This window comes from Rattus norvegicus, chromosome 11 (genome assembly GCF_021556685.1).
Source record: "Rattus norvegicus strain SHRSP/BbbUtx chromosome 11, alternate assembly SHRSP_T2T, whole genome shotgun sequence".
NCBI classification, from domain to species: domain Eukaryota; kingdom Metazoa; phylum Chordata; class Mammalia; order Rodentia; family Muridae; genus Rattus; species Rattus norvegicus.
In genome coordinates this window covers 28,512,707-28,656,885 of record NC_141544.1, presented here as the reverse complement: position 1 = coordinate 28,656,885, position 144,179 = coordinate 28,512,707, and the positions used below count along the sequence as shown (strand labels likewise).

The following is a 144,179-nucleotide window of genomic DNA, read 5'->3' as shown; positions in this document are numbered from 1 at the left end:
ACCATGGGATGATATGTTGGATATCTTTAATTTGAGTGACTGTATATTAGCATTGTTTCGATGTTGGGTATGGTTCATATTTGATTGTCATATAGAGGGTGCATCTATGAAGGGGACTGTGGCATTTAAAAGAATCAATAAAGACTAATGAACTCCTTGCTTCTAAAGAGTAATTATAAAATAAATAGGCATTTAAAATCAAATTGGAAATGCTTGCGTCACTAAAAGGTTATTTTGGAAAGAGTTTTACCTCAAATAAAGATATCAGGCCTTTAAATAGGTGTAAGTACTAGATGTTATGACAAGGCACTGAGGTTTTATTGCTGCCCTGTGGATAGCACTACCAATCTGTTAGCCTGGACTTTGACCCGGGACCCTAGAGACTCATATTGTAAATGTCAGAGTCTTAGAGTGAAGTTGAGATTAGAAGCAAACACTGTACACGAAGTCACAAACTATGAGTGTTAAAGACAAGAGATGCCTTTTCCAAGGCAAGGACTTTTTAAAGTTGGCTTTTTCTCCTTGCTGTCTCATGCTCTAAAAGTGAGAACAAGGACTGTTTTTTCTCAAGACAATGAACAATTTAGCCTCTTGCTTTGAAAGTTCTGACACTAATATGCTGCATTAAAACAAATGTTCAGTGCTCAAATGGGCGCTAAGTGAAACATAAATGGTTTATAGGAATTCATAAATTCCACATTAAATGTTACAAATCAGCCAACTTTTGGATGGCGGCATTTATAATGGTTAACTGGTACACACAGTGAATTGTTATTCTTCTTTTAGGTTTTGGCTCTTAGACCTGGCCATAAAATGTAAACAGGCTAATTTAGAAATGACCAAAAGATGATTGTTCTGACTCTATCCCTGACATATCTGTGTTTCTATACTTAAAACATAAGATAGAAAAAATTAATGTGTAGCCCAATCAAAGATGTCCTACAGCCAAGTCCCTAAATTGGTAACTACTAGACTAATTAGCAACAGTGTATTTCTCAAATTTTTTGGTTGGAGTCTTAGACCAGTCCCCTCATTATTTGATCTAATGGAGGTGATTTGGAAGATATTTGTTCCTACAAAATCCAGCTATTTCAGTCCAAAGCAAAAGATCAAATCATGTATGAAAGTTTTGAAAATGAGTGTTGCTTGCAAGGTGGGGCTGGGAGAATGTTCAGAGCTCAAATGGGCCCCAGCCTCTGGCCGACAAGTTGGCCCATGCACGGGGCAGCCTGCCAAGGGTGTGAGACGCAGTGTAAAGATGGCCACATTCTGCTACTGAAGCTTCAAAAGGCAAGAAGGCTTCTTGCTAATTCATCCATTCAAAGCTCTGAGCACTCTTCCATTAGAGGCTCTGCTCCAAGGTCAAACAGGAGACCTTTAATAAGGCACACACACAAATAGCCTATAGACATTCGTGGCTCGGGTGGGGCACTAGAAGCATGGTTTAAAAATCTACCTCATGAACATGACAACAGCTGCTCCTTTGCATTTAAAATGGGGCAGGTTTCACTTATTCTTGAAAAATCACAGTATCTTTAAAACCTCCAGGAAACACAGAAAGCCTATTTTATTTGTCCATATGAAATATTACTAAAGCTAATGACATACAAAAGTTAAGGAATAAAAATTTTCTGTAGATTTGATTTTAGTTTAGTCTGAGATTGTGGAAGCTTACTTCCAATGGGCCAGGGGATTGATGAAAAACTAGGGAGGATTCAAGAATGAAGCTTGCCTCCTGACATCACTGCTTCCACCCATGTCACCTTTAACAGGAAGTTAATGGCTATAAACCTGCTTCCCTTTCCAAAAGTGACAATAGTACCCACCTCGAAGAGATTCTGCCAATGCTAAATAAATAATCCATATAAGACATGTAGCACAGCACCTGGAAGGCACTCACAGCCCTAAATAAATGTTGGCTAGTGGGAACCGAAGTAAGCAGGTGGTAGGCAGAATTTCTAAAATAATCCCCCACATTTCCAAAATAGTCTCCAAAGATGTTCTGCCTTTAGAAAATAACTATAGATTATTTTACTGATATTTACCTAAGATGAAATATCAACTAAAATCACTTGGAGTGTCCTGCCTTGATCTCTGAAAACTACGAGTTGATAAAACAGCTCTACCAAGACGATGCCACGGTCACATGGTAGAGCTGACCTTCGGCAGAGTAAGTTAATCTTGGTAATCCTCATGCAATTATGGCAGCATTTTCTGCCAGTCCTGGCATAAAAGTGGGTCAGAGAGATCTGTAACATTGAAAGGGATTCATTGACCTATGGCTGGCTCTGTGATAGAGAGAACCACATATAATAAAAGAGTGTGGCACTGTCTCAGGACCCAGAGCTGCTCCTTGCTGAAGTCAGCAAGAAATGGAGACTCAGTCCTGTAACCACAAGGACTGAGTTTATCCAACTGTCTGCATGAGGTTGGCAGTGAATTCTTGCCCAGAAGCTCCACATGACAGACATGTCAACTGACACCTTGGTTTCTGCCTTAGAGATTCAGGTCAGAGAACTTCAACCCTAGTCTACCTGCTTGGTTGGTTGAGCTTCACAACCATGAGGCAAACATATGTTGTCTTAAATTCTTAAATGTGTGGTGATTTACTAGAAAGGGATAGACAACTCATACAATCTGAACGGTGACTTGAGATCCAAAATGGATACCTATTCCAATTGTTAGGGTAAATTCATTAAAAGAAAGTCAACATTTGCACAGAGATAAATCTCTTAGAAGAATACTAACCAATAACTGTGAATGTTGAAAGGTAATGTTCTCTTTGTTCTCTGTAACATAAAACATAAGTGGTGGCTGTCGGAATTAGTTGTCAACTCTTCTGAAAGAGTTGGCTATCCATGGCCAACAACAACAACAAAACCCAAATAACAGCTGGCCCTTGTGGTGGATTGAGTGAAACTGACCCTCAGGCACTGGTATGTTTCAATACTTGGTCCCCTGTTGGTAGAACTACTTGGGAAAGATTAGGCGGTGTGGCCTTGTAGGAGCAAGTGTGGGACTCTGGGTGAGCTTCGAGGTTTCCAAAAGCCCATGGCATCCCTAGGTAGCTTTTTCTTCCCCTGTTTGTGGATTAAGATGGACGCTTTCTTGTCCTGTTCAAGAACCATGCCTGCATGCCTATGCCAATCTCCTCAACATGACCGCCGTAGACTCTAACCCTCTGCAGTGTCAAATCAAATGCTATATCTTTTTAAATTATGTATCCTTATTTTTATGTACATGGGTGTTTTGGCTACATATTTCTCTATGAGGGTTTTAGATCACCTGGAACAGGAGTTACAAACAACTGTAAGCTGCCATATGTGTGCTGGGAATTGAACCTGGGTCCTCTGGAAGAGCAACCACTGCTCTTAACTACTGAGCCATCTTCCCAGCCCAAATACTGTATTTTATAAGTTGCCCTGGTCATGTTGTTTTGTCACAGCAGTAGAAAAGTAACTATGACACCCATGGAAATTATTTTCAAACAAGTATATGAAGCAAAATTTTTTAGGTTCTCATAGTGGGAGAAATCAATTCTTTTTATTTGTGTTACTTATATTACTCATGTTTAACAAGGTAGCTTAAAATTATTAGGTTAGTATCTAAAGCAACCTTGAAGCTTGCACAGAGCAACCCATATATTCTGTTTTCTTTGCACTGCTCTCTTTCAGTCATCTGTCTATCTTTCTGGTAGCTTAGTGGATTAGTTACTGTTTGATAAACCACAATAACCAGGAGCTGCATATGGAAGAAGAAGTTTATTTGGCTTATGATTATGGAGGGAGAATCCATAATAACAGGCATGACCTGAGCTGGAGCAGGAAGCTGAGACATGACATCTTCACATGCATGCAGAAAGTAGAGATAGTAAACTGAAAGTGGACCAGGCTCCTGGCTCTCAGGGCCCTCTTCCAGAGCCATGCTTTCTCCGGTAAGGCTGTACATCTCAAAAGTCCTATAACCTCTCAAAACTGTGCCATAACTGGCAACCAGGTATTTAAAAACCTGTCTAGGAGGGACGCTCACTCAAGCCACCATATTAGTTAATATGGCTCTGCCTCTTCCTCCAAAGAGTTCAGTTCAAACTTGCTTTGTGCTAGCCCATCAAAGAACCACAGGTTCCTGTCTGTGGTGCTGCGTCTATGCCCAGTGATTAGTTTAGAGCTGTTTGCACCGTTAACCTCCCTGAGTTAGAGAAACACATAACCCAAGAGAGTGCTCTCGGTTCCTGTGAGTAAAGATCAATTGAGTATATCACCCACCAAGTTGTATTATGTATGTGTTTGTGTGTTTTTAATTTCTATAATCAGTATTATATTTCTTCCCTTGAGGTTGGAAGAAATGAAATCTCAAAATGTTTCTTTTTGCACTGACATTTTAAAGATGGTGGTGCCCCATTGAGTGATAACTTGGAAATTATCTACGAATATCAAACACAAACATTATTCTAATTGTACTGCCAGCAAACTGGAAACACCGGGCTACCCTTTTCCTTGTTTACAGAAAAGCCCCTTCAGTGGACATATATCCCAAAAAGCAAACGCTTGGAGTTCTGTGTTTCTCTGTAGGGTGTGATTTGGTCACAAGTGAGGTGACGAGCTAATTTGGCGAATTGCTGTTTGAGCTTATTTTCAGTTGAACTTCTGCTGAGAGAAGAAAGAAGAAGCAGGCGAGCGGAGAGCACTCTCCATGCATCAAGGAAACTTATTGCTTATCTTTATTGCATTTGAGTAAATGCTCTCTTTCTGCTGTTGCCAAGTAAGTCATCATATTTTAGTTCTGCACTGAATCCCTCGGTAGGAGACGAGGTTTGAATAGATCCAAAGTGCAGGAAATAAAAAGAATGCCCACCATGGACTAAAATGCTATGAGACCCAGACTCTCTCCTCCCTCCTCCTCTGGAAATTTGTAGTCTGTGCTATTATGTACGAATTGTTTTCTAGAAAGAGCAACAGGCTTTTGTAATAAGGTTTTCAACTACTCGGACGCATCTTCTGTTGCTCTTCTGATAAAAATAATGCGTGTTCACTATGCAACAAATGTATGTAAAGGAAAGAAGACTATTTAGCTGAAGTCCCATCTCTCAGAAACCGACTAAAATTACAGTGGTCAACTTTCACATCTCTTTGCAGAAACCTATTGGAATATCACTACAGTAACATTATTTTCATTTGAGAAACTACTTTTTTTTTAAATATATTAACATCCCTTTCACCCTTTCTCTGACTTCATCCATTGACGTGTTCTCTTAATCAAGCACAGGCCTTACATATCCTCATTTAAATAGTTTGTCATCCAAATGGACTTATTTTTCTAATACTCTATGATGCTGTCTTCCCAATTTTAAAGTAATCCAAGGGACAAATTTAACTCATTGTTTTGGGTGATTAAATAACAGATCTGAATTTGACTATTAATAGTTATTTAATAATTCCTCGTGTTTACAATCAGATTGTTTCCAGTTTCCTAATCATCGCAAAACAATGAAGTAGACACTTGTGTGTTTTACTTTTAAATAAATAAGTCTATGGTGGTTTGAATGATAAACACCCTCCATTGGCTCAGATATTTGAATAATTAGCCCAGATAGAGGCTTACAAGGCATGGCTTTGCCGAAGGAAATGTCAGTCCGAGCTGGTTTCAGGAGTTCCTGGCTTCATCTTACTTCCAGTGTGCTCTCTATGGTTTACACTTGTGATAAAGGATGGGAATCTCTCAGCTTTCTGATCCTGCCTTCATGTCTAACACTTGAGTCATCCTCTCCACTAGACCTGATTCATCTCTTTGGATCTGTAAGTTTAAATAAATGCCTTATTCCATAAGTTTCTTCTGCTTTGGTTCATAGGGTTGTTTTGTTTTGTTTTGTTTTGTTTTGTTTTTTTAACCACAGCAACTAAAAAGTAACTAAAACAAAGTGTCTCCAAGTAGTACCGTAGAGTCAGAAATGCAGGAGATGTGTGTGTGTGTGTGTGTGTGTGTGTGTGTGTGTGTGTGAATAGGACCGTTGAGTCAGAAGCATGTGTGTGTGTGTGTGTGTGTGTGTGTGTGTGTGTGTGTGTGTGTGTGTGTGAATACTCAAGGTAGCAGACATTGCTAAGTTTTTCGAAGCACAGCTTCAAGACCGCCATGTCTACAGCAATGTCTACAGGCATCCCTGTCCACAACCCAGACCAGCAAATCAAAACAAAATGCTTGCTTATAAAATTTGATAACTGGGGAAATTTTATCTTTATTGTGGCTTTCATTCTCTTTAGCCCTAATTCAGGTGTTACTGAGCATCCATGTGATGTGTAAATGGACCATTCCCTTCTCTTGCCTGCCTTTCTGTGGTGTGTGCTTATTTTATATTTCTACTAGAAAGCACTGTTGTAGATTATTTGGAGAGTCCATGTTTGTCTTTGTTGACAGTGCTTGGTGTGTTCCTCTCTCATTATGTGTGAAGTCACTGTACAGCTGCTGTCTCTTGTAGCCTGACTTCCAGTATTGGATGAGCACATTTAGTAAGTGTACAGTGGGTCAAAGTAAAAGAATAATTAACAAGAGTTAGATGGATAGCTAGACAGACTGACAGATAACAGAACATGATTGAACTGAGTACTCAAACATCAACTATGAAGCCCTCTTGGAGCAGTTGGCTAAGAGTCTCCAAGAGAGTTCTGGGTAGAACAAAGAATGTCCTCTCCAGTGAGGCTTCCAGTAAACAACAACAACACAACAACAGCACAACAATAACAACAACAACGACAACAACAACCACAAGCAGCCACACCATGTCCAGCAAAAACTGACTGGAGAAGTTGGGGCAGTACAGTGGGGATTCCAGCTGAGTTTTTTCTCGAAGAATGAGCATCCCATGGCTGAATTTCTGCCTTCTCCTTCCCACTACTGGCTGGTCCCATCGTGGGATGAACAGCAGTAATCTCTTTTGGAAATGGTTCATGATTTAGCTGCTCTCAAGGACACAGTGTTTTTCCCCCTTTGAACTGTTTTGTCATTCTCCTCCTTCCTTGTCACAGAGTCAGGCAAGGTAACCCATCCTCAGACAAGGCTGTGGAAGGACATTTGGCATACACAGGTCGGAGTCTGAAGTCAAGGGCCCAAGTTCACTTCCAGAACCAGCTTTGCAGTGAGTTCAAACAACCCATGGGCATGCCCAGGTAATGCCATTTTCAATGTGTTTATCATAGACGGCCCTCTCATTATTTGTATTGAAACAGCTTGTTTGGATGAAAACAGTTTATGTTCTCTATGACCTTGGCCAACACTGCTCTATGGCAATTATTCTGAATAAATTATAAGAGTTTGGGAAAAGAAAGAAACTATTTGATGTTTTTTAATATTTTATTACTTTCTTACTTGTATGTTGTGGTATAGAATTAAAAACAAAACAAAATAAAACAAAAAAAAGCCCCACAAAATTTTGTTCTTCCCCGAAAGTTCTAGACTTAGGTATGTATACCTGTTTCTATGGCTTGCTCCCAGCCTGAGGTGGTGATATTCAGAACTGTCACATGCAAGTCAGATGTGAAATATTCCCCAGCTCTCTTAGATTTCATTTATTCCAGGTCACAGCTAACCAGTCGCATCTGAGTTTGTATGTTTAGTTTTTATATGGACATAGGTCTGTCTCCTTGAGCAAAAGATAGCATTATATTTCTCAGCAGAGGAATTAAGATCCAAGGGCCTACGGGCGACAGAAATATGTGTATATTTAGTTCTGTTTGTTCTGGCAAACTTCTGAACACAGACCCAGAGCCCAGCAGTGTGTGTCTAGACTTGACCTATGCCTCTGATTAGAACTCGGTTTTTAGATGCCTGGATTTCAGCACGTTGGTTCAAGTGGAATCTTGTCTTGCCCTCTAGTTCCTGCCGGATGGGGCTCACAACATGGCTGATAAATCTTCAGTGTAAATGGCAGATTCCAAACAGTATAGCCAAAGCCAATACGTCAGAGAGAGAAACATAATCTGCCCTCCCGTTCTCAGTACATGCCTGGAAATGGTGGTACGCACATCCACTGACCGACTGGCAGCTGGTGAAACTTGGAGTCAGGCACCAGAGAGAAGAGAAAGCTCTGGGTTTTCTCCAGGCTCTCAGGTATGTACCCCCAGCTCCAAGCAGCATGCAGCGCTAGGCTGGAGTTAGGAAAATCTTCTGATTTACTCCTGGGTCTTTTCTTTTGTTTCCTCTCTCGTTTTCTTTTCTTCTCTTGAAGCAGTTCTTTCCCTTGAAGGGGTCCTTTAATTACCACACTCTGGACTAACCATCCAAGCTGCAAAACCCTTAAAGCAGCTCAAAGTGTCCTGCTTCCACGACTGCCCTGCAGCCTCAGCAGGTTTCCCTGCCGATGGAAGCAATTTCTCTCGGGCAGCCACTTCCTGCAAAGCAAGAACTGAGTGTGGTGTGTTGTTTAAGGGGCCTCTTTATCATCTAGAGGAACAGAGAGCTTGGAAAAGGAACAGCAACAGAAGAAGCTCCAAAGCGACAAGACTCTGAAGTGACAGAAAAGAACAGAGACCCCCTTTGATATAACTAATACTCTCTCTCTCTCTCTCTCTCTCTCTCTCTCTCTCTCTCTCTCTCTCTCTCTCAGGGCTTGTCTTCCTTTTATGGTGTCATGTGATACTGCATAGGAAAGAGGTAACAAGATTTGTTATGCAAAAGCTTTCCTGAATTTCTTCTGTAGCTCTCAGCTGTGTGTCCCTCCTCCATACAGGAGTCAGTCTTAAGTAGAGATGTAGTGAAGAAGTATGGTCTGTACTGCCTTTGATATCACACACTGTGCTAGTTAGCACCTAACTCTAGCCATCTGAACAACAATCATATTGCTACTGAAGAGCAATGACAAAAGGCACTGAAAGTGGACTGGGATCACGGCAGCAAACATTGTTAATACGAAACCATATTGGCTGTCAATGAGATACAGTCGCCTGGACCCAAAGCCTCACCTCCATTAATGGAGCTTTACCAGTCACTCGCAGGTCCATCTTGGTAAAAGGCCATGATTAGCACGCAGTAGGATGAGTCACCGTACCCAGCTTCGCAGTGAAACAGAGCTGGAAAAGTCCTGCACACAAGGTCCATCGCTCTCTGTGTCAGCATGTTAGATTGTAGGTTAATGAAGCCAACCAAGGTTTGTATTCATGAAACCCCGACAAGGGTTTCTTGTCTACGAGAAGAGGAAAGAGTGAGGAACATTCTAAGAACCATGGAGATCTGTACTGTAATATTAAAGTCTGCACTGTAACCTTCAGCATCAAATCCAGCTTAACTGGGTTTAAGCTAGAGTTTCTCAGAGAAATATGACCACAGAACCATTTTTGATTCGTGTGATATTCTGACAGCCAGTGGGGCCAGCTGTGCAGAAAGACACCAAGCTTTGTCGGTTCCATGACTTCAAGTCCTAGGTGATCTCCAAGGGAAAATTTAAACTGCCCTTCAGAGAGCTGTGTCATCTCTCCGAGTTGTTCTTTGTTTCAAGAGAAATCTTCCTTTTGGCAAACTAACTGGTTTACGTATTGAGAGAAAGGAGTCTCCTGGTGCCTGATGTTGAGTGGGGAGGGAAATGTTTGCTTGCTATTCAGCAACCTGTAATTTTTTCAGACAGTCAAGCTCTGGAGATGCCCTTTCTAGAAAATCTCTCTCTCTCTCTCTCTCTCTCTCTCTCTCTCTCTCTCTCTCTCTCTCTCTCTCCTCTCTCTCCTCTCTCACCTCATGCCTCTTCCCTCTTTACTTTCCCTTGAGTTCTTCCCCACCTCTACTCCCACTCCCACTCCTACCCCACCCCACGCCACCCCTCCCTACCCTGACCCCATTCCCAACCCACTCCAGGATGACATAGCAACAAGATCGGGTCTTGCCCCCACCTACTTGCTTGCTTTTCTATCCCTTGAATTGTACGTAGGTAAGGAGGACTGAAAATCTTCCCTGGGCCTGTGGCTGCCTCACCTACGGGCACTATGTTGAGTGAGATCCAAGGGTAATGTAATGGTGACCTTACTTTGTGCTCAGGGTCAGTTTACACCCTTTGATAAGAATAAAATAAAGTAAGAAAAGGAAAGAAACAAACAGAACAATGTTTTTAAAAGTCCTAAGGTTACTTCTATCCTTGATTGCTCCGATCCATTCTGTTCCGTTCTGGAATTTGGAAACCGGAAGTGGGGAAGAAAAGAATTAATTGTCATTCTCATTCCCCAGCACCTATTATCCTTAGGAGACCACTTCATCAGTCGGAAATGATTATGAGGTCACCCTGCAGGCAATTTCTTCTCCAGCTCAAGTAATTCCAAGTTCTTTTCACTTTTGTTCCCCACAGGTCCACTTGCCAACACTAATTATTTTTGTTGCTCTTCCCTGGTTCACTTCCAACTTTCCAAATCACTTAAAAAAATATAGGACTTCAAATGGGACAAAGCCTTCCATGGAGTTGGCTTGACTTGAACTTCTAGACGGTGTGCTGGCCACTGCAGCATTTTCTGCTTAGTGGAGATGTGAGAGCAACCCCATGTTATATGAGTTTTCATAACCAGAAACTGACACTGGTGACCCCACTCCAAAGCCGGCTGTAATTTGCGCCTCTGCTCCTAGAAGATACTTAACTATCTCGAGGTCGTAATGGTGGAACCAGCTAAGCATTTCTCAGTAAGCGCTGGTTGACATTGCTCTATTTCTTTTCTAAGTATTTCACATCGTAACTTACTTTGCTGAAGTCCAGGGAGTTTCTCTTTCAATGTTTTAAGTTTTCCTTGTGGTTTAGGCAAGAAATTTTGTTCGTTCTAAAACCTCCAGTTTATTTAGACAAATGTTCAGATTTACGGTGAGATGGTTCTGAAAGTAAGAGTTCTTGCAGTGCAAACTTGACAACCTTACGTCATCCCTAGTGTCCACGTTCAGGTGAGAGGAAAAAGAATCTACTTATAAAATTGTCCTCAACTATCATATGGGTTTAGGGCATCCATCTGCACGTACCTATACACATGATACCTACACAATAACAATAATTTAATAATAATAATCATAATAATAATAATAATATAAATGATATGTAAGTTGTCCATTGATCTTTTATTCAATTCCTATGTAACATTGATTTGCTAACACAAGATAATGATAAGAGCTTTGCATATATGAAGAGTTCCTAGTTAATAGTGCTTTCCTTTCATGGTAGACTCCAGCTATCCACTGAACAATGTTCATTGACAGTGTTTCAGATCGTGTGCTGGACATTAATAGGATAAAGTAAAACAACCCATAGATGGCCTTGAGAGGTACACAAATCATGGGGGTGGGGTCGAGGGCGGGCGCGGGCACTGGAGCAAAAGGTTGCTTTACCATGTGTTAAGTGCTGTAAAATGGTGAGCAATGTTTTTTTTTTTTTTACCAGAGTCAGGAGGAGGGTTTGCAGAAAGAGGAGCAGATGGATGGGATTCACACAAAAGACCCAGCTCAGTGGGTCGCCGTGCATGGAGTGGAAGCAGAAAATTCTTAAACCAAAAGGTGGGCAGACACAGAGTTTACAGACCATCACATGCTGAATATTAACCCAGTACACTCATTCGCCAGTTAGAGTGCTTGTCATCACACTCGTAGAAGGCAAATTTTGAATGGGAACAAACAAAAAGTCAAGTCTGAAGGAAGTCAGTTTCCAACCTTCACCTTCCTATGGAGTTCTCTGTCTACACCAAATGCCTGCTATAAAAGCGAATGGGCGCCTGTTCTCAATTTTAGCACCCAGTTTTTCCCTATATTTTATTTTTTATTATGGGAATTAAAACATGTTTATAGCAGGATATTTCCAAAATAGAACTGCGTGAAGAACAAATAAAATCAAAGGTAGTAACATTTAAAAAATATTTTCTCTGTCATTTGTATATATAAACTCACATGCATATTTCATAAATTCACAGTATTATGTTTCTATATAATATCCTGTTCTGTTCCTTGAACAAAATATATCGTGAATGTTTTCCTCATGCACACACATGTTTCAATAGCATAATGGTTAATGTCTGCAAAGTATTCTATTTTTAATGATTTTAGAATATTGCATCGTATGGATATAATGACAATAATTTGTCTACTTCACTATTGTAGAAATTTAATATCCTTCTAGTAAGTTCTTTGTATTACGGAGAACACTACTGTGTTTCAGTAGAGTTTTGGGGTCATGTTTCTTAGAAGTTACAGATTTAGGGATAGGTTTTGTAGGACCTCTTCAATCTCAGGAAAATCTCCCTTTCCTCTAGGGGAAATTTCCTATGGTCACTCAATGTGCTTCTCTATACCCTATCCCTAGCAACCAAGAAACCTCAGTTGCTCCACCTATAATCTAACCTATATGTGGGTTTATTCTACCTGACATTTGACAGGACGATTTATAAAAGAAGCCCATTTTAGATTTGTAAGGTGACTTTCACCATGTAGAACAACAGTGATCACCCTTGGTTGCTGGTAGACTATACGTGGCTGCGATCACTGTGCTTGGCGTACCCCTGTCGTTTGCTTTCAGCACTAAATGTGGTTTTTACGTCTGTCTGTACTGTCACGTGCCAATCTACTTCCTCTCACATGACTGTGTATGAAGCTCCGTAGTAGGAATCTTCTCAAAATCTGTTTCTTTTCTTATGCTGCACATTCATGTTTTCCAAATTCTCCTATTAAAAATCAATGCTGTGAGAAACATCATCGAAGGCAGGTTTTTTTTTTTTGTAAGAAACATACACTCTTAAATTGATAGACTTCATTCAATTAAACCCCAAAGCACAAATGTATGGCACCCCAATAATATCAGGAAAGTCCTTAACCGTTGATAGTATAGACTGATAGCCCATTCTACACCAAGGTCAGAAGACTTAGAAAAAAACTAATAAAATATTGTCAAAAGTATAAGAAAAAAATAATAAACTGCATATATAATATGATATATATGGATGTACATATGTATTGACATGCATACATAGTGATAAATAAGTTATGTAGACTGGAGCCATTTGTATGTATTTTGTGTGTATATATCTTATGTAAATGTTGAGATTAAAAATGAACTAAAATGTTAATAATTATTTGAACAACAGAGTTATAATTAAACTTTGTTTTCCCTTAATTCTACATTTTATGAGGTTGGATAGATTGCCTTAGCTTTAAGTGTGTGTGTGTGTGTGTGTGTGTGTGTGTAAAATAAATGAAGTCACAACTACATTGAATGTTGTAATTTGATTCAACTATAAAGACAATCTGACAGTCCTTTGGCAATTTGAAAAGAAACCATCTCACCAACCATAGTCATAAATGTCAGAAAATATTTGGTACATTTAAATGAGTGGCTGAAGAGTCAACCTTTGCCCTAAGTTGATAGGAGGAAGCTCCATGAATATGCAAAGTAGCTAATTTCAAAATTCCAGTGGTCTTTTCACTGAATCAAACGGAGTGTGTTCCCAGTGTGATTGACTGGAACCGGCTAAATGATTAAGATGGCAAGAATAGATTCTGTCAAAAGTCACTGATCCAGTGGCCATCTGTACACACACAGTCAATTTCAGGATGAAGATAATAAGAAAACAGAGATACATAGACACTAATAATACATTCAGAAATGCTTTTGACAAGTCCTGAGTTTTCAGCTTTGAAATTTCTCTAATTCTTTCCTGTTTATTTAGAAGGCTGCGGACAGATATCACATACTTAGAGTTCTCACTTGGAAAGACTTCATGGTTTGTGCTGCATTGCTTCAGTTCTGAGAAACTGTAGACTGCCTATCACCACTGAGTGTCTAGGGTCTCTCACTGTCAACCAGCAGGCTGAGTCAGGAACCCTCAGACCCTGAGAAAGTGCCCCGTAATTAGGGGAGAGTCCGTTGTTTTCCATTCTTATACTTTATTGCTGCCATAATAATTTGTTAACACATTTTTAGTTTGATGTGAAAGTGAATTAGCTACAGCTGAATGGAACATTATTTCTCAAATAAAATTCGGGCTCGAAAACATAGAAGTGATCTCCTGTCCAGTGGGAAGGAAAATTCCCTGCGAGATGATATGCAAACATGAGGTTATTGCTAGCATGGTCTCAGGCAGTGGAGTGCATTGATAAAATCATAGTGTCTTATGGGAAAGAAAGGGACTGCACATTGTGCAATTCCATCCCTCTTCCTGTAAATAAGGAAATGAAAGAGAAACAGTAGCCTGCTCACACTGTGACTGAAGAGCCCTAAATACCAATTACTTTTTCTTCCAACAAAAGATCAATCAATCAAATATACAAACAAAACAGAATTCTGTCAGGGAATTCTGTATGCTCATCCTGCCTTTCTCCTGACTTTGCATACTAAGTCCTGGGAATGCAATACCAAGCACATGTTGCAATATAGGAAGCCAACCTGGCCTAGGGGAGCAGATGCCTCTCTGAGAGCTTCCCTAACCTAAGGGCGGTCAAGCTATTCACTCAACACTACAACTGACCAAGACAATTTAATTTGGGCAGCAGGTGACCGTGATGATATATATATATATATATATATATATATATATATATACATATATATATATGTGTGTGTGTGTGTGTGTGTGTGTGTGTGTGTGTGTGTGTGTAAGAGGCCACTTACAATCCAATTCCTCTAGAAGGACTTTTTAATATTGGAGTCCACCATAAAATTGGTGATTATTGTATGTCATTATGGGAGGCCAAGTTTTATGTGAAGGATCTATTTTGTTGATTAAATGACATTTTTTTGCCATTGGGTCACACATAACATATGTCCAGTCAATTATTTTAGCAGTAGTTGAAGATTTCTTTTTTTCACAGTAATAGTTTTTTTGGCAATCAATAGCTTTGAAGTACCATTTTTCTTGATAACGACATGGATCTTTTCTATAGAAGTTCTTTCCCACACAGTGAATAAAGTTGGGTCATAGGGAAGGGTGATCCAAGCGTGCTTTATTGTACGTTTTCCAGAAAGATCAATGGCTTTGTGTTCTGAAATGATAGCAAAAAACAACAGATTTTAATAACTGGATGACTAAAAACAAATGGGGATTTGACTTGACATATGTCAAATTAAAAATATTGATAATAAAGAAATAGCCATCCTTTTCCAGGAAATTTCATCTCTTTTTATCTTAGGAGATCAATAAGATAAATTTAAGCTCTACCAGAGTCAATAATCTAGTCAGGTAAAAGATTCAGTATCAGGTATTTGAGGATTTAGCTTCAGGTCTAATTCTGATGCATGAACGTGTTTGCAGAATGATCTTTAACTTATCACGTCTCTATAAGTAAGGTAATTTTGTGCTTTCTGAAGAAAAATCACATGTTTACAAAAAGAAACACTTGTATTTATCAGTGTTTCTTTGCTTTTAGTTTGTGCCTAAATTAAAATAAATAATTCAAGAAGCCTGTTGACCTACCTAATCTTTAGTTCTTACACATGATTTACACAAATGGCCATGTTCCCATGAACTAATTTACCTAGCAGTGCCTGTTGACATAAACAATTCATACAATTTGGTTAAATACATCTGTCAATACTATTTGAGAGTCATTACCTATTATGCGTATGACCCAGTGAACTTTGGTGACCTGCCCTGACCTCTTTTTCCTATTGTCTTAGCAAAAAGTTTTAGCTTATCTTTGTGTCTTTTACCTTTGGGTTGTGGCACCAGAGGACACAATTTGAAAGTTGGTCACTGAAGTCCATGCCTAGAAGAGAATTGGTCAAACCAGGACACTCTGTCTACACATATGTAATCCAAGGGTTATCCAGCCTCAGAGAAAGGAAGAAGTCTGGCCCTGTTTAATGTTTCATCATGCAGAAAATACTCTGTACTGCGTAGAATTAAATGTAGAAGGAAGCCTCATCCAATTCTGAACCATAACAAATTGAGAATCATCAAAAGTTACTTTTGTTAAAGAGTGGTTTACTATAACAAGTGAGAAATCCCAACTTAATCCGTTATGAGGGTATCAGGCAATGATATAGGGTCTCTAGTTGGAAACTTGCCTAGTGATTCGCCTAGTGATTAAGCTGTGATTCGGGACCAGTGAGTAAAGGTGCATTTCCTACTGCACAAGTCTCTGCCTAGAAGGCACATGAACTATCCATGTATTCAAAGTCCCATAAAGGCAGGCATCTTTGAAAAATCATTAGGTCCCAAAGCATCCCTTTTGAAAAGTGCACAAATCTATTTCCCATGTTCCCCATGTCATGGATGAGATTCTGAATCAGGATCGTGTCTCAAGGATGGAAACCAGCTTCATGTGGTTTGGAGCCATTGCTCCATTGTAATCTTCAGTCTTTGGAAGTTGAACCTTGATCTGAGAAGACGCAAATGGATGGCTTTTTCCAACTTTATATGTGGGTGAATTACATTAACTGTCCAACAGCTGGTGCTAAGGTCTCTAGTCGAAACAGAAATATAAATGTGGATGTCTTCTTGATATATATAACTGAGCTCTTTCATAAGTTGTTTAGGACTGCTGTGAAGGTAATTTGCATACAGTGGGTCTGTTACCCAATAACACGTATGAACAAGTTTGGAGGTAAAGTCCTAGAATGACACAATATTTGTAACCACACGGGGCTTGGGGGTGGGTAATAGCTGAGAATGTTGTACAATTCAGTTGATTTTATAGAAAAAAAGAAGTCATGGTTTATGCCCCATTTTTACACTATGACCACACCAAATGGTTCTTAAGTCAGTAGTCCAGTCCATGGATGATCCATCAGTAATGTATTCATCAAAAACTCTGACAGATATACTGACACCACCTAGCTCCTTACCAACATTGAAAATGGTTTTATAAGAGCATCACTGTAAAGAAATCAACACTGCTTATGGCACAGGAATTTCTGACCCTTGATGCCAATTTTCAGTCAAGTCTCCAGACAAGTGAAGACAAGACACCCAAACATTGTTGCTAAGGACAGATGGTGGAACCAGACCACTGTAGGTAGATGATACGATCTGTGTTCTCTTAACGGTGTCTACTCACCTAGGGCCTCATTCCTGCATAGTCATCACAAAGCAGACAACCAGTTCATAAGATCATATAATACCCACGTCTCAGGAAAACAGATATGTGTATTAGCACTCCTCAGACCTGGGAACCTTCTGGCACGGCAGACTACATTGCAGCTGTTGGAGGTAATTCATTTTGGACAGCGTATAAATGCCTGAATCAGTGCCTCCCCAAGCTACAGCCTGAGTCTTTGCCATCCTTTACAGGGTCCCTATTATCTTAGGAAAGTGGCAGAATATCCCAGCAGAACCGTGAACAATAGCTCCTTATTGTAGGCATGGCCTGGATTGCTGCCCAATCCCTGATCTATTACCCTGCTCTTTGTCTCTCTGGTTCCATTTTCTCGCTTTGGTATCTGTAACCCTTATCATTTGGCAGCTTTCCCTTTGACATTTCAAGCCTTAGGTTCATTCTCATTGTAGAAAAATGAGGGAAAGAAACCAAAAGCAAAAAACCCCACTTTTTCTCTAATAGATGGTCGCTGTAAGAATTTAAGTGACATATCCTTTTAGACTTACTCTAGGTTTATTGATACACATATTGCATATAACATACACACACACAAGCATATGGAAAGTTTGTTTCTCAGTGATTTATTGCAACACAAAAACTATTCTGAAAACATGAACTCTCATCATATATGCCTTGGTAGTTTTTACATCATCCAGCAGTGTACAGTAAATATGTTCGATACTGATAGACTTATTTGACATAATGTCTAGTACATAAATGGAATACATACTTGTTTTGTACATTCTTGTTAGATGCCAGTGTTTACACTATTTTGCTGCTACAAACATCACTACAATAAAATTATTTGAGTTGAATTTCTACATTCTGGGAATAGTTCCCAACCGTGAAATAATTGTTTCAAAGACTTTGCATAGTTAAGCCATAAGGTATAAAGTCATAAGATAACAGTGAGTTTATGTCCGTTTGCTTTTCATCCTGATATGTTCATCAGGAGCACATGCTGTGTCAACCTGTTTGTTTTTTGTTTGTTTGTTTTGTTTTTTTGTTAAATTTCAAACTGTCTTAAATGCTACAGGTCTTCTGAGAATCAAAAATATAAGATTCTTCCTTTCCACATATTGATTTACAATATGAGAAAATAGACATTAAATAAGTATCAGAATATTCAATGAAAAAGTTCAAAATGTACCATGATTATAAAAACGAGGTCCTATGCCAGCCTAGTCTAACCTATGGTCTTTAGAAACTGAGACAGGAAGATTGCCAGCTGATGGACTGCTTCAGTTCTCTGGAATAGTTCAGGGCCAGTCCTAACAACTTATCCAGAAATGTTTTTCAAATAAGACAGTTAAAAATGGGGATAGGGTGTGGGGTAGGAATGTAGTAGAAAAGTACTTTGAAGGGTATTAGTTATGTGTCAGTGTGTAAGAAATCACTATACTCATTGTGCCTTAAGACAATTATCATTCTATATTTTTCTGCATCAGAATCTGGGAGCAACTTGGCCCTGTCGTCTATTGCTATCTCTCAGACATGTTTGAAACCAGAACTTGTGCTTAGGCTTGCGGCCTCCACAATTGACTATGGACGTTAAAATTTCGTCTTCGACTGAACTGTTTTGGTTAATTGTTTACGGTTATTTTACATTATTTTAGGTATTTACATTATTGTAGGTGGACCTGATTTTCCTCATGTTCTAATTAGTATTTCTTTCCCTGTGTTTATTGGTTATGATGATGTTCTGTTTAAATGATTTCACGACTACTACCCTAACAATTTTAATACCATTTTTCTAAATTTCTAACAGTTGTTAGAAAGCTGAACCGAGATAATATCTTCTTACTACCTCAACCTCTAGAAATAGTTGGTATAGATTACTAATTAGACATAATGTATATACTGTTTTTAAACATATGTACAATCATCCATTTGTGTTTCTATATGCATATATAATTTACAATGCTTAAATTATGGTAGAAGACACTCTCAGGAAGAGATTTCCTGAAGAGAGCTGGGTAGTTGTGGGAGAGGGAGAAATTTATTTCCCTATGTACCTTGTCTAGAGGATGAGCATCATAAATTGTATTTTCCTTGTGAGTCCATATGTCTCATTTGCTTAAATGAATATATGGGTTGTGTGTACTCTAGTGACTTCCCTATCTGCTTCCCCTTATAGGGTACAGGTAAATAAACTGATTATTTATATTGATAATAAAAATAAGCAAAGAACCGATTTTAGAACCTATTCTGTTTCTTCAGTGGATTTTTTTTTAATTGAGTGAACCAGATAGGTACATATAGATCTATCCAAAGGCTTCCAGACTAATCTTAGAACACGCCATCTCCAAAATGTGGGTTTTCTTATCCTTTTTTTTTTTGGTTCTTTTTTTTTTCGGAGCTGGGGACCACACCCAGGGCCTTGCGCTTCCTAGGCAAGCGCTCTACCACTGAGCTAAATCCCCAACCCCGGATTTTCTTATCGTTAAGAAGTGAATATAGCAGTCATTGGTGGATGGTGGATGGGAATCTGAGACCACACGTAACAGTAGAACTCTGTTCTGTGTTTCCCTGCGCTCTGTGAACTGTATATGCCAACAGATCAATTATTCACCACCCACTACCAAGTGTGTGCATCATCTAGACTATTTGACTCATATCCTAACTCCCCTGCCATCTGCCTTCTAATCGTCTTCCTATTCCTGACCGGCTCCAATAGGCATGGAGTTGAGGCCACACCCAAATACATTTATTTACTTCCTTACATGTGTGAAAGGATTTTTCTTGAGAGAGGGCAGTGATTAAGATGAATTCTTTCAATAAGCTTACCATTTTATTTCCATTTGCATTTCTTTACATGAATGAATTTTAATTGCTGCCTGTTCCCATTTGTTACTCCCCAAATTGTTATCTGCATAAAGGGCTAATTGGACATTTACTAGCCACTCACTCAACTTTCTAACATGAATCTCCAAATTAAAAAAAAATGGAGAAACAATGCAGCGGCAAAAGACATTCATGATCCGGGATCCAGTGAAATAAAACATCAGAAATTAATAATGCTTAAGTGGCACAAAGTTAAAGGATACTAACAGGGCCAAAGAATGAATATTGGCATCCAGATAGAAGTATGGATGCTAAAATCAGCAGCACAGAAAAACGAGACCAATTGCTTCATGCACCTAATAAAAGAAATGTAAACAAACAGAGACCATGTCCGGAGAGCGAAGGAAGAGACCAGTCAACAGAGATGGTACATTACTGGACAGGTATTGTTTAGTAGGTGACTGAAATCTGTTTGTCCTATTTTGACTTCTGTTTTTAGCTTAAATACTTCAGGAATGCACTTGAACTCATTAGCACAAAAAATATTTTCCTGACAGCACACTGATAACATAGGCATTAAAGCCAACGGCTAATACATGGGATCTCACGAAGCTGAAAAGCTTCTCTACAGGAAAGGACACCACCAGTTAAGCAGACAGGCAGCCTACAGAGTGGGAAAAATTTTACCCATTTTACATCTGACAGAGAGTTAGTCGCTAGACTCTACAAAGAACAAGAAACAGAAAACAAACAAACAAAAAGACTGAACATTTAGAAAACAAATAACCCCAGTTTTAAAATAGGAAATAGAAATGAAAAAAAGAGAGAGAGATCTTAAGAGCTGAAGCTCAAATAGCCAGGAACACGAAAAAGGAAGCTAATGTTCAATACACTCAGCCATCAGAGAACTGCAAAGTAACACTGTTCTGAGATGTCATCTAACCCTAGCCAGAATGACCAAGATCAATAAAACAAATGACAGCAGACTACAAGCACTACATGTTTTCTCTTATTAGCTTTTAAGCTTCAGATATGTGTGTTTCGTTCAGAATATGCCTAGAGGTTAGGAAGATAGTAAGAGATTAATGGGAAGGAAGGGATCTTCCAAAGAAGGAAAAATAGAATACAACATTATAAAGGGGTGTGTGGAAATTAGAACAGAAGGATGAAGTGGTGAGGATGCTGGAGGGGAGAGCAGGGGAGAGGATGGAAATTGGGGGAGATACACAGGACCTGTGGAAAAATCCGCATGGAAACTTAGTATCGTAAAAGCTTCTTAAAATATCTACAAACGTTAACAGAATTTAAATGGCGTTACTGTGCAGTGGTGTAGACGATGCCCTAACTACTTGTTCTGTCACCACATAAAATCTCCAGTACTAAGAATAGCTCACATCTTTCTGAGTCCTTAGCCAAAAGAGTCCTGTAGATCGCCTTCTGCACATTGCCGACTCTTACCAATTCTATTGGTTCCTCTTCATAACCTGATGGGAAAATCCTGCTGCTGAACCCCATAAATTAAGCTATTGAGCACAGAGAACTTCATCTGGTGCTTGCCTAGAAGCCTTCCCTCAACTGACAAGCATTTCTAGGGCTGGAAGGGACTATGCATGTTCCTGGAGGAGAAAAGTAATCAAGTCGTACCCAGCTAAGAACTTCATGAGCTTTATAACCTGCCTGCAAAATTTGCCCACCAGTGCAGTAACTGCACAAGTGCTGCAGGAGTAACCAACCACTTCCTTATTTCTCACTTCTTAAATTTACCTGTTTCTTTGCATATTTATTTATTTAATATAAAGCACGCTGAGTGACATGGAGCTGAGCCTGCAAATGAGGCTGAGAATACGATACAAGATAGGACATGGACTGAGGGGAAAAGCCTTCAATACTATTCTGCGAAATAAACTCAGGAGCAAAACCGCGAATGACACATTTCTCTTCACAGAGATCAGCGCTTACTCATTGTTCATCAGAGAAACGTCTTACAGAGTATAGTAAATGTGGAAAGCCGTGATAGCATTCGCCATTACAAGATGGCGCCGGCTTCCGCTGTGCCCCACGTGGAAAGCCGCGATAACATTCGCCATTACAAGATGGCGCTGGCTTCCGCTGCGCCAGCCTGACTTCCTTTCAGGAAACTAGCTGTGTGCGCATGTGGAAGAGTGTGTTCGCGCCAAGTCTTTGCCCACCCCGGGGCGTGCCAGTGAGATCATGGGTAAGCGACCAATCAGGTGTGGACGCGCCGTGCTAGGGGTTTATAAGCAGCGCCTTTCTGGGCCCCGGGTCTCTTCCTCTTTAAGATGCAATAAACGCTTCGCTGCAGAAGGATCCTGGTGTCTGCGCGTCGTTCTTGCTGGCGAGATGTTAGGCGCGCGACAAGTAAAGAGTGCAGTATAGAGTGTAGTATAGAGTGTAGTATAGAGTGTAGTGTAGAGTGTAGTGTAGAGTGTAGTATAGAGTGTAGTATAGAGTGCAGTATAGAGTGTAGTGTAGAGTGTAGTGTAGAGTGTAGTATAGAGTGTAGTACAGAGTGTAGTATAGAGTGTAGTATAGAGTGTAGTATAGAGTGTAGTGTAGAGTGTAGTATAGAGTGTAGTGTAGAGTGTAGTGTAGAGTGTAGTGTAGAGTGTAGTATAGAGTGTAGTACAGAGTGTAGTACAGAGTGTAGTATAGAGTGTAGTGTAGAGTGTAGTATAGAGTGTAGTATAGAGTGTAGTATAGAGTGTAGAGTAGAGTGTAGTAATGGGCATAGAGTTCCACAGCTGAACAATGACAAAGAAGAAAGGAATTTGGAGTATTCGGCCCTAAATAGGATGTGTGTTTATCATACCCCTTCCCTCACGGCCTAGGAATCCATGCAGAAGTTGAGGCAGAGAGATTATAAGAGCCAGAGGTAATGTACTTTTCAAACACAACAGGACCAATGCACACACGAATTCACAGACTGTGACAGCAAAACGCAAGCCCTGCACAAGTTCAAGCCAGGCAAAATCCTGGCATAGAGCAAGGTCTATATAGTAGGCACAAAGTCACATCTGTAGTAAAGAAGCTATTTGCAATTAACTGCTGCTGGGGAGAGCGAAATAAGGTTTATTCTGTAGAATGACACTCGGTAAATCAACAACATTCTAAGGTAGGCCCCTGCTCAGGAACGGTCTATCATCATAAAATGTACTCCGAGTTTTTGTTTTGTGTTTGTTGTTTGGTTTCCTGAGTTATTACCTAACCCAGCCTAACCTGAACCCATCCTACTGTACTCCTGCCATCTTTAGATACATAAGGGAATCAATGAAATCTTTTTCCTTTTTAAAGCCAATGTAAACTATGCTTCCACTGTATGAAGGAGAATCCTACTATCTATCTATCTATCTATCTATCTATCTATCTATCTATCTATCTATCTATCTATCTATCATCTCTCTATCTATCTGTGTATGTACATATGTACACTATATACGATATATGTGTGTATCACACAGAAGCGACCACAAGAAATATAGTGTTTAGTAAAAGACATGGGCTATTATGATGTCTTACTCAAGTAACTTCGCACTACTTCCCTTGGAAGACTCAGCCTAGCTCCTCTAACTGAGGGCAATCCTCTTCTGCTAGGCAATGATTGCGGGTGGTTTTACTTAACTGCCTTTAAAGGTCGCAGACCTTTCCTTTACCTTTGACATCACCAGGAAAGTATATGAAATTGGCCTATTGAACACTGACCCATGGGAAAATCTTGACACGTGAAAGAACATAGAACAGAGACTGAAGACAAAGCAGGTGAATAAAGGGTGTTTGGAACAAAAAGAAGTGACAGTGACAGTGGATCTCGGAGCAGATGTTTGGAAACAGTAACATATTTTCGACTCTAATATAATTGAAATCTCTTTGAACCCGGGAGTATAATGTCTGCCCGGAAAACATTGCAAAATGTTGCTGTGACTTTGCAACTGGCTGGACAGCAGCCCCCTATGCCCATCATACTTTGAAGTCACAATCCAAGATTTGAACTCCTGGGAGAAGTTGAACAAGACCAAAAGCTCTGAGTCACTAGTGTGATAACTCAATGCCAGGAAGCAAGGACCTTTCTGGACGATGTCTACAGTGACATCAGTTTGCAATGGGTCACTAAGGACTGTTCAGGGTGACAAGGTTTTGTACACCATCCTGTAAGAGGCTTCTTCCATGAAACATGAGACCTCTAATTCTAACAATATAAAAACAAACCTATGCAATTAAGGCTCAGTGCATGACTGGAAGCTGAGATAAGCTAATACAATTATGAAGCAACTAAACAGATCCTGAAGCCATATGATGACATCATGAAATTTTAGAAGCTACAGCTGGCTTCTAGTGATATTTTTGCAGTTGAAAATATGTAGCATCTGGTCTTTCACTTATCATTCTTTGCTGAAGTCGTCGTCATCTTAAATTTCTTTTTATCATGTAGATGTGGTACGTTTAAAAATAATGTTGGAAATTTTGATAGAGCATGCCATCCAAGTTCAAGGAAGAGACAAGCCAGAATTCTTTGCTATTTCAACAATACATTGGTTACAAAGATGGACAGTACCCAGAACGCCTGTAATTGGACCGACCAGCTTTGTTATTGAGTTATAGAAGTCTAATTTTTCTTTTCAAGTGTGCAATGTTCAGCTATTCATTCCTGTGTATTCTCCATGGTGGGACCTTGTATTTTTGCATAACACACAGTTAAGAAGTCTGTCTTTGGATATAGATCTCTCAAATCAAATTTGCCGCCTAGTATCCAGGTAGCATTAAATGAGTTATTTGAGTTGTTTAATCTCTTGAGTTCCAGATTACGTTTTCATAAAAGTGGAGTAATAGGCATTGCTATTAAATGACACAATATTTATAAAGTATTTTGAAGTGTGTCTGACATCCATAAGCCCCAAGTCAATATTATTTACTGTTAGTTGATCACCTAGCAAATATTTATTGGTTAAGAAATATTTGTGTGTCTTGAGCACTGGGCTAATCCTTGGGAATACTTGGCCGCAGAAAGAAAAATGATCCATTAAACAATTAGCTTTGCATATTGGTATTCTCATATATATTTTTTCTCTGAGCTATATGTTTACATATACATATGTATACACACAGAGAACAAATATACATTATATTTGGTCTCTGATTCTCTACTCAGCAGATTTATTTTTTTTTAGAAATTAATTCTCTATCAAAGGATTCATCCAGAGAAATAATGTTGAGAATGGTAGATTTTATTAATATATCTATGAAAAAGTACCCTAACTGCCTATATAATCACATGCTATTCTAAAAAATTTTCATAGTGTAGGAGTGACTTGGGAGTATACACTATAATCTGAATCAGTTTCTACTGGGGAATGAAGCCAATCCTACTGGTTGCTTCTCCAGCTCCTCCTTTCCCCCAAGTCCACACCCTGCGCCACTGCCTTGCATTTCTCCTTGATCTTCCCCACCCCACCCCTCAGCACTGTAGGGATGCCAACTAGGTTTTCTCTACAGAACCCTTAGCTCTGGCCTGTGCCATCTCATCTGCACTGTACCTCCTCAAATGATGTCTCCATTCTTTCGTCAGAGCAATCAAAACCCCTGCCTCGTAGCTGGAGCTTGCTCTAATATGACCAAGGTAAATAAATATTTGACTATAGTGTAGCCAAGATGAAGTAAACACTGATGTAAGAAACAAACACAGGAATAAAGATCTTATGTCGACAGGGTTGTCCAAATGGAGAGGACTGTTTAGAGACCAACAAAAAAAAGCAAGACCATCTCAGGCAACAGCAACACTTTCTAAAAAGATCGTCATTTCTACATGCATACATGTGCATGCTAAAACACAGATTAAACAGTCATTTAGAGGTAGGGACAATTTCAAGTCTAAAAATCTAATATTTATAAAATAACAGTACATTAAGGGTCGAAAGGTGGCACAGTGGTTAGAGGACACAGGTTCAATTCCCAGCACCCACTTGACAGTCAGCTACTATCTGTGAGTCCAGCCACAAGGAATGTGCAGTTGTACTTTGGCCTCCAGGGGCATCTGCCATACCTGTCATGTAAAGATATACATGCATGCAAAATACACATAAAGACCTAAAACGATAAATAAATAAAAATTTAAAAAAGAAATTTAAACATAGTATATCGTGGTGGTATGAGTTCCTCCTACTTTCTGCTATTATTTATTTCGTTGTGCTTGTCATACATATGACATTTGCATACAAACTGCCGTAGACTAATTCAAAGAACATTAAAGCATTTGAAAATTAATGACTAACTTTTATGTGGAAGACTTGGTTAATATCACACACCCTTATTATTCACCTGGACCTTTATGGGCTTGGTGCCTTTGATCTAGGAGATATCTAGAAACATCTAGGACACGATGAAATGAGACTGTTCCGGCTCATGGTGTTTAGCTATGTCAATGGGAGACCTTTAATGCCATCACAATAGCACTTCTTATCTCCTGTCGCCAGAGCTGAACACGTAGAGCATGAGAAATGCATATGCCCAGGTCTCAACAAAGAGCTCATTACCATATTAGACCTAGCTGTGCTCAGTTAACTCCGGAGGCTCAAAACACTGGCGAACGAGCCTCGGACTACACTATATTGCCAAATGTTGTCCAAATTAAAGAGATGATTTCAGCAAATGTTTCAACAGTGTTTGACTTCACAGGCAAACGATCCTTTTCCCTGTGAGTATGTTTTCATCAAGACGAAGAAGGTGGCAGATGCTGTCTCATAATCTTCAAATGTGTACAAAAAACAATTTTCCCACCACCAACTACGTTTCATGTTCCTTTAAAGGTGATGTGGAGAATGCTTATGTCCAAATTACATAGCTCAGTTCACTTCAGAGCTTTCTTGCTATTCTATATCAATTCCCTTCCACATACACCATTCAGACAGGATTAAATTATGCATGCTTTGGGCTGGAGAGATGGCTCAGTGGTTAAGAGCACCTGACTGCTCTTCCAGAGGTCATGAGTTCAATTCCCAGCAACCACATGGTGGCTCACAACCATCTGTAAAGAGATCCGATTCCCTCTTCTGGTGTATCTGAAGACAGCTACAGTGTACTTATATATAATAAATGAATAAATCTTTAAAAAAATTATGCATGCTTTAAACAGAAGACATGTTGAAGTAATGAGAGCCCACCCGACTTCTTGGATGGATTAATTAGGCATACCAGCAATCTCTAGGATAGAGAGGACTATAAATTTGATTCTTTGATAAACTGGATATTCCCCTCCCCATCATAACAATTGTCCACGAAAAGTGTTGATTACAGGTAGGGCTACCCTAATCTTAAACTTTCTTATTCATTCTTATGTAATTGAAGAAAAACTTTAAAGTATAATTTGCAAAGGATAGGTCCTCCATTGTCTTTTGGTAAACATCAAACTCCCACTTTTAAAGACAGTCATTATCATTTTCTCAAGACTCTTAATAAGGAGACTACACTAACAATTTGTTAACTCATGAACAGAAGTTAGAAAATCTGCACCATGAGTAGGCTCCCTGAAGAATGAACCCAGTCAAGGTTTCTTATATTTGTTCAAGAAATGAAACCCCCTGTCGAACCCTTTCTCTGGAATCCTCTGAGAGCTCATTATACTAAACTAAGCACAACTCTATGCTGTCTGTAAATGTGATACCAGATAAAACAAGACTCTAGTTTCCCTACTGTTAGCACAAGCCAGGGAGAAAATATGAGAAAATGGTGACTTTGAAGACTGCCTGGGAGCTAACTTAGTCCACTATAATCTCATTTTTAAGAATGGAAAGTCATCAAACATACGTATTTTTATAGTATAACTTGTGAACTGTTGAATTAAAAACTGCAGTAAGAAAGAGGTTGAGAATGATAGCGTAGGCCTGTGAAGATTGAAGAAGTCTGATGAGCTGAATCATGAATCTCTGAGAGAGGCTTGAACTGTCTGTGAACTGTACCCATACTCCCAAGGAAACCATAGCTTTGGTTCCCTAATGTTGGCTTTGGGGCAGGGAATTTTATGTTGGGCCATCCAGCACTTCATCTGTCAAGGTCTACCTGACATACAACATGCTCAATGACACTTTGGAGAGTCTCAGATAATGTGACATCTCCACCTTTATTCTACCTCATAGAGCACCAACTTAGCAGTTTATGTTTTGAAGATAGCAACAGAGTATCCTTTAGAAGCGCTGCATCAACAACATGTCTTGATGGACAAATAATTCAATATTATCTTTTAGAAGAATAAACCTGTCTAAATCAAAAAGGAACTCTTAGGTTAATACTCAATGCAACAGTGTTATAAGAATATGTTTAAGAATGTATTTTACAAACATTACCTTGTATTTTTATGGAAGGTTGCTTTAAGATTATGTATATAGATTTGAATATAAATTTAAAAGATCTACTCCAGTAAGTATAAAAATTGCAACTCTATGCAGTAAAACATAGCATTATGGCATTGTTTAACTGATTATAGTCTTTCTTGGGAGTCCATGAAATATTTGAATGTGTGTGCGTGTTAAGGTGAAACAAAGACATATAGACTTACAGCATCATTTTGAAGTTACTGGGAAGCAAAGAGAATACTGTTCTAAACGTGAATTAGAAATAGTATAGGTTTTGGGGGAAAAAAGAGGCAAACTTAGAATGTTTTCCAGCTCTGTTTAAGGTCAGCCTTGAAAACGAGGAAGACACCAAGCTGACAGCAGCAATTTTTGCTGGTGAAGACACAAAGCTGGAATATGTGTGCAAGCCATGGAGATGTTAAAAAAAAGTTATTTTTTCCTTAGAAAAGGAAAACCCCAGAAATAGCATCAGAGAACTCTTGAGAAGTGTTGTATCAACAACAGTGGTTTCCATGGTCTCAGGGATGAAAGTCTTATGTTGTAGAACTAAATATTCATTCGAAATGTACATGCACATTCCATGTGAAGAACCTTCTCCCTGTACACTGATGCACAGGAGGGAGGGAAGGAAAGTTATTGACAACCCGCATAGCTTGATAGCAGAAGATATTTTAATGAATGTATAAAAGCTGATGGGTGCTAAGAGCAAAGTGGGTTAGAAAATTCATAATTCAAAACTTCATTCAAAAGCATGTGCTCAAAGGAAGAAAATATTGTTCAGATTTCCAAACTATAAACCATGGCTTCTTTTCCCATTCCCAGTAGCACCTAATTTAACGATATCTTTATTTTAAAAATGTATGGAGATAAATATTACATGTGTCTTTCTTGTGAGGACCGTAGAAGAAGTCACAGTTATTTGTCTATCGAGTATGGAAGAAACATGATACAGTGTACTCTGTTGACTTACTAGGCAATTAGTAAATAATTGGGAAAAAGAATGAATATATTTAGTTTGTTTTTACACAGAAAAAAAAATCACATTATTAGTTTGCAAGCAGAGAAAATTTTCAAATAAGATGAATGATGTGTGTAGTGTGCATGTGTGTGTGTAGTGTGTGTGTGTATGTGTGTGTATAGAGTGTGTGTGTGAGTCTGTGTGTGTAGTGTGCATGTGTGTGTGTGTAGTGTGTGTGTATGTATGTGTATGTGTGGTGTGTGTGTAGTGTGTGTGTATGTGTGTGTGTGTGTAGTGTGTGTGTATGTATGTGTATGTGTGGTGTGTATGTGTGTGTATGTCATGAGTTTACTTCAGTTTTATGCTATCAATTAAAAATTGTTAAAATTCCGAAATAAATCTTTGCCTACCATGGGAGCGACCGAAGAATGGTGAGATAAATAATAATTTTTCTAGTATACTTTCCAGTGCAGACTGGAAGCCTGCATATTACATTTAAATCTTGGACTCAGGCAAAACTGGGGTTTTTCATGGAGCCTGGTTTTTATCAGCAAACTGTGTTTCTGTGTCACAGGAAGATGGGTATACATTTTGAGAAGCCAAGTCCTAAGGAGCGCCAAGCGAAGTGTTTGCCTGCATATACTTGTAATGCAGGGACTAGTATATAACGGGATCTTGAATGTTCCTCAGAGGCTCTGTATTAAAGGTATAGAACACAGCTGGTGGGATTATTGGAGGATATCCCTGAAATTTTAGGAGCTGGATCTTATTTGAAGGAAGGGTATATGAGAGTGTGCACTGGAAGGGTATACTGGGGTGCAGTTCCTTTCCCCACCTTTCTCCTTCCAGAAAACAAGCAACTTCACTTCAATCCATGCTTCTGCCATGAGGCTGTGCTCAGAACATTACCAAAGGAGCAAAATCAAGCAGTCATGGACCAAAGCTTCCAAAACCAGGAACCAAAATAAACCTTCAGTCCAAGGACTAGAAAGCAAGTTCTGAGTGACATATGGTTGTCACTTGGCAGGTCCTTTGTACAGCTATTCCTTCCCCCCATGTGCCACCAAGCCTGGATTGTCATACAGCAAATGTCCTCATACCTATGATATAACACACCGTTTCTGCATAGAGTAAAACATGCAAGTTTTATTCTTTGTGATCAAGGATCATGTCCATTATCTGGGTGTGGTGGCACATACCTTTAATCCAAGTAGATGCAACCAGATCTCTGGGAGTTATGAGGCCAGGCTGACCTACATGATATAATGGGTTCCAGGAGAGTTAGCTACATAGTTGAGAGTCTATGTCCATAAATAAATAAATAAATAAATAAATAAATAAATAAATAAATATCACAGTGGATTGAGTTTCTGCATGATAGCAGTACCAATTATTTAATGGACTCAGTCAGTGACATAAATCCACTTTTAATGTGGTAAAAACATTTGGTTAGGCTGCTATCTCCTCAGCTTGCAAAGCAGGCTCTTTACTAGCATACACTTTAACGTTAAGAGATTTGGCATAAAAATTCAAAATAGTGGTAGGAGGTAGTTTCTGCCAATAGCATGCCATTTCCTGCAGATTCACATAAGTTAGTTGAATGCTGACTAGGAGGAAGTATTCTGGAGCCAACAGTGGAAGAAAGCAAAAAATGGCTAGGAAAGGCACTCTCTCGCTGTGGGATAACTGCTCTGATGGAGAGCCCAATGACTTGGGCCTCACGGTGCTAAAAGTGAGACTGAAGAAGTTTTCCCCGAAGTGACCATGAAAGTACAGGCATAGCAGGAGGCAAGCCTTGTCATAAAGCACCAGTGATTTTGCTAGCAAGAGGTGATAAATTGAACTGCCTTCCCACCTAAGCCTATTATTTCAGATGATCTCAAGGTAGCCACCATTAATTTAAGGACCAGAAGGATGGGCAGAGTCCAGGGCCTACTAAATAAAAGCAGAGAGTCTACAGACAGGAAAGCCAGGCCGGACAAGGCTTTAGGCTGTGGTAGATTGTCCATGGAGTGGAAACAAATTAATCTGGCCAATATGGTTGAAATAACTATCTTACCAGAGAAATCCCCAGCTTTGTCTGGTGCCCTCACTATTGTGAAAACCTAAATAAGCCTGTGTCATGTCATGATATTTTACAATTTGTGAGCTCTCAAAAAGCCTATTTCAGGTGTATGTGTTGAGGAAATTTGTAAAGTATGAATGTCCCAAAGAAAGATCCCGGGACAGCAGAGAGCAAGAGAAAAAGAACATCTGGGAGGAAGAAGTGTGGAGTGTGGAACTGGTCAAACAAGACTGGGCAGAGTCTTGGCTATTCCTGCCGGGTAGGTTCTACTAATTATTATGGAATGGTGATGCATTCTTCCCTGTCCAAACAGAGAGTTTTAATGTGAAGATTCTCTTCCTTTTCCACCTCAGAAAATTTAAATGTGCTGGTTGCTGAAAATATCTTCAGAGTTTTGAGTGTCAACCTACAAGGAACCCCAATCCAGACTCATTGCAGAAGACTGAATATCATCTTACAATATCAAAGATGTGGTGCTGTATCAGGAAGAGATTTAAGTCTTTCCTAAAGGTGACACTGAGTCTGCTCCAAGCATGTTTGTTTGGGAAACCAAAGGGACTGAGCAGAGTGCAAATGCCCAAACTCTAACTGTGGTGGTTTAAAAACATATCTACAAATTATTTAATACTCCTCCCTTCAAGATAACTTTCCCCTTGAGTATTGAATGAACTCAGTGACTCACTTCTAATTAAAATAAAATGGAAGTAATTGCGTGTGAATTCGACCAGGTCACGGAGGACAGTGTGACGTCATCAACGCTCTTTTTGGATAACCCTATTTAGCAGAAGTTAACTTCCACAAGGTGACGTTACTCAGGCAACCTGTGGAGACATCCTCACTGCCTTGACCTGAGGCCTCCTGCCAACAGTCAAGTGAGGGAGGCATCCATTGGGTATCCCAGACCCAAGTAAACCTTCAGATGCCTGCAGCCTCACCAGAATCGTCTTTGCAACCACAAGAGACAGAGTATAACAGGAGCAGGGAGTAAAGAAGTTCCTGCATTTGTTATCCCCAGAATCTTGAGACAACCATTGGTAGTCCCATCTCCCTCAATTTTTACTTTGTTTGTTTGTTTGTTTGTTTGTTTGTTTATTCACTTGACATCTTGATCTCAGACCCCATCAGCCCCTCCACCTTGTCCCCCTATTCCCTTCTCCTCTGAGAAAGGAAAAGTTCCCTGAGTATCATTTCACTCTGGCACATCAAGTCACTGTAACATTGGGCACATTCTCTCCCTCTGAGGCTAGACAACATAGCCAAATTCGAAGAACAAATTCCTCAGGCTGGCCCAAAGTGAGACCCATCCCAAGAAAAAGATTCAGTCCCTGACACTATTACTGATACTCTGTCATGCTTGCAGACAGGACTAGCATAACTGTCCTATGAGAGGCTCTAACAAGCAGAAAGAGATGCAATGAAAAGAGATTCAGAGAACTCTACAGCCAAACATTGGACAGAGTCTTATGGAAGGAAGAGTTGGAGGAAGAAATGAGGGACCCGAGGGGACAGGGACTCCACAGGAAGACCCAGAGAGTCAACTGACCTGGACCACTGGGGGCTCCCAGAGACTGAATCACCAACCAAGGAGCAAGGTTGCAAGGAGCGAGCATGGGTTGCACCTAGCCCTGCACATATGCAACAGATGTGCAGCTCGGTCTTCATTCAGTGACCCAAAACTGGAGCAGAGGCTGTCCTGGAATCTGTTGCCGAACTGTGCATCCCGTTCCACAGTTTATAGTTTACTGCCAGTATGTTTTGAGGCCACTTTTTATGCAGCAATAAGGAATAAAAAGTGAAGGTTCCAATTTGTCCCCGTGCCTTTGACAACCGTATCTTTCTCCATCATTATAGCTAGTCCTGCTGCCTGTGAAGTTCTCTCACATGGCTGATTTGATTTGTATTTTGCTAATAGTTAATTATATGGAGCGTGTTCCCATGTGTTTTGTGTATATCTTCTTCAGAGAAAAGCTCATCCAGAAACTTTGCGCATCAAAAAAAAAAAATGAAATTTGGGTTTTTTTGTTTTTCTTTTTTTCAGTTTTGATTGGTAAGAGTTCTTTACATGCTTTAAAAACCCACAAACCCATATATATGTATATGTATATGTGTATATATATATACATATATATATATTACATATGCCTTATTGCTGCATAACAAACTCCCATATACATTTTAAGATATATATGCCATGTATATATCTTAAAATATTTTCTACTGTTCTGTGTTGTATTTTTTTTGTAACCAAATAGCTGATTCGTGTGTTATATTTTTATATGTTCTAAAACCACAAACTATTTAGTTGACTATCTAGGCCTAGTGCACTCATCACATTTTCTTTAGTCACTAGTGCTTTTTATGTGTGCCTCACAGGGGACTTAGGTCACCAGGATTTACTGAGCTGTATTTTCTCCAGGATTTCCTCACTTAGTTCTTCTGTTAGCTCTCTGATGCATTTCCCGTTCGTTTTGGATATGAGGTGAAGCAAAAATGGTTCCACCTTCGTCCTTTTCACGGACACATAGGCATATGTGTGTGTGAAACAGCCCGACATCCTTCGTTGAAAAGTTAGCTTTTTATTGAAATGTATAAAGGAAGAGATGCTTGCACAAGTGCCTGTTTTGCTTGTGCATCAAGAATGAAGACAATTTGGCTTGACTTTGTCAAAAGATAATCCATATCAGACACATTTTTAAGGACATAAATCTGTGTGCATACCTATTTATGTTCCTTATGGGACTCAACAATTTCACACACAATGAGCGTGTATTTTGTGGCTTCTTTACAGCTTTCGTCACTCTGAATAATTTGGAAGATAAGATGTTCACTTTATTTAGTTGAAAGCTACCTGTAGACATGTCCAAAAGTCAATAGGATTATGTTTTTATTGAACTGAGTCGTATTTCCCATTATGCTGTCATACATATTTGTGAGATCCTGAAAATGAACGTTTATGTAATATTTACTTGAATAGTTTATACTTAGTAAACTGATTTGCGATCAAAACTGGCAGATTTCCGTTGCTTCAGTGGGCATCGTATGGACTTCTTTGTTTGTGATAGAATGAAGCACGCCGTGCCTGCTTCCATAGAAGTTGCCTGCCTTTTTCATGCACACTGTGGCTGCTTGTAGATAATCGTTTCCAGACTTGAATGTCTTTGAGATCAAGTTTTCAGGATCCATAGTAGTGCATAGACATGCCCTGATTTTGGCAGACCTTGGGACTCAAGGACCACTGAAAGCGAAAGGATTAGAGTCCCATTCGGGAAAACTTCACGGATACCTGCAGCCAGGGTGTCTAAATGTCTTCATCTTTGCTCCTTCAGATGTTTTTTTCCACCTCAGTCATCTGCCACACAGTCACTCAGGCAGCTTGGGATAGGTGCCTGCCTCCAACATGGTTGGAACGGTTGGGATGGATTCTGAAGTCCACAGGTAAATAGTGCTCGTACAGGAAATTCCCCAGCTTCTTCAGCTATGATGACTCTCAACTGGAACTAATCTAGAGGTAGCCTTGTGTTCTAGAGAAGCTGTTTTTTGTTTGTTTTGTTTTGTTTTATTTTGTTTTGTTGTTTTTGGTCGTTGTTTGTTTTCTCCTATTCAACTCAAAATGTATAGCATTTTATTTCTGCTGTAAACACAGTTTACATTTACAGTCTCCCACCAAAAGTTAACAGAAATAGGAACAGTTGTAACTGCAGTCTGGTTAATGAAGATACAGTACATAAAATGTCAACTCTGCTGGTTCTCTGATTGGTATCAAAGCCTCCACACCCCAAAGTGGGCTTTATAACGCAGTATAAACACCAGTAACTGACAAATAAACTCTTATGCTTAACAAGCAAGCTTTAGGCTTTCCCTCAACAGACTGTTTTGTTGATACCATTAACAGTTTCCTGCAGTCTTCCTTGTGTAGAACTGTAGGACTCAATATGGCAGTGGTTTAAACTGCCGGGTATTGTGAGATGAAAAGGGACTGGACTTTGGAAACCTAGTGTTCAGAAGAGTAAACAATCCGGGCACAGTGGCGCACATCTCTAACCTCAGCACTCACCATGAGTTTGAGGCCAGCCAGGGCTACAAAACAATACCGGGTTTTTGTTCTGTTTTTAAAGATGGTTGAAATGTTTTGTATACATTGAATTAATTGTAGAATATAATTCAAGCTAACAGCATTTCTTCGTACCTATGAGATGTAGCTACTGAAAGTCACATGTGAAAATCACCTTTGTGATTCATGCCATGTTTTTCAGGGCAAAGTTTACATGCTCAAGAGTCAAATGACTAAGTGATTCCACTTGTGTGTGATTAGTTACACATGTGCACATAGCACATGTGTGTTCAAGTTTTCACTATGTGCATTTCTACTTTCTCATAACTTTCTACTGGTAATACTCTATTTATACTCTATTTCCTTCCTGAGAACCCCTTTCTCATTCTGCTGACTTAGCAAATTCCAACCTTCCATCAGTGAGCTGAAGCACAATTTTTCTGATAAAATGTTTTCTGACCCCCCTTGGCCTAATATCTATAGCTCAGATAAAAATAAACTCTGTTCTCTAGGGCATGACAGTGACTTGGCCAACATCTACTGAATGCCTACAGTTTGCTGGTCACCAGGCTAAATGTTGGAGGTAGGTCAACGTGAGCAGGGGCGGGGCTTAGACCTTGTTGCTGCATACTTTCATCCTAGAAAGGAATGTTGACAGGCTGAACATTACAAAAACTGACTTGCAGGATGCTGGGCATGAGACATGTAGGGAACATATGAAAATCTGTCTAAAACTACTTGTGGATATGCATAGGGAGATAAGCTATAATATTGAATTCCAGTGGACTGATAAACTTTTTTAAAAACTTATTTATATTTTATTTGCATTGGTGTTTTGCCTGCGTGTATGTCTGTGTAAGGGTGTCAGATCCAGGAGTTACCGACAGTTGGAGCTGCCATGTGGGTACTGCAAATTGATCCTGAATCCTCTGACAGAGTAGTCAGTGTTCTTAACCACTGAGCTGTCTCTCTAGAGCCAACCGATAGAGTTTTTATAACACATATGTTTAGGTATATAAACTGAATAACATCTTTTCACATTACACACGCTTCTTATGAGAACTGACTTGCAAATACAAATTACTGCAGAGACATTTGTACATCCCGTATACCCCATTATCTAGATACTGATCCCCTTAGCCTGGATGTTTATAGTTTTTAAAATAAAATTATTACATAAACAGTAGGAGATGGAGCTCACTGGGAAAGACCAGCCAGCGTGTATGAGGCTTCGTTCCTGGGAGCAGAAAAGAAACTGTGTGTATGCGTGTGGATGTGTGTGCTCTGCACACGTGTAGAGTTCAGAGGACAACTTTATGGAGTGTGTTCCAACGGTGAGATTCAGGTACACAGGTTTGTGTGCTAAGTGCTTTAAGCCCTGAGCCATCTTACTGGCTCAGTACTGCTCTTCTATTTAATAGAAAGAATAAATACAAAATGATCTTTGCACAATTAGCAATTCTACATGAGGTATGTTTAATTTAACACAAGCATATTATCAAGAAGAGTCCAGGATTTTACTTATTATGTTGGGTGGGGGAGGTCAGCTTTGGTACACCATTTAATGTATAGCTGTTGGAGTTTTAGCAATGATATTTGGCAAGCAGAACAAGATTTAGCTTACTGGGCGATCTTGGAGATCTAAAACTTCTTTTAAAAGTGAGAAAAATGTTTTACAAAGTAACGTTAGAGTAGGTTCAAATATTTGTCCCCAAGTCTGTTGCTGTGGTCCTCTGTGGGAGCTTCACTCTCTTACATGCAATTTATTACTTAGTTTAACTTTATATTAATTGCGACAGGCTATCTGAACCAGAGAAGAAACTGCCAATCAGAAGAGAAGAAAATGTTTGCCTATTGGTAAGAGAAGCTTGAAATGTCTTCAGTATATGTGCGTGCGTGCGTGCGTGCATGTGTGTGTGTGCAGGGGCCTGAACCCATTGCCTTACACATACTAGCCAAGTATGCTTTATCTCTTTGCCTCATCCCTATCTTAGTTTTACAAAATTGGGTCTGGTTTTGGAACTTCATTGTCCTTGAACTTGCTAAAAAGTCCTAGATGACCTCCAACTTCCCACTTCCCGTCTCAGCCTCCCAGTTGATTACAGCCTTGTACCACTGTGGCTAACTGGACGCATTTGTTGAATCTGCTATAATCTACCACAAAGATGACTTTTAACAAAACTGACATTGGGTTTTCAAAACAAAACCAACAACAACAACCAGGCCCAATAAAATGAGATACATTTAGAATGTCTTTGTATAATATTAAAAAAAATTTGAAGAGCTAAGTTACAATCATTCTGGTCATTTAATTTGTAATCATTTGCTTTGTGTCAATCCGGGATATATGCTGTCCAAAAGATAATGGTGCCTGGGACAAGTGCTGCCTTTACTAGTTTGCTTTAAGCAGATTTTGAACAGTGGGAAATGCACGTGCTATGCTGTTACATGAGATTTACACATTAGATGAAAACAGATTGCAGAGGTGAATCTCTAGGAGAAGAGAGAGTATTTTAATATGTACTATCAGCATTAAGCAAAAATACTTCTAGCATGCGCTCAGGACTGAGCTAGGGTATAGCTTTATGAAGAATTAATTTGAAAAGTTGCCTTTACTTTAAAGATTGGGAACATACTCCAGACCCTGCTCATTTGAAAAATCGGAAAAATAGCTATAGAGCTATTATATAACAGTAAAGAACACAGTGGGGTCCCTTGGATAATTTTTGGTTTCGGTGTACATCAATAACTGCTTCCGAAGGCTACCGAAATTCCTAAGAATATGAAAACGTGTGTATGAGAGTAGACAGCTTCATCCACAAAATTGTCTTAGTCAGTAAGTATTTTAACACAGGCATAGCACTTCAGAGTTTAGGGTGAACCAAAGATGTACTTTAGAGTGGTTTTTTTGTTTTTTTGTTTTTGTTTTTGTTTTTTTTTTATGTCAAGCGAAAACAACTTCTGCAAATGATTCTTTTCATGGCAAGATGCTAGAGTCAAAAACAAACGTGACATCTTGGGTAGGGGGAGCGTTAAAAGGAGGCTTCACAAGTAACATATGAAGGGAGTAGAGAGAATAGGATTTTAAAGCAGAAAACACAAGGAGGGGAAGAGATCACGGTTTCGTCTTTTTCTCTCCTCCCTCCACTTTCTAGCCTCACCAATCTGTTAGCCCCCCTCAAATTCAGAGGCGGGTTCAGCAAGACCAGGCTGCAGGAAACCCAGGTTTCGCTGCACTGCCACCCTGGCTCCGTGATGTAATTGTTATTTATTGAGACTCTGAACCTAGCAGAGCTGCTTAAAGAAGTGCCAGCCCATCTTCTAGTCCTGTTGGGTCAGATCCTTCCTGGGGGTGGTGCAGATTGGCGGGCAGACCCTACTGGAGACTTCGCAGTGACAAAGCAGCAGAAGATAAACCAGGTTCCTGGGTCCTGCGTCCGTCTAGGGAGCTGAGCTCAGGTCTCCTTCCCAGTTTTCCGCTTGCAATCATGCCATATTTATTACTGGGTCCTACTAGGTGCTGAGGATGGGGTCAAAATGACCTAGAGTTATAGCGCCGTGGCTTCCGGAATTTAAGCGGGACGCAGATTTCAAGGAGGTGGAAAATTGAGGGTGGGTAAAGGGCTCCAAGAGAACGCGTATTTGTGGGTTGAAACGGGAGAAAGGGAGACATTTAAGGTGCCAGCCCTTAGGTGGAGAACCTGGGGTAGGGTTAAGGCGCCCCGACTCCCCTTTGGTGCCCCCAGCGTTTGCCCCCGCAAGGGTGACATGGGCTATCGCCTGGCCCCTAGCGGGGAATCTGTCCAGGCGGCTGGCTGGACGCGGCTGGGAAGCCAGGGCGCCGGCTCGGGGAGCAAAGCACCCCCCTTCTCCGGTTTAACCGCGTCCTCCCTCTGCCTTCAAGGCCGCTCAGACCCGGACCCCCACCCGGAGCACCGGCGAGAAGGCCTGCAGACGCCGGGTGGGCTCCCGGGCTCCGGCAAGCCGCCGGGTGCGCGCTCCGCCCGGGTGACAATGGGAGGGAGGGGCAGAAAAGGGTTAAGAAACTTGGCTGAAGAGCTGAATGGCGTGGAGCAGCGAGGGGAGGGACCCGGCCGCCGCGAAGTCGGCGGCGGAGGGAGGAGCGCGGCTGCGGCGGGCGGGCGGCGAGCGAGGCGCTCAAAGTCAGCCTCGCAGACATTGCAGCAGAGCCCCGAACTCGGGAGGCGACGGCGACCGCGGCGCAGGCGGAGGACGAGCCGGCCCCAGCCCGCCGGTGCGCAGCGCCCGTGGCCTCGCGCGGCCGCAGGGCACGGCTAACCTGGGAAGGAGGGAGCGACGCGGATCGGCGGCCCGGAGCCGCGGCGGCCTCGGTGAGTGGCGATCGCGGCCCGGGCTCCGTGCGGAGCTCGCTGAGCGGACGCCGAGCCGCCCGGGCACGGCCTGGGTGCGCGGCCCGTGGAGGCGGCGGAGGCCGGGGGAGGCCCGCGGGGGGCTCCAGGGACACGGATCCCGGGGACAGCGCGCCGCCGCGCCCCGCTCCGGCTCTCCCCGGGAACTCGCGGGCCCGGCCGGCGCAGCCGCCAAGTTGTGGAGTTCCCAGCCGCGGGCTCGTCCGTGCCAGCCTTGGCGCGAGGGGCGCAGCCGCCCTGGGTGTAATGCGCCGGGACCCACGCGGGTGGCCGGATCGCGGGGCCCGGGTCGAGCTCGCCCGCCCGCCCGGCTGCCCCCGTTGGCCCCGAGCCCCGGGCGCTGGCTGCAGCCCCGCTCGGTCCTGCCGCCCAGCGGTGCTCGCGGTGGCGCCCGCGCAGCTCCCCGCCTATCGCCGGTTTCTCCCTTGCGCGGTGCTCGCCGATTCCCGGCCGGGAAAAGTGACTCGGAGAAGGGACAGCGCTGAGCCCCAGGCCCGGCCTGCTGGGCTCGAGCTCCCCGCCTGCCGAGGAGGGCGAGGCCCCTTGCACCCGAGGCCTCAGCCCAGTTCCCCCAGCATCCGAGAGGGATTCACTCGGGTGAGCCTGGTGAAGTCCTGAGAGACTGCTCTTCTCTCTGGTGCCACTGTCCTCCTTACTACTATTGTTGCTAGAAGAAACCCTCTTCCGCGGAAACATTCCCCTAGACCCTCCCATCCTTCCCAAAGTAGTTTCCAAATTTTAATCAGGAGTTGATATTCAGACGGAAGGAACAAAGGAATCCACTGTGTTTAAAAGGCGGACAGGCAGTGAGTCTGACACATGTTGATCTCTGAGGCATTCCACGAGTTTCTACCTTCCATCATGTCAGAAATTTAATTGGATTCTGGCGGTCGCAAACGAAGTATGAAACGTTAGGTAATTTTACGTTAAAATACTTTACTTTTTTAAATTAATGGATCATTTTAGTTAGAGGGAAGTCCGGACATTGTTAGGTGCAAGAACTTTTAACTCTTTTTTTTTTTTTTTTTTTTTTGATGGCACCAGGCTGGAGTTTGTCTGCTCTTGTAACTGATTGTGACACTGAGCGAAAACAGTGTTTTTAGAGAAAGAGAGACAGTCTAAAAGTAAAACAAGATTGGAGTGTCTGTGTGTCTGTCTGTCTGTGTGTATGCTTAAACGATGTGTAGTCTATCTCTTGGGTTTTGTAAAGCAGGGACTTCGGTAATTCATTCTTTAGAGTTATGAATTACATTGAACCCGCTTATTAGTGAATCATGGGTTTAGCAAGTGGGCGGCATCTTCCAGATGCAATTATCCAGTGTTTAATCATCAGGTTGCCACCTTTGTCTAAGAGACGGAGTCGACTTTTTAAGCAAACGGTGGGTGCTTCACATGCATGGCCCCTAAGAGTGGCTGCAGCCTGGGAAAATGTTGAAATCTTCCCCTTCCAAGTGAGTTGCCCTGGTTTGGCCCAGCAGTTTGTCCATAGGGTTTAATTGATCCAACAGGAACTTTCTGTGTAGGACTTAGTAGAGACAAAGGAGAGTCAGTCATGCCGCAGGCAATACCTGCAAACTGGAGCCTCACCCCAGCCTGTTCTATACTGTACTGGGAAGACTCCACACTTAAAGTACAAGGAGCGAGAAGAAAATATCCTTAAAAAGTATACTTCAAAACTCTAAGGAGGGCTTCGGTTGCTGCTTATATACAGGTAGTTGAAAACCAGCTTTCATGCCTACGAGAAGACTTAGAAATCTGAGTTTCCAAACTTTGCAGAACTTGGATTTTTGTAATTGAGATACCTGAAAATAATTGTGGGTTAGCAATGGAGAAATGTTTGTGGATGAGGCCAGGGCTCCTCTGACTCCTCCAGTTTTAAGAGCAAAACGTTGTGATTAAAAAAATAACCTATACCACCACCTAGAGTCTGTTTGTTAGTTTATTGCTCTTGGAGTTTGCTTACATTGACGTGTCCCTCATGGTTACTGTATAGTCAAAACAAGATTAAGGAATTCAGGCTTTTCAGAGGCCATCCAGGAGAACACTTATTTAAGTAATGCATAGCAAGTGCCAATTTAAATTATCCACGACACTTTCGGAACCGAAAATTATGACATATCAACTCAAGTGGGCCAGTCTCCAAAAGATACTAATTCAAAAGAAAAAAAATTTAAAGACAGCTTCTTTTAGCTTGTGCTCCAAGGTGGCCCTGAGTGCAAAAAGATTTCCTGTGATACGAGAGATTCAAGAAATGTGACAAAATAAGTGTTCTCGGTGCCTTTTGAGGTTTTTTTTGGAGGGGGGAGGGCGACAAAAGCGATGACAAAAGTATAGAGAGAGGGATGTTGCCATTACCAACATTTTAAACACTGAGAAGGTTAGAGAGACGGTAGACCGTCTTGGAAGCTGGGATAAGGTGTTTGGGAGTACAGTCAGTGAAACAGTGATAACCTGTCCTACTGGAGGTTTGTGAGTGGCAAAGCAGTCTGTTAAACAGGAGGCCTGAGGGCGGCAGCCTCTACCCTTCTGCTTATCACATTGTCCGAGGAGGAAGTAACGCTCCTCCTCTAACCGTCTAGCCTGAAAGATGGCCTCCAAGATCTTTAATTAAATATCAGTCGAACAGAGAGAACTAGAGCACTGCCTTAATTCTGTCAGACATCACTATTTTAGAACATTGAGGACAACTAAAAATGAATTAACTCATATCTGAAAGCAGAGTTTTGAGGAAGGTGACAGATGAGGCAAAATATGTCAGTCAGTCTAATGGAACACATAGGGAGATCAGGATAGATATGCCCTCCTTGGCTCTCTAGACAGTTGAGAGAAAAGGAGATTATTATTAATCACATGCGTTTCATCGCAAAGCAGCAGCAGAAGATCATGACACGGAGATCTTTTTGAATCAGTGTGGCTTAGGACCTAGGAGGTTAAAGGTGTTAGATTTTTCTTTTTTTTTTCTTTTTCTTTTGGTAAGTCTGAAGATGGCAAGCCACTCCCGTCTTTCTAGACCAGCAATAACACTTTGATGTATGAAGTTAAAAGATCACTCAGCTAAAAATACGTTTAAGGCATTTAAATTTTAATCAGGAAAAAAAAATTGCTCATTTTAAACTGCGACGAGTCGAGTCCCTTTTCTCTTTTATGTTGTAAAATGTAGGCTTCCTGACACGGGTTTTTAAAGTGTGGGCTGGTCACTTGGGTTCTCTTTCCACCCCCACTCCCTCTCCCTTTCCCTCCCTCTCACCTCCCCTCCCTAAAATAATCAAGTACCATATCCTTCACCATTTTCCCCCATCCCGTGAAGACTGCTTTAACTTGTTGACTTTGTGTGTGTGGGAGGGTGAAGTTTATCCTGTACTTTTCCACCTTTCATTTCAGATGACTGATACCCCTCATCTATGGGCTCCACATTTTCCAATGATGCCTCACTCACGCAGGGATGATGACTGAGGAAAAAAGCATTTGCTGTCCTTAGCAAAACCCTGGGCGCCCTAGTCATCCAACCGGAGACAACATTTTTATTTAAAATATCTTGACTTCCGTTGAAGAGTTAATGAATTATCTTTGGACAGAATGTGGCAGGGTCCTTCCTGGATCTGTGAATTAAACCATTTGGTTGTAGTTGTTCAAGAACCCAGGGAAGGGCATGCTCATTCAGTAGTAGTTAGAGAACAACAGTCGGAAACCTAACGCCAGAGCACACTGGGACCAGAGGAAGGTAAAAAGCCAGGCTCGTCAGGGGAGGAAGCAGCCAGTGGGATGGACAAGCGGTGAATGGAGAGAGACCCTGTTTCCCATTCCTGTTTGCATCTGATGCTGAAGCGAGGATGCGAATTGCTGATGGCAATGGATTCCCTTCTGTGAGGCCAGCAATATTACGTAAATCGTGATTGTTCGAGAGGATGAAATGACAAGTTCTCCATTTGTGCAGATTCACATTTGGTTGTTGAGTGTTAAGTGTATCTCAAGTAGAAGGTCAGAATTGGGTACCAGAATAGAACCAACCAGGAGGTCCATCCTCGGGAGGAAAACGAACATTATCCCCCTTTCCTTCTGTCTGTCCTTCTGTAAGACCTGGAGTTTTATAAGTCTTGCTGTGGACATGGGAAACTGAATTTTGAGGCTTGGGGCTCATGGGGCTCTTAACAGGACCACACGATGGAGATGACTGGGCGTACCTGACTGCAGGGAGGACTTTAAGTATATTGTCCTGTTGTTCAAGGAGGGAATGGACAGCAGAGAGACCAGAAATCTCATCAGGGTTTCCTTACAAATATTGACATAGTTACCCATCACTTTCTCTCTTTCTTTTTTCTTTTTCCTTTTTTATTATTGGCATTTTAATGTTCAGTCTGTATGTATACTGAGTGTGTGGAAGATCTAAAAGTGGAGTCGCAGTTTATTTCAGACAAAACTTTTGTTTTGCTGTGGGGATGAAAGTTTAAGTTTTTCGTGATGAAAACTGTTATGTGGATTACCAGGAAGTTATGCGCCCCCCTTTTGTAGCTCTTACTATATATTCCATATCATGAGTCTTGAGCCTTGATAATGTAATGGAGCCCCACACTTTATTGCAGACATGTCAAATAAAACGTTATAAAACTTGTGGTGTTACTGATCATCAACATGCCTTAAACAAGACAATTTTCGTGAGGTTCGCACAGCGTAGAAAAGGTTTGGACTTTTTAAAACCGTGGTCCATTTGTCAGCTATATGGGGGTTTGGAATCATGCTAGGGGTACATATTTAGCCTAGGACTCCAGGAGTGCCATAGAGAAAAGCAAGCCTGAAGAAGTTAGAAGGTTGGCAACCCCAAATAACAGGAAAGAAGTCACTTGGGTTCTGAAGAAAAGTGTACTTATCTGTAGGATATATATATATATATATATATATATATATATATATATATATATATATGTAATGTTATGCTAGTTTTTAAGAGAAATAATGTTTGAAAATAATCACATGGATAGTTAGGAGTTATGATTCATCCGTTTGTTTTGGCTGAAGTAATGCCAAGCAAGGCAGCAGCTTACACAAGGCGGAAAGATAGTTGTGACATCCTTGTATTGATCACCTCTCTCCCCTCCTTCAATCTTCCTTTTGTCTTTCAATTAACAGGACTGGGGCACACCTAGGATTTTGTGAAGACACTTGGCAGTAAAATTAGCATCTGATAGAGTGAATAGTTGTTGAAATCTCCACCTGTCACCCCCCCACCCCGCCCCCAGAGTTTTCACTTCTCACTAATGGGATTCCTATGACTAGGAATTAGAAGCTCCAGTTTAAAACCCACCTCCTGTTGTTCAAATACATTTAAGGGTGGAAGGAAACTCCCCGTTTGTTTGCCTCCGGTTTTGGTTGACCAGCCCAGACTTTCCACAAACATCGATTTTAAGTCCTCAGCCTCAGTTTCCCACCCACGCAGACAAGGAAGACTGGCAGCCTCGTGCTGCTGTTTACCGAGAGCTTAGGGCAAAGGACTCTCTCACCTTTAGTCTACTAATTAAGAAAGCCTGTTTAAGGGCAGGCAGGGCTACTCCGTTTGAAGCCTGCACTTTCGATCTGCTGAAAAGGATTGTGGGCAACTCTGGAGCCAAGGAGTAGGCAGCTTGCACTGCTAGTAGTTTGCTTTGAATATCTTTGCTCTGTGTTCTTTACCAGCTTCTCTAGGGTACGGCAGTGGCCATTAGCTTTGGAATAAAGTCGGGAGGAAGGCTGATAGGAATTATAATATACCTGCACATAGTGGTTAAGCTGACTGCTTGTGGTTATGACCTTTTGATTGTTGAATTTGCATAGACCTAACACGCAACCATGCTAAATATCACTTGACCGTGTTAAATATCACTTCATTAAAAATGTCAGATGCTAGTTTAGCATTATAGAGTGGGGTGGGGAATTGAGCTCTGACACAAGCTTAAAGAGAGAATAAGTACTATGATGGTTTTGGAGGGGGGCTAGAACCCCACACATACAGTCACAGTCAAGATTTGAGGTTTGGGAGTTCTGCGCAAAATGGGACTTCTTGAGGGATTTCTCTAGACACACACACACACACACACACACACACACACACACACAGAGAGAGAGAGAGAGAGAGAGAGAGAGAGAGAGAGCGCCTTTTTCATGGTAGGCATGGATGTGCCACTGAAGTACACCTGCAGCCCAGGGATGATGTGTTTAAGCAATGAATGATAACTCTACAGGGGAAAGCAAAGTTTTAAGTTGTCGATTTCTGAATTTTGAGTTTTTGGTAATCTAATCATTAGAGAGGTTTTATACACTGGAAAGGAAGCAGAGTAAGGATGAAAGGGTAGAAGAAAAAACATTGGGAAACATTGGAAAACTCCAAAGGAATTAATCACCTTTTTGATGTTTCTCCCAGAAGGATCGTTCACACAAGGGGTCGTACGGGACAGGGTAAGGTTTGATTTTTTTTCGGAAGGACATTAAAAATAGTACTTCCGCTTTTTCACTCTGCATTTCTTTCTCTTGTGTAGTCTTCTCCTAAATCAGTCTACGGTTCTGGTAAAAGGGAAGTCCTTTTGTCTCTCAGTAACAACGGTGGTAGCTTGAGAGGTCAGATGTGATTTTAAATTCTGAGGCTCCGCTGTGGTATGTCAGTACTGTGTTGTAGATCATGATTTCAAACCGGTGCTTTTAGAAGGAGTGGGGACGACGAGGGGAAAACCTGGCGTGTGCAGAAGGGGCACTGGTACCTGTGTGTCTTTTACTTTTCTCTAGCCCCTCTGCCCTCCCAGCAGGAGGAGGAGGAGCAGAAAAAGGAGATCTGAGGTGGCACCTGCTTGTGCCTGGCACTGTTTTGGCCAACTCACATGCATTTTTCACTTCATCCCTGCAACTCCCCCCAAGAGACGTATAGATATTATTTCCTTTAGTTTATACGTCTAGCCAATGAGTTGCCAGAGTCACTCGCCTGAGGTCACACAGCTAATTTCATTTTCCATGAGAATACGCCATCTTTGGAAAAGGAAAGTCGCTGCCAGCTGTCTTTGAGGAAGCCATAAGGAAGCCTCTCCTACCTGATAACCACAGAACCCAGGATGAAAGGACAAACCTCCCAGGCTGATGCTCACGCCCGGTTTCCCCGAGAAGACCTCTCTTCTGTGGTTCCCTCAGCTGCCTCCCCTTCACCAGAGGGAAATTTAGTTCCCAAGGGCCACTGGCTATTTACCCCCAAACCTGGTCCCCAAGGGCACTCTCCCACCAGCGCTTGCTCTTGCAAAGTGTACCACAGAATTACTGCAGTGTTTTCCAAGGCGATGAATGCCGCCGTGTTTCTTGATATAATTCATTAAAATAGCCTGTCATGGTCTTAATCTTGGTGTTCCCAAGGCTAACTGTGTTTGTCCACTTCAGAGAGCTACTGGAGCAAAAGTGTCATAGCCTTCGTGGTTGAAAAATCGTGACTCTTTACTACCCTTAATATGATTTTTTTTTTTTTGGTTTGTTGTTTTGCTACCTTTTCTTCATCCACAGTAGTTTTCTTAAAGACTATGACACTTTACTAAAGTAGTCTCCGAGCTTCAAACAGGAAATGGCTAAGGCATTTGTGAGTTTATTGAAAGGAGAGAGATAAGGAAGAGTTGGCTTCATTTGGGCACTAGACCTTGGTGAGGAGGGAGCTTTTTGAATTAGGAGGCTCGTGGCACAGAGTGCATTTTTAAGTACACACCAGTCGTGAGCTTTTATTGTTGAGGCCGTGAGAAATGGAGTTATAAACTTCTCCACCCCCCTTTTTTTTACTCGACTCATTTAAAATTTATGGAATGTTGAACCCCAAACCACTCTTGAGTGGTTCCTCATACACTGAAAGGTACAGGTTGAAACTGTAGTGCAGACATAGAACGAGACAGAAAGCGGATATTCATAGTATTTTCTATGTGCTTGGGATGTCGAATTGCTCAGAAAATGTTGGGAAATAAAGGATTCCCATAAAAGCTACATGAGAATATTTTGGTTCTATCTTTTGTTAAGAGAATGGTTATTTTATTATAGCTACCGGAGGAAAGAGAGGAAGTTTCAAAGTCAGCAACCTGGGGACGAAAGTCTTCTGTTTCAGATTCTGTATTTAACCCTCCCATGCCTTTACTGAATTCTTTGAAGTAGACTGAATCGGAGTGATAGCAAACAGGGTTGGGCTGAGGGTTTTTATTTTGCCCTCTGGTACTTTCTCAGTCTCCACATACTTTGCATCACTGAGGCAAAACACTGAGGTCCCAAACTCCCCATTTGAACCAGTACTGAGTTTTGAAACTTCATCAATTGAAATAATGACACGGTGTATCTTCAGGTCAGAAAGAGCAGTGATAGAAAGCTGTTAAGAGGGACCACCTTGTGTGTTGTATGAATGCCTCACCAGTCAGTAATCTGATGGCCCATGGCTTAGGCAGGGAACAGAAGGTAGGAAGAGAAAGAATTCTCTGATAGAGCCAGGCGCAGGAGTTGGGGGGGGGGGACCTCGGGGAAGAAGTGAGGAGAAGGGTACCTGAGCACAGGATAGCAGCCACTGTGGCAAAATGTAGGTTAAAATAATTAGCTTATTTTAGTTATGATCTAGTCAGAGTAGAGCCTAGTAAGATGGCCGAGGCATTTGTAAATATATCTTGAGTCTGAGTCTTATTTCTGAGAGCACAGGGCTGGGAGGAAAAACCAGGGACTCCCTTCAGCAAGCCGTCTATGAGGTGAAATTAAGCACACTACGTAGGTGGTCTGGTCCTGCTTCCCCCAAGTACAAGAATTCAAGTATGCTTGGTACTTAAGGACGATTCCTTTTTCCTCCATCCTATTCCTTTCTGTTCACATTGCCTGTCTTTACTTTTCAAATTCCTTCTCTACCCACACCAAGGGATCCAGGTGATACAATGGGGCGACCCATTACTGAATCTGTTAATGCCTTTTGTCATCGTTAACTTCAAAATTTCCAAAAGGAGGAACAGCCTGTATGGATTTAACTATAAAGATTACATAATTGGCAGTTGGATAGACCCAGGTTGAAAACTCACGTCTTGCTTTAAGTCTTACTGTTTGGGGCTTCTTGATGCGGTTCAGGTAGGACCGAGGATTGCGAGGACAGAGGGGAGAGATCTGTATCTCGTAGTACTCAGTGCTGGGTCCAGTGGGCAAGGGGTGGGCAACTACATCTCTGTGGCCTCGGGACTTCATGTTCCTGGGTCTGCAGAGTAGCCATGGGTTCTGACTTGAACATAATTGCAGGCCTCTGTGCAGTACACAGACGTGCGTGTTCGTTCTGTGTCTTCGTGCATTTTCGGTTCTGTTTACTTGGTGACGGGGTTGATACAGGGTTGATTGAGGTTTCCTGGGCTTTCTTCTTCCCTCCACATTAGCATGTCTATAGGTGTCTTCCTTTTCAAGTCTTTTTTTTTTTTTTTTTTAGGAAGTCATCTTTGTAAGACTTCAGGGAGTGGCTCCTAGGCTTGTCTTGGAGATACCGTCTTATAGCAAACTCCTGTATCCTCTGGCTCTCTCACTCTTCAGAGAGAGAGAGAGAGAGAGAGAGAGAGAGAGAGAGAGAGAGAGAGATGTGTGGGTGCAGGACTCCGAATTTGGATCATCAGTTGTTGTTTTCTATGATACTATCAGTCTGCTGCAAAGAGAAGTTTTCTTGATGGGGGAGGCTATAATGTGGTTACAAGGACAAATATTGAGAATGCAGTTAGGGATTCTGCTGGTTTAGTGATGTGATGCTTCTGGGTTCTCCTAGACAAGGAACTACAGGCCACTAAGGCATGCTGAGAGTTGAAATGGAGTTCTCCAGGGAAGGGCATCCCCATTGGTTAACTAATACTACAGAGTCAACCCTTAAAGGGAACCTACAAACATGTAACATTTATAGACTGAGCAGGTTGAATTTATGTGTACACACACACACACACACACACACACACACACACACCAATTAAGAAAAAAGAGGCTATGACATTTGAGTTGTAGTGAGAAAAGGAAAGAAAGAAATGATGTAATTATATTATAATCTAAAAAAATCTAATAGTTCTAAAAAGTAACCGGGGGTTGGGGATTTGGCTCAGTGGTAAAGCGCTTGCCTAGCAAGTGCAAGGCCCTGGGTTCGGTCCCCAGCTCCAGGAAAAAAAAAAGAATCCTTTAAAAAGTAACCGGAGATCTTCCTATTTGAAGACTTAGCAGAACCTGGCACCATTAGCTGATTGGCGTGACTACTCTCAACCAGCTTAGCTTGTCACTGATGACCGATGTTCTAAACTATCAAAGGGGTTTTTGCATGGGATCTTTTTAGTCCATTGAGCATAGAACGTGTGGTTTTCATGTGCTTCGAACCACACTCCTAGAAGAGAGGGAAACACCAAGCAAAACTGTGTGTAGCCTTTTACACAGGCCACAAGCTGACAGTGCCTCGCCCTGGAAGGCACCGTGGACGAGTCCTGCTTATAGTGACAGTGCACGAGAGAGTTCAGAAGCTTCCTGAAGCCCCTCAAGTGTGATCTCTCTCACACACTGTTATGTATTCACTGGTCCCATGAGCCCCATTGGTCTGGTGTCTCTTCTCAGTAGACAGTAAACTCCATGCATGCTCACTGATAGATTGTTAGTGCCTTAGGACCTGCTGTAGAGGGGTTTGTGTAGTCCAGGAATATTGGTGTCTAGAATTGGACTAATGTCAATCTTTGGTTCATAATATTTGGTTATGTAAAACTTACGAATCATACTTGTTCTGCATTTCTTTGGTCTGTTTAACTTAGCACTTCTAAAAGGAAGAATATTATATGCTTAAGATATATATATATATATATATATATATATATATATTCTTTTCAGCCATATTAATTATGGGAGAGAAAAATGAACATAATTTGATGACATGGTAATTAACTGACAGTTGAAGTGAGAATGTGTTTTATAATAAATATTAAATGTCTTCAAATTATACAAATTATAAAATATGTTTAGCAAAATCCGTAGACAGCATTTAATTTCTTTCTTTTATATTTATTTTTAAGGAAGGGAAATAATATTTCTGAGCCTTTTTAAGAAGTTTCCTTAGTTCACTTCTAGTAGCCTGAAAGGCCTGACCAACAAGAGCATGTGTAATCCTGTGGATGTGACTGCTTCCGGAGATGGACACATCTGTAAAACACATTTTAAAATTTCATTTCTAGCCAGATGCAGTGATGCAAGGGGAAGGGAGCAGGTGGAGCTTCTGTGAGTTCTGGGCCAGCCTGGTCTACAGAGTAGGTTCAAGGAGAGAGAGCGAGGCAGGGAGAAGGGGGAGACCCTGTCTCAAGCAAAACCAACCAACCAAACACTTAACAAACTTAATGAATAGACTTAATCTTGAGGGTGGGAGTGTGGTCATCTGTCAGTGGGACAGTACTTGCTTTTTCTTTTTCTTTCTTCTTTGTGGTTTTGAGGCAGGGTTTCCTTATGTAACACTGGCTGTTCTGGAACTGCCTGTGTATACCAGGCTGGCTTGGAACTCAGAAATATGACTGTCTCTGTCTCCTGAAAAAAAGAGATTAAAGGCATGGCCACCACACCTGGACAATTTTGTTTTTTAATAGTCTTAGAAAGTTAACACATCGGGGATGGTTGATGACCTAGAGAAAGCCTGGTATGTTATGTATCAGTAGAATATGAAGTCCTTTGTAGGGTTTAAAGACAGGTCTGTTCTTCTCTGGACATGAGTCCTGTTGTGTTATAGTGTCAGGTGTGTTGACTGATAATTAATAATTGCTTATGGGTGGCAGAAAATAAAATTATATGGAGATGAAGTTCAGAAATATCTAGTTGCTAAGAGATTTAGTTTTAAATGTTAAATAAAACAAATATTATCTAGGTTTGTACATTTTCTTACAATCTATATTGTTATTAGCTCTGATCTTTAACAAATGTTCTTAAAATGACTTTAACATGTTTTGTGAAGACAAGGTTTTTTTGGTTTTTTTTTTTAAACGTGTGTTTGGGTGCATTTTGTGTGTGTGTGTGTGTGTGTGTATGTGTGTGGTGTGTTATGTGTGTGTATATGATGTCTATGTGTGTCTGTATCATGTGTGTATATGTGATGTCTGTGTGTGTGTGTGTGTGTGTGTGTGCGTGTGTGTGGTGTGTTATGTGTGTATGTGTGTGTATGGATGGTGTGTGGCAGGCGCACCTACCCGCCTGCCAACGTGACAGGTAACTTGTGGCGCTTGGTTTCCTTCCACTCCTTGGGTTCCAGGGGTTGACCTTAGGTCACCTGGTTTGGCAGTACATGCTGTTACCTGCTGAGCCATCTCCCCAGCCCAAGACCAAGTTTTTAGTGGCTGTAACTTGTCCTGTACCCAGCAGTGAATGTCAGGTGTCTTCTTGAGTTCCACAGGTTATTCATTCCCTAGCTTCACGTTTTATTCCTTCTAGTATGTTCCTCCCAATAATGCCCTCAGATTCCTTTCTCTGAGGGCATTGTTCTAGTGACATGAATGTATTCCCTGATTTCATTTTTCCGTTTACAGCTCCCACCCTCCGCAGTGGAGTTATCAGTTGGCTTGCACACATCTAACTGGTACTTCTTTTACAGACATCCCTGTTCCATTTAATAGTAGGTTACCTTAGACCTGTGAGGTTGAGAACTAGAAGGAGTGAAGAATATTGCTTAATATAGAAATCAGTTTAAAAACAGGTCCTTTTGACAGCAAACAAAACGGCAAAATCTTGGTTTTTAATCCTTTTACCGGGTAAAGTTAAGTTGTATTTATTTATATTATTCATGGCTATGCGTGTGTCTGTGTGAGTTTACCGGCGCCGTGCACGAAGGTACCTGTGAGCCAGCAGGCATCGGATCCCCTGGAGCTGCAGTTACCCTTGGTTGTGAGCTGTCTGATGCAGTGCTGGAACCAGAACTTGGGTCCTCTTCACAAGCAGGTTTCATCACTCCAATCATCTCCCCAGCCCCACATAGCTAAACTTAACACACCCTTTATCCTAGTTGCTATAGACATTTTAAATTTTATGGTATTGATTGTGTTTTAGTTGTTAGTTACAGTGAAAGCAGTAAAGCTTTTTTTTTTTTTTTTAGTAGTAGTGTTAGGTATATGGAAGAAAATGAATAACAGATTACTATGTCATAAAGCAAGCGTGTGCCAGTTTGGACTGGGCTTGATTTGTCCTGCAGTGAACCATTTCTTGGTTCTGACTTTTGAGATTCTTGTAACCCTATTTACATGTGTAGACAAGGTCTATCAGAAATATATATGAGCGATATGTTTGTCTGGCTACCCTGCATTTGGTAGGTCAAGTTATTGGCTCAATGGAACTCGCCGTTGAAACATTAGAGAAACATTACCTTTGCACACACTGCCTGTGTGTGTGTGTGTGGGGGGGGCTCTAGTACTGGACAGTCCTCGGTGACCATGGAGGTATGATACCTAAAAGGCAAAACAAGTGAGCACAGAGGGAAAGGAAGTCTTGGAGGAGAAAGGAAGCATCACTTCTAAACTATACTGAAGTTGTGGTTTATTGTGTTTCAGGATTATCTATCCGTCCATCCATCCATCCATCCATCCATCCATCCATCCATCCATCCATCCATCCATCCATCTCCATCCTCCATTCATCCATCCATCCATCCATCCGTCCATCCATCTATCCTCTATCTATGACGTATCCTAAAAGATACTGAAAAGTAAAATTCTATCCCTAATGCTGTAATGCTGTCTATGGTAGTCTAGCTGTTAATCGCGTATGCCATGGTGTTTGATAGCTGTGACAAAACTATAAAATGGGTACATCATTTAAAGTTTTCTGAACCGCTCCCTTTATAAAATAAAGAAGTTGGTTGAGAATGGTGATGGGGTTCTTCTTAAGTCTGTAAAATTCAACATGGCTTCAGAAGGGAACTTTTTTTTTTCTTTTTTCAATGCATTGAGTATCAAGGTGCCCAGAACCTAAAGTTAGGACGATGCCCCTTATGGGTTTTGGAGCTTGGCATTTAATATTTTACAGCAAAGTTTTTAGTGTAACATAATTGAACTTGTACTGGATAGGGTTAATAGGCTGGAACAAAAGGTCAGAGCATAAGGCATTACGCTTAATTAAGGGCTAGCAGGAGTGGCAGGGGTGTGTGACAGTTAAATGGGTTTCCCACAGACTAATGTCGGTTACTGTGCAACTGGGCCTCAGCTTAAGCAAAGGGCAGAAGTGATTAGCAGTTTGACATGGCAGACACTTCTGGCCAATCCCATTTGATTTAGAGGTTAAGAAAGCACACCTTTATGAGCTGATGGATTGATTTGTGTGCCCGTCTGGGAAAGATTAGGAGTCCAAGGCCGATGCTGTAAATGTCAGTTATGGAATATTGTGCTTTCTTGGTTGGCTCATTCCTTTAACCGTCAACTGTTTTATAATGGGGGATAACTGCTGTTTATGGAGCTGAATGCAAAATGGGTGGGTGAGCAGGTGAGGTAGGAAGGGAAATATTTCCTAGGTGAAATTACGATTTAACATAGTCTGGAGCAGGTGCGTCTAACTGTATGGAGTTCCCTTGACCTCTCTTTTGCAGTCGGCGTCACAGTTTTCTCTTGTGTTAACCCAAGCGACAACGTTGTCCATCTAGGATCTCCTTTTGCTTACAGAATTGATAGACGTCTTTATTTAGGTACCTCTTTAGCAAGCAGTTGGTTGGTTTATCTCCGTATCATTGTATGCGCTTTACAAGGTGGAGGGAGAAATAAAAGAAGTCTACACAGACCTGCACACACGCTGTTCTTTCTTAGGAGTGTATAGTCGGAGAAATGAGAGAGTGGCTAAGGAAAAGACGTTATTGTACTCCAAGCTTCTCAGAACATGTCAGGTCAGGCCATGGTGATGTGGGAAGGTACCAGTGTTGCCAAGAGACCCCAGGAGGAGCTAGGGAGGAGACTGGCGATTATTGGAGTTTCCGTGGGACAAGCAATGAATGGCTGGGCAGGGTTAGCAAGTTTTAAGAGTAGATAGTCTTAAAAGGCTGCATTTAAGACTAGATAGTACAATGCTTAGGTACTAATGATCTACATCTTAGATATGACAGCTGCTATTCCATAGTAGCTATGAATTAGCTATAGATATATAACCGATAGACAGGAATTATCTTAGTTTGCACCAATGGCGTGAAGCTAACAGAAAAACATTGCCTCCTAGATCGCGGGCCACATAGAGTGGGCGGGCTCTTGATTGACCACTGTGCCTAACAGAGAGGCATGGTGGCATTGTGTCCTTTGCTGCTTCCAAGGGGGCAGTCCTTCAGATAAAAAGATCATTAGAATGTTGAAACATCGAGATCTGCAGGAAAGTAAAAGGGGAGCGTGTGAGCTCTGTGCACGCATGCGCTGCTGTGGTGGGTTTGCTCCAGTCACGTGAGAAGGTGATGGAGGATCTGCTTGTGCACCTTGTCTCTGCAGGGGCGGCCAGAACTTCAGTTTAACTGTGTTAGAAGCCCAGCCCCCTTCAACCGATGCTTCCCCACAAGGAACGCAGAGATGAATGCATGCTTAATATCACATTTCTGAATATGACCCAGTACCAGGAGATCACTTTTTCTCCTGTTCCTTTTCATCTTGTGTGATGTTTTTTCCCAGAAAGCCATACTGTACTGCTAATATTGTTGGTCTCCAGGTCGAGATTATACCAATATTTAACACGAGACAGTGGTTAAGTTGCAATTATGAAACTTGGCATCTACATCTTCTAGTGTCCGAGGGATGGAAGGATCCCAACATTTGGTGGATGTTTTAGAACATAGGATAATATCATAACTGATGTGCTGAGGAGCTAAAATCGCTGTCAGTGAGGTGGGCTGTGAAGAAGTGTGGCGAGAACCAGTATGGCCTTTTTTTCAGAAAACTGGTATGCCATCGGAGGTGTTAGTTCAAATAAAAAACGTGTAGCAAAGTCCATTGGAAGCAGTGCTGGGAGTTTGAATTCAGCTACTCCTTCTGATAAAAAAATATGCTCAGGAATTTCCTCTTATAAAGCTAAAAATTGACCTTGAATTGTATTTCAGAACTAAGCTCATCCAACGTGAATTAATTTATAGATACAAATAAAGCCTTTTAATTTATTACTTTAAAAGGACACAGTGGGGTTAGCGAGAAGGCTCTGTCAGTGAGGTGCTTGCTATGTAAACATGAGAACAAAAATTAGATCCTCAGAACCTGTCGTCTTCACACTTGGGCTGTGAGACAGGTCCCAGCTACACCTGCAGGATTGGTGAGCTCCCCAGTCAGGGAGAGTCTCTGTCTCAGAACATATGATGGACCTCCACACTCATGATCATGCAGAAAAAGGAAAGGTTAAATATGTGATCTCACGGTATTGGGGTGTAGTGAGACATGTCATGGTAAGTGTGCACTCACCCCACTTTCTTCACAGAGAAGCATAGGTTGAAGTGGGCGGGGCCTATGACATCATAGGAATTAGTTCAAATGAAAAACTGTAGGGAAGACCATTAGAAGCAGTGCTGGGAGTTTGAATTCGGCCTTATACTCCTGATAAAAACAAAATATGAGCGAGAATTCCCTCTTACAAAGCCAAACATTTTTGTGCTTCTCTACAGAGAAGGGGAAGAAGCATAGGTTTTGTAACGTCCTTTCTCGTCCCCTAAGTCATTTTTAAATTGCAAAATGTTGACTTAGGTGGTATAATATCAAAGTGTTTGGTTAGTAAATATAGGCGATTTCCCTAGTTTAACAGAGAGAAGCATTTTGGGACAATTTCCAGGGATAGTGCATTAAACCCCAAAGAAGCAAGCGTTTGATGCCTTTTGTTGGTGTTAGTATATCTAATGGATATATTAGCTATATAATATATATCTATAGATATAGATATAAAATAATCTAATATTTAATAATATATACATATATTAGTATTTCACAGTTCATCCTTGCGTGTCCTTTCTTTAGGTGAATTAAAGTGTTGTGATACCTAATACTTGCATTTATTTTGATAGAGGAACTGAGTTATAGGGTTGTTGTTTCAGTGTATTTTGATATGTTTTGCCTTTTGAAGAGTGCTCCTTGTGCCCTGTCATTTATGGTAGTGTGTTTCTTTCTACCTGTGGTATGTCCTTTGTCTTACTGAGATGGTATGACTGGGCCTGAGACATTGGGAGCACAGCTCAGCCAGTAGAGCGTAAGCTTGTCCAGTCCTTTGTCTTACTGAGATGGTATGACTGGACCTGAGACATTGGGAGCACAGCTCAGCCAGTAGAGCGTAAGCTTGTTCCAGCCCTTTGTCTTACTGAGATGGTATGACTGGGCCTGAGACATTGGGAGCACAGCTCAGCCAGTAGAGCGTAAGCTTGTTCCAGCCCTTTCTCTTACTGAGATGGTATGACTGGGCCTGAGACATTGGGAGCACAGCTCAGCCAGTAGAGCGTAAGCTTGTTCCAGCCCTTTGTCTTACTGAGATGGTATGACTGGGCCTGAGACATTGGGAGCACAGCTCAGCCAGTAGAGCGTAAGCTTGTTCCAGCCCTTTCTCTTACTGAGATGGTATGACTGGGCCTGAGACATTGGGAGCACAGCTCAGCCAGTAGAGCGTAAGCTTGTTCCAGCCCTTTCTCTTACTGAGATGGTATGACTGGGCCTGAGACATTGGGAGCACAGCTCAGCCAGTAGAGCGTAAGCTTGTTCCACTTATTAAAAATGAAACAGAAACTCTTGGCTTTTCCTTTTAAACCGGAGATGGAAAGATCTTGTGCACGTTATGTAAGCACCCCACCACCGAGCTACAGTTTTAGCCTCATAGATCTTTTTGCTTTTTTTAAGGAGGAAAGAAAATCTTAATTAAAATATAACTACATCCATTCCCCCTTCCTTTCTCAGCCCCTCCCATGGGACCCCCACTTGCCCCCACTCAAATTCATGGCCTGTTTTTCTCTAGAAGTTAACATTAAACAGGTCGGTAAATGCAAAAGGTTTATAAAAGCAACCTGTCGAGCCCCTTCTCTATTAAAACTATGTCTCCTGTTCTCTCATTCTTAGCTTCTCTGTCTGTCGTAGTTATCTGGATTCTGTGTCTGTGGGTTGGGCCCTGTAAGATCCCCTAGCCCGCCCCCCATGCTTGCATGTTTATAGGCGCTGTCATGGTCCAGATCTTGTTTATGCAGCCATATTGTTGAGGATTCGTGGGTGAAGCCTCCCAGTCACTTTTGCCAGATACAATCTCACAGAGGACTTTCCGTTCTCAGTCAGGCTCTTAGAGTCTTTGTGCTCCCTTCCTCCATGATGTTTCTTGACCCTTAGGTAAGGGAGTTGTGTTTTATATATGTCAATTAGGAAAACAATTATAAACAAAGGCTGTTATATACATTAAAGAGGTAGTATTTTAATATATATATGTATATAGATATATAACATCATACACATACACACACACACACACACACACACACACACACACACACACTTTTATAGATTATTTTTTTTAGTTTCCAGGAATCTTTGTGTGATGGTAGAAAGTACTAGCTGTATTATGTGTTTTGGTTTTTCTCAATGCTGCTAACATATATGGAATAATTCTTTGCCTCAATTTTAGGTAGAGTATGTGATGGATTTATTCAAACATATTCTTATGGTCTTGTATATGATTGTAAACTCAGTATATGCTTGCATGCATGGATGTGTGCACCTGTTGAGTGCATTAAGCATTTGGTGTCTCCTCACTCAGGATGGAGGAGGTGCCTCTCCACGCTTCTCCGTGGATCATTTCTCCTAGGTGAATTGTGCACCTTCTACTTTTTGAGTTCTGTGACCTTGTAGTCATGACTTCAGCCCAGAGTAGTTTCAAAGTCATGTAAATGAATGCAATTAAAGTATTGCTTATCATGGTACGTAGTGCAGATGGAACCTTACTGGGTAGAGAGGTTTGTTTGCCTCATGAGGAAGGTCAGAATAAGGTTACATTTTATTACATTAAATGATACAGGGATGCTTTTATTAAGCTGATGAAAAAAATGTCGTAATGGAAAAATCATAATGTTTTTCCCCTCTAATTATCTGAATGTCTTGTTCATTTTTTCCTTTTTGTTAATTTAGTTTGCTTGATTATTTCTGTATAGTAAATAACACTTTGAAGGAGATGCCTTTTGTCTACATGTAAAACCTTGGGACATCACACTCAGTTGTAATTCTAGGTACAATGACAAACACACCTAAGCTAACACCTTGGATGCTGATGGGAGGTGGCTGTGAGTTTACTAGTGTGTGTCCTCGGAAGACTTGTGATGTGCCAATCACCAGGCAGATGATACAGGACTTTTCAACTGTTGGAAAGACAGCCCCACCACACGGGTAGGCCTTTTGGCTGCGGGATAGACAGAGCACTGAAGTAGGCACTGGAGGCTGTACAGAGAAAGAACTGAAAGTGTGACTGCGTGTGTATAAAGCAATTAAAAGAAAAATAAGTACCATTCTCTTTCCTTTCGTGATATTTCAGAGTAGGTGGTATTCATTGACTCGGGACATAAGGCTCATGTTTACTTAACAGCGATGTACTGAGAGTCAGCGAGATGCTTCTGCAACACATGGCAGATATTTGGGGAACATAAAAGAAAAATGAATGACTCGCAGTCACAATGAGAACAACAGTAAATAGACACAGAGAACATTACTCAGAGATGTAGTGTTACAAGCCTGTTTGGTTAGCAGGGGGGGAAGAAGCACACCAAGAAATCTGGTATCCGTACAAGGAGACTGAAAGATCCTAGGAAAGGTTAACTAGCTGCTTCGTTTTGTAGGTTTATATTCTGATTTATAGAAGTTTTTTTTCTTTTTTTCTTTCTTTCTTTTTTTGGTAATGTTGAGATCCTTGAAAACTTATCCTAAGTTATGGGCTAGACATTGAAGAGACCAACAGTGTAAACTCTAGGAGAGTCCAGTGGAACGATGCTGTAGTGAGATCAGGGTGTGTCTATCCTACCTTCCCTATCATTGGTTGACTGCACAGTTGGCCCATTGATCAGCATAACCATTAAAAACCCATGTCTGTACAGTGCAGGCCATGTCTCTGCTGGCCAAATGTATCCATCAGCCAAGCATATCTACGGTAGCCTTTGAGCTCCTGCGTCCCAAGATAGTTATATACTTATGGATAGAGCTACAAAATCCTAACTATTTGTAAGAGCAGGGGCATGGGGAGGCTCCGTTGTGTGGTTCTTGAGTTGAGAGAAGGGGACAGTGTTGAAGTTTGGACACACCTCCAAGCTTCTCCTTCTCTGTCACTCTGAGCTCAGGGTGGTTCTAATTCTGAGTTTAACTTTCTTTTCTTACTGAGAGAGAAGCAGCTAGGTGTTTCAAACTCTTTGATGAATGTCAGATACTCCTGATGTGTTTTTTCCCCAGAAATTCATCTCTTTTCCTAGCTAGGGATAGTCTACTGTTATCGTGAAGATGGCGTCTAAATAATTCTATAGCCTAAGTGGTTTCATCAGATTCGGTCAGCAGCCACAGTCAAGCAAAACATATCTACATGAGAATCTCTCAAAATACATTCACCTGTCGCTTCTTTGAGATAGCTTGTTTTAGTCCACAGTTAATGCTCCAGTTTCAGACACATTATTGGAATTATTTCATGCACTCAAAGTCACACATGCCACTCTCTCTTTCAGGTGTGGAGTGTGAGCGGTGGCAGAGCTGTTCTCAGGACCCATTATTTTAACGTTTGGGAGAAGCACATCCTAAAGGTATGGATTGTCCTTTGTCACATGGCTCCATTTCTAAAATAAATTACTGGTCGTCAACGCTTCTGGTGATAGGGACATGAGACTATTATGCTTTCTTCTGTTATTGTCCTTAACTTTCATCTGTTGATAAACATGCTTGACATTTGTCCCAGTCTGTCCTATCCAGACTGTCCAAGCCAGTCCTACTCACTTGACTTGTTGTGAGTCGTGGTGTGGTATGTTATGGTGGTCAGGGGTGTGATGGCAAAACCTCTGACATCTTTATGAACAGGGTGCAAGCTGGGGGAGGAGGTGGATTTGGGGGAATGGGAACAGGAATAAGATAACACCCTTGGAAGCCTTAGGGGGTAGCACCCTACTTCTTCTAACTAGGCCCAACCTCCAGTTACCCATTCAGTTGTGTATTCATCAGAGGTTTATTGCATGGATGTACCTAATGCCCTCCTGACCCAGCTCCTTCTCAGTAAGCCCAAGAGCTGCCCCAAGCCTTTAGTGAATGAGCCTTCTTGGGGACCACTTCATTGCTAAACCCCACTGAAAAGGTTTCCTTCTTAATGTCCTGTTTCCTACGTCTTCTGCCTTTTATGCGTCTCCTTTAAAGAACACGTCTAGTTCTCTTGCCTGGAGTAGATAGAGATGACGGGTGAATACACAAATGTAGTTAACAATCTAGTGTGTGTCTGCGAAGCTTACAGTGACTAACTAGTGAGTTTACTAGGCGAAGATCCATTGTTCACGTCCATGGGACGCAGCAAGTACTAGTCCTCTCGGATACCTCAATGAGTTCTCAAACAGTAGGAGTACAGTGGGGCGAATATTCTTCTGTTTCCCAGAATATTAGAAAGCTTCATTCTGAAAGGTTTTGCTCTGAAAAAAATTTTTAGAATTTTTACTGTATTTTCGAAAAAAAAATAAGATCAGGATTTTAAGGAATTTGGAATCACTTTTATTAACTGAAGATAATAATTAGCTATTATAATTACACATTTAAAACTAGAAGCATTCTTCTGTAGTAGTAAAGAGAATTGTTCACTTTTCAAGGCCGGCATGAATTTCCATTTATGAAAAATGTATCGTTATCTCAGAAGAGGAGGGTTTGATGAGCTTTGAACTGCATGACACTGTTGAAGAGAAATTCAACCTTGAAGTGAAGTATAAAGTGGACAGCCCCTCTTATAAAATCAGAATAGGAATTGTTTTCAAGTAGTGTCTTTGAAGATACAATATTCAAGGCTCCTTTAATCACTGCTTGGTTATAGACATTCGTTCATCGGAGTATAACGTCCTCCTGTAAAGGAGACATCCTCTTGCGAGCCCTGAGTAAGTGCGTGCCTCAGTTGCCAGGCTCTACGGGAGTGCCCAGGTTTCTCTGTGCAGGCAAAGCAGCCTTCTGGCACTTGTTGAAAGTTACATATGACTGAAATGCCATCTGGTGTGCACGTCCCTTCCTTACCCCTTTAGCCATTCGTCCACAGTCTCCCTTCATCTTTCTTACTTTGATGTCAAGTGGGGATCTCATGCTAACTTAACTTTTGTACCAGAATCGTCTAGAACAAATTTGGTTCCCCCTTTCTGTAGTGGATTTGTTCCAAGCCCCAGTGGATCACTGACAACTGGTTTTGATTTCTGTGTTCTGGCTTCCCCCTGTACAGTCACTGTTCCAGTGCCCTTTCTCTCTTACTTAAGCACCCTTGCTTCTAAGTATGACTTTTGTAGTATGAGGTGTTGCAACCCTACCACCATTGCAGCAACCTCAACGTGGGTCTTTCTTATGAAGTAGAGAACCTTTTTGTTTTTTCACTAAGTGCTTTATGTTTATTTGACACTCAGAGGACCATTATTAAGTAAATAATGTGATGTATGACAATGACCCTGATAAAAGCGGGATCCTGAGTAGTGGGCAGGTAACATATACAAAGTGGACATGCTGGACAAAGGCACCCTTCAGCTTGTGAAGCTGAACTGAGAGTTCACCATCTTCTTTACAGCCGTGTGTCCTTATGCCTACCTAGACTTTTCCAGCTACTGTTTTTAGACCATAGTTGATCTATGAATCCACAGGAAGCGAACACTGAATTGTTCTAGGACACAGATTCACATTTCTTATGAAGTGTTCTAGCATCTACACAGAACCCACTTCATTCTGACTATATCTTAAATCAACTCTAGAATATACCCAGATACAAGACAAATCTTATGTAAATATATATGGTAAAGTTTGGAGTATAATATCGTATTATTATTATTGTTATTATATCATCAATATTTATATAATAATATAATGTCATTACTCTCTAAACTATATTGGGCTTAGGACAATCTGTATATTCTCAGGAAATAGACTCCCCCATTAAGTATTTTCCATCCGATTTGTCTAAACCTTTATACATGAGTGGATGCACATCAACAGTATTTTCCTTTACCTATGTAGATGTTCATCACTTGTGTAGACACGTGGGTTCACCACCTGTGTAGACACATGGGGTCACCACCTGTGTAGACACATGGGGTCACCACCTGTGTAGACACATGGGGTCACCACCTGTGTAGACACATGGGGTCACCACCTGTGTAGACACATGGGGTCACCACCTGTGTAGACACATGGGGTCACCACCTGTGTAGACACATGGGGTCACCACCTGTGTAGACACATGGGGTCACCACCTGTGTAGACACATGGGGTCACCACCTGTGTAGACACATGGGGTCACCACCTGTGTAGACACTTGGGGTCACCACCTGTGTAGACATTTGGGGTCACCACCTGTGTAGACATGTGGAGTAACCAACCGTGTGGGGTCAGAACATCACAGCAACATTTAATTTTGTTGCATGTCAAATGCAACCCTAAAGGTCCTAAGAATTGCATTTAGGCCCAAAGTGCTCCGTGAATACTCTTCATTAGCCCCTTCTGTAGTTTCCCGATTACAACCTGAGGCTACAGTATACATCACTAGAATATTGAGGGAAATGAATAAGGAGATAGTGTGTGGCCCTCAGTGTCCTGTTAGAGAGAAAGTTCAGCAGACCGCATTTGGGTATTTGACATTGTGCATGATCGTGGTGACTCAGTTGGGTGTCCTAAATCAGGACCTGTCTTTCCACCAATCACCAGGTTTTCTTTCTCTTCTTGGACGTTTAAGAGTTGTTCCAACTCCATGGGCTCTGTGCTTGTTAGTTCTACTTAAATTTGAATGTGTAAGGGTCTGGCAGCTGCTGACAGTTCCTGATTCCTCTGCTGTCCTCGTGCCTCTTGCCTTTGTGTGTGCAGTGTGTAAACCAGTCCCCATTTCATTCTTGCAGATGTCCAGGTGCCACAGGGCTGGGAATGACCATTTCGTGACTTTCGGCTGTAACACATAGCAGTGTATTGGAAACAATGATTTTCATTTTTCCTCCCAGGAAGTACTTTTTAGGTAAATAATTAGTAAAATCTCACCTGGCTTTGTTTTTCCTCATGGCGGGCTGTGGGTTTTCAAAGTGATTCCTTTTGACATATCCAGGTTAATAGAAGTCTTTCCCTCCTGTAAAAGGAGAGTTTGGAAGTTGGCTCACCACACATGGAGCTGTTTCCAAACACATATCCTTAACTACTGTCTGTGTTCTTATGTTTGTAATTTTCACTCACGCCAACAACACGAAAGGCCCTGCCGGTCTTACTGGGTCATGATTTATTTTAAAATATCAACATGGGTTTTTATTTTTGGATGTTCTTGCCTTCCTTCCTTCCTTCCTTTCTTCCTCTCTTTCTTTCTTTCTTTCTTTCTTTCTTTCTTTCTTTCTTTCTTTCTTTCTTCCTTCCTTCCTTCCTTCCTTCCTTCCTTCCTTCCTTCCTTTCTTCCTTTCTTCCTTTTATACTTAAAAAAAGTTTTGGAGCTTTGCCTGCAAAATGTTTTAACCAGTTTTCTTCCAGTGAGGAAAATCCAGGGTTATAACAGAGGCAATGCATTTGTTAAGTTTGCAGCTGAGATTTGTCAGAGGCCAAAATACCTAGCAATGTTTTCTTATTCATGGTGTCCGTCTGGGTGGTAAAGGACTGGGATATATGTCTGCTTGTGTCTGTGGCACAGTTGAAGGCACCCAATGCATGTTTTTTCAATAGGTTATCCGTCTGAATGAATGAATGGGAACTGGCTGACCCAGGCAGTTTTGGTGAGATAATATGGAGTCTGTGGTGTCTGTGACTCGCATTACAAAACCAAACTGGTTCACATGCAAACCCCAGCTCCACCTCTTACCTACAAGTTACCCAACTTTACCGAGCCTTGTCCTTACCCTTGGTTACTATCCATTTACAGCTAAATGAGTCTGTGTTTGACTTAGCACGACTGGCAATAATTGTGGCTGTTCCTGTCATGGCTAGGATTAGTATTGCTTTGATGAAACACAATGACCTAAACAACTTGGAGAGGAAAGGGATGATTTGGCTTAAGTTTCCACATCATCAAGACAGGAACTCAAAACAGGGCAGTAACCTAGGGCCAGGAGCTGACACAGGTCACGGAGGCTCTTTACTGGCTGGCTACCCCTGGCTTCCTCAGCCTGCTTTTTAAAAACAGATTCAGTGGTTGTGTTTAAGCTGCAGTAGAGAATTATCTCTGACCATTTGTCTGCTTCCAGAGACTCTGATGAGAAAATATTGCTGGAAACATCTCCGTTAAGTATTGGCCTTATATATTTTTCTCTGCGCCATCGTTAGCCAAATATATTTTTCAATGCTAGTCAAGGGCCAGCAAGATGACTCAGCAGGTAAATGCAATTGCCACCAAGTCTAATGACCCGAGTTCCATCTCTAGATCCACATGATGAACGGAGAGAACAAACTCATCTAACCTCCCTTTATGTGCCCTCCTGAACATATACACACAAAAATGCACAAAATCATCAATTAGTTATAAGGCGTAATCAATTATCTTCTAAAAATTAGACCTAATATGATAAGCAGTCATGGTCTAAATTATAGATACCATTAATGTAGAGTTAAATTGAGCCTATAGCAAAACTTTGTAACGTTGCCTATTTTGATCCAGTTATGCCAGGAGTAGGTTCTTTTGCTGTTATAAGAATTATACAATTTGTAATTTTTTTGTTTGTTTTTTACATTGTAGTGTTATGGTTCTGAGATCTTAAGTTCTTAGTTTAAACAAATAGTTTGGGCTTTGTGAAGGTTTGCTTTTAAATTAACAGTCAAAGGGCTTTTTGACTCCAACTGACATTCACTCTCCCTCCCTGCATGCGTACCCCCCACCCCCCACTACATCTCCAGTCTAGGATTTCCTTGGGATGAAGGGTGGCATGAGTAGCAATTGGCAGTGCCTGCATTCTAAAGAGTGTGCACACTCATGAAGAACATAGTTACCTCTTCTCGTTTTCCTTAATTCATTATCACCTTAGTGTGTTTGGCCTTGAAACCTTTCCTCCTATGTTCTTACACAGCTCTCCCTGCCCCCTCTCTACTTTGGATAAGCATTTACTGTTGTGAAGAGTGTTATAAGCATGTGGGGATTAGAGCATGATCTTACAATCGAAGTAGTTAAATAGTACATTTGGGCGGCCTCTGCTCTGGTCATATGTTTTCTGTTCTTGTTTGTTGGCATTTTATTTTTTGGTGCATGCTCTCACTATATATCCTTGTCCAGCCAGACACTTGCTGGCATGACTCACAGACATCTACCTGCCTCTGCCTCCTGAGTGCTGGGATGAAAAAAAAGCATGTGTCACTATGGTTGGCCCCATTTTCTAATTTATCATGGGGACATTTAAAACATTGCCAGGAGAAAATGGATTCATGTTAAAATGTCTTGTTTTCTTTCTTCGTGGGTCATGTTCTATAAGCACACATCCTAACAAAAGCTAATTAAGAAAAGCTCACCCCATACATGCATGGAGAGTTTGAACAGTGGGCACTTGGTTCCAGGGATAGATCCCGGCGCTTTCCCTCTTGCTGTCCTGCCATGTTGATGTTGCAGCACTGTAACTCATCCGGGTTGCAACATGGCCGTTTGCCTGTGCTGTTTGCTTGTTATTCGAGAGAGAAAACAATTCCCAGTAAACTCAAGGGGCAAAGTCTCATTAACCTCTCCTGCTGTGACCCTTACGATCAGAGAAAATGTTATTTGTCAATCATTGATAGCTTGATGTAGCTGAACTTAATTGAAGAGAGAATTTGCCTGATTTTGGCCATCTAGTCAGGGAGGGATACCACCGGTGTTCCCATTTGTGGAGACAGCAGTTTCGTGGATTCCTGGTATCTGTCTTGTGTGATCACAAAATGCCATCGTGTTTAGGCAGCGACACTCTTTTCTAGTTGTTCCTTTGTGCCTTGTGGGTAGAGAACTGAAAAGCAGAAGGCTTTGCTGTGGTCCCAGAGCGTGCCTGTTGGTGAGACAGGCAGAGCTGTTGAACGTCGTGGTGCCTTCTTCAGTGCTAGATAGAAATGGGAACCGAGAATGCGGCAGGGAAGACCTGGAGGAATACAAGGGCACGTTTAGGCTGTGCTCCCGAAGGCCTCAGCTGTCAGAGGCTGAGAGCTGGAAGATGGAGATAGTGCGTCTTGGGGTGGGAGTACTGCCGCCAGGAGACTATGACTGCTCTGGGGGAGTGAGGGGGAGTCACTCGGCATACGGGTGGAAGGGAAAGGACGCTCTTAGTCACACTGCAACAGCACAGTGACCTGATACTTACCGATCATTTTCACAGCATTGTAAACCATAGATAAATCTACGGTACACATTTACAAAATAATCCAACATAATAATCCAAAATAAAAGGGAGCGATGTTCTGTGTTAAACAAATGGAAACTTGGGAGTAACTTTAGAGTGAAGGATTCGGATGCTGAATGTAGATTTAAGGGCCTTTTTTTTCTGTTTTTAAAATTTACATATTAAATGTATTTATTTAAATCAGTGCTTCAAGGTTTGAAGGCATAAACTTTGTAATAGCTGTAGTGGTTTTTAATAAGCAGTACGTCTCAGGACAAATAGAATGGTTTTGTTTTTAGTTGTTTTCTTTTGTTTTTAAACATCCTTTTTCTCAGTAATGTGAGGCACTCGGCCTTCCAAACTGTATGAAGGTAATCTTTCCCAACTTTCCATTTTACAGGGAAGGTTCTTAGGCAGATAAACAACTCAAATAGCTTCAGGAAGTCTCTAAAACTGACCAGATTCATTGGGCCTCTCCCTGCCCTGGTAAGCAATAAAAGCTGAGGGTCCCTCAGACAAGCTGAAGCTCTGAGACTTGGAACTTAGAAACACCCCCCCACCCACACACACACACACACTCCTCACCCCTCTACACACACTCAGGGTTAATAACTAAATAATTGTTTTTATAGTAGGATACTTTCCTACCAGGCTCATGCTCCAAAAAGTATAAAGGCCTTCTCCTGCATTCCCATCTCTCCTCCCCCTCAGAGGCAGCCACCATTCTGTTCTTCTCTCTGATAATTCTTCTTGTGTGAGGTTAGTTTTGTGGTGTGACTTTGTGGTATTCTTTGGCTTTTGACTGTCAAGACGCCCTTGCACGGGAAAAGCCCTTACACTGAGGCACCTGGAAAGGGTGGAACCCTGTTTGGCTGCCCGCAGTCTGCAGTGTGCTCCACAGCGTTTGTGAGCTGTCGTCCATCCTGGGTTGGCTCAAAGTCAGAAAGCAACTGGTTTTGAGTCGTTTCTTTTTCTTTAGGGAACCCCTCACCCTTACTCCTGGAGCTCCAATAGGAGTGATTGTTCACCAGGTCGAGCCATGGCGGTATTCGATCTGGGATGAGTTGACTGCGTGTCACTAGTTTTGTTACATAATTGATTCCAGAACGGGGACATGGCAGGTCCACAGATACGTTGGGAAGGAGTGGATCCTGGCTACTGGGGTAGCAAGGCATGCAGCCAAGGAAAGCAAGTCCAAGCAGCCTGGGGCAAGAGCATCCACGGAGGAAATTCCAACACAGTTCTTTTACCTAGTGGTGTGTGTTAATGTGCCATTATACTATCTACGACAGGGGTTGCATGTTTCTGAGCCATCACGATTAGGAGTGTCTTTGGGAGGAATCCCAGGGCATCAGTCTTTATCTATGTGGCATGGCATAGCGTGCCTACTAGATGAGTGGGGTCCACCATATGAATATGGAGGTACCCTGGGAACAGTTAAGGGTTTGGAGGACATTTTGATGTCTTTAAGCATAACCCACAAAGGTGGGGGCTGTCAACACACAGCGGCAGAGGTGGCCTGGCCACTGTTGTGTGCAGCTGAAGTTCATCAGTAGACAGGACGGTGACCATGCTGGAACTTGATTGTGTAAAGGAGCAGTTGCAATGAGTAAGGGAGATTCTTTGTGTTGGCCTCTGGTTTAGCAAGTACCTTAGACAAGCAAGAGGATGAGAGGTGGTCACAGCAGTAGACGATACCCCTCAAGTCTATCCTTAAGTAGAAAAAGATGGGAAATCTGCGGTGCAGTGTACAGAAACTGGCCTTTACAGTGGCCCCATACAAGAAACTGGGGTGATTAGGAAATATTCAACACTTGAACTGCTGGAATTGGAAAAGACTTAAGCAATAAAAGCCTGTCACAGCCTGACTTGTGAGTCTGTGGGATGCGGGAGCAGATGAGATCACTCTGTGGATGCAGAAAAACTGGGTGATGTATACCAGACATCCTTTCTTAAGACGAAGACTCGTAACCTGAGATAACATGAGTGAAATCCGTTCCTGATGGTCTGCCGTATTAAATGCATTAGGGACAGTTGCTTATTTCCCCCTGAGGTCTCCACAAATGGCAGCGGCTGGGGATCTATAGTGGGGGATGCTAAAGGGAACCAGGAATAAGAGAAGCTGTGTTTGAACCCTGGTCCATTGGGCCAGATAGTACTGCGGTCACAGAGAAGTTAAAGAAAAGGTGGATCCTGCACGGACCAGCATGCAAAGAGAGTTGGGAAGGGGAGAGTCGTGCGGTCTTAGAAGAGATAAGCAAAAGGTAAAACAGAGAAAGGCATCTGTTTGGGTTACTGGAAGACAGGTGTGACAAGATTTTTCGAAGAGCTGGACTTCCTAAGGAAACAATTGATAGAAAGCGAAATTGTGCTCTTAAGAGCTGCTGGAAGACTTGAAAGCCTAACGAACAGTTCGGAGAACAATATGGGTGAAAGTGATTAAGCCTGTCCCAGGAGTAGGTACATATCACCCCCCACCCCCAGAGTTACGGGGCTACATTTCCCTCCACCAAGAGGCTGTGCCAGAGTGGAGATAGTTTGCCCAGCCAGAAGATCCCTCACCAGCCAGGGTTGTTGAATGGAAAGTAATAGCATCAGCTACACCCAATGTGCCAGCCCAGGGCCACTGGGACCCAGGGAGCCAGCAGGTGCGGCAGGGGAGAGCCGAGCATGTTCCCCCTTGGCCATGAGTAGGTCTAAGCAAATTAAAGTCAGACTCTTGAGGCTCATGGTGCATGTATAAATGTAGGGGTGGTGCTCCATGGATGAGCTGTGGGATATGGAAACATAATGGCTCAGAGAGAATGGCAGAGAGTTAGAGGGAGCGAAGAAAACACCTCCTACATGCTTTGTACACACTTTGATCTGTGGAGGAAGCAACCAATACAGATGGATGGGACCTTTCTGTGCTACCTGTGTCTTTGCTACATTCCACTTTAGGATCAGCTTAGTTGTGAGTCTCTGGGGTCACCCGGCCCTGCTCAGAACAGATGACAGCAGACTGGAGAGCTTCACTGTGTTTTTCTTGTAATCCCTTATTTGTTACGGGATGGCGGTTCAGTCTGTTGCCTTGTCTGGACCATTGTCTAGAAATGGGTCTTCTATAGATGACGTAAAGTGAAACTGAGTGTTTTGCAGACAGGGAAAGCCACTGGAGAGACAGCTATGTGAGATGGTGTGTCCACCTTCCTTCCCGTCCTACGGGGGCTGGGCTAATTGAAAGATAAAATTCAAGAGATGCTTTGACATGGATGGAAAAGGACACTCCCAGAAGACATATGGTTACTGAATGAAAACCTCTGGCCATGTGCGATGCCTCCTGACAGTTGGAGAGGGAAGCCCCTGACTCCCCACCCCCACCCCTAACTGGAAAGGATATTGTTACTGCTGTTGGTTATATGCCAAAACTAGACTGTGAGCCCTATTACTAAAGACTCTACACGCGCATGCTCTGACTCCAGGACACAAAGAAATGAAACTGGGACTGAACCAGAAACTCCCACCTTGGTAGCTGGCTTTTATAGTGCTAGAAGCAGCCATGCCGTCTGCTAGTAGAACACTGTCACCAACATTCCTGCTTGGCTTATGGATGCTGCGTGCTAAGATACTACATGCCAGGCAGGAAGTGCCTGCTTGTGCAATAATGACCTAGCTCTCATTGGGAAGATAATAGCCTTCTCATGGAATCTTCAAGAAGGAGGTCAGCATGCCTACAATGGAAAGCCAGGATAAAACCCTGCTCCTGGGGAGATTATAGAACCCAGCAGAAAAGAACTTCTAGATGATAAAGCTGCGTTCCCACCCAGAGATCACTGCTGTTACCAACCTCAGCTCAGAGCCATTGTGAAGCTCCCAAGAACAAGTGACTATTGCTAGGTCATGATATCTTATTTCTTAGCCATAGGTGGACGTCTGTAGTCACCCCCTCCCAGGGTCACTAAAAGCTAAGAGTCTCTTTCACAGAAACAACCTATAGAGAAGGCTCAGTCTCTGGGAGAAGAGGACACAGCAGCCAAGCTGCCTGGAGGAGGTTTAGATCACCTGAGGTGTGCATAGTGTGATCCCAGGAAAAGTTTTTCCACACAACACTAATGCAGTTCTTGGTCAACTTATAGTTAAATTCACACGAAAGCTATCAGAATGAATCAGTGCCCTGTGGTCATGTGACGGAGTGAGTTGCTTTGCTTCCCTTTCTTCTGAAGAGGAGTTAGTTCAGTAAGTCAGAGCACTGTACTCATCTGAACTCTACAAGAACAGTCGTGAAGAACTTAAGTGTGTGCGGCCCAATACCTCAGAGCATTTCAAAGTGCCTTTCCCATGGTAGATACTGTGAAAATATTCAAATAGAAAACGTGATCTAGAACATTATGGCGGTTCATTATTTAAATTTTTAAAGAATACTAGGGTTCCATACAGCAGTTTTCTTAAGCAATGTGCCCTACCTCTGAAGCTTCATCACTGGACAATTTTAATCGCTTTTGAGCTAAAAGCAGTATATAACAAATATAAGGAAGTCTATGTTGGGCAAATATTTTGCTTTGAAGGGTGAGTTAGGCTTTTCTCCTGACTCTTTTGCTAATCATGACAGATCAATGACTATTGGCTTTTACCCTCAACTGGGGAGAGAAGCCTGTGAAGACGCTGAAGCTCTGAGCGTCTGAAGCTCTGGAGCACTGGGTGACTCCCACCACCATCTCCTGAGAGCCACAAGCAGGCAGGTCTTTGGATGGTTTTTTTTGAGACCCTAGGCAAGCTGTAATCCTTTACCTGCAAGTCTGCTTTCCCATTCTTGTGAATGTGTGCATCTTTAATATACTCCTTCAGTTTTATTTATTTGTTGTTAATTAAGGTGGTGGGGAATCTACTTCCTGGAGACTGTCATGCATATGTGAGCATTTTTTTTGAGAAGTGTGCCCAGACTGCTTCTCATCACAGCAGAGTTCCATTGGCCACAGCACACAGCTCATTTGTTTTCGTTATGTCTCACGTACTGTAAACGGGGCTGCACTTGAGTGCCCCCTGTCCGAGGTGCTTCATACTTCAGAGTTCCTGCTGTTATTTTTGAATATTTGCTTGAAATTTACAGGGCTTGTAGCCCAACTCCCTGAAAGGTTCTAAAACCTGAAGCTTTCTGATATCATGGCAGAGACTTTAGAAGTTGTAGGATGTGAGCTTTGCATTTCAGATCTTCAAGTGAAGGCTGCTCCCCTTTGGGTTACATTGTGAGACCCAATACTGAAATGATATCTCAAGAATTGCCCCCCTGCAGAGAGAGCATCACTAATGTGATCCTTCTATCAACCAGCGCCCATCCTTACTCACACAGCTTGATTCTCACCATTTGCAACCCTGGACCCACTTCCAAATTTTATGTTCGTCACTTGTGTTGTTCTTAATAGTGCTGCTCTTCCCACCTGGATACTTACATTCTATGTTAGTTAATTTTATGTTTTTGTTACATCTCGTGAAATCATAGTATTTTGAACGTAGTCTCCCAAGACTTGTTCTTTTGAATTCATTGTAGGTTTTTGGAAATCATTTATACTGCTGTATTTATGTTCCATTTATTTTCCCTGCTGGGTAATAGTATGTTGTGTGAATTTATTCATTTCTTTGTTGGTTGATATGTGGGTGTTTTTGTTTGCCTGTTTCATTTTGGTTTGGTGTACGTTCCTTTCCTGTTGCTGTGATAGAAGACCAAGACCATGATCAGCATGATCTCAGAAAGAGTTTATTTTGGCTTTCGGTGGTTTCCAAGGTCAGAGTCCATTGTGGCAAGGGAAGACATAGCAGCCGGTGGCAGGAGCAGGAAGCTGGCAGATCTTTAGTCTATACACAGGAAACAGGAGAGAGAGTGCACACAGGGAGCAAGGCTGCACCACCTAAAGGTTCCACAGCTTCCTTAAACAGTGCCACCAACTGGGAACCAAGTGTAGTTATGTGAGTCTTTGTAAGACATCACTTACCAAGACAGCTGGATCTGTGCTGACATATTCAGACACCATGAGATACCACAGCTGTTATAGAGCATTGATGGAGTCAACGTTGGTTTTATGGGTTTTCACCAGGTAAGACTCTAGAATACATACCCAAGAGAGAAGTGTAGACAGTATCAGAAGCTGTTATATAGCAACTGTTGTGCTATATAACAGTTGGCACCATCAAGGGCCTCGGGGAGTGGGGGGCTGGGAGGGGATACATCCTGAGGGCTGAGAGTGATACACAGAGAGACAGTGTGTGTTCTAGGAGGTAGCATCTTTTTTTGGTATTAGTTTGCTTTTCCGTGCTTTCTAATGAGATGTCCAACATTGTTTTACACCATGATTCACTATTGTATTCTTCCATGATGTGTTTATATATGGGCGGGGCCTACAGCTCAGTTGTTCTGTTTGCAGCCTGGACAGGGTCCTGAGTTCCAGCCTCAGAACTACAAATAACAGTAATATGTTAGGCAGCCTTGTCTGCATCTTAAACTTTTTAAAAATAAAATTTACTTTCTAGTGGATGGAAGGTTTTAATGATAATGAAATTGACTTTATTATGCTTTTCTAGTTAGCTCTTTGTGTGTCTCATGAAGCCTCCCTTGTCTTTTTGTATTTTCTTTCTATTTCATTCTCTTTCTCCCTGGGAGGAGCCCAAGTTAGCCTTGAACCTGCCACGTAGCTGAGGATGACTTTAATTCCCCATCTTCTTGCCTCAGCCTGTACCACTGCCCAGCTTGGAGTTCATTATCTCTTCTGTATCATTTGTAAAATATTAGACCCTTGCCTTCATATGTGAAACTTTAAGTCCTTGTTTTCGTTTATAGATAACTAATTGTTTCAGGACACTGAATGGCGCTGGAACCCACAGAGCAGCATGTGTCACCTATGATGGCTCCTACCCAGATGTCAGTTGTCTGTTTTTTCCAGAGCACGATAAGTTAACTTCTAGAGCTTTATACTGAGGGAGACCTGGTTTTGGGCAGAACATGGCCTCTCTTGGAGTCTTTGTGAACAGATGGAGTAATGAGATTGGCTGTTTCGGATCTGTTTAGTCAGTTCATAAAGCCTTTTGGAATTAGATTGACATCGTATGAATGTGCTGATTTGATTTGAGACAAATTGTTTTCTTCCTGCACATGGCAAGTTAGGTTCTTTAGTTTCCCCTGATAATGTCTCCAATGCCCAGTGTTCTTGCCCCAGACAAGAGCGGATGGTGTTTATAGCTTTCTTGTGTTCTTTAAGTATATTTTGTTGTTGAGTATTTTCAGATCGGTTTCTGTTTGGGTCCCCCGACCCCCATACACATGCGCTTTTTGTTGATTGGCTCTTTTCAGTAAGTGTAATAAAATGAAATGTTTGTAGAATGCAGCCCTACTTTATTCTTTTTTATGGCTGAATAATATTTCACTGGTCCAATTTAACACGTTATTTACTATTTGGATGATGGACCATGATAAAATCATGGGAATTCTTGTGTAGACAAAGTTATCTTGTCCTGTCTCGATATACCTAGGAGTAGAATCTTTGGATAGTATAGCAGCTGTTAATTTTTAAAGAACTCTTTAATTCTTTCCATGCGTCGTCTATGCAGTAGATTACGTGCCCTCTGCGGCATGTGAAGGAGATGACACTTCAGGCTATTTCTGAATTCTCCAAGGAGTAATTGTAATACATCATTTTATCTTAGATTGCAATTTTTATTTAAATAATGAAATGAATAAAGTGAGACTTCTTTTTATATGAGATCCTTTTAAGACAGTTTGATTTTCTAAATGTTGTGCTGTGTGTTCTCTTAAGTCTTTGCACCAGCTAGACCTGTCATTGAAATACCACATAGTTGACACACTGGCGATATTGAGTTTGATGGTTTCATATAAATTTTCCAGACATCAGTCATTGCAGCTGTCTTTTTTAGAAGATGGTGGTCTCACCAGTGTCCCCTGCTCATTTCACAGTGCTGTTCCTTCTCTGGCCAGGAGTTATCTGCTTTCCCGCCTCAGTCGAGCTCTTCTGGCTGCCCCCTCCACATGGAATCCGGCTGTACTACATGGAGCTTCCTTCGTCACTGCTCCTTAAACTCTGAGCCTTGGTCCGCAGTCACAGTGGCTTCCCTTTGTTTGTGTTTGGTTTCTTGTTACTACCTCACCCTTATCAGTCCATCACTGCGATTGTTTGCTTTGCTCACCGTCTTGGCTACAAGGATTGATACCAATCTCATTTGCATGCAAGTTTTGGACGTGTTTTGGTTTCTCTTCCTTAAAAAACCATGTGTGAAACTGTTGGGGCATTGCGAATGTATACATGTATGTAACTGTATGAAACTTTCCAGCTCTTTCCCAAAGTGGCCAGGCCCCTTATGTTCTCATCTGGTGTAGAGGAGTCTGATGGTCACTTTTTTTTTTTTTTTTTTTTTTTTGTTAACTTGACCCTAGCTATGTCAAAGCTTCTGGGAAGAGGGAAATTCAGTTGAAAAATGTCTCTACCAGTTAGGCCTATAGGCAAGCTGGGGTGTGGGGTGGGTGGGGGAGGAAGTAAGGGAATGGGAGGAGTGAGGAGGTTGGTTTTCTTCTTTAATGATTGGTATGGGAGGGCCTAGCCCACTGTGGGTGGTGCCACTTCTGAGTAGGTGGCCACAGGTTGGAAAGCAATCTGAGAAGGTCAGGAAGAGCAAGCCAGTAAGCAGCACTCCTCCATTGCTTCTGTTTTTCAGTTGCTGCTTGAGTTGCTGGCCTAACTTCTCATTTATGGACTCTTAAGTGGTAAAATGAAGTAAAGCTCTTCCTCCCCAATGTGATCTTTTGTTGGTGTTTAATCACAGCAATGGAAAGTCAATTAGTCCAACCAGGTTCACCCACCATCATTTCTAACTTACGATGTTTTTCAAATGAAAAATGATAGGTACTGTAGCATTGGTAGCATGGTCTCTGTCACTTCATCAACAGTTATGATGAAATTATAATGGTCACCATATTGTGTGCTGACTGACCCTTCTTCTTTGAAGTACTTTTTAATCTTCATCCTTCTTGAGTCCTAAGGAATTTAATATGTGCTGGATGAAATTCTTTTATCACTTATGAGTCACAGACATTTTTTCCCACTCTGGTGTTGGCTTTTTAGATAACTGACATCTCTTGGAGACTTTAATGAAGGTCAATTGTTCAATTTTTGTGGATTGTGCCTCTACTGATTTACGCAGGGACTTCCTCTAACTTACAATCTCCTGTTTCTTCTACAAGTGTTGTTCTTTTTGTTGCTTCCAGCAGTGGCCCAGGTAATTAGTTTAACAGGCAGTAAACTAAAGGATGATACTTATTCACTCACACATTCTTCGAATTTTATGACCATTTATCAACAAGATTGTCTATTCTATGGCATCTTTGTTTAAAATAAACTGACACTGGGTCTGAAAGTTCCTTCTGGTGTCCCCTTTCCCCTTCTGTGGTGTAGATCTTGCTTTACAGAGCACTACACATGGCATTTGTTTTGGTTACTATCTCCTTCTTATCCCATCATCGCTGGATGTTTGCTTTGGTTTCAATCTTGCCTAAGAGGATTGATACAAATCCCATTTGCATACAATCTTTTGACTCGCTTTGGTTTCTCCTCTTTAAACAGCCTCCTGTGAAACTGTCGCGATGTTGTGAATGTATGCATCCATGTAACTGTCTGAGACGGGCCAGCTCCTTCCCAGAGTGGCCAGGCCTCATATGTTCTTATCAGGAACATAGGAATGCATGGGCTCTCATGATAGCTTTAGAGAAGGTTTGGGCAGTAGGTGGTTTTAAGTCTTTTAAACTTAACCATTTTAAAAATGATTTCTTTAATGTGTACTTGTGCATGCTTGGGTGGGTATGTGCACAGGGGCCTGCAGAAAGCAGAAAAGGGTGTTGGATCCCCTAGAGCCATGATTCTCAACCTTCCTCATGCTGAGACCCTTTAATACAGTTCTTCATGTTGTGCTGACCCACAACCAGAAGATTATTTTCGTTGCTACTTCATGACTGTAATTTCATTAATGTTATGAATCATGATGTAAATATCTGTGGTTTCCAGTGGCCTTTGGTGACCCCTGTGAAAGGTCTTGTCATCTATCATAAACTTTTGTAAGCTTTTTTATTAATCTTAAAGAGATATGTGGAAGATGTCATTCAAGATTACACTGCCTGTGGACAAAGAGGCACTAATTTCTCCACTAATTTATATATTTTTGCTCACTTAGGATATTGTTTTAAAAATATTCCTATGTATGGGTGTATGCCAGCATGTAGGCACCTCATGTAAGTGAGTTGACTGCCCGTGGAAAGTTGAGCATCTGATATGAGGTTGGAGATGATTGTAAGCCAAAGAATGGGTACTGGGAATCGAACCAAGATCTTTTGGAAGAGGAGGTGCTCTTGTCCTCTGAGTCGCCTCTTTAGTGTCCCAGTAGAGTTGACTGTAAATTGCTCCAAGTTATGTGTTTCCATATTTATCGCTCGAGTTTCTCATTGAGTGGATGGTATTTCAGCATTGTAGTCAGCAAAGTCTACAATCTTTAACCATCAGTGTGATGCTAACTGTTTGCACCAGCAAGGTGAGACAAACTGCAATGCACGTTAGTAATGGGATGGAGGGCAAACTGGTATGATGTAAGGAGCTGTAACAAGAGCAGTTGACGATGTCCAGCACAGTGGCAAAGCCAGGGAAGAAGCTCAAAGCCGAGCGCGGACAGGCAGGCACACGCCTGCTAATGAATGAAGGGTTTCCTCAGAAGTCTGTGTCCTTTTGTCCTCCTTCAAAACATATCTGACACACTGAGTCCTTGACTTGTCCATGAGACTAACTTAAACGCTTCCTTACATAAGAACTTTGTAAATGTTCATGTGTGAAAGCTGTTACTCTCTCTATGCTAACCTTTGTTGTTAAGTTTAAATATCTATATTTTCCCTTGTGTTCATACATAGTTCAAAAGATGGATAATAACACTGGTGGAGAGTAGCCATCAAATCATCAGTTCTAGAATGTAGTAAGTGTCCACATAGACGCAGGCTTGATTTTACCTCCCCCTCTATAAAATAGACTTCATCTGCTTCAATGTTTGTTTTGTTTTCCAATATGTATATGATTTGAGAAGCCTGCAAATGAATATTACTATGGAAGGGTGACTATTAATATTTCAGATAATTTCCAATGCTTGGATTTTTTTTTCAACTTAAATGTTACCAGAATTTGGTTTCTTCTTTTTTCTTTCTGTGGTCTCCCCCCCCGCCCCTCCCCCCCCCCAGTCAGGTCTCACTACACAGACCTGGCTGGCCTTGACCTTACAGAGATCTGCCTGACCCCACCTGATCCCACAGAGTGATTTCTTCTTTAGCTTCCTTTGACTTTGTGACTTGAGGTAGCTTAAATCAGTTTTTTCATCCAGCAAGTGGAAGTGATAACGCTTGGCTCACAGGGTTCTTTTGAGTTGCACGCAGAAGGTGTCGTGTTGTGCCAGACTCCGATAACTGTCCTTGGGAGTGTGAGCAAGAGCTTTGTTGTGAAGACTCCTGTACTTTATCACCGTCAGCAATGTGGACCAACCATTTAATATGCTATTCTACAGACCCTCCCTTTTCTCTAGACAGGGGCAGGTAGCATTCTTCATAGAGCATCGCTATTGGAGGCTATACTAAGGAAGATAGAGCATGAACCCTAAAATTCCATCGGTGCTGTGTTCTCAAACAGTCAGATCGTGCTCGTCTTCCATATTTAAAGACCAAGTAATGGTATTTCTCAAGAAGAGAAGAAATGTAATAACACCGAATAATTAGTAGGATGTCAGTGATTTGATATTTCTCAACCAAGTCAAGATTGATTTATTGGGAATAGTTTCCAAGGCTAGGAATTAGAATGTAGAGAATCCCTCAAGGTCTCTGTTGTAGTCTAAGACATAATCGCAAATGTGGTTGTTTTAAAGATCACATGTGAATAACTTCCTTCTATATATAGTCAGGAAATGTAATTAACCCTCCCTCCACCCCACCCCTTACTTTACTGAGAATTCCTGTCAGATTTTATTGGCAAGATCTGATTTGACTCCAAAATCTAGAGCTTGGGACTCTCCTCCGAGTCCGCTGTACCCCTGTAGCCTCGCTGTAAAGGGTAAATATGCTTAACCTAGTAAAGTGCTCTGCAACTGGGAAAGCATGCAGCTTAACGATGACTCCCGTTTTCTCTGGTTTACCCAGCCCTCCCTACTTAGCAGGTCAGTGGTGGAGCAGGGTGGCCACAGAACCACCTCTGACTTGGGATACCTCTTAGATGCCTCTCTTGTACCAAGCAGGCCCACTTTTTCCTGGTTGTCATTTTCAGCTTTCATTTGTTAGACATAGACGTTTGTTGAAGAAAATTGCAAAATATTTATCAGCAGAAAGAAAAAAAATAATTATGTCTGAATGCAGAAAGGATGCTGTAATTTTGTATTGTTTTAACACAAAAATATTTGCGCTAAACATAGTGTTGTTTCTATAATTCTTAATATATATCACTCAGTAGAACTCAATTTCCTTCTATAAGACTTCGTATATGATACTGTATCGTATATACTATCTCATGGTGTAATAAGTTATTGTTTAACTACTTTTAGGCCTTTTTATTTCAATCTATATTCTAGAAATAATACACATTACACATTTTTATCTACAATGCTAATTTTTTTATATCCTTCCATGTTCCTTGTTTTCTTCAAAAGTAAGTCTTAGGATTGGAATTGCGACATTAAGGGTCATAAACCATGAGTTACAGTTACTGTAGCACCTCTCTTATGTCCCACCTTATGTCCTCATTCTCCCAGGAAACCCCACTGATCTATGGTTTCCCATAGTACATCAGTTTGCATTGTCTACGAGTGCACACAAATGGGATCGCAGTCAGTGTTTTTGTTTTTGTATAGTTTCTTTACAGGATAATTTCTGTGTCCTGTTAATTGTATCAATAATACACTGGTGCTGGACTCCACTGTACCTAGACAGTAAGACTGTAAGTGTGTGGACTTGCCCATAGTTTATTTACCTCAGCTGGTCCACGTGGTTTGTTTTTTTGTTTTTTTGTTTTTTTCTTCAGTTTGAGGGCTGTTACCTTCAAAACTGATTCTAGCTTTTCTCTGCTGTCCTTGTATGAATGTAAGATGTCTGATGCTTACTGTGTTGGGAAGGTTAAATTGTTGCTATTCTGAAACTGAAGAAATTTAATGTGAGAGAAACTATAGTTGTTTTTCTTTTGTTTGTCTATATCATTAGAGGTACATAGAATTTTGGGGTGACTCATAATGGATGAATTTGACAGAACACTAGGAAATTTGCAGTTCATGTAGGCTAACAGGTACTTTGTAGCAACAACACATCCTTGTCATGGTTTATTTTGGCATAGCATCTTCTCATAATTAAGCAAATGTATTATTTCCATAGCAAGGACCTTTTGCATTCCTTTAATAAACTAATAATCATAAACAGTTTATATTTACCTGTCAAATGATTCCTTCTGTATTGAATTTGAACAAGGAACGATTCTGAGATAAATGAATTGACTGTCACAAAATAATGTTCCTAAATCTGGTCTGAAATAGTTGCCAAAGTGTCCCTTTCCTGCTCTAAGGTGCGCAGTAGACTGAGGTGGACGGGAGAATCTGAAGACTCCGGTGACATCAGAGCCACTTTTCAACGACCTTCTCAACTTCCTTTCCCACATAGCAGAGGCTCAGGGCGAGACAGACGGTGAGAATCCTTTCCCTCCTTTCTCTGGCTTCATCCTCGTGGCTTTAATCTGTTTTAGACGGTTCTTTCTTGGTTGTAAATTACCAGATATCTATTTTGCGCTTTATCTATCGGAATTATCCCCTTAGGCAGGGTGGTTAAGACAACACGTAAGGTCCCATCTAAAGACTTTACAGTAAAGAATCAAATCAATGTAAGCAAACGGTGAAAGAGAGTAAATGCCAGAAGAAAAGCCAAAAATCAAGATTTTCCTAAATACAAAGGATTGGGAGGATTCCTTCCATAGAGTGGCTGGGAAGTGGAAGCTGTGTGAGTGTGGATAATATCTATTTTTACCCAAACTCATAGAGGTTGCAAAGCTGATATCTGCAGTAGAAATCCTAATCGTGTTCAAAGTTAGTTACTTTTTGGAGGGGAAAGGAGAAACGTTTAGGTATTGTGGGTAGGGCATCATGTTTTGGAGTTGTATAAAATGGTTACCTCCTACAAGGCATTTTTGAGAAATGATTACATATTTGGTTTGAGTTTAAAAAAAAATCAGAAGAGATGGGTGAATAGTAAGTCCTGGTTGAGTTGACCCGACCGTTTCTAGTATAACTGCAGCCTCAGACCTTACGATTTATTCCTGGGCTGTGGCAGGCTGTCCCAGCAGGGAAAAGCCGAATGCTCCCGTGTTATGCTTCCTCGGATGAGTTTGCTTCCAGCCAGGGATCCGGAAACTCTGGTCAGAAAAAGCAGCGTCCTTAATGTTTATATTTTCTTCTCATCTCACCAAGAAAACCCTCAAAGCGTTGTTTTCCAAAGTGCCTAAGAGCAGCAGTAGATGGTCACTGGCCACTTCTCCTGTTTGTCTCCATCCTCTTCCTGTAAATTAAAACTCACCTCAGCTCTGCTTCCACCGGCTCCCAAGTTCTTTAACCCACATGTGTCCGCATGTTCCCACAGTGAAATCTGTTTACATGTTGAAACCTAGGACTCAACTTTTGAGTTTGTTAACGTGAGGACAGAAGGTGTCATGGGTTTGTTGACTGCCAACACCCTTGTTTTACTGAGTCACAAGAAGTTGCAGTCGCTTCAGGGTTGAGCAGGTGATGCCGATGGTGAGGAGATGAAAGCACAGCCCAGGCGAAGTTCTTAGAAAAGCAGCACATTTAGCTGCTGTGGTGGCTGCAATTCCCTCACCAGAGGCTAAGTCAGGACAGCGCTGGGTTCCAGCAGGCTGGGCCACCTGGTACAGACAGCCTCACTCAAGAAAAGAAGTGGGGGACGGGGACTATCAGTGTAGATTTCCCTTCTAAGGAAACTAAGAATAGTTAGAACAGTGGATGGCTTTGGAAATGCGGAAATTAATCATTGAGGATAATTTATATATTTATTTTAGACCTTTTACATACACTTCACATGATTCGAGATTTTTAAGGTGAATTTACCTGCGTGTTATTTTGTAAAATGTATTTGTCATCATGGGAGCTGTAGCTTCAACCCTAACACTGTATAACACTGTGTTATGCCTGTGTGCACAGGCGTGTGACAGCCGCACACAGGAGGTGGGGGCAGAAGAGTGAGTACAAAATCACCCTTGCTTGCATAGGAAGTTCCAAGGCAGCCTGAAATACCTGACACCTGGTGTATGTATGTATATGTGTATGTGTAATGTGTGTGTATGCATATGTGTAATGTATGAGTATATGCAAGTGTAATATATGTGTCTGTGTATGTGGGATGTATGTGTATGTGTAATGTATATATGTGTGTATGTATAATGTACGTATATGTGTATGTGCAATGTGTGTATGTGTGTATATTCACTCTCGAACACTCGTTCATCAGAGCCATGGTCAAGAAAGCTTGGGTATGGCAGGGTCATGATTTGTAATGTCTGTAGCAGGCTTCCCATCAGTCAGTGAACAGTATTTTATCCTCATCAAGATGTGCTAGACAGTGTTTGACAAGTTATTTTTAATAATGTTTTCTTTATCATAGTTTGTCACACAACCACACTAAAGAAACCATCCTTAAACTTAAAGAATGGTAATATACTTTTTGAATGAAGAAGAGGATTGAAGAAACAAATAGATTATTGACTATTGAAAGCCATATAAAACATGGAACACATATGAAACATTTAATGTCTTATACCAGTTTTTCCATGTGTTCAGTTTTCTTCAAGAAAAGGAATAATTCTATATACTAACAAAAGAGATTTACCCTTAAGGTGAATTGTACAGGACCCCAGCCCTGCTCACTTTCTCTGTGCAATATTCATTAGTTTATTTTTATGAAAAATTATTAAATAAATTTAATGATTGACTTTGAGTCATTCTAGGTTAAATATGTGACCATAATAATTTTTCCACAGAAGGAAATGCTTTCTGTGATATGCCTTTTCACTAGGAAAGAGTGCATATTAATGCATATTTTCGAGTCTGATTGAACTGTGGAAACTTTCAGCAGGTGCTGCATATTCACCTTTTATGTCAGAGAAAGAGATTTCTGTAAAAACATGAAAACGGTCAGAGATTTAGCTGGTTCTGAGAGATTGAATGGATATCAGGTTGGTAAGGGCAGTGGAAAAAAAATACATGGAATTGTTTTCCTAAAATGTTCTAGTTTAGAAATGGGCACCTCTGGGATGGGTGGTTCCTCAGCGCATGAGGAGGTGGTCTTCCATTTCTCAGTTCAAGCTCCAGACTCACACGTGTGCATTTGTGTTCTCTAACGCACACAAACTGTGGCATGTGTGTGCTCACAAATACATTAAATAAATATCAAGATTTAAAAAAAAAAGCCTACTGAAAGAATAGTACTCTTCAGATCCAGAGGCCCCAGTGCGTGCCGATATCATCATGTATAATACAGAATTTCCTAGGTACAGCACACCATATTTTATGTACATGCCTGTGACGAAGGTTAATCTAAAGTTAGCTGTAATAGAAGGTTAGCAGTAATAACTAATGATGAGACACTATAGAAATAAGGTATAATAAACTATTGGTGGCGTTGTCTTTATATTGATGCATCTTGCACTGTGTTAACTGTTCTGGGCCAAGATGACTTCAACCAGAAAGCAAAGCCCTGGCCACGTAGTGCTGGTGCATGCCTTCTGCTTAGTATATAACAGTTTGTGCAAGCATTTAAACTTCCACACAGTGGACCTAGGAATGTGCTGCGGGCAAAACCCAGATCAGTCCATTTAATTGGAATTAATTGCCATAAGTCATGTTGGCTGCCACCAACCAGTTTGGCTGCCCCCTTGGAGCTTCTCTGGCTATGGATAACCCTGGTAAGGAGATCTAGATCCTTGGCTCAGATGAAGTGTTGTTAATTTCCAACATCGCTTCCATCTACTTATAATTCCCTTCCTCGCAGCCAGCCATCTTATTTCGGAGGCTAAGCCTGCAGCCCTTACAGAGGTCCCTGTCCCAATGTCTTGGCCACCACGTTTCCCCAAAACTCCAATTTACTTGTGTTGTTTTTCTTGTCATTTTATGCTTGGGTGATTCTCACAGCTTAACAATCATAGGAAAATAACAAGCCTTTCTTAATTAATCCTGAGTTATCATTGCAGAGGGAAAAGCATAATTAACATTTCTTCTAAATTTGATATCTGTAAAGAATGGCCTTCCCTTGGCTCTTCTGAAGAATTAATATGACTCACGTCATTTGGGAGGGAAATCCCTACTGTACTAAACTTCCGGATGTGCTTGGAATTTTTTGCTGTTCTGTTCAAATGACGTAAGTAAGACAATGAAAAACTCTACTGAACCAGTGCATTCTTGATCAGATCGTGGTTCTTTTCTTTTGGGTGGCCAACTTGATCTTGATTATCTGCACTTTTGGCTACCCTAACTCGGAGTGTTTCTAACAGTAGAGCCTTTTATTTTGGTGGCAAAACTCCCCTGTCTGGAATCAGACATCAGTCTCATTTTCTAATCCCGTTGGTCCCTTTGTAATTTCACACAGAAAGCTGGCTCATGGGGTGGCCTGAGTAATGCGGTGAGGAGTCTCATTTCGTGTCTTGCCATTGACCCTACCCCTCCTTGCTATCCCTAGATGCTTCCCAAGCTGGTGTTTTCAGTGTGTGCATGGTGACGGGTCTGCTTTCTCCTCTGTTTGCAGTCCAATTAGCGCTGTTAGCATCTGCCCACTGTGGCTCTTCAAAGGCTTCTGTCATGTCAGGATGGAATTAAGCCAAAGGCATATGGATCCTATGGACCAATCTTTCATGGGACTCAAGGATACCTTATGAGTGCCACACCCTGACAAAGTTCCTAATTCCTGGCAAATCCCATGTTTTGACGAGGTAACTGTTTCTAGAAGGTGTTGTGTTATATGCATGCTTCTCTTCCTTGTTCTCATGGTCCTTCCTCGCCCTAAAGTATCCCAGTTGGCAAGGTACTTGATTGCCCCTTAAGCCAGTTCACAGGCTGCGTCTGTAGCCAGGTTGTTTTTGGTTCCCCACTCTTTCTTGCCAGTGCTTTCTTATTTTCTTCATGGCTTTGTTTAACTATGATCTCAGTGTGTTGTTGATCGAAAAGCTTGTAAAGCTGTTTTAGGTGGGTTTGTCATTGACCATCCTTGTAGCCTCAATTCTCACCAGACAGCAGCTCCTTTATCAGCATCTGTGGACGTTACTAATGGTGTGGTAAGTTTGAAAAGATGCTGACTGCAGAGATGGGAAGTGTTTTAAGTCCTCCTTCGTCTTCGACTCCTCTACAATTAACACCCTTTCGTTTCTTCAACTGGATCTTGGGGAAATTTTGACACAGGGGATATCTTTCTCCCCCTTTCTTCTTTTCTTACTTTGTTTTATCTTCCATGGTTTGAGAGATTGAACCTATCTAAGGATTTGTGCTCTGGAGGCAAGCACTCTTCCACTGAGCCACACCCCTACTTAAGAGCGTTCTTTATCTGCATAGACAGCCTGGAGACTACAAAACTTGGCCTTTGTTTGATGAGAGTCAAGATGTTTCTTCTCGGCTTTTGCCCTAGTGTGCTGTCCTTGGTTCCCAAGCTTCTCAGGACCACTTCATATCCCTAATCTGTTGAGGATCCAGCTGAGTTTTCATCTAGGTCAGTCATAACACCTGTTATTTGCCATATGAGAAATTCGAACTGAGAACATTTTGAAATGAAAATGAAAAAACATTCAAAGATCCATTTCAAAAGCCATTAAAACAATAGCATGTAGCTTCCGAATGGCACCATGTAGACATGTTAGGAAGATACCCCAAAGCACATATATTTTGTATCATGAATGTAGTCCTGATCTCTTGTGCATCCTGAATAAAAACCCTTGAGCATCACTGACTCATATTCTGAGACTCATTCTCAGAATGAGAATTCTCATTGCCAGCAGAATGTTCCATACATTCCTCCTAATGTAACCCAACTTGTGTTTGTACATTTGTACGTTTTCGTCTTAACTTCTACAGAGTTCATCATGTTACCCACTCTTCTATTAATGTCTAGACATAGAATGTACTGGAACCTATTACCAGTGTCAGCTTGGCAGTCATAAGACAGAGAGATGCTTACTCAAGAAGTCATTTTATTTGTGGATACTCATAAGGTCATTCCTAGTCAGGCACTGTCAGTAACCCTGGCTTTCAAGAGCTGTCCCTTTTTATGACTTGTGACGCCCTTCTCCTGTGGAAATCTCACTGTTGGGGTTGTGGAAGCTTGCTCATTAATGGAGTCTTAAGATGAAGTCCATAGTTTTCTTTGGGGACAATGGTAAGCTCCCCTTCAAGTGTTTCATTCTCTTCTCCTCTGTGTGCCCTTCCCTTCCTCTTGCCTCAGCCTGACCCCTGATGCTGGCTTTCCTTTTGTGCTCTGGCAGATACTTCTTTGGCCCTAGTGACTCTTGCTCCCTGCACCCCCCTGCTCTACCTTGGCTGACACTCTGTTAAATTCCTTCTGAGGTCTTAGCAGGACAGTCAGTCTCTGGAGTATTTAACGACTCTTCAATTCCCTGAGTACTGGGTCTTCCTGAGAGTTCTGAGAATGCAGCGTGTACCTTGTGGCTAGATGGTAATCCCAAAATGGCTACTTACCAGGCTCTTGATTTATTAACAGCTCATAGTCCCTTATTGTATGGTGATGTCATGAAATGAGCTGGAATTTGGGACTTCATGTGATTACCAGTGATAATCTAGAAGCATAGCAAGAAACCCACAGAACACTAGGAGTCCTTTAATCTTTTAATTATTTTTTTGTTGTTGTTCTAAGCATAGTAGGCCCTCAGTTAGTGTTTGTCAAGTATTTTTCCCCTTTATTACTGTTTTAACTCCAGCAACCATATAATAATTTAGGCCAGACCACTACTTCAGTTTCTGGCTCCTAGCCAAAAGCCTTTGAGGTTGATGCAGTGACCCAATCCTGTAATCCTGATACTTCAGACAGAGGCTAAGGTGGTAGAATTGTGAGTTCAAGGCCAGCTGAGACCATGTAGGATGCAAGACCCCTTCTCAGATAAACAAAACAAAAGAGAAAAACAGAAATATGGCTTCACATTGTTTAAAACTGCTACACACTGCTTTCATAATAACAAAGCGTTTGCCTCGGATCAGAATATATTTGAGTTACGTACAGTTCAGATTTTAAATTCTGATGTCTACTGGTATTTTTGTTTTCCTTGAAATTTCATACAGATCACATCAACACAGTATTTTATACATCTATGCTAGAAATCTGGTAATTCTATTCTTTTCATCTTTTGCTGTTAATTAACATCTATTTTGTAGCACTCTTTACATTACACAAATCACTTCCTAAAGTTTCAGTCCTGATTGTAGTCTTTCTCCGAGCTGTGTGGAACTTGGCTGCCCACGCTTTCATTTTACTCTTGACTTCTTCTTTGCACCAACTGGTCTACCACATCTTTTCTCTAAGCCATCAACAACCCCACAGTTTCTTTTGTTTGTTTTGTTTTTTAAAACATTCCTTTAATCATATCATTTCCTATAAGCCATCCATTCCCAACAGATAAAGGCCTAAGCTCCTTGGCATGGCCTTGACTCAAAAGTCCTTGGACCTACGAGCATTGTTAGCTTAATCTCTAGTCACAATAAATAATTACCCCTTCCTGTGTCACACCAGTTCTGCTGTGCCTTCACATCCATTGCCATGGCCTAGAATGTTGCCATTCTCTTGTTGTGGGCTCTGCCCCATCCTTAGCCACCATTTCCCACCATCTGTACACTCAGAGAACCAGAACCTAGGTTATGCCTACTCCATGTATTCAGGGTTTGCAGCATAGCCCTTAACAGCATATACTTCCTGCCTCTCTGCACAGAGACAAGAGAAAAGATGTGCCGTGCACAGTGATGTTATAAACTTGTTAGGCAGTTTTGTTTTTTGTTTTTTTCTAGAGTGGGTTTCTCCTGGAATTAGCTCTGTAGACCAGGCTGCCTTGACCTCACAGAGATCCCCCTGCCTCTGCCTCCTAAATTCTGGAATCAGAGGAGTGCACTATTATGCCCAGATCGTTTTTTTTTTTCCTTTTAGAATAATGATTTTAAAACTTGCTTACTATAGCTCCTACATTAAACTCCAAAGGCCTTGCGCTGGGAAAGACCAAACATTCACATCTCTTTAGTCTATTTTCTGTTGCTCTAACAATATACCCCAGGTTAAGTATTGGAAGGGGAATGAGTGAGTTTCTTGGGGTTCCAGGTACTGAACAGCTGGAGAGCCCTGTACTGACATTTGCTTGGTGTCTGGTGAAGGCTTCATGGTACATCCTAAGAATGATTGGGTAGCAGGGGGCATCACGTGGTGTGAGCACTCAGAGCTCGGCCATTCTAAGTGCTAATTTCTTCCTTTATGGGGACCACACCTTTATGATGTCATTTCTTCCTATTAGTACCATTAGTGGATGAAATTGAGGATGCAGTTCCAACACATGAAGCTGGGGGTGTCACACTCAAGCAAGCCTTAGCTGCCACACTCTTCCCCTTTTGTCCGTGCATGGAGATGCTGAGAACAGTGGAGAAGGGCAAGTTTGCCTCCCAACACACAGCACGAAGCTAACTTTATGATTCCTCTCAGGCCCCCTTTCTCTAGGCTGAAGGTCCTTCCCAGTGCAACTTTCTCTAGTCACACCGTACCATTTGGTAGGCATTTTAGCAAGGCATATGCAGTTGCACGAAGTCTGCAATTTAACCAGCCCAAAGCTTATTTTTCAAACACTGAAACTCCTAGATTCGTGTCGATGGGGTGATTTTCACAGTCTTCCCCTGTCACTGCTGCAAATCTAAAAAAGGTAGTTGTAATTTTCAGGTTTATCTCCATGACTCTAAAGTAGAGTGAAGGAAAGAAATACCCAGCTCAAATCCGTTGTAAAGAAAATGTAGGAGTGTTGTTTGCTTTTGAGGACTAATGGTGTCTCCCCCACCCCATCTTTTTGTGATTTCTGGCTTACATAATTTGTTATGAAAGAGTGCTACTAGGTAAGCCATCTCTCCAGAATGCCTGTAATGTGTTCTGTTCTGCTCTGGAAGGGTTAAGAGGAGACAGCATCCTGTCAAAGACCTTGTTTTTAATTTTGCTTCTCATACTGGCGCTGATCCTGCTAAGAGCAGCCCAGATTAGTTCGGGAAACCTTTGAAGAGATTTAAGATGTCCTTCAGCCAGTTTGAAGGTTTTTGTCTTGCAAATCCAGTACAAGGGCGCCTGCAGGCATCTCGACCCTTGCTGAGCCGCTGATGCAGCTCAAGGTCACACTAACCCGCCCTGTGACATTCAACAACAACAGAAAAAAATTATGCGGTGGAACTGCTTCAGCTTTCAGCCAACCAACAACTTCCTCAGTGAGGGAACTAGGGAAGAAGTCTCTCTCTCTCTCTCTCTCTCTCTCTCTCTCTCTCTCTCTCTCTCTCTCCCCCCTCTGCCCCCCACTCTTTCTTTTTTGGGGAGGCTTTGTGAATTTTTTGCTGAAGGAAATAATCCCGGATTTCTGGTGTGCGTGATGACAAGGTCATTTCTTAATTAGAACACATGTAAAGAACAAAGCAAAATGGCTTCAAAACAGCTTTGTAGTTGATGGAGAGGATTTAAATTATTTAAAGAGATAGTCACCCATGTATGATGGAAACTGAATTCTAAAGGCGTTAACTCCTTCCTCCCCGTCTACTTGCTGTTTCTTTTTCATTCTTCCTGTCTGACATTACGGGGTTGCATTCTAAAATAAAGAAAATTTGTATGAATGTCTAGTTTGTTTCTTGAGACAAAACATAATTTAAAAAATGTAATCTTGAGATAAACTTTTAATGGAGTTTTCTCTCTATGACATGGGTCCTGGACATTTTATCAAATGGCTTGAAGAACTAGGGATGACCCTCTTGTAGCCGTGGTTTATTTACACTCTACAGGAGGGAGACGAGTGAAGGCCTGATCATCTTTCTCTCCGACACACACCCATGTCTGATGGAGATGCCTCACTGAACATGTTAGCCTCTGTTTCTTTAAAATCACCAGCTGATACCATTCAGGTTTTTCAAGTTGCCAAGAGTTACTTTGGATTTAAAATGGACTATAAGGAAACTTGCTTCTCAGGGAAGTTGACGTGTTAAAGCTAATGACACCATGCCCATGAATACTTGGAAGCCATGTTAGACTCGCTTTCCACTGAGCGTTGGTGCTAAGTAGCCAGTACCTCAGCGGGGTAGACTTCAGGATCAGTGTCTTCTTCTTGGACTTCATGCATGTCACTGGTGTAGTATTGGGGCCCAATAATGGATGAGAATAATTTTATGGTTGTTATCTTTATAGGTGTTAGATATAAAACCATTAAAATGGTTATTTCTTTATGGGAAAGAATATCACATTTGGGCAGAGGAATTTGATTTCACTTTTATGATATTGGCAGAAGAATTTCCTCAGAATCCAGACCCTATTGCTTTTCTGCAAATTGGAGTGAGTGGGAATGTGGCCAACTAGCTTGTAAGATGTATAGTACTTTCAGTGTGAGTATTTTCACAGATAGTTTGGACTCTGTGGGCTACACTGGACTTTTTTTTAAAGTTTGAGTGGATAATGTGGTAGATTGTATAAGAACAATCTAGAGTTTGCTAGGCCTGTTATCGTGAGGGATTTTCTTCCTGTTGAGAAACATTTGTTTGAATCCAGGAAAAGAAAAGGATCCTCGCATCGAGACACACATTTTTTATGTGTAGATATCTAAAAGGATTGCCGGGTTGCCAAAAGACTATTAAGGGAATCTATATGCAAGGGCATGATGCGAGGCGGTGAGCTTTGCCCTTGCCTGGAGTCTGGTATGCCCTAAATGTCATGTGTGACCTACGCTCACCTGCTACTCGTTCTAATTCACTGTCCTAATTCATCGATTTGTTATCGCTAATTGTTCTTCATTTGCTTGTGTGTAGTTTCCAGTACCTAAAGGGTTGAAAGGTTGCTGTAATTGGCACCCGGCAGCTGCTCTTTCTTTTGACAGGGGATAATTTTGCAGCCTATGCTTTGTGTGACAGCTGCCTAATTGGGCATTCTCCCCTTGTAGCAAGCCTGCCTCCTCCAGCCTCCCTGCTGACAAATGGTGGTGGATTATAGATGAGGACAAGCTGACCCATTCGACCTTGCTGAGACAGCGGGGAGGGGCCTCCTGCTACTCCAGGGAAGCTTTAGGTCATTTAGAGGACAAGGTCATGAGCCAGGTGGAGAAATGACATGATATCACATGACAGTAGCCTGATGACATGGTCAGCATGTCAAGGACAAAGGTATCAGTATTGATTAAGAATTCCTGTAATACTTCAGTGCATTCCCTATTTCTTAATTATTGCTACTGAGCTTTTTTTTTTTTTTTTGGAAAAGGGAAGAGTTCGGGGTGCAAAGGAAGGGCGCAGAATGAGATAAGCAGTGTTTTAACTGCGCCGGAGCGTTTGTTTACATGAAAACAGACATGGCTGAGGAAGCTTTCTAATGAAGTTTGTTCAGTTAGATGGAGAGTCCTATTCTGTTCTTAATTATAGTTTAGGTTGCAGCCCTTTGACTAGCAGGACTTCTCCAGGTATTCAAACATTAAGGCAGGCAAATTAAAATGAGGTAATGTGTGTTGTTATAAAAGTGTTTCCCTTTTGTCTCCACGATCCCCGAAGACTGGCATGGCTTTTGTGTGTTGAAGAAAAAAAACGCAAGGCAACTGTAAATGGCTAATTAAAGAGAACCTGGAAACTCTAGATTTAAGAGATCAAACACGGGACTGCGCCTCCAGACTCTAAAGTATTACAGATACTCTTTAAACCACTTCTGAGACCTGAACATAGTTTTAAATGGCACGGAATTATACTTAGTGTAATAGCTTCAAGATAAATGAAAATTTTTTCATTGTTATTAGTAAGGCACGTGCTCTTTTTGATAGTAGGTTTGAGCTATTCCATTTTAAGTGTAAAATCAGAAGAATCCACGCTGAATGCGTTATCCCTATCATAACACGCGAAAGTTCTATCCGAGAGTCATATACTGGATAGCACGATTTGTAGGAATGTCTCCTTTTTGAAAACAGTGGGCATTTTTAGCACAGAACAGATCATGATTCTCAGTAGTGGAAAAAACAATAGTTGTGTGTGCTGTTAGGGAGAAGCCCTCAGTAGAACAGTGGGAGATTTTCTCCCCCTGAGATTAAAAATTGAAGAAGAATAAAATGTGTGGCTCTGTGTGTGTGTGTGTGTGTGTGTGTGTGTGTGTGTGTGTGTGTGTGTGTGTGTGTGTGTGTGAGAGATGATGGTCTGCCTACACTGGGCATGTGTTGAGCTGTTCTCAGGCCCTGACTCAGGCTTGGTGGAGGTTTAATCCTGTGCCCTTGTGCATGTACATTTGATTAGTAGTGGTGGTTATCTCAGCAGAAGACATACCGCCCTCCTCCTTGTATTGGTCGGGACCCAGGCACCGGGGAGTCAAGTCAAAGGAGAAAGAAAAGAGGTTTTGCATTAGTATGCTATGAAAGCCTTGCTGTCTGCAGAACAAATTGATTGCTCCGGTGTACCTGTGCTTGGCACCACTGCTGTGAAAGAAAGGTAGGGCTGTGATCTGTTTGATTGTATGACATATCGTGACACTCCAGGAATATTTAACATGCGCTCTTTCTGTGGCACGTGCTGTATGTCTATGGGAAGAAAAAAAACAGAAATGAATGAAGGTGTATAGGAGGAGTAGGTACAGCTTGGCTCACTTCAGCCATGAGTTCATTCGAGTAAGATAATTTTGCTAAAAGCAGCCACTGGGAACATAACCTGATTGATATTGAGACCCTGGAAAATCTTGAGGCACTAATGTGTTTCCTTGCTCGAAATGTGTCAGGCAAAGATGAGATTCATGCTAACTCTGGGAGATTTTAACTATGGAGTGGGAGGGGCTGTGGGAACTGTTACGCACATAATTAGTTTAGGAAATTATTTTTAATACATCCTATTCTTAAAGGCCCAGTGGAGCACAGAGGATAAGTAAGAGATTCCTTTTCAGGTTAGAAAGTAGTGAAGCAGCCACTATGTTGTCTTAAACTATCTCAAGAAATGTGTTATTTAGTTTGTTCTTTTCATGGTTCTTCTGCAAACATACTCTTAGGGTTCTGTGCTAGGAAAAGACATTACGTGATTTTTTTTTCCTCATATCTTTTTGAAAAAATCAATCTATGCCTTATTTTCTGATAAGGACTCATAGTGGGCTGTTCAGGCTGAACTGAATGAACATTGTATAATTTTTTTAAATATGAGTCATGTAACTGAACTGCAGTCAGTGTTGGACCTCTCATCCATCTGAGGCACTCCTGAACATGGTCACTGCATGTTTGGCTGTGTGTACGTCTGTCCTGTGAGGGGAGAGCCATAGTCCCTCTTGTCTTAGCCTCTTACCTCATGTGAACTCCTGGTGCTCCTTGCCTCCTGTGACCACGTCTCAGTCTACTGAACACAGTCTGAGTCTAGATCCGCGACTGTTAATGTGTGATGAATTAAAGACTGTTCATTGTTTACTTTTGTGTTGTTGGAATGAATGCATAGCTTTGCTGTAGGCTCCGTGCTAATTTTTCATGAATGAACGCAGGATTGTTCTGTGTAAGCAGTGATCTAGGTTTGCCCCTGTGTTGTTTAGAGGAAAATGGGTGACTGGGGAGCATTCCGCACACTGGCAAACTCAACGCAAAGACACAAACTCTGACGTGAAATAGTAACGGGAGTCGGCCACTTCACGTCATAATGCCTGGCGAGGATATAATTTAGCATTAACCTTTGTATTAGGTGGTGAAATTAGCATCACTAGGTATATTTTAAATAGGATATGGCCATCAAGGTCTCAGTGCTGTGCTTTAGTGCAACTAGTGTGTGGGCTACATACTGTCAGAGAAGACAAAGGAAAAATAAGCACAGAAGAACCAGAATATTTTATTTTCCAGGATAAGAAAAGTTGTTCAAGTCTTTGCTGTTGTTAGTTTTACATTTTCTCATTATTTTAAAATTTTGATAAAGTGCTGGAATGTTTTCCTGTGTTTTTTTTTTAAGATTTATTTATTTATTTTGTATATGAGTACACTGTAGCTGTCTTCTGACACACCAGAAGAGGGCATTGGATTCCATTTCAGATGGTTGTGAGCCACCATGTGGTTGCTGGGATTTGAACTCAGGACCTCTGGAAGAGCAGTCGGTGCTCTTAACCACTGAGCCATCTCTCCAGCCCCCTTAAAAGTTGGCATTCTTTTTTTTTCTTTCCTTTTTTCCTTTTTTCTTTTTTTCGGAGCTGGGGACCGAACCCAGGGCCTTGCACTCGCTAGGCAAGCACTCTACCGCTGAACTAAATCCCCAACCCCTTCCCGTGGTTTTTTTAAACCTGTATTTGTGTACTAGGTTTGTTCTTGGACAGTCTCATACAAGTGTGCAATGCATTCTTGTTCCTCTGCCCCCACCCTCACCCCCACCCAATCCACCCTCTCCCATCTCCGTTCCACTCTTGTCCACATTGCCCTTCTGTTTCTATTTGCAACTCGGTTTTATACTTTTGTTTTGTTTTGTTTTGTAAAGAGTGGCCGTGTGACAATGGATTTGCATCTGTTCTTGGGAGCATGATGGGCTCACCTTGGGGACATGACTGGCAAAGACTGCCCAAGGATAAAGACTGGGGAGCAGGGAGGAGGGTTATCCCAGACAAAGGTTGAATGAGAAATCCTCATGGAAGGCTGCTATATTGTAATCCAGTGACAAAAGTTATAGGGTGGCATCATACATACCTGAAGAAGGCTGGGTCTAAAAGCCAAGGGTTTCTTAAACACAATTCTCAAGAGTGTTGGTCTTTCCCACTTCAGAGCAAATACTAGGCGCATGCATATATATATATATATATATATATATATATATATATACATATACATACATATACACACATACAGTAAATATACATGAATAACCATGCATATATGTACATATATACCATAATAATTAGCCAAGGAAAATAAGGACAACCAAAGAAAAGTTTGATTTTTGTATTTCCTTGTTTCTTATCAAGGAGACAAGGCCATGTTTTGTTTTCCGGAATATCCCAATGCTTACATGTGGTGAGGTTACATAATACCTGCTCAATAAATCAGTTTTGAACAACAGAAGCTAGACTCGCTATGAAACCCCTCCCCACACACATTTCCTCTGTGTTGTCTGCCTCTGTCTTCAGTTAGCACTGTGCCCATGGACGTGAACTTTTTTTTTAGGATCTATTGGCTTCTAGAAGTAGCTATTAAAGAAACAGGAGTTCAGTTACTTAGAACCAACTACGACACCATTTCTTTGGCGTCTCTGTCTTAGTTGTTCAGATGTCTGACTGAGCCTCACATAGGTCCCCTTCAGTCGTACACTTAGGAGCCTTTCCACAGCAGCGGCTGCTTTCCCCACTCATCAGCTGAGCTGTTGTGATATTGAGTATTTTTTAAAGCTGTTTTTATTTATAGCTATAAAAATTTGTAACAACTTCATTTGTGAGCGTGCCTGTATGTTAAGTAATATCAACTAGCTTAAAAGTTCAGGAAAAGTGTATGCCAACTTTAGTCAGAGAGCCCTGGGTAATTAGGAAGAAAGTAAACATTTAGTTTTGACGATTAATTGAAGCTATAAAGTTAAAATTCTTCATGAGAACAGCATTATGTGCATGACACCTTTCTAAACCCACCTAAGTCAACTTTTTCTCCTCTTAGGCATTTAACATTATGTGGGCATGAACCAGTGTGCCCTAAGCCCCCTGAGCCAAGGACGTTAACACAGGAAAATAAAGGCAGGAAAATACAATGCTAGAGAGAAGTTTGAGCTTTATAAATTTTTTTGTTTCTTATCATTAGGAACAAGAAACATGGGAACTGGTGTCAGAGGTCATGGAATCACTGGGAAAGTCAGGCTCCATATATGCCATTTCACATAGGCAGCTTAGCACTTAGGGTGGGCCGGACACATATGTCACCTACCTTCTTGAAACTGTCTTTCTGTCATACAGCATCAACTGTGTTGAATTAATTTTACTAAAATATTAACACTATTCAAGTTTTACACTCATAGCCACAGTTAACGTAGTTTATGACCTAACAGACTATAAATAGAAGTAAAATGACACTGTGCACACACACATGTATATGCACATCGTGTGTGAATATGTGCATATGTATGTACCATCTACTATTATGGGTTGCCTCCTAAAGATATAAAACCAGAATTATATTGAGGTCAAGGATGAGAGACAAAATACTATGTATCACCAAGAAAAGTGAACGTTTTAAAGATGATTTTATAGAGACGTGTAATAAATTTCTGGATAGTATATTCATAAACACACGGCAGTCTCTTGGTAATTAATTTTAGGACACTGTTCTTCAGTGGCGTAGTCATCTCTGAACTGAGAGGAAGCACTTGCTAGACACTGGAGTCTTCTAAGGCCATTACATAGTGAGCTGTCAGATCCAAGAAACGTGCTTACGCTGCTCGTATGGAGAGGTTAGGCTTCAGGCGTGGACTGCAGGTCTGCAGAACTCGTCCTAGCAGACAAGAGTGTCCGCAGACGAGGTCGTCCTGTAAGCAGTTGATTAATGTGATTTAGCTATGGGTTAGTTCATTCATCTGGATTGATATCAGTGACTTAAGTTTTAGTTACAGGGGAGAAATGGGCAAGGAATCAGGGATTCTTTTAGAGAGCTAAGTCAATGGAGGCATTGAGAAACCCATGGGCGATGGGCATGTGGGTAGGGACTTGGCCTGTCTGCTAACACAGATAAGGTAGCTTACAAGTTGTAGGGTTGGCAGTTTGTTTCTAACCCTTTCCACCCCACTCCATTATGGAGAAGAAATCTCCAGGCCTGGGTCCTTTAGGTCAACAACTGGGCAAAAGTTTACAATCAAATTATCCCCCAGTGCAGTGTCCCACACTGAGGAGACATGAGATTGTCATGGAGCATCATATATGAGATGGTGGCTTTGCAGGGTCCCATTTCCCATGTGCGATGGACGTGCCTCCACGGATGTTTCCTTATTCCACTTTTCCTGTGACTGACAGAGGATGGCCAGGTCACATCGTGTGATGTGTCTGATAGCTGCTCTGGAACTTCAAAGGTGCTGATGCGATTTCCCCTTTTACTTCTGGTGTTTGTACTGCTTTTGCCTCTTAACTTTCGCTCAGACTTAACCTAAAATAAGGTCTGTGGCTCAGTAATAATATGGATCTCCCAGTGTGCACGTTTTACCTCTATCTGTTACGTGATTTTTATTTATATTGCTTTTATTAAGATATCAAATCTGTACATAATTTTCAGTGAGCACGTGCTTATATGTCAGTGAACCGTGATGTTTTGGAAAAAGGAGTGGCCAGACTTCTTCTCACATTGCAGCAGTGGCTTCCTTCCTTCAGGTTACTGTTCAGCTTCCAAGTTGTGGCAACCGCAGCAGCAACTGCTGCTGCTCCTCCTCCTCCTCCTCTTCTCCCTCCTCCTCCTTTCTCTCCTCCTCCTCTTCCCTCCTCCTCCTCCTCTCCCTCCTCCTCTCCCTCCTCCTCCTTTCTCTCCTCCTCCTTTTTCTCCTCCTCCTTTTCCTCCTCCTCTCCTTCCTTCTCCTCCTTTTCCTCCTCCTCCTCCTCCTTTTTCTTCTCCTCCTCCTTTTCTTCCTCCTCCTTTTCCTCCTCCTCCTCCTTTTCCTCCTCCTCCTCCTTCTTTTTCTCCTCCTCCTTTTCTTCCTCCTCCTTTTCCTCCTTTTCCTCCTCCTCCTCCTTTTCCTCCTCCTCCTCGTCATCCTCCTTCTCCTCCTTTATTTCTTCCTCCTCTTCCTCTTCTTTTTCCTCCTCCTTCTCTTCCTCCCCCGCCTCTTCCTCTGTTTCTCCCTCCTCCTCCCTTTCCTCCTCCTTTTCTTCCTCCTCTTCCTCCTCTTTTCCCTCCTCCTCCTCGTCCTCCTCCTCTTCCTTTTAGCTGTAGAGATTTTTGAGCATTTATAGAACTTGGTTAGTTTCTTTTTATTGATAAAGAAAATAGGCGTGCTATGACTGAACGAGAACAAATGCCCAGTGGAATAGCAGTTGGGTGGGTTCCTCTGACAGGCAAGAGACTGGGAATGCTAGACACAGTGTGAGTTTAAATAATATTTCTCTTTCTCATTCAGTATTCAGGTTGTAAAAGAAATAAGTATTAATTCCTGTGGGACATACAAGTATGGTACTTAAAGAAAATAATAATTTCACTTATAAAATGTCTTCATTTGTTTTACCTGACAATCTGAATCCTTGCAAGTCAGCTGTACCCACTGTTTCCTGGGATTTGTGTGTGTGTGTGTGTGTGTGTGTGTGTGTGTGTGTGTGTGTGTACATGTAAGGACTAGATATGCATTTGCTCAGCAAATTGTGCCTCACATATCCTATTGAGAACAGTAAACACAGCGTTTCCCTTAACCCACTGCTGTCTAGTGGTGGTAGGACATGGTGATGAGCGGTGTTGAAGAGAGCAAAGAGAGCAGAAGCTACCATGAGGAAGGACCAACACCACGGGGTCTTCTGGGTCCTTGCTCAGGGAATGTATGCAAAGTGTTTAGTCAGGTCACTGAGAAGGGCTTATCTTAGGAAGTGACATTTAAGCTGAATAGAGTGAGGAATTGCTGGAGAGCAGGCCTGGGGTAGGAAAACACTAACCTTGGTAAGGATGCAAGGGATTCTGTGTGTGGAGCTGCTGGCCCTGCAGGGCAGAAAAAAGCCACAGGTGGCTCCTCCCCCTGCCCCACCTCCCCCTCCATCCCACCCCTCTGCCCCAACAAAGAGCACAGTGAGGATAATGGACACAGCACACAGCTAAAAGAATCTAGTAAAACTTAAGAATTTTTATTGGTTTTTATGCGACAAATTAATATTTTGGATTAAATAGAACATCCTGTAATTTTACCTTTAACATTTAAAAGAGTTTTCATACAGGGAAATTAAAATAGTATTTGTGGCCTCCTTTACAATTTTGCTGAGTACTGATGGAAAAGACGGACTGAATGGCCTGGGATAACTCTTTAGATTCAGGTATTTCCTTGGTGTCTCAGTAGTGGGTTAGGAAGGAATTTCGGCTTGAGGCCAAGTGAAATCAGAAGGGTGACATGCACCATGATGAGTGGGTTTCCGGGGCTCTGACTGTACGTTGTGGGGCATTCGAGGATCCACTTAGAAACTTTACTTTACTGGTGGTTGCTGAAGGTCTCACTTGTGACTTAGGCTGGAGCTCATTCTGTGGCCAAAGCTGCCCTAGAGCTCATGGCAATCCTCCTGCCTCCACCTTTCAGCAATTAATACTACATGAACCTCTTTGCCTGACTTAAACTGAGACTTTCGAAGATGTTAAACCCTTGATTTCTTTTTCTTCTTGATAATAGCACTGCTAGATTTCTGTTCGGACCATCTGTCAGGTTACCTTTTCAATTATATCATCTAAAGGAGATAAGGAGGTAAATTCTTGCCAATATATAGATGTTCACCTATCTATCTTACCATCCATGAAATTACTAATGTCATAAATTTCTGTGTTTTAATCTCACAATTTGTCTTCCTCTCTGGTAGGTATGCAGAAGTCAATGTGACCCTTTTACTTTCAACATAAACCCCACGGACTTCTTTGTAAAATCTATGCTAACCAATAGTAAAACTAGAAGAGAGTACCAAGTTTAGGGATAGTGTTAGTGTGCTATGGGTTTGGGCTTTAATCACTGGGAAGTGTTTTGGTTTTTTCCTCCTTTCCCTCTGCTTTGTGTTGGGCTCTCTGCTGTATGGACACTTTCCCCCCCTTTTTTTTGGAGGGTCACTTTCCTTCAGAAATGGGTTTTCCTATTTCATCACAAAAAACATTTGCAGCTTGACATATTGAGGCAGTAGCAAGGGTCTGGTTTGTTGTTGTGAAAGTTCTTACCTATAAACAGAATGTAGAAACTTAACCTCTTTCATCATTATATTATGAACTGTTCTCAAGCAATTTATAGATTACTCAAATGATACCTTTGTATCTTGTTTATCTTAAAGAGTTTCATTAGGTTTTTCAAGATAATCAGATTGAGAATTCTGAGTAAATTGCTCGGAGTAGGGAGAAAAAGAAAAAAAGGCAGGTTTTTTTTTTTTTTTTAAAAAACCTTGCATGAGGTCACTTACTGTCTTAAATGTAAATGGACAATATTTCCACTTGCAGTTTCACACTTAGTCTTTCCTAAATAAGAACAGATACCACAGCCAAGCAACTCTTATAAGGACAACATTTAGTTGGGGCTGGCTTACAGGTTCAGCGGTTCAGTCTATTATCAAGGCAGGAGCATGGCAGCCTCTTGGCAGACATGGTGCAGAAAGAGCTGAGAGTTCTACATCTTGTTCTGAAAGGAACCAGAAGAACTTCTAAGAAGCTAGGAGGATCTCAAAGCCCACCTCCACAGTGACACTTCCTCTTATAAGGCCACACTTACTTTAGGGCCATACCTTTTAATAGGGTTATTTTCCATGGGCCAAGCATATTCAAACCACCACCTTCCACTTCTTGGTTCCTGTAGGCTTGTTCAAACAAGTGAGTCACTCTGGGCCATACCCAGCCATAGCATAATGCAAAATACATTTAGTCCAACTTCAAAAGTCTAATCATCTGAACAGTCTCAACAATGTTAAAAGTCCAAAATTCAAAGTCTCTTCTTAGAGTCATCTGATCACTTAACAGTTATCTACAAATTAAAATCAAAAGTCAGATTGCATACTTCCAGCGTCACAGGATATACGATCAAAACGTCATAGTGTGGAAATACTGGACCAAAACAAGACCAAAAGCCAAACGTTGGGCAAACTTCAAACCCTGCATCTGATATGAAAGCATTCTTCATCTCTCCAACTTCTTCATCTTTCCTGAATGAAACAAAGTTCTTTCTCTTGGGCTGGCTCCACTCCTCTTAGCAGCTTTCCTTAGCAGGTATTCCGTGGCTCTGGCTTCAATAGTGTGCTTTTTAAGTCTTTGTCCTCTACACACAGCCTCTAAAAATGTTGTAGGAAAATTGAGTGGAAGCATAATGTGTTTCCCTTTCCATAAAAGAATATATTAATTCCTTGAAAAAACTATTGTATTACTTTCAATCCCTCATATGTGTGTGCATCTGAGTATAGGTATGTGCACATGAGTACCAGTGTTGCAGAAGCTAGAAGGATGCAGTCTCCTCTAAGCTAGGATCCCCTGTATTTATGGACAGTTGTGAGCTGTACACCACGAATGCTAGCAATCAAATTCAGGTCTTCTGCAAGAACAGTACATGCTCTTGACCACTGAGTCATCTCTCCATAACCCTGTATTAGTTCCTTTATTAGAAGAAAATGTGGAAACGTGGAGTCATATATACTTTCCTTTTAGTACCAATTATAATTATCATTAAAACTTTACTACAAAAAATCCTGTTATCCAGAAGTCGTCGTCGTCGTCGTCGTCGTCATCCTCCTCCTCCTCACCCTCCTTTTTTAAGATAAGAAGGTACATCAAATAGATCTTATATTCCATCTGGAGTAGGCTGCACATGTTTATGCCTGGAAGGAACGTCTGTGCTAAAGAGCACAGCAGAGCAACCAAAGGCAGGGGGATCGGATTTAGCTGTGCCAGCCCTTTGTAATACGGAGGTGAACCATCCAGAGCCAAGAAACATGCGGTGGGAACTTGGAGAGGCTCTTGTGGAGCCTTCTGCTCTTACATGAGCAAAGCAAAGGGCACAGGGGAGATGCTGTGTTTTGTTTTTCTTCAGTATCTCTTGTAGCACTAGAGTTCAGAAATTGGCCCAGGTGGTCCACTCTATGTGTCGTCTCCCCTCCCAGCCTGGACCTCTTAGCAAAAGGCAAGGTCAACACAGAAAGTAACACAGTGTGATGCACCCAGAGACTTGCAGTAGTAAACCGTCTATGTCAGCCTGCCCAAGTTCTACTGTGGAGTAATTAATGAACCTAACTCTGCAGCTTTGCCACTGTCTAAACATCCAGGCTTGTAATATAAAACCAGGAACTACCAAAGGTTAAGAAGAGTTGGAGACATGTAAAGGCCCACTAGTAGTTTATGGGAGCAAAAGAAATAAGGAGTTCCGGAGTGCGCAGATACAACCAGCCTTAGTTATCCCAGAGTAACCCTTCTTCTTTTCCACATCATCAGTGAATTGTGATGGAGAGTGAAGCCTGACTACTGTTACATGCAATGGATATTTTCTATGCAACATGGGACCATATTTGCCTAATGCTATTACAAGTTGGCTAAATCATGATGTATCTCACCATGTTAGGAAGAAGCATTTGGTCTTTGTGGGCCAATGTCCAACTTAACGACCATCTTTTCTAAGTTCTGCTTGGAATTTTCCCTATCTGCCTAACTCACCCAGTTCGAATCCTATTGTCTCCTTTAATGCCTTATCACCTCCACTCTGATTTACCTTTGCTTCCTGGCCTGGACTCCTAACATATTTTACATGCAACACCAAGATTGCATGCTGGGTACAGGTGTTCCCTCTGTGCTTGCTTTTCTCTCATTGTTCAAGGCTCGCCTAGCTCAAGGCTCATTATCGAAGGCTTGGGAAATCCTACTCTCTCCCACAGCTAAGGATGAAGACCTACATTGCTTAAGAGTGACCCAGGGTCTGGAGAGATGGCTTGGCCATTAAAGACCAGGCTCACGACCAAATGTGTCAGTATAGCATTTCCTGCTGTTATCTGTTTGTTTAAAGAAATTTGTATTTAAACTGACTGTTTTGTCAAGGAAAGGAGGTTGGAGGTGCTCACACTGTAATTCACTTCATGTTAGAAGCCTTTCTAGTTGTGAATGCAAGGAGTTTAAGCCCTGAGAATTAATCAAGTGGAAAAAAAACGTACAAACCCTGTCAGACTGCAAGTTGGGAGCAGGAATATGGGGGAAGAGGAACACACGCTTGCCTGATGCTGAGTGGCACTAGCTAGTGGCACTGAAAGTCCCCACTGAGTCCAGCTTGATGGTTGTCTGTCTGGTCATGGGTTTTGGGCAGCTCTCTTGAACATGTGACTTACAGTGTGAGAGAAGAGAAATGAACAAAGCAGGAGGATGCGTGTGCTCAGCCACAGTGTCTTTTTCATGGGCTGATGGGAGGACCCGTGTGTTTAGTGTTCGTGTGAAAAGAATTGTCCATGTCTGAGTATTTACTTGCTAATAGTCCTAATTCTCTTCTTCGTGACTATGAGGCTTTTATATAAAAGTTTCTAGCTCCAGCTCCCACGTCACCACTCCTGTTCACATACGTGTCAAACACGTGATACACACACATGCATGTTCACATACATGTCAAACACATGACACACACGCGTGCATGCTCCCACACATATGGTGCTTTTGTTCATGTGTAGGCAGTAACTTCCGAGACACGAAAACTGCATGGCTCATATGAAAATAAAAATGTATCTACTTTCAAATTTCACAGGGTAAGAATGTAGGTACCTATGAGTTATAAGAGAACATAAAGATAGATGTTTTCTAGTCTGACGCTGTCATGCATTTGCGTGGTTGTCTTTGGTGATGGATAAGTGCATAAAAACATACTCGATATTGGAAGTGTGAAACCCACACTGTAGCTGCGTAGTTTCAGAATGCCTGTCCTAAGGATACAAGTTCAGTGAGATGTGTATACTGTGGGTCTGGTCAGTTTCAATGTGATGTTTTGTTTTTGTTTTTGTTTTTTTAATTTCCAAGGATTTTTTTTGGTTTGTTTGTTTTTCTGTTTTTTTTTTTAACAATAAAGTTAATTTTAGAGTTTTTAAATACATTTAATGGGATAGAAGGGAAATAGTAAAACCGTTTCAAGTAAAAAGTTCTTCACCATCCCAGAGTTTCACACAGCTGCAGGGAGAACATGAGGAAAGGACGTGTGCAGCCAGATGGCCCATGCTGGCCTCCTTCCCATTCCTGCAAAAGATATGTTATTCCCTCCCAGGGTAGCTCAGGCAAAGAGCTGATTATGGAATTAAAACAACCAATGTCCAATTAACCCCTGTTTTGGTCAGTGTTTTCTACACAGTTTGAGTAATTGGCTTCGTTTCATTCCATCAGGGGAAGCAGCTGGGTTCTTGGGTAGTGCAGACCCCCGGGAGTAAGATGTCTGAAAGCCTGTTATCATCAACTGGGCCCCTCCAAACTTAAGTGTGACCTTGGACATCCTCATTTTCTTCTTTGTGTCATTAACTTTCCTTTCTTGAAAATGGGAGGTGGGTATTGCTCTTTAACTGTTGCTGAGGGAAAGTCACTAAAGAAAAGTGAGAAAAATAGCACTTCTGTTGGCAGACTTCTTTAGCGTCTTAGGTTAAAGATGTAGTTTGCCTTCTACATTGTGACTATCGTATGTCAGCAAAGGTGTGATGACACGGGGCAGACACTCCCTGGACCAAGCTCAAGTGCATGGGGGTTATAACAGACATGCGCCAGATCTTCAGGGAACATGACAGCTTTCTGCAGCTCCCACGACAGGAAGGCCTGGCTCCAGTTCCAGGCTGATTCTCTAACTTACACTTCTCCCAGTGTGACTACGCCACTCTCCTCTCTGCACGCTCACTTGTGAAGTGTGTCCTCTTCAAGGCCACAAGCCATGACATTTTCTTGTCCTGCATCCTAGGAGCGGAAGGGATGTCTATTTGGGTTAGGTTCACAAGTGCTTTAAGAAGACTGGTCTAACGGAAGAAAGTTTACTAGCTGTCTTCCACACATGCCATTTCTCCTTGCTTTAAACCTGTGTCAGGAGATGCTAAGATTACAGACTTTCCTAGGTTAAAGTCTGCCATGAGTCCAAGTGCTCCCACCCCCCACATGCACTGAGAGATTCAACAGATAATGTCAGGATCTGTGAAATATGGGAGCACAAAGGCACATGCAGTCAACCCATTGTCTAGGAACCTTACAGGGGGTGACAAGCAAGTCAAAAACGCCAGGTATGGTACTTACTGCCTGTAATCCCACCAGTCGGAAGGCAAGGGCAGGATTTGAGTTAGCCTGTGCTCCGTATTAAGACTGCCTCAGAAACAACAACTTATGAGGAAGTCCCCTGCCTTGGCTCTGTGTCATCCATCTGTGAGTGACAGAATCATTAACACGAGTCTAGAAAATGGTAGGTAACTGTAGTAAATATTTATAGTAAGTATATGAATATATATATATATATATATATATATATTATTCTCCTCTCACAGTTTAAAGAAACCAACGCCCAAACTCAAAAAATAAGTTCACCAGAGTTCCTCACCTGCTGAGTTGCAGTCAGGAATCAGATTGCCTGAGTGCCTTCCTCATCAATGTACTTTGTAGTCTTTCTAAAATAATTTAAGTGAGAACAACAAGCAAAAACAAAACAAAAAAACCCCAAGAGATTAGAATAGGAGAGATAGATTTTAGAATGGGAAAATTAACCTTACATTTTCCAAGTGCTACCCAAGTATTTGTTTGGCCAGATATTTTCAAGCACCTTTTTATCCTTGTCTGTAGAGATCTGATGTAGCAAGAAGGGCTGGAATTCCAAGGACCTTCATTTGGTTTCCAGCCAGCCACCAGCTGAAGCCATCAACCAGTGTCTCTTAAGTCCTTGCAAACACTAGTACCCTTGCCTGGTAAAATCCGAATGAAGGTAAATACTCCATCAGCCACCTCCCGAGGGAAATCAAGGAAAATATATCCTGCTCTTTCTTTGGAACAGGGGATATGGCTGAAGCGCAGCCTTGGGAAAGCAGAACTTTGAAAGGCATAGTCAGCCTAGTAGGAGTCAACAGTTGGTGACACTGTTCCCATAAGTCGTTAACCAGTCAAGCATTTGTAAAAAATGGTGACGTGACAGAACCCACAGTTTGTTCTCTTTCTGTGCCCTTTGGTAGATTCCTATCGACAGATGTTTCTATCTGACCCAGGCCTTCAGGTTGAGAGAGCTCATCAGTTGCTTGACACTGATGTTTGCAAAGGTTAACCTTCTTTCCTTGTCTGCCAGAGTACTGGTGATCAGACCAGAGCAGGGGCTGGGGAGGTGGCTCGGTCAGTAAAGGGAGTGCTGCATTGACCTTGGGGACTTGAGTTGGATCCCCACACCCAGATGCAGAGGTGCACAGTTGTTGTTGTTGTTGTTGTTGTTGTTGTTGTTGTTGTTTGTGTTAAGATTTCCAATGTTTCCCCCTTTCCCAGTTCCCTCTCCCATCTCCCCTCCCCCTACTTCTATAAGGATGCTCCCTCTCTCCCCCCACTCACTCCCACCTCAACACCCTGGCACTCCCCTACACTGGGGAAATGAGCCTTCACAGGACCAAGGGCTTCTCCTCCTATTGATGCCAGACAAGGCCATCCTCTGCTACATATGTGGCTGGAGCCATGGGTCCCTCCATGTGTGCTCTTTGGTTGGTAGTTTTGCCCCTGGCAGCTCTGGGGGTTCTGGTTGGTTGATATTGTTGTTCTTCCTATGGGGTTACAAACCCCTTCAGCTCCTTCAGTCCTTTCTCTAACTCCTCCATTGGATCCTCATGCTCAGTCTGATGGTTAGCTACAAATATTTTAATCTGTATCAGTAGGGCTCTGGCAGAGCCTCTCCAAAGATATCTATTTCAGGCTCCTGTCAGTAAGCACTTCTTGCCATCAGCAATAGTGACTGGTTTTGGTGGCTACATACTAGGTTTGGTGGATCCCCAGGTGTGGAACCGTCTCTGGATGAACTTTCCTTTGGTCTCTACTCCACTCTTTGTCCCTGTATTTCCTCCCATGAGTATTTTGTTCCTCATTCTAAGAAGTGCTGATGCATCCACATTTTGGTCTTCCTTCTTCTTGGGCTTCATATGGTCTGGGTATCCTGAGTAATCTGAGCTTATGAGCTAATATCCATTTATCAGTGAGTGCATACCATGTGTGTTTGTTTGTGATACCTCACTCAAGATGATATAGTCTTGTTCCATCCATTTGCCTAAGAATATCATAAACTCGTTGTTTTTGATAGCTGAGTAATATTCCATTGTGTAAATGATACAACATTTCTGTATCCATTCCTCTGTTGAAGGGCATCTGGGTTCTTCTCAGCTTCTGGCTATTATAAATAAGGCTGCTATAAACATAGTGGAGCATGTGTCCTTGTTATATGTTGGAGCATCTTTTGGGTATATGCCCAAGAGAGGTATAGCTGGATCCTCAGGTACTACTATGTCCAGTTTTCTGAGGAACCTCCAGACTGATTTCCAGAATGGTTGTATCAGTCTGCAATCCCACCAACAATGGAGGATTGTTCCTCTTTCTCCACATCCTCGCCAGCATCTGTTGTCACCTAAGTTTTTGATCTTAGCCATTCTGATTGGTATGAGGTGTAATCTCAGGGTTGTTTTGATTTGTATTTCCCTGATGACTAAGGATGTTGAACATTTCTTTAGGTGCTTCACAGCCATTAGATATTCCTCAGCTGAAAATTCTTTTTTAGTTCTGTACGCCATTTTTAATAGGACTAGTGGTGCACATTTTTAATCCTACTACTGAGGAAGAAGGAATAGGATGCTCTCGGGGACTCACTGGCCAACCAGCCTATCCTAACTGTGATCTCAAGATCCCGTATAAAAGAGCCTGTCTCAGAAAAGGAAAATGTCGATGTCTCCTGAGGAAAAGATACCCAAGGCTGACCTCTGGCCTTGTGGACACCCGTGAATGTTCTCACACATGGAAACATACAAAAATAAATTAATGGATGAAATGAGAGGCAGATTAGAGTCACCAGCACGAGGGAAAGTTTCATAGTTTGATTTGTACCAATATATAAGAAATTCTCGGAACAAGTGTGTTCCTTCTGAGTACATTTATTCCTCAATATGGTTGTATGAGATGGGTACTAGTTTTGCGCATTTATAAATAATCACACTTTAAAGAATGGCTAGATTGCCCAAGGTTAAACAGTTGATAAATCAAAGGCCCAGAAAGTGAACTGGACCCTTTCTGCCTTGAGCCTGTGGTTTAAGTCAAGTTTAGCATCACTACCACTAATAAATAGTTCGTACTTCCTCATGAAATCATTCTTTTCCTGGAGTCTTAAAAATCATCGTTAATTTTATTAAATAATATTGCTGAGTCTGCCAAGGAGTGAGCTTGAACCTTTACTTTTTATTTATTTATTTTTTTCTTTTTCTTTTTTTCGGAGCTGGGGACTGAACCCAGGGCCTTGTGCTTGCTAGGGAAGCGCTCTACCACTGAGCTAAATCCCCAACCCCGAACCTTCACTTTTTAATACGGGTCCCAGAAATGCTTGCCCTGGTCTTTCTAATGATGGCCATAGGCCAGTGTTTTACAGACACAGTAAACTGTATGCTCTTCATCTGTGTTAATGTTCAGGAAAGTCCAGTTTGGTGGGGAAGGGAAGCTTATCTGTGTGGTTCTGGCTCAGCAGGTCAATGAAGGTGGGAGGAGAGGAGGCAGGGGAATGGCAGTCACCCTGGGATAGCAGGTTGCTCGGGGTCCAGAAGTACAGCTTGGCAACGTCTGGTTTTGATGAGTTGGTTTTCAGTTTCTCTCAATTGGATCTTAAAGCGTGACTTGTTATCTGTATGTATTCATGGGTGCTTTATGTGTTTATGTGGTGTGTGTGTGTGTGTGTGTGTGTGTGTGTGTGGTGTGTGCTTGTGCATGTGTACAGAGCGTGGGTACATGTGTGCCCGTCTTCTGGTTATGAATGCTGGCATGTATGTGGAGGGAAAAGTCTCAGTGTCTAGCCACTTGCGTGGTCTGAATTGAGACAGCGTCTCTGTTGCTATCAGACTGGCCGCCTCACAAACTTCCAGAGAGTTGCATATCTACCCTCCATCTCTCCTGTAGGAGTGGTAGGATTACAGATAGTTCTGTGATGTGTTAGCGTTTAGGTGAGATTTGAACTCAGATCATCACACTTGCACAGCAAGCACTCTTAGCCACAAGCCACCTTCCTAGCAGCACTTGTACATATTCAAATGGAATCACTTTACTGTTTTATTTAGTCAAGCTAAATGAAAGTTTCTATTCGATGTTCTCCAACTATATGGATATAAGTAGAATCTTTGTTCTTTAACTAATATTACTTCAGTGATCAATATTTAGAATGCACATTAGGATACGTTCTTAGTTATATTTGGTACAGTAAAATCAAAAACTTTAAAACGTTTCTTTATTTTGCCTCATAATTATTTTCATAATATATGTGATTCCTTTGGTTTTAGAGAACAACTCTTTCAGCATGATACTTCATTTCTTAATATGTCTTCATCTAGAGAAATTTACAAGTAACATTTTAATTGCAAATGAGTGTTACTCATCTTTCTTTCTATATGGGCAACAATTGGAAAGGGGGCGGTGCACCAGTATTCCAAAACATGCACTTACTTTTGACATGATCTTTGTATTCTGACTTGTACAACAGCAAAAATAAAAAAAAAAATGTTTGTTCAAAAGACGCATATATCTTCTGATTTTCTGCCAGAATAGCAGTCCCTCGTGGAAGATTAAAACAAACACCTTTATTTTTACTTCTGGGGATTTTTGTTGTTTTTCTGTGTTACTAGGGACTAAACCTTACATGTGCTAAGTAGGCATTCAACCACTGAGCTAAATTCTTAACCCCACCCTTTTTACTTTTTAATTTTGTACTTTTGTCAGTTTATATTCAGAAGAAACAAGTCTTGAATTTTGAAGCCAGATGTTAGAAACAGCACCGAGGCTGCTCACAGTTGAGATAGCCTGCTCCACGTTTAGTAGGACTGAGACCCACATGGTTGACTTCTTTGCGCATTCTTAGGTTACTTTTTATGCCCAGTTCTGTGAACATCAGGATGAGACGATCTGCTTCTTGCCTATAAGGAATTTACTCTGTACTGTGGAGGAAGGCGTACACAAACAAACAAAAGGAGACGCGATTTTGCAGGTGGGATGCATGATGGAAAGTTCCTCTGACTGCTGTGGAGCCTCAGGCTGCCCCTGGTCTGTACTTTAGCGAGACCGCTGCCTGCTTGAGGTATTTGTTCGTAACTGTGCCTTGTTGCATGGAATGAGGGTGAGACAGTGGGGATTAGAAGGACATGTGGCAAGAAAATTACCGAGCACACAGTCCCTCTCCCATACCCCATACCACAGGGCTTCTCCCATACACACTTATGTCCTTAGGGGTACTGATAAGACTTTAGACATAAAACAAATTATCTGTGCCTATGAATGCTCTAATGGAAGGCCCAGTGAAACAAAACCTCGAAGCAAAATGTAAACACTAAGAACTGTTGCCGCAGGGATTTAAGTGACTTCAGCGTTGGACAAACCAGGCAGAGAAGGAACCACCAGAGTCACTGGACTGCTGTGTACTCGCTGCCCTGCGGTGAGCCAACATAGCAGACTAGGGGTGAGTTCCATATGGCTAAGGTACTTGGTTCCTTAGCAGCCGACACTTAATTTTCTTCAATGATCCTCTGTCTCTTTTTTTATTATTGTCTTCATCGCTGTTAAGTGAAAAGTCATTTTGGCATATTCTCAGCCCAGTGTGTGAAGTCACAAAAGCCAGACATGTCACTTACACCACTCTCTTCCTATTTTTTCTGGCAGCTCACCAGGGTGCTCTGCTAAATCCCCCCTCCTTTCCCGACCCTGTCTAAATCTACTTCCTGGTGGCAGGTGCCATGGTGAGGGCTATCTGCAAGCCACCCCTAAGGCAGAGACTTCCTTTTGAATAGCGCTAAAGCTGTCTCAGATTAGCAGTTCCTGACCGCAACTAGAGAACACTTCAAACACTGGGTCACGCACACAGATGGGCCAGAAAGAGGTCAAGGGAAGTATGCCTGGCAATCTCTTAATAAAATAAGAGACCACTTAAAGCAGCCCAGTAATGGTATGACAGTGTCTTCCACTTACCAGCCGAAGTACAAGGGCACACGCTAATAAAGTAAAGACTCAGAACTTTCCCAAGATCCCTATGCATATTGTATCCTTGTGCTGTGGTTAACATCTGAAGTCAGGTTTATTAAATTCTCCTAGTTACAGATGTTGTCGCTATGCATGTCCGTCTGTTCACTGATTATGTCTGTAGTGGTATCTGTCTTACCTATCCTAGAGAAACATTCAATCTAAACATACTTGTGTTCTGGGCCAGCACCGAGAGAGCAATGGTATGTTATATTTACCATTTCCGGAAAATTATGGTCTGTTCACAGCAACTCAGTACTTTTGCCTAGGCAATATGTTAAAAAGGACCAATACATCGTTAACTGATAGTGATCTCACTAAGACAACTTGAAGGATATATTTTACCAGGAATTTTATTTGTTTTCTATAAGAACTCATCAGTGCAACTTCCATTTCTTGGCAGAAATAGATTGCGATTTTTTAAAAGTAATTAATGGATAATAATTTTGATATTGAGTGTGCTGCTCCCCTCAACCCCCTGAGTTTCTTGAGACAGTCTTTATTTTGTAGTTTTGGCTGTCCTAGAACTTGCTTTACAGAACAGGCTGGCCTTGAACTCATGGAGAAATCAGCTGCACCACTTCCTCCAGAGAGCTAGGATTACAAGCATATGTCATCGTGTCCAGCCACATTAAACTTGCATCAAGAGCTGATATGATGATTTGAAATTAATTTACAGATCTATAAGTATATCCTTCTCTTTGCATGTTTGTTATTTTGTTAGATCATTGCACCTTTGATAATAATCTCATTAGAAGGCACTTTGGTAGCAATTGGGATAGAAATATTACAGAACATTCCTATAGAACCACTACTCAGCAGTCAAATCTAGGCGTGGTCTGAGATACTGTGAAGCAGTACTGACTTCAATCACATTTGGATTGGATTTGTAAGGAAGTAAGGTATGTTTGGGGATATGCAAATTAAGTTTACTTTCAAAATTATCGTGAAGATGAAGAATTACAGCAAACAGAAACACAAGCGTGTGTATGTGTGTGCCTCTGCACAGGTGAAAATTCAGAAGTCGGAGATGAAAAGAGTTGTCCTTGAGCCGAGGTAGAATCATGGTTTTTAATGAAAACAGTATAAGAAGATCTTGCCTTCAAGATGAAAGGAATATTTTTAAACCGGAGTGTATCCTGTGAGTAAAGGCAAAATGTCTGTGGAGTGTGCTAGGAACCCTGGGAGCTTTGATCAAATGCCAGCTGTTACATCAGTTCTCTTGGTAATCTTTCTTGCTGATCCGTGACCTTGACCTTGGGCTTCTGTCTGTATGTCAAATCTATTTTAAGCATGGAGAAACTGTAGTTGAGTTCAGTAGAAATTATGCCCCATTCTCAAAAGATGCCCCTCTGCACACATGTTACAGATAGACAGCTCCACGAGAAAAGGCTTTGTTTAGCCTGGTACTCACCATCCTGACAGAGATTGGGAAATAGACTTTGAAAGCTAAAAGAATGGTCTCGAGTCACTCTGAAGAAATGCGAAAGAAAACCTAAACGCTATATCCCCTATGTTATTTATGGATTTAGACTTAAAAAAAAAAGAAATGTTCTACCAGAGTAACTTTGTTAGTGATTGTTTTCTGAATTTTCAGTCTTCTGAAGATAGTTCAGACATTGATAGGTGTTTCACTAAAGCATTCGATGTCGAAATATCTATCTTAACTATAGGATCAAGATTCCATAAATGTTTTCATATTTTACATTTTATAATTCTCCCAGAGATACTGTTTTTTCTACTGCATACTTAAGAACCCATAAAATTTCTTTCATAAGAAAGATCTAAAAGATATTTTTATGCTTATAAGTAATTTTAAGTCAATAAATGGGAGGTTTGCTTTATAAGTTTAATGTTGTTGAATAACAGATATTGTATTAAATTAATAGAATTACATTAAATTTCTGTGACTTGACTTAGTCCCTGGAGCACAATCATGGTTCTTTAGACCCTGTTTTGGTCTTGACTTATTAAAAGAATACTTAGTAATTGATAATAAGGATTGCTTTGCATAGAAGTCAGTTTTAAAGTTACGGTGATCTACCTGTTTGTGTGTACGTGGTACTGAAGAACAAACCCAGGGTCTGGGGCCTGTGCATCCTACATCGGAAGCAAGCATTTGACACTGAACTGTATGTCATCCAGAATGTGTTTCTAGAGTATAGTTATATATATATATATATATATATATATATATATATATATATATAATATGTTATATATAATTTATCATATATTTATTCAGTATGTATATAGTATATTCTATGCTGTTTTTATTACGTGTTCTTTTAAGCATTTTTCCCTTTTGTTGTTGGAGGAGTAGTGTTGGAGTTTTGATGATATGTTGAAATGCTAGAACCAAGCAACTTAAGAACAGACAACTCTAGGCTTATATGCTCAATATTGTTCATTGGGTGGAGAGCCGCTCACATCCTGGTGGGGGCGAGGCCAAGCCTGCTGTGCCTTCCCGCTTCTCCACTCTCCTCCTGTGGGCTCCTAGACCTTGGGATGATGCTCTCTGCATCCAGGGTGGGTCTCAGTTAATCCAGGTTCTCCCAGGGATGGGCTTTACTGAGCTAGGTGCTTCTGAAGCTCAGCAGGATGATAAGATTAAGGATCTTCTCAAGTCACTGCGCTTAAGACAAAAGGAAAGTAATGGAGTTTCTAACAAGATGAGGTAGTCAGGAAGTGTCTTCAATCCTCGAAGCCATCTGCAGACCAGTTGTGTAACCCATAATGCTGCGTCATCTCTCAGGACATTAAAAAAACAAAAAAAAAACAAAAACCGGAAGATCCTACTTGTAGAGTCATACTTAAAAGTTTTTACTAAGCATGATGAATTCAACATATTTTCTTTTATTTTCCATCCAGAATGTGTTACTCTGAAAACTTTCAACAGCTAATTATGCCGAATAGAGGGCAGGGACCTTCCTTGTCTTAGTAATTGGTAAATATTTTTCATTCTTAGATTAACTGCAACTGTGGTGACCAGTTGAATAAATGGCCTCATTTTCACATCATGTCTCTCCTTCTGACTTCTTCTGTCATGAGCCAGCCTTCAGCGTTTTCCCACTTAATGAAGAGTCTCTCGTTGAACTTTGGCTGTTCAGAGACTTGGTGGACAGAAAGGGTTCTGGTTTCCCGACAGTAAAAGCTCAGAATGATGAAGTCCTTTCAGTTCAGTGACTGATGGATGAAAACACTGACTTTCTTGTTATCTTCAGCGAGTCCTTGTTCACTCATTTTATTCTTGAATTTGAGAAAATCCACCTGGATATTAAGCTTTCTGCACATGCTCATCTAGTGTGGCTTACAAGTCAGTGGCATCACCTTCCCAGTCAAATTCTGATTCCTCCAAGAGGACTCTTTATCAACTTTCTTTATATTTTAGACAGAAAATGAAAAATATTAAAATTTCTCTTTTATTAAGTTTTCGCTTAAAATTTTAAAGCAGTCTTATGGCCATTTCCTAATCATATTTACTTTTTGACGGTGTCCGTGTTCAGTGCCCAGTGCTCACAGTCCCTGCCATAGCGCCCCCTCTTCATGCCATTCCACAATTCTGAAACAGATCTCCATGTAGATCTGAGAGCTGTATGTATGACCTGTGAATGAGGAGAAGTTCATACTCGGGATTTCCCGCCATCCATCTCTGTGAGACGCCGATGAGGTTCCGGTGTACAATTTCCAAGTTATGATTTCAGTCTTGTAGGTTCATGTTTATCAAACTTCCGAGGGCAGAGGCATAGCTGTGCACATGCGGGCATGTTTTAATAACTATTTTCCTTTGCAGAATCAATACACAAAGTCTCATATCTAGTGTGCCGAGTGTACTAATTATAGGCCCCGTACGGTGCACCGTGAAGGAGCTTCTGTGTATAATTTTTGTTCCTGACATTAAGCTATACATCCGGTGTGATTTCTGATTTAGGAAATGGTGATGATTAGCCTGCCGCCTAGCTTTTCAGGGAAGGTAGGAAATAAAGAGTGGGGCACGTAAGTGTATGTTAGGGTATAGCATGGGAGCCCCTTCATAGACCGTACTGTCTTCACAAGGCCTCAGCTCATCCTTCTGTTGCAACAAAGTCTTTTTAAGGATACTCACCTACAAATCACATCCCAAATGGATGTGGCTGTCATGTATAGGTGTACATTGTTTAATATATTTATATATTATCTTATATGAAACCCATAATGCTGTATTCCATTCCTTATAGATAATGAGCATGATTCCAATTCTGTTCCTCCTTACCTATTTTTATTTTTGTATTTTTAGATACTGTTCTGTGCGTTTGGCGAAGAGCAGAAGATGAAGAAAGAAAAGGAGTGTGTTCCCTAAGACCTGGGTGCCATGCCAGCGCTGCGCTAAGGAAGTTGCGAGACTGGTCCTTGCGTAGCCGGTAATCAGGGCTGTAGTCTGCATTGGAGTTTGCCTGCCTCTTAGACGTCACTGCCAGAAGATACCCTGGTCAGGATGTAACAGTGCTTGTCTGCCTGACTGCCATGGGAGGTGATTGACTGACGCTCGCTTCCTGAAGGCGGATCTTACCGACAAGAAAAGCATCTTTAAAGTGAACAGAAGCCGAGCCCCTGTAAGCACTTGTATTGAACATGACTCATGGAGAAGAGCTTGGCTCTGATGTGCATCCGGATTCTATTGTTTTAACTTACCTAGAAGGATTACTAATGCATCAGGCAGCAGGGGGATCAGGTACTGCCGTCGACAAAAAGTCTGCTGGCCACAGCGAAGAAGACCAGAACTTTAACCTCTCTGGCAGTGCCTTTCCCACCTGTCAAAGCAATGGTCCCACTCTCAGTACACAGACATACCAGGGATCTGGCATGCTGCACCTCAAAAAAGCCAGACTGCTGCAGTCTTCTGAGGACTGGAACGCGGCTCAGCGGAAGAGGCTGTCCGATTCCATCGTGAATTTAAACGTAAAGAAGGAGGCTTTGCTGGTTGGCATGGTTGACAGTGTGCCTAAAGGCAAACAGGATAGCACAGTACTGGCCTCTTTGCTCCAGTCATTCAGCTCCAGGCTGCAGACTGTTGCTCTGTCACAGCAGATTAGACAGAGCCTCAAGGAGCAAGGATATGCCCTCAGCCACGAGTCGTTGAAAGTGGAGAAGGATTTAAGGTGCTACGGCGTGGCCTCAAGTCACTTAAAAACTCTGCTGAAGAAAAGTAAAACTAAGGATCAGAAGTCAGGTACCACCCTCCCTGATGTGACTCCGAACCTTATCAGAGATAGCTTTGTTGAGTCATCACCTCATCATGTCGGACAAAGTGGAACAAAGGTCATGAGTGAGCCCTTGTCATGTGCTGCAAGATTACAGGCTGTTGCCAGCATGGTGGAGAAAAGGGCTAGTCCCGCCGCCTCCCCCAAGCCCAGTGTTGCCTGCAGCCAGCTAGCGCTGCTCCTTTCCAGTGAGGCCCACCTGCAGCAGTACTCTCGGGAACACGCTCTCAAAACACAGAGTGCACATCAGGCAGCAAGTGAAAGGCTCGCCGCCATGGCCAGATTGCAGGAGAACGGTCAGAAGGACATGAGCAGTTTCCAGCTCTCTAAGGGGGTGTCTGGCCATCTCGACGGGCAGGCCAGAACACTGCCACAGTCAGGCAAACTGGCGGCTAGCAAGAATAACGCAGCAGTCTTTCAGAATCCAATGTGCGGTGTTCCTTCCTCTCCCAAAAACACAAGCTATAAGAACTCTCTGGAAAGAAACAACATAAAGCAAGCCGCTAATAACAGTTTGCTTTTACATCTTCTCAAAAGCCAGACCATCCCCACGCCGATGAACGGGCACAGCCAGCACGAGAGAGGAAGTAGTTTTGAGAGTAGCACACCCACCACGATCGATGAGTACTCTGATAACAATCCTAGCTTCACAGATGACAGCAGTGGGGATGAAAGCTCATACTCCAATTGCGTTCCCATAGACCTGTCCTGCAAACACCGGACCGAGAAACCGGAAACCGAGCGTCCCGTTTCTCTTGAGAACCTAACCCAGTCCTTGTTAAACACGTGGGATCCCAAAGTGCCCGGTGTTGACATCAAAGAAGATCAAGATACCTCAACAAATTCCAAGCTGAATTCACACCAGAAAGTCACTCTTCTTCAATTGCTGCTTGGCCATAAAACTGAGGAAAGTGTTGAAAGGAATGCCAGCCCTCAGGAAGTCCACAGCGATGTGACTAAGTTCAGTCCTCAGAATTACACAAGGACTTCAGTCATTGAGAGCCCCAGCACCAACAGGACTACCCCAGTGAGCACTCCACCGCTGCACACGTCCAGTCAAGGAGAATCTCCCATCAATCTTTCTCAACACTCTCTGGTCATCAAGTGGAATTCCCCGCCATATGCCTGCAGTACTCCCGCTTCAAAACTAACAAATACCGTGACTGGCCACCTGATGGACCTCACAAAAGGCAAAGAATCACAAGCAGAGAAACCAGCCCCGAGTGAAGGTGCACAAAATTCGGCGACGTTCAGCGCCAGCAAACTGTTACAGAATTTGGCTCAGTGCGGAATGCAGTCTTCCGTGCCAGGGGAAGAGCAGAGACCCAGCAAACAGCTGTTAAGTGGACACACAGACAAACCTCTCGGTCTGATCGATAGGTTAAATAGCCCTCTGCTCTCAAATAAAGCAAATGCAGCTGAAGAAAACAAAGCCTTCAGCAGTCAGCCTGCAGGGCCTGAACCAGGACTTCCTGGTTGTGAGATAGAAAACCTACTGGAAAGACGCACTGTCCTTCAGTTGCTCCTGGGAAATTCCAACAAAGGGAAGAGTGAGAAGAAAGAGAGAGCTCCCGCACTGGACGAGGCTCGTCAGGAGCATTCGGAGAGACCCGGAAATGAACAGATACTGATGGTGAAAATTAAATCTGAGCCCTGTGATGACTTCCAGACCCACAACACAAACGTGCATTTAAACCACGATGCCAAGAGCACCCCGTTCTTAGGCGGGACTCCCACCATCCAGAGGAGCTCGGCGGCCTTACCAGTGTCAGAGGACTTGAAATCAGAGCCTGCTTCACCTCAGGATTTTTCTTTCTCAAAGAACGGTCTGTTAAGTCGACTGCTGAGACAGAATCAAGAGAGTTACCCAGCAGATGATCAGGACAAGAGTCACAGAAACAGTGAGCTGACACCCCTGGAATCCAAGAACTTTTGCATGGTCCCTAAAAAAAGGAAGCTTTATACGGAACCACTAGAAAACCCATTTAAAAAGATGAAAAATAGTGCCGTAGATAATGCCAATAATCATGGTGGCCCCGAAGTACTCTATGGGTCGCTGCTTAATCAGGAGGAGCTGAAATTTAGCAGAAATGATCTCGACTATAAATACTCTGCTGGTCACAGTTCAGCCAGCGATGGTGAACATAGGAGTTGGGCCAGAGAGAGCAAAAGCTTCAACGTTCTTAAGCAGCTGCTTCTCTCAGAGAACTGTGTGCGAGATTTGTCCCCACACAGGAGTAACTCTGTCACCGACAATAAAAAGAAAGGACACAAAAACAACGTGCCCAATAGCAAACCTGAATTCAGCATTTCTTCTTTAAATGGACTGATGTATGGTTCCCCTCAGCCTGGCAGTTGTGTGGATCATAGGACATTTTCATACCCAGGAATGGTAAAAACCCCTCTGAGCTCTCCTTTCCCAGAGCACTTGGGCTGTGTAGGGTCCAGGCCAGAACCTGGGCTTTTGAATGGCTGTTCTGTGCCCGTGCCCGGTGAGAAGGGACCCATTAAGTGGGTCATCACAGATGTGGAGAAGAATGAGTATGAAAAAGACTCTCCGAGACTGACCAAAACCAACCCAATCCTCTATTACATGCTCCAGAAAGGAGGCAACTCTGTTACCACACAAGAAACACAGGACAAAGACATCTGGGGGGAGCCTTCATCTGCCGAGAGTCTCTCACAGGTTACAGTCAAGGAAGAGATGCTTCCTGCCGCAGAAACTAAAGCTGCTTTCTTCAATCTCAGAAGCCCTTACAACAGCCATATGGGAAATAATGCTTCCCGCCCGCACAGTACAAACGGAGAAGCGTATGGACCCCTGGGAAACGTGCTCACCATAAAAAAAGAGTGCGAGTGAAGGTGTACCTGCCATGTCATTTGGGATCTTTTTAGAACTGATCGGTGTGAACTTGAGACCCGTATAGATAAGAGCATGATTTGAGAAAAGCATGCTGTAATCGAAACTCCTTCCTTTTGAAAGTATCGGTCACTGGTGATGTTTAAATATGCACACTCATTTCCGCTTAACATTAGATGTCATGGGGAAGCTAGAGGTTTGGTTGTTTAGTATTTCTGTATGCATCAGATGACAACTGTGACTAGCCTACGAATGAACCTGTTTTATAACTGTAAACATTAAAATGCACAACTTCACCAGTAGTGGATTGATGCAACTTGCTGTCTTTATTGGGGTCTCTCATTTCCTATCTCAGAAGCCAGTCTACACAACATGTTTGTAACATGCACATTGTTAGCTATTTGGAAGACAACCAAATTAGGAAAAACCCAGAAGCCTCGTGCTGATTCACACCTCATCCGTCTAAAAGTAAGAAAAGGCAATGCTTACATTTTTCACTTTTGCTAGACAAAATTCTTTTTAACTCTTGGAAGGGTTTTTGCGCTTCCCAATGTGTCTGCCCCGCCCCAGACCTTTTCAATATCGATTTCTTTAAACCTTGTACTATTTAGTAACAATTGATTACAATAGAGGGGAGTTTACTAGATCCTTAAAAATAAAAGGCGATTTCCATTTTTTAAATATTTTGACTACTTTACTAAATTAATACTCCTCCTTTTTCAAAATTCGAGAAGGTAATGCTCACCTTCGGGCAGTTTCCTGAATAATTGACTACTTAGAAATCATTTTTAACAAAAGCAGAAATGGGTTTTCTCGGGATGGTTTTCACCATCTCTTTTGAAAGTTAATCCTCACCACTCCTGTGGGACCTGTAACCCTTACAACCAGGGTTTCTTCATTCTGGACACAGAACCTGCATTCGTACCATCTGACTATTTGGAGAAGTTGTTTAACATGCAGATTCATAGGCAGCCTCTCAGGTCTACAGAACAGGGTCTCTGAGTGGACCCAGGAGTCTTCCTTCTGCCTGAATCCTGACGTGTTCTGTATGTGTTTCTTCTGCACACTGATGTTTGAAAACTGTGGCTTAATGACTTTTCCAGAACATGGAACTTTAAAGAAACTATTTGATGCCTATATTTTCCCCCAATACAGTCACATATCCACTCAAAATTTGCAATATCGTAGTTCCTATATTGCTGTTATATCTTTGGAAATCGGGTTCAGAATACTTTTTATGACAAAAAAAATTGGGTAGAGGGGACAACTTTCCTATCTGGGTCAACATCTCAGGAAAATCTGTGATTATTTATTTGCTCTAATTAGTAAGATTAACTTAATTAGCCTTAGGGGTGGAATAACAGGGCCACTTAGCAAACTCAGGTGATCCCAGGATGGTTGGGAAACCTCTCTTGAATACACCCTTACCTTCTATTCAAGCTGTCCTCTGCACTGCAGTGCTTATGGAGCTAAGAGATTCAACCCAAGAAAGACATCAAACTCTGATTCCCTGAAACCAAATCAAAGGGCACTTACCTATCCATGACAGGACCTTCACAGTCCCTTCACGGATCGGTTCATTTTAAGCAGGTATCACAACTAAACACTGATACTGTCTTGAAAGAACTTAATAGAGAGTTGAGCCACGTGGAATTTCAGTCTCGAAACAAGTTAGATTTTAAGTTCCATTTTTACAGTCCACAGTTCATCCACCAGACAATATTTTGTTTTTCAATTTTGAGCCAGGTTAACAATTAATTGACTTATGGAAAAATTATTGGGTCCTCAGCCGTTACGTAGGAAGAAGCTTATTTGAAGTTGTCGTACGTACTTGAAGTTGTTTCTAAGATTTTTTTTTATATTACAAATGGACATTGTTTCTTAATTATCTAAAATTCTAAATGGTTATTTTTTTCTCAAGATGATTTGTAAATAGCTAATGGATCTGTTGTATGGTAATCAGAGTGTATATTATGCTACGTCAGAGAAAGGAGAAGGCGTATGCTTCTTCTGCTATGAAAAATTCCACTGGCCAGTGAAGATTCTTTACTCCATGTTTATACTGTGACAATCTCATTGTCTACACTATATAAATAAGCTTTACACTAAGTCATTTTTTCTTGGTCATGGTGAAAGGGCTGGAGCCTTAGAAATCTATCGTGGGATGCTGGTGTCCTCAGTTGGAGGCAGTCGTCTTACAATGCAACAGCACTTAGGTCAGGGAAAATGTCCAGGGCCAGCATCGCTATGCTTTGTTTTGTTTCATTTCTGTTGGAATGAGAATATGTAATGCAAAAATAAACAGGACTATAAAGAATGTTGTTCTGACTTACTAGAGAATATCCCTCATGTTTTGTTTAGAGAAATCTTAAAGAAGAGAAAGGGCATACATCCACAAATTCACTGTGTGTGCATATGTAGGTTCACATATGCACAGACACAGTTTCAAGGACTGTTTTCGATATGTGGGCAGTTTCTTCCTAATAAAGTCATCTGTGAATGGGTACCACAGCTCTCATTGACATCAGTAAGGTAGCATTACCTGTTTATTCTCTGCCACATCTTACAGAAGAATAAACTGGTGAGAGTATATATTTTATATATATATAAATGTGTATATATATATATATTGACTTGTTACATGAAGATGTTAAAATTGGTTTTTAAAGGTGATGTAAATAATGATTTCCTTAATGAAAAAAATACATATTTTGTATTGTTCTAATGCAACAGAAAAACCTTTTAATTTCTTTGGTTCCTGTATATTCCATGTATTAAGTGTAAATATAATCAGACAGGTTTAAAAACATGTGCATGTATGTATACAGTTGCAAGTCTGGACAAATGTATAAAATAAACCTTTTATTTAAGTTTGATTACCTGCTGCATGACAAGTGCATGGGAAACCCTGTGCATCCGTGCATTTGACAGAAAATGTCTTAAGTCAGATCAGATGGTCGTCCACAAACGACAGTATTCCATTTCTGGACATGACCTCTGCGGCTTATGATTTGTGAGAAAATGTGCTTTGAATCCAAGGGTCTTGTTTTTTTCTTTTTAATCAACCACTTTCAACATAAAGAACTCACATAGCGACTTCACAAATCGTAAAATCCCACTGAAAACATCACCAGGAACAGTTCATTGTTCCTAAATGCTGGAGTACAGGCACATTACCATTCATGGTAAGAGTCTTGGGGTTTACAGCCAGTTTTGATGCAATCTGCTTAGTGATATAATTTGCCATTTTTATTATTAAAATTTGATTTCTTTATGTGATGTCATGAATTGTACATACTACAGTGTGAATTTTTTTTTTGGTTTTTTTTTTTTAAATCCTTTAGTGTTTACTTCCTGCAGTGAATTGAATAAATGAGAAAAAATGCATTGTCTCTAACTTTGAAACGACTTATTTTTGTGGGCTTTCTCTGGTTTTTAGGTTTTTCCATTAATGTTAAAGTTCAAGGTCATAAAGAGAAAAGGGAAAAGCAATAGATCATGTATTTTGTCTGTTTCAGAAAAATGAAAGGGGGAGAAAGAAGCAACTGACCAGCAAGTTAGTATATTTAGAAACGTGTAATTAAAGCATAGCTCAACATGACAGCTGGCCTGTGGTCTGTCTTCCATTTCTCAGTATGTAACTGAATGACCACTACATGTTTTTTTTAAACTGGAGTTTGTACAGTGTTCCAAAATAAAGTTAATTAGATATATATACTTTGTCTAAGATTTCTATCGGAAGCTTTTCTTTCATTTTTAATGGCGTTGTTTGTTTTAAATCCAAGGTAAAAAAAAAAATCTTCCCCTTTCCAAATAAGGCTGCATGGGCGCAGGGGGGAGAGCTGGACACGGTGACCTACATACGTGCGTGATCAGTGATGGAGACCATGTTACTTTTTGTATTGGTAGTAGCGAGGCCTCCATCTGCGCAAGAGTTCTACCACTGAGCTGTATTCATGACTCTGTTTTCCCTTTATGTTTGGAGATAAGGTCTTTCCAAGTTGCCTAGGGTATCCTTGAGCTCACTCTGTTGTCCACACAAGCTTTGAATTCTACTCTTCTTTCTTCAGCCTCCTAAGCAACTAAAATGTATAGATCTGAACCATCAAACCCAGTTAAGACCAGCTTATTAAGGGGGGAAAAGGGGCGGGGTGAACACTTGTTTTTCTTGCAATCAGATGTAGTAACAGTTTATATCGCTTCATGAGCTGAAGGCATTTTCCTGACAAATTCTAAATCCTGGCACTTAAATATTCTTATAATTCCAGCAGGTATCCTCAACAGATTTATAGACGTTTAGCCTGAGGTATAGCTCAGTGGCCGAGCCCTCTCAACGATCACAAAGCCCCAGCCCACACCTTAAGAGTCACACTTGCGGGGCTGGGGATTTAGCTCAGTGGTAGAGCGCTTACCTAGGAAGCGCAAGGCCCTGGGTTCGGTCCCCAGCTCCGAAAAAAAGAACCAAAAAAAAAAAAAAAAGAGTCACACTTGCTATTGTATACAATCTGCATAATGTCAGGTTTTGTTTTTCTGGTTATGTAGACGCTAACTTCAAAATGAGACTTGGAAGAAACATGTTTTTATTTACATGGTAAGAAAAGCTAAGTACATTGCCTGAGATGAATTTTTAGAAGCACCACCAGTGTATATATATATTTATACATACACACACACACACACACACACACACACACACACACACAGACATAACTAAGGCATAGTGTCTTTAATATGAAAAGTCTTCAAAGCCAAATTGAGTCAGAATTACCCACGCTATGCAAGGTTCTATTTCATGCTTAATTGATCTGGGGATGCCAACAACAATAAATTGAAATTTCAGTCCCTGCCACTGGGATCACTAAACTGACCTGTTCGGCTAGAGCAAATAGATTTTAAGTGTTAAATTGGTAAATGTGCTGTGCCCTTCTGGTTTTTATTCCACAAAATTTATAGGCAAGATGATGCTATGGTGTCTCTTAAGGGTTGGTGTTCTGTTCGCAGCATGCACCATTGAGTTACTACTCCAATTCTCTAAGTAGTTAATGCAATATTATTTATGTTTCCAAGATGCCGTCTTCTGGAGTAGGTTAAAGACCTCTCCTTTAAAGTATTCCTAAATTAGCAGAATAATTGGAAATAGTCTGAAAACCCTATAAGGTCTGCCACACTTGACCCACTCCTATGAGCACTCCTATTGAGTCTTTTACAACCTTTTTAATCTCACAGAGCTGCCATCTGCCTCTTGGTTTTTCTGAACATAATGGAAATATTGCCCCAACTTTGAGAAAACTGAAGTCTTTTTCTACTGATCTCATTTTTATTCACCAGTTTTGGCCTTTGAGATCACTGTACAGGAAGTAATGTTTTACGGGTGTGGATCCTGCGTTTGGAAACCTGTGTGATCTGTGTGCTAGAGAAGAGGGCTAGTACAGGCATATTGCCTGAGACCATTCAAAGACAACAGTGGGATGCTTCTCATATAATCAGAACACTCCACTTTTACTCAGAAGCTGGAGCCTTTCCTCTGCTAACCACTGTGTGAACTTTCCAAAAGCTGGCTGTAGCCCCTTGTTTTGAGCACCACGTTGGCTGTGTTAGCCAACCTTGTGGTATCTTGAAGGGTGCCTTTCCCTCCAGCCTGTTTTTGTGCATTGCCTTGTATTCATTTTCACAGTCACATGGGCACCTTTGAATGTAGTTGTTTCTGGGGGACAAAGCAAGAGCCACCATCACTCTGTCCCCGTCATAACTTCACGGCTCCCTCTGTGCTGACTATGTTAACTGCGCACAGCCTGGAGTCATCTGAGGAGAGAGAATCCCAATTAAGAAAATGCCTCCGTAGGATCAGGATGTGGGCAGGGCTATAGAGCATTAATTAGTGATTAAGGTTGGTGAGTCCAGTTCATAGAGGGGAGACACCACTGGGCTGGTAGTCCTAGGCTCTAAGAAAGCAGATTGAGCAAGCCAGGGGAAGGAAGCCAGTAAGCAGATCTTCCATGGCCTCCAGGCGGGGCAGGGTTTTATAGAGCTGTAATCTTGTAGTGCAGGTTAGCCTTCAATTTGCAGCAACCTAGCATCCTTCCCCCAGGGTCTGGGATTACGGGCATGAGCCACCGTCCATGATTTTCTAAAGATGGGAGGCCAGAATATTAAGAGCAAATATCTCCATTCTTCCCTACTCCCAACAACACCCAGACATTTCTATATCTTAGAGTCTAAAAATAGGGTCTTTCATACATTGCTCTGATCATCTGCAGTGATGTAGGGTGTAACAGGCCCAAGCACACTTTCACATCCACAAGTGTGTTAATAACTTCATTCTGCCTAGTTTAATGCCAATAAATATCTGTACAACCATCTTTCTAACATGACGAGCATGAGGTGGGGGTTTTGAGACCCCTTCGTGATTGTCACTCATGAGATGCCATAAGCGTCATTGCCAGCACCTCTGCCACGGAACACGCCCCTCTAAAGGGGATGTCTTCTGTTTGCTTTGGAAGTGTGCTCAGAAAAAGACAGCTGCTCTAGGGAGGAAGTCCTGGCCTGCTTTCCATTATGTTGTCCTGGGAAGTCTATCCCTACCTCCCGTCCTAGCCAGGGAGAGCTGTTACCATGTGACATGATTTGGTTTCATAACCAAGTGTCTTTCAGTCCTCTTCAGAGTGCTAACATCATCTGTGTTCAACGTTCTCTTCCATTAAGACTCCTATATCTAAATTCAGTGATACTAACGATCCTGACCTTAAAACAGCTCAGACTTCAAATTGCTTCTAAGTATCCAGCCATCCTAAAGTTTGGCTGTTTCCTCTAACGTATGTCTACCCATCTACCTTGTCACACAATTAACTTCTGAACTTTAGCTTACCCCAGTCTCAAAATCAATGTGGAAGCTTTCTCCCAAGTTGTTCTTAAAACCCTTTCCCCATGATGGATAACCATGACAAAAAAACATGCTCCTCCTTGACTTTGGTTTATGGTCACGATCATTCATCTGAGATTTCGTTAATTTCTTGCTTCCCACCCATCTTTATGCCATCACTCTGAGCTTTATCAGGTCATCTCAAATTTTCAGCATCTGCTTGGTCTTCCTCCTCCCATCTCTCTAAAGACGTTCTAAAGTGTGAGAATCCGCTGAGCTGTTCAAACAGAACCATGGATGACAACTGAAGCCGAGTGTGAATTCTGTTAGATTATTCCATTTATCAAGGTCTTAGAAGTCTATCCCTGCCTGCAGTGGGACTCACTGTCTCTGGGCACTCCTGTCTACATGCCAAGGACAATTCACTGCTATGGGATAAATGTGTTGTTGAGCCCTGTACCAATGCATAACACTTTTGTAAACTTCTCTTATTGCACTCATTAGAATAGATAATAAACTTCAGACACCTTTTAAAAAGTAAAACGCACTCGGACAAAAGTTCTTAATGATAAAGATTCTCAACCTCATAGAAGCTACAATTAATATTACCCTACTTCAGACTCCCCAAGGAACTATGAATTCCTGTGGGTACAGAAATGCTAACTGGTATCAAATGCTATCATGACCAAATCACTTGGATTTTGGTGGAGCCACTCGTCCACTAAGTGTGCATAGGATGATGTAAAGCTTATTTTGTGTGATGCTACACTGCTAGATATGATTTCCTTTATTCTGATTCCACAGAATTAGCATAGATATGTTTAACGAGTGTGTTCTTCTTGCCTAGGATTGGAATTCATTTCCTATCCCTCGAAGAGAAATAAGATCTTGTCTGAAATCTTGTTGCACTCAGAATCTTTGGAACTAGCCCTGAAAATGTAAATCTCGAGTATATTCAGGATGAGTAGGTTTTTCGATGACGATGGACGAGTTCTCTTTCTCTAGCGAAGTGGAACTTATAAACATTCTTGATTTCTGCTCATTATAAAGCTGGATTGGAGGTTGCAAGGAAGAGAGAATGGAGGTCTGACGTCGAGGCTTTTTAACATAAAAGGGATATTTTAGAGTTAGTCCTTAATTGAAGGACCATAAGGACAGATGACTACAGTAAGAATGAGAACAGCAGTTTGAAGTCCAGCATCCTTGTCTTTGCTAAAGGGAGATCATTCCTTATGTTCTAGGTTTGACTTCCTGGACTGAAAAGGGGGGAAAAAGTTTTTGCTTTCTTGCTTGAGAAAAGCAGGATGTCTTTTAATCTTAACTATTTAAAGGATAATCCTTCTTCCTACATCAAAGATAAGACGTCTGTTGGGAATCCATACATTTAAATCAGGTTTATTTCTAGTGTGTTTTGTCATGGGGTATGAATGTAGGCTTACAGAAACCCTGGACTTCATGGCGATAAAGGGTCCTATAGGTACAATTTGGATCTGAAATGTGCCCCCAAATCCCACACGTTAAGTAACTGGCCCCACTCCAAAGGTGGCACTACTGAGAAGAGGTGGAGCCTAGAAGATGTGATGCTACCTAGCAGGAGCTCTTCGTGTCATCCTTCATGTCTTTATGGCCACAAGGAGGGTGGTTTGTTCTGCCGTGTGCTTCCCATCAGCTTGTGCCGTCACAGGCCTAAAGCAATAGGGCCAGCTAATGATCACTGACCAACTCTAAAACTACGAGCCAAAAGAAACCATTCTCTGTTCCAAGATAATCGTCTCGGGTGTTTATTGCAATGCACTTTGCAATGTTTCCGTAGCTTTTCAGTATCACAATATTTTTTATTTAAAGTTTCTTAAAATGTGAACAAGAAGCAGGCAAGAGTTACCATATACTTCATTCAAGTTTCATTCTAGTAGTAATATTTTGATTAATGTAGCACACTTGCAGTAATTGATGAGTCAATATTACTATGTTAATAGCTAAAGCCCATAGTTTACACTAGTTTCAATTTTTGTATTTATTTATTTGATAAACTATACTGTGTAACACTATTGTGTTATCCGATAGAACAGATTTAGCATGCTAAGATTCCGCATGCTTATTGTTCTGTCCTTCACAGCGACTACACATCCATGACAATACTACAGGACGAGTTATTAATTTTCTAGAACGTCTTATAGTCCGAACCAAACAGCATGTAGACTTTCAGAGTAGCCTCTTTCCCTTAGTAATAAGCCCTAATGATTTTTCTACATCTTGTGGTTTGGTAATTCACTTACTTTTACCCATTTCTGAATCATAGCAAAGTTTGCTTGTGTGTTGACCTATTGGAAGATGCATCGGCTGTTTCCAAATTTGTATAATTATATGTAAAATTCTATAAACATTAGCATGTAAATTTTTGTCAAGACCCTGGTCTCTCCACCTTTTTTGGAAAACATCTTATAGAAATCCCAGCCTTTCAATAATTTAAATTTCCCAACTTTGCTGGAATCAAGCAATGCTTAAATGTCATTTTAATTGTGCCAGTTTCATTGACTGAATCCGAATAAGCTAAATTAGGTTTTAGTGTTATACAACCCTTGACAGGTGATAACAAGGAACGACACAGGTTTAATTCATATCTGTGATACCTGTCTATCCTGAATCAGAAGATGCTCTCTTCTACCTCACCCTCAGTGCAGAGATTAGCAGTATGGGGCATAAACTACCTCAGAGAATCAATGAGATAGTTATAGCAGATGGGAGAGAAAAGGGGAAAGTGGGTTCTGAATTTTAAAGAACATAACACCATATTACTCCAAAAAAGTATTGTTTTGCTTCGTTCTAAAGGGATAGGAAGTATAATTCTATTACTCACATGAAAGAAAAATCATAAACATTCACTAAGGCATTTTAGTACTTTTCCTTAGTGCATAAGAATGATCTTTAATCACTAAATTAAATGTGATTATATTTTGATCTTTGCCTTTCTTGTTCCAAATAAGGACAATAGTGTCTAGAAGCAAAAAACTATCAAGTCTTGATAGCTCAGAACATTAATTCCAAGGAAGAGGCTTAGTTTGTAAGACTGCATTTTGGGGTTGCTAAAAAGATGAACAGATCTACCATCTAACACTGTAGAACTCAAAATGAATGAGAATAAATGTGTTTCATCTGAGTTCAGTATAAGAATATAGGGGCTCTCACTTATGGTCCAATGATAACTATATATCATTTTTTAAATTTTAGTTTATAAAGATTTCTACCAGCTCCAAAGAGGACATTCTATTTGAATCTAAACACATCTGTGGTAGGTTGAATGAGAATGGCCCCCAGAGGCTCAAATGTTTGCATGCTTACTCCTCAGTTGGTGAACTGTTTGGGAAGGATCAGGAGGTGTGGCCTTGTTGGAAGATGTGTGTCAATGGAAGTATGCTTTGAGATTTCAAAAGCCCATGGTTGGCCCAGTGTCTACCTGCTGCAGATAAGAACAGAGCTCTCAGCTACTTCTCCAACACCATGCCCACCCGTCTGTTACCATGATAACAATGGATTAACCATCCAAAGCCATAAGCAAGCCCCCTAATAAAATGCTTCCTTTTATAAGAGATGCCTTGGTCATGGTGTTTCTTCACAGCAATGAAACTGGAACCAAGACAATGTCCTAAAGCAAATTCTAATTCAAAAGACAAGCTTTACTTGGGACATTTCAATTCATTGCTCTGGAACTCATTGCCTAAATAAATTATTTCTTTTTCAGTACTTGTGACAATTTCTGAATTACCAGAATATAGTTTGTGAAAGTTCTTTATTGTTGTTGGAACCATTCTGGGAACTAGATGTTTGCTCTTTTGTTAGCCTGTCCAGAGAAATTTCTCTTCCGCCCTAACCTGCTGACCTTGGAAGCTTACTCTTCGCTTCCTCCCATCATTCTCATATATTATCTCAGCATTGCTGTGCTCAAGAACAATCCCTGGTCCTGTTCTGCCCTCCCAGTGGCATTTGAGCTACAAGTCAACAGGAGCCAATTTATCCTGCTGTTCCTACTTAAGTCCTTACACAAGAATTCTCCCTAGATCCTATCTCAAGCTTGAGTTTTCTTCCATATGAGCATTTCCATAAACTTCCCCAGGGTATTTAGTTCACCATTTTCCCAACACCTGCCTCCAAAGAGAAGCTGGCATGGAGCAGATGACTCATTATTTCATGAGTGAGACAACACAAAGCAAAAGGGAAAGAGGGAAGATTATCCACTGCCATTCCAACACATCTTAAGGAGAAGCCTTGAGATCTAGAATACAATAGAAGACAAGCCTTTGAATCTCAAGTCTTGAATCTAAAGAATCTTAAGATTGAAATGAACCTGCTTGAGTTTCAGCCTCATGACCTGAAAATGAACCTGGTATGTAGAGGCAATGTCCTCTACATTAGCATGTTAGACAAAGAGATAGTCACCTGCTTGCTTTTCTATATTTTTAATCATGAGAACTGTATTTGTTCATGTAAGCTATCAAAATTCCAGATGGGTATATTAAAAAATTTGAGATATTGTAATTCTACCACCAACAAATTAAATGTTGTCTCTACTATTATAAAATAGTATTAAATTTGTATCTTTTTAATATTTGTGCATGTACATTACATTGTGAAAATTATGCTGTGTGTGGAGATTGTGTTCTTGTGTAGCAGACTCTGTTTTCGAAAAAAAATAGACACAAGGTATTCCTCAGCAGGGCTAGTTTCCATCCTACATGCACCTGGCCAAAGCATGTGACCTCATGGATCACATGGCATGGAATCGAATATGGCACAAGATTTCCTGACCCATAAGGCTGGGTCATAGCAAGTGGTGCAATAGCTTCTGTTGGCTTTCTTGCTTTGGACAATAGCCCTGGGACACAGGCCACCATGTTGTAAGAAAGGCTAGGTCACAATGAAAGCCTGTGTGATGTTTCTGTCCAACATATCAGTTCCAGTCATGACTGAGCAAGCTTTTGGATTCCTTCCTTAGGGCTACTTTAGCTAAAACCAAAGAAAGGATTGGGAAAGAAGTGTCCCTCTAAAGCCATGCCAGAATAACAGATTGGTGAGCAAAATAAACATTGTCAAATCCTGTGTGCACACCTTCTCATATTTGCCATAATTTTCTATCAACCTGATGGCAAATAATTCATGACATATAAAGATATGTAATTGCATAGTTAAGTTATCTTCTCATTGTGTGTGTGCAAGTTTCAGGGAGTGGAGTGACTAAGGGATTATCGCAGTATGTAGCTTAGGCTAACCTCTAACTTTTAAACTTTCTGCCTTAGCCTCCTCTTCCCAACTTTCCTATTGTTGCTTATATATACCATTGATAAAAGGATCCTTTCACATACTCGGTTGAACATTACAATTCTTATTATTTTCAAAGAATCTATTTTAGAGGATTAAAAGTAAATGTTTCCTATCCCTTGATTACATTAATTGACTTCATTTGGCTCAGTCGAATAAAAAGGTATTTAAGTATTACTGTTTCTTCAGAGTGCTTAAGCCCCAGATGAAGTTGTATTCTTTGATTCTTCCAGTCTTCGGTGACTCCTAGCATGGCTTGGCATGTGCGCCTCAAACACCTATTCCCTGGTTCCATATTCGTACTGTGAAAGTCATTCTTCCCACTGCTTCTTCTTCTTGAGGAAGGGAGTGCTCTCATCGCGTGCAATAGGATCAGCAGGACCCCCCCAAACTATCTGCAAAATTACTGCAACCTACACGATTTACCTTAGAAGGTTATACACACATGCACACACACACACACACACACACAGAGAGAGAGAGAGAGAGAGAGAGAGAGAGAGAGAGAGAGAGAGAGAGAGAGGGTGGGGTGGGTAATTAGGGTTGGGATTTTCAGACAGAATAAGTAGTATAACTAATCCAAACAAAGGTACCAAATCCAAATGTAATTGACAATGTTTTTATAAGAAGCACTGGGAAGAAAACGGTGTGGTTATGGAAACGGCGTGAATAGGTGTTTGAGGCACACATGTTAAGGCATGCTAGGAGTCAACCAAGACTGGAAGAATCCAGGAACATATTCTCCTTTAGTGACTCCACAGGGGGTGTGGCCTGCTGTCCCCTTGACTTTGGTTCACTCAGACAGCTGGTCTCCAGACCATTGTAAATATAAAATTCTATTATTTTAAGTCACTGAAAATTTGTTTTTTTTTTTCAGTTTGGCCTAGGACCCCTCTCACTCGCTATTATGAGATAGAAACAAAATGTGGGAGAATGCTCCAGGAAGCATGCACAAAATCCATTGGCCCTTTGTCCATTGTGTAAATGGACGGTGTAAGAATTGTGCACTTCCTGTCCTGTGAACAACCATAAAGCAAGGTACGCTTGTACTTAGGCATGTATAGTCTAAGCCGGGGTGTACATTTGCATCCATACACATGCATGTGTCCAAACATACACACACATCTCTATGAACAGAGTTAGCTCAGAGTACTATATTTCTGTGAGGTCTTCCCTGTGGCATACACTTGGAAGCATGCGGTAATTCTCAGCACCTAACACGAAAGTATAGCTTGACTCTTCCCCCTTTGGCGATATAATTGCAGTCATGGAATGGAAAAACAAAACAAAACAAAACCATAAAAACAAAAACCAAGGAATCCCAGATAACAGAACCCAAAGATCCTAAAGAACTAGGTTAATCTCACTGTGGCTCCGAGCATGTCAAAAAACATCAGTATGCGCTGGCTTCCCCTGTCCTTCTTTCATGAGAACTGCCCCTTTATTGTCAAAGTCTAAAAACGGCAAGACATACCAAATGAATCTGCAGTGATGTTTGAAAAATGTGCTCTGACACATTTGGAACATACCCACTGTTCAAACTCTGCCAGCTAAGAGATGCTGATCCGAAAAGCCGGCAGGGCCCATTGGGAAGCCACATCCGGGTACCTGTTACCTGCTGCTGTCAGCTCTGCCTGGGGCCAGCATGGAGCCAATGTATCCAGTTGTCCCTCTGCTCTGTGTAAACACCAGGCTGCTGGGAGGGAGTAAGCCAATGTTGATAAAAACAGAACAGGAAAGTTGTCCTCACTAGAGAGTGTGGGAAGACCCACCCCCCACTGGCCTCCTTCCAACAAGCAGGCCCAGCCTTTTGAGGACCCCCCTTAATGAAGGAAACATCCTGGTTTGCCTCGACTTTGCAAGTATTGCGTAGGTCTTCATTTGTAATCGGAAACTGTCCAACCGAAACCTCTTCCCTGAAGTTCGGAAGCAAGAACAAGTTAGACTGAGCGTCTCCATTCGTGTGTGGGTATAAAATGAGAAGAAAAATTCTAAGATTGGCCCAAAGCCTTGTATTCCATCACTGCATGGTGGATTTTAAATGTATTTATATCCCCCACTTCCTTCCTTAGGGTGAAAAATAAAACCTGCCAGATTTCATTTAGCATATATCATTTTTATACTATAATACATTCTGAAATAAATCATTAATATGATTATGAATAATAAAACATATAGAAGTTCTCGAGGAATGAAATAAGTCAAAATGGAACAATTGATGTTGTAAGCCATGGGCAAAACAGCCATGATCCATGGTCTAGAGAAACTCTAGTCAGGGGAAAAGCAATTCATACATATATTCATTCATCCAACAAAATATTTGCTAACATTCACTTTCTAACAGCACTGTGCAAAGTCCTGGAAATAGGAAAAAGTAGCAGAGATGCTGTCTATGCCTATACTAGAGAGGCTAAACTCATCACTAGTTACTGTTCAGATAATGTCCAGTGGGAAAGTACATAACCCAAACTTGAAGGATCATGTTCGTAGGGGAAATAATATTTCCCTAAAAGGTAGGAAGCAATAGAACTAACACTCAGAAACACAAAACCTGAAACAGGGGTCTGGATTTGTAACTCTGTAACTCAGTAGTATGTTCAAGGTTCTGTTTAGAATCCCAAGCACTGAAGAATGAGAGAGCTGGTAAGGGGAGGGGGGAAGGGTGGGGGAGGGGGAGAGAGAGATGGGGAAAGGGAGGGGAATGAGGAGAAGGATAGGGAGAGGGAGGGGGACAGGGACAGGGAATAGGGGGAGAAGGAGTAAAATGGGGAGAGGGAGAGGGGGACATATTTAAATAACTGAAATGCTATCACAGCAGCTGAGATCTCTTAATAGGTGTTAGAGTTAAGGACTACTGAGGTTATTAAATGGTGGTGCTCTGGTTAGGTGCCGTGAGCAATTTATTCATCATAAAAAGTTCTTCAACCATTATGCAGGAAATGGCTGCTAAATATACTGAGTGAGGCAAATGCATATGCCAGTGCGTTCAATTGCTGACACTGGAGATGCAGGGATGTGGATGTGCAAGGGTATTGCCGGGAGATGTCTGGTAGCCTATGTGACGGAGGAGTCAACAGAGAGGAAGGAAAAGGACACACCAAGGATGGCTTCCAGTTTTCCATATTGACCAGGAGGTGAATGTAATGAACTCAATTTTAGATAATTAAATTGGATGTGTCTCAATTAGTTTTAAAAGATATTCAGCAAAGGGTTGGATAAGTGATTTCGGGAAGAGAATTTTGGCCAACACTTTAATCTTGGGATCTGTCAGTTCACAGTCAGTCGGTTATGAAAGTCACAGATCCAAAGAGTTCCCTCAGGAACTTATGAGCACACCATGCCAGAAATATAGACAAATGTGTTTGGGTCTTTTCACGATCTCAGAATTTTTTAAAATTTAGCGCCTTAGCAGTCTCAGTGACAGCAGTTTGTCACAAAAACCCATTTGACTTGGTAGCCTGGCTGAAGCAAAAGCAATTATTTTATTCCAATCTTTATCACCAATATCAACTCTCAAATTACCCATCACACAGCAAACAGACCTATGTCTTCCACTCCCCAGTATGTGAGTGTCTGCCCGTCCCCCTCCTGGATATCTACAAAGAGTTACAGAATGAATAGAAGTTAATGTGTTTCAGAAGCGGGCTAAGCGAGAGTCTGTTAAAAAGATAACTAGAGCAGTGTTTGGAAGGAGTTGGAGCTGGAGACGTGTTGGAGAAGGAAGCTGCAGAACTCAGGCACAAGGGGAAAAGTCAACCATAGTCTGAAGCAAGAGTCATAGGGGAAGTCCCAGTTCAGAAGGACAGACAACCAGGTGGCTGGGCAGCAGTCAATTGCGGGAGCTGAGCTGAGTTGGATAATGCACTCGTGTGGTGTCCTGTGGTAGGCTGATGTGAGACCATTCCATTGCAGTGTTAGGTGTTCAGACCTCTGTGGGTAAAGGTGAGGAAGTTATGCTCTTTTCTTAGTATGGCTACTTGGGTAGGTTCTTTGACCTGGTGTTTCTGTTCTGGTATGAAATTAATACACCTATGTGCCTTCCCAGATGAATTTCTCCTTAACAAATACATCATATACATATACATATACATATACATATACATATACATATACATATACACATACACATACACATACACATATACATATACATATACATATACATATACATATACATATACATATACATATATACATGGCAGTTCCCTTTCTATTCCCAGGAATTGTCATTATCAGTCTATGTTGCATGGGTAGTACCCGACAGGAGGTGCAGCTTCTTGGTCCACATAGTGATGCAGTCAGCATTATCCCTCGAATTGGAGTAATAAGTGGCTTGTAAAACGAGAGAGGGAGAGAGAGAGAGAGAGAGAGAGAGAGAGAGAGCAAACCAAAGAGACTTGTAAATGGATTCTCCACTGTACAGCCTAATCCCACTGTTTTTACAGTATGAGGTAATAAAGAGTAGGTAGGATAATCTCAACAGAGACATTATAGTTAAGAAGCATTCACTTGCACAGAACCTTGATAGATTTTTCTATTTTGAAAAATAAAGTGTGACGAATCTTGGAAGAGACATGACAAGCATGAGAAAAATGGAAAGAATACATATCAAGGAAGCCCAAAGAAAAGAATGTTGAAATATGGCACCTGTTAAATTCCATCTTGATTAAAGGTGTGCCTTGTGTGTGTGTGTGTGTGTGTGTGTGTGTGTGTGTGTGTGTGTGTGTGTGTGTGTGAGAGAGAGAGAGAGAGACACTTGTGCCCAGGGTGTGTGTGAGACAATTTCAGTTCTTCTATTATTAGATGAAGTCCTCTGTGTTATAAACATAACCGAATTAGCAATCATTTTTATTTTCTAAATCTTTCCTCTGTTTTAAAGATGAACATACTTTTGAATGAACACTGTTCTATTTTTAAAGTTTTATTTAAATTTGGTTATTTAAATTTGGTATACTATTTCACGTATGAATTTTAATTTATATCAAGTCTACAAAGGGCCTCTCCCAGTTTACACTCTTTTGTTGTTTCAATTTCAAATACAGGTTGAAAAACAAACTCCTAGTAGAGGCAAAGTGACAGAACTAACCTATTTCTGTGCCTTTGTCTTAGTAATCTCTGGGCTGGCATTGTTGATTTTGGATCCACTGTGATACATTGGCTGTCCACTGCTGGATTGTGCACAAGGTTGGAGATGAGCTCTGTCCAAAGCCAGTTTCGGTTTCTCCAGCTCATTATTAACTTTCATCTACAAGAGACAGGAGGAAGCTGAAGAGCTGTACGTCATGATCACATGTAGTTGAGTGTATAGTAGTGTCTGTCTATGTCTTGGGTAGACAATGTCACTCAAGCTCCCAAAACCAACTTCTGGGTAAGGATCAGACATATTTAAGAATTCATGAAATTATGCTTATTAATAATTGAGATCTGAAAACATTGCTCAGCAGCTAAAAGAGTTTGCTACTCTTCTAGAGGACCCAGGTTCAGTTCTCTGAACCCACATCCAATAGCCCACAAGAGCTGAAACTTAGCTCTGAGCTCAACTACTCTCTTCTGTTCTTCAAGGGCAGTTGTACATACATGGCATAAACACACAGAGACACAAGCAAGTAAACCAAAAGCAAAGTATAAGTGGTGTTTTCAAGAAAGTTTACAGTCATGTAAATGCACATATAGCATATCATAGAGTAGCACACATAAATAATGTATTCTTTAATGTAAATCTAACTACCATGCTCTTTAAGAAGAGTTTTTGGAAGAGATTTTTATACTAGCATTGCTTAGAATTTTTCATGCGCTGCGATCGTAAAAAGCTGATACATTTGATCACATCATATCTATTATTTTTAAAAATCTTCCCCAAGAAGGGTCTTCCTTATTCCCTGTATACAAGGTACATGGATCTCACTGTCCAAACTCTGTTGCAATGACAACCTATAAGACAGTAAGAGGAAACCTGAAACTCATCCCTGGAGACATCTTAATTAGGTTACTTTGACAAAGGCAGTTTAGAGCAGAGGAAGGAGGAAGACCTTACCTACGATGGTAGGTAAAGAAGCCAATGTGTAGAAAAACAGGCTTCACTAGTCTGTTCTTCCAACTCTATAGCCTTTGCTTACCCTCCTGCTCCAGCTCTGACTGTCCATCCTCCTCTCTGGGTATGTTAAATATTTCTTTTAGCCAGAAGCTTCAGGAGGACCTCCAGTGCTTAACACCTTGGTGCTTAGAAGTCTTTGGGTCTATTGCTTCCAAGACAATGGTCTTCCTCCCAGATTCTTCTCTTTCTCTTCTGCTTATCAGTTTTCAAGGTCACTGGCTCGGTACAGAGCCCTGACTCCCCGATGTGAGGTTCCGGGATCTCCAGTCAGCCCCAGGATCTCCTTTACTGTATCTGACAGGTGCTATGTGCTTTCATTTTTTTTTTTTACAGTCGGCATCAAAGTCTTCCTGTTCTACTTACAAGGACTTTTGTTAAGAATACAGATAGGAGAAGTTAGAACGAGTGAGCACATGACAAAAAGAAAAAAATGAATGAGAGAATACAATTAGGAAAAACAAGCCAACAAGGTGATGACCAATTACAAATGTTGGAGTGGTTAAGGGAAAGAAAGCTTTTATCTAATCCTGGAGAAAAATAATCTTTCTCAGTCTTCCTTCCACCTTCTTTAAATCAAAGAATAGATTAAAAATTAAAAATTATTACTTATTCATCTATACTTATGACACAAAGGATTTCTGGTAACAGGGGATCTGTGGCAGGTGTCACATACACTGTGTACACTTTGATCAAGGTGGCATTTATGTCCTACATACATGGCCACCAGAAGGATAACTGGATTGGTGGCAAGATGTTGACAAAGTCACAGGTCAACTTGGTTCTAACCAGATGATTATCTAAATCTGAATAGTATCAAAAATACTACCAATAAAAGTGACCAACATGTGGTCCCAAAGCTTCTCTTTCAGTCCCTATCTATTCTGTCACCTGTCCTCTATTCTGAGTTCCCTGGCCATCTTTCTTTGTTTTAGCTGGCAGCAGAATGGTGGAGGAGAGGGGCATTGTAATTCTGTAGACAGAAGGAAGCAGAGCCAAGTTTCCACCAGAGAAGTTTTGTTAGACCAATCAAGAAAGTCAGTTGAGCAAAACAGAGGTTATTGTTGCCTAATCTGTCCTACCTGATCAGGAAAGGCTCTGCTGGGCTTTTAAAATGAGTGATTCAGAGGCATGTCAGGATTTACATTTGTTTGGGAAAGATTGCAATTTCGGAACGTAATTCGATATACACCTTTCTGCCTATTACCACAGTCGCTCTTTTCTTGTGCTTTGTTACTTGTTCAATGACATGTAACCAGGTGGCACTTGACACTAAATAGCTCTAAGCAGGTCATTGTCCTCTCCAAAGTCAACCTGAGTTCAGGACCGGAAACTGTGTTGTGACATCATTTCCTAATGCTTCAGACTGAAGGAGTGTCAGCCCTTGCTACTCTCCACAGTCACAGGCCCTCAGGCACTTTATTCATGCAGTGTAAAATGAGATATCTGTGTCTCCTGCACCATGGGAACAACTCAGTCTTGAAGAAAATGGACCTGCTTGAGGTCAGTACAAAATGATCTCTCAGTTTGAAATACTTGTTTTCTGTCTGTGGGGTGAAGTGCCCTGCCTCCTTTTGCTGACATATTCCAACAAGAGCCTTTACAATATTTACAATGCACTTCCCTTTACTCAGTACAGTTGAATAAATGGGGGGGGGGACAGATCAATTTCTGTAACGGAGTAGTAATTCTCCATAATACCCTTTAAGGTGTGGCAACCTTTATGGCTTGCAAATATTAGAAAATCTTAACCCCGAGCAGTGTGGGCACTATGACTGGGATACTGTAATATTCCTGAGTGCATTTCTCAGAAACAAAGCACTGTGTTTTGCAACCCTTCCATCTATAGTGAGAGATACACTTGATTGGAAAGGCAGATGCTGACTTTTCCTTGACCAATTTCCCATCAATGAATTGCTGGACATGTGACTAAGCATGTTTTAACTTGGGTTTACACATACATTTCTGTTACTGACAAATGTCTCAGCTATAACTGAGTACCGTCAGGTCAGAAGGAGAACAATAGGATCTTGTTATGTGGTGATGAATGTTAGGGAAGGGGGCATATTGGTCCTAAAGGAAACTTGAAAAGTGGATTGATTTCACAGAGCTCCTGACTCCACTTCTGTCTTGGCCAATGAAGTTACCAGGTGACCTTAAGGAAATCAATTCACAGCTCTGAGCTTTGGCCTCCTCATTCTCACAATGAAAACACTGAAGTAGACTAACAGCTTTCAACTACACCCTTGGAAGCCACAGATTCTTATAAAAGATGTAAAGTCACATAGAGTCTGTCTTTTCTTTCTTTTTTTCTTTTTTTTCCAGTATCATAATAGGGATATGTGAGAGGCCCCTAAATTTGTATGTATGTGTGTGTGTGTGTGTGTGTGTGTGTGTGTGTATTCTTTTATTGGATCCTTTTTATTTACATTTTAAATGTTATCCCCTTTCCCAGTTCCCCCTACAGAAATCTGCTATCCCACCCCACACCCCACCCCCACTTCTATGAGAGTGCTTTCCCAACCACCCACCTACCCTTTTATGCCTCCTGGCCCTGACATTCCCCTACACTGGGTCGTTGAGTCTTGGCAGTACCAAGAGCTTCTCTTCTTATTGATTCCCGACAAGGCCATCCTCTGCTTCATATGTGGCCGGAGCCATAAGTCTATCCCTGTGTACTCTTGGGATGGTGGTTTAGTCCCTGGGAGCCCTGGGTCATCTGGTTGGTTGATATTGTTGCCTGTGATATTTCTGTGGCCTTAGTTTCTTAGAGGCTGCAGTTTTACTTTCTTTTGTAACTGGCCAATTGGCTTTGAATTTGGTCATCATTTGTGGTTCACATAGTGTTTTCACAAGACTTCTACTCTAGACCTCATGTCTCCTCACATCTGCCCATGCAAAGTCACTGCTGCTTCCTTGGGAATATGATCTAATTCATCCAGTGGTCCAGGAACAAAGACTGGGATTGCTCTGAATAATGTGGTCCAATGTATATGTGCTTTAGTGAACTCTTATAATCAGAGAAAAGAGGGAAGTCATAACTCAAAGTACTTCTCAAATATATTGGTGGGAATATTTCGGGTATGATGAAGGAGGGAAAACTCCATTAGAGCTTTCAGGCGCTATTTGGTGACTTTCTTCACTTTCGAGCTAGGAGAAGATAATAATTTGTTAAGTTGATGCAGTGCAAAAATTTTACCTGATCAACTGAAAGGATACAAGGGCAGAAGGGGAGGTGGAAATATTAAGGCAGGTAGACAGAAGCAAAGATAGTTTGAAGTTATTTGATTTTGGAGGCCCAGTGCTCAGACTTCGTGAAAATACACGCAGGAAGCTCTATGCCATCAATCAGACCCATAAGGTCTTTAATATAAGTAAGACTTTAAACATTTTTAAGAGAGACCTCACCGCCTGATCAGGTGGGCACTCCTGAGGCTGCAGAGCGGAGGAGACCACCAACACTGCCCACCCCTGCCCACATCCCTGGCCCAAGAGGCAACTGTATAAGGCCTCTGGGTTCCCATAGGGGAGGGCCCGGGAGCGGCAGGACCCCTGCGCCTGGGACACTGCCGGAACCTGAAGGAAACAGACCGGATAAACAGTTCTCTGCAACCAAATCCCGTGGGAGGGAGAGCTGAACCTTCAGACAGGCGGACACGCCTGGGAAACCAGAAGAGACTGCATTCTGTGCACATCCAGGCGCCAGAGGAAAACACCAAACGTCATCTGAAACCCTGGTGCACGGAGGCTCCCGGAAGGAGCGGCACAGATTTTCCCGGTTGCTGCCACAGCGGAGAGGAACTAGGCAGTACCCCACGAGCAAACTTGAGCCTTGGAACCACAGGTAGGACCAACTTTTCCCCTGCAAGAAACCTGCCTGGTGAACTCAAGACACAGGCCCACAGGAACAGCTGAAGACCTGTAGAGAGGAAAAACTACACGCCCGAAAGCAGAACACTCTGTCCCCATAACTGGCTGAAAGAAAACAGGAAAACAGGTCTACAGCACTCCTGACACACAGGTTATAGGACAGTCTAGCCACTGTCAGAAATAGCAGAACAAAGTAACACTAGAGATAATCTGATGGCGAGAGGCAAGCGCAGGAACCCAAGCAACAGAAACCAAGACTACATGGCATCATCGGAGCCCAATTCTCCCACCAAAGCAAACACGGAATATCCAAACACACCAGAAAAGCAAGACCTAGTTTCAAAATAATATTTGATCATGATGCTGGAGGACTTCAAGAAAGACATAAAGAACTCCCTTAGAGAACAAGTAGAAGCCTACAGAGAGGAATCGCAAAAATCCCTGAAAGAATTCCAGGAAAACACAATCAAACAGTTGAAGGAATTAAAAATGGAAATAGAAGCAATCAAGAAAGAACACATGGAAACAACCCTGGACATAGAAAATCAAAAGAAAAGACAAGGAGCTGTAGATACAAGCTTCACCAACAGAATTCAAGAGATGGAAGAGAGAATCTCGGGAGCAGAAGATTCCATAGAAATCATTGACTCAACTGTCAAAGATAATGTAAAGCGGAAAAAGCTACTGGTCCAAAACATACAGGAAATCCAGGACTCAATGAGAAGATCAAACCTAAGGATAATAGGTATAGAAGAGAGTGAAGACTCCCAGCTCAAAGGACCAGTAAATATCTTCAACAAAATCATAGAAGAAAACTTCCCTAACCTAAAAAAAGAGATACCCATAGGCATACAAGAAGCCTACAGAACTCCAAATAGATTGGACCAGAAAAGAAACACCTCCCGTCACATAATTGTCAAAACACCAAACGCACAAAATAAAGAAAGAATATTAAAAGCAGTAAGGGAAAAAGGTCAAGTAACATATAAAGGCAGACCTATCAGAATCACACCAGACTTTTCGCCAGAAACTATGAAGGCCAGAAGATCCTGGACAGATGTCATACAGACCCTAAGAGAACACAAATGCCAGCCCAGGTTACTGTATCCTGCAAAACTCTCAATTAACATAGATGGAGAAACCAAGATATTCCATGACAAAACCAAATTTACACAATATCTTTCTACAAGTCCAGCACTACAAAGGATAATAAAGGGTAAAGCCCAACATAAGGAGGCAAGCTATACCCTAGAAGCAAGAAACTAATCATCTTGGCAACAAAACAAAGAGAATGAAAGCACACAAACATAACCTCACTTCCAAATATGAATATAACGGGAAGCAATAATCACTATTCCTTAATATCTCTCAATATCAATGGCCTCAACTCCCCAATAAAAAGACATAGATTAACAAACTGGATACGCAACGAGGACCCTGCATTCTGCTGCCTACAGGAAACACACCTCAGAGACAAAGACAGACATTACCTCAGAGTGAAAGGCTGGAAAACAATTTTCCAAGCAAATGGTCAGAAGAAGCAGCTGGAGTAGCCATTCTAATATCAAATAAAATCAATTTTCAACTAAAAGTCATCAAAAAAGATAAGGAAGGACACTTCATATTCATCAAAGGAAAAATCCACCAAGATGAACTCTCAATCCTAAATATCTATGCCCCAAATACAAGGGCACCTACATATGTAAAAGAAACCTTACTAAAGCTCAAAACACACATTGCACCTCACACAATAATAGTGGGAGATTTCAACACCCCACTCTCATCAATGGACAGATCATGGAAACAGAAATTAAACAGAGATGTAGACAGACTAAGAGAAGTCATGAGCCAAATGGACTTAACGGATATTTATAGAACATTCTATCCTAAAGCAAAAGGATATACCTTCTTCTCAGCTCCTCATGGTACTTTCTCCAAAATTGACCATATAATTGGTCAAAAAACGGGCCTCAACAGGTACAGAAAGATAGAAATAATCCCATGCGTGCTATCGGACCACCACGGCCTAAAACTGGTCTTCAATAACAATAAGGGAAGAATGCCCACATATACGTGGAAAATGAACAATGCTCTACTCAATGATAACCTGGTCAAGGAAGAAATAAAGAAAGAAATTAAAAACTTTTTAGAATTTAATGAAAATGAAGGTACAACATACCCAAACTTATGGGACACAATGAAAGCTGTGCTAAGAGGAAAACTCATAGCGCTGAGTGCCTGCAGAAAGAAACAGGAAAGAGCATATGTCAGCAGCTTGACAGCACACCTAAAAGCTCTAGAACAAAAAGAAGCAAATACACCCAGGAGGAGTAGAAGGCAGGAAATAATCAAACTCAGAGCTGAAATCAACCAAGTAGAAACAAAAAGGACCATAGAAAGAATCAACAGAACCAAAAGTTGGTTCTTTGAGAAAATCAACAAGATAGATTAACCCTTAGCCAGACTAACGAGAGGACACAGAGAGTGCGTCCAAATTAACAAAATCAGAAATGAAAAGGGAGACATAACTACAGATTCAGAGGAAATTCAAAAAATCATCAGATCTTACTATAAAAACCTATATTCAACAAAACTTGAAAATCTTCAGGAAATGGACAATTTCCTAGACAGATACCAGGTATCGAAGTTAAATCAGGAACAGATAAACCAGTTAAACAACCCCATAACTCCTAAGGAAATAGAAGCAGTCATTAAAGGTCTCCCAACCAAAAAGAGCCCAGGTCCAGACGGGTTTAGTGCAG

General features: G+C 41.5%; 1 protein-coding gene and 1 long non-coding RNA gene across 8 annotated transcripts; both read left to right on the top strand.

Moving 5' to 3' along the window:
• The first annotated feature begins 7,019 nt into the window (after positions 1 to 7,019).
• On the top strand, positions 7,020 to 19,230 carry LOC120095593 (uncharacterized). 2 transcript variants are annotated; one of them, XR_015632934.1, is made up of 3 exons: positions 7,020 to 7,160; positions 7,867 to 8,100; positions 11,387 to 13,103. It is a non-coding gene; the product is annotated as an uncharacterized LOC120095593 (long non-coding RNA). The 2 variants fall into 2 exon arrangements; XR_015632933.1 differs by lacking the exon at positions 7,020 to 7,160 and adding an exon at positions 18,474 to 19,230 and having other exon boundaries at positions 7,987 to 8,100; positions 11,387 to 11,499.
• Positions 19,231 to 39,417: 20,187 nt separating this feature from the next.
• Nrip1 (nuclear receptor interacting protein 1) lies at positions 39,418 to 122,999 on the top strand. Of its 6 annotated transcripts, none has more exons than XM_087576471.1 (5): positions 39,418 to 39,595; positions 60,276 to 60,350; positions 80,654 to 80,772; positions 110,518 to 110,627; positions 115,461 to 122,999. In XM_087576471.1, the coding sequence occupies exon 5, from the start codon at positions 115,796 to 115,798 to the stop codon at positions 119,282 to 119,284; it is 3,489 nt and encodes a 1,162-aa protein (XP_087432597.1). In that variant the 5' UTR covers positions 39,418 to 39,595; positions 60,276 to 60,350; positions 80,654 to 80,772; positions 110,518 to 110,627; positions 115,461 to 115,795; the 3' UTR covers positions 119,285 to 122,999.
• Positions 123,000 to 144,179: the final 21,180 nt, after the last annotated feature.

Excerpts from the sequence above, each read along its gene's own strand:
- Nrip1 (XM_087576472.1), top strand. The coding sequence starts at position 115,796 with ATGACTCATGGAGAAGAGCTTGGCTCTGATGTGCATCCGGATTCTATT.